Source organism: Triturus cristatus, chromosome 4_2 (genome assembly GCF_964204655.1).
Source record: "Triturus cristatus chromosome 4_2, aTriCri1.1, whole genome shotgun sequence".
In the NCBI taxonomy this organism is placed as follows: domain Eukaryota; kingdom Metazoa; phylum Chordata; class Amphibia; order Caudata; family Salamandridae; genus Triturus; species Triturus cristatus.
The window spans coordinates 951,850,826-951,995,004 of record NC_140586.1 but is presented as its reverse complement, the minus strand read 5'-3'; the positions used below and the strand labels follow the sequence as shown (position 1 = coordinate 951,995,004).

The window sequence follows — 144,179 nt, the reverse complement described above, 5'->3', positions numbered from 1 at the left end:
TGATTAATTTGTCATCATGCAAAGTACTGTCAATTGAATTGACTTGTTTTGTTTCTTACATGAAAACAGGTTCTGTGATTGCCTCTTCCTGCTTTCGATCGAGAGACAAGAAAAGGAAGAACTGTGCTCCTTTTGGTTGTAAGGATTTACAGAATAAAATTAGTGGTATCTGCCCTAAAGTAAGTAAAAAAGAAAACATTATTGCTATGGGACAGGGACTGCTTTCCATTGACACAACTGTGCATTCCTGCTCACTTAAGGACGTGCATGCAGATGGGTAGATCTGACCATGTTGCCATCCTCTCTGTTTGGGTGGGTAGGGGACACATCTGGGTAGATATCTAAAGCCCCAAGAGGTAAAGTGCATAACCCACTCTCTTTGGAGAAAAGGAAATCTGGCAGGTGTCTCCCTCCTCTCTACAGTGAGTTATGCTCTTTAGATAGGGGGTTTTAGGAGCCAGGCAATTCCTTCACAAGATCGCTTCTCAGCAGTGGGTATAGTAAATACAGATCCCCACCCTGGTTGTCGTAAAGAGTAGACACACTCAATAGCTAGTATTCTGCAGAATATGGTTATTTATAAGACATTACCTGTCTACAAATCATTTGTATCAGAATGGCGATAATTACAATGAAAATGTGTTAGTCTAATTCCACCCTATTCTTGTATATGCTTATTATTATTTGGCTTGCTTAGTTATGACGTCCAGCTGTATTTTATCATGCAGATCCATGCAAGTTTCCCTGCAAACCTTAACAAATTGTTGGAAATATGCCCGGAGGATTAACCCAGATGTCTTGCTATTACAGGAGACACACCTAGTGGGGAATCACTGCCCCTTCATTGCGCGTCAGGGATTCGATAGAGTATGGCACTCTGGGTTCTTCAGAGGAGCTCGGGGAACGGCAATCCTCTTATGTCGCTCCCTTCCCTTTACGATGACACAGGTGATTGACGATCCTCTGGGCCGATGCGCTGCCCTCTCTGGTACCCTAGGGGATTCCACAATTAACCAAATATCACTATATACCCCTCCAACAAATTTAGAGTCCACTCTTCAAGCTGCGCTAAAGACAATATCCACTCTCCCTCAGGGCCTGACTGTAATTGGGGGTGATTTTAATGCTGTCCCTGAACCCACTGAAGATGCCATGGGTCCCTCATCATCTCACAGGAAAACTAGAGGCCAAGCGTCATGGGGACTTGGCCTCCACACTGGGTCTTTGCAATGTCTGGCGCACCTGGCACCCTAAAACGCAACAGTACACGCACACCTCTGTGGCGTACCGCACTCACTCCCGTATTTACCTCATGTTTATGGCCGCTCCGGATTGCTAGACTGTATCCGAAATCCAGATCCTGGCGCGTGAAGTGTCAGACCACTCCCCACTCCTTTTACAAGTGGGGGGGGCCCACAAATGCTCCAAGACCTGTATGGCAACTTAATGCTTGGCTTCTCCAGGACCAGGACTACAAATAGAGCATAGGGGAAGAACGAAATAAATACTTTTGCACTATTGAAGGCACAGTGCAATGTCAGGATATACCCTGGGAATCGGGGAAAGCCACGAACCAGGGATACGCCAAGGGATTCCTCTAACGCAGGCTTCAGACCCAAGACTGCCAGCTCTCTCAACGCGAAGCCAGGGCACTCCGTCTGGAAATGGCGGCAGCAACGGCTGATGGGGAGGCAGAACGCCGACAGCTACAATTAATACGTGAATAGATTAAAATTATCTCCTTTAAATCAGCTAAATTGATCTGGTGATCCTCGGTGGCCAGAGTTTACATTTGGGGATACGAGAATGGCAAGCTGCTCTACTGGCTCGCTACCCACCCCATGGCCAACCGAATAGTCCCCGAAATTCGCGACACGCAGGGACGAATCTCGTGTATGTCCACAACAATTGCACAGACCGTCGCAAATTACTACAAGGCACTGTACTCAGTGGACTCCACACACACACTGTATGATAGCTCCTCCTTCTTGCAAAATATCCCTCTCCCAGGGCTCTCAGAGATAGAATGTAAAATCATGGATGAACCTATCACAGCTGAGGAAGTTGGTGAGGCAATCTCCGCACTCGCCACCCACAAGACCCCGGGCCCAGATGGGCTTCCCGCTGAGTACTATGCAGTGTTCCGTGAAGTTCTGATCCCACAACTTCATTCCCTATTTGAAGAAGCCATAGAGAGCGGCTCATTCTTCTCTGTTACAGACACAGCCACTATTGTGGTTATACCCAAGGTAAACCCTCCCCCACTCGCCTATGCTCAGTATCGCCCAATCTCACTCATCAATACCGAAATTAAAATATATGCTGCGATTCTTGCCACCCGAATGAAAAGAGTGCTCCACACCCTCATAAACCCTGACCAATGCGGCTTCATTGCACACCGCTGCACACGCCACTGTCTTAGACACTTGCTTGTGGCCCTCACCCACCGTGTCCTCCTTTCACCAAATATGGCCTTAGTTCTACTCGACTTCGAGAAGGCCTTTGTTATGGTCGACTGGTGCTACATGAGAAATGTGTTGGAGAGAGCGGGCGTTGGCCCCCATTATCGGAAGATGGTAGGAGTTCTTTACTCTAACCTATCAGCCAGGGTCCTTATAAATTGAGCTTTGTCCAAGGTCTTCCCGATCACGAGGGGAACCCGACAGGGATGTCCACTCTCCCTGTCCCCTTCGCCCTTGCCATCGAGACCTTTGCTTGCCAATCACCTTGTACGCAGACGATGTCCTCCTGTTCCTGGCTGACCTGGCCTGATCCGGACCGAGATACCTGCAGATCCTTCACTTAGAGAGCATCAGGCCTACGCCTTAACCTGTTCAAATCCGCGGTGGTGCCCCTCCATGCCTCTAGAAGATGTTTTGACTGGCAAACAACCATGCCCATACGACGGCTTTCATTTAAATACCTTAGTATCTGGGTGGCGCTTCTCCCCGAACTGACTTGGTCCCTCAATGTCGGCCCACTTCTCAAGCGTACAAAAGACGATTTACGTTGATGGCGAAAACTTCCTCTCAAGCCCCTTGGAGAGTCGCTCTCTTCAAAATGATGGTTCTCCCCATCTCTTATATGTCCGGCAAAACCTCCCACTTCATCTCCCTCGCAGCTCGTTCTGCGACTTAGATTGAGTGATCATCACTTTACTTGGGTTACTCCCAACCCAGCAATGTCCATGGTGTAGGGAAGAACCAGCCGATTTCTTACACATGGTCTGGTCCTGCATCGTCCTATCCAAATACTGGGCATCAATCGTATCTGAACTGCGTGGCATACTGAGGTGGGAAGTCTCTCTCAGTCCCCTTGCCCTTCTCCTGGGGGTGATGGAGGGGATGGATGGCTCCCGGGCTGACAAGTTGTTTCTAGGATCAGCCTTTTTGATTGCTAAAAGAGAGATTGCAGCGGCCAGGAAAAACTCAACACCTCCCTCTATTGCGAAATGGCATAGGGGAGTGGACTGGTGTGCCGTCCAAGAAAAAGTGGTATATGAAGCAAGGGGGTGCCCGACCAAACATGAACCTATATGGGTCAAATGGATGGGTCTACTCGACTGATTGCTCACAACGTGGGGGGCTTGCCTTTTTCATACCAGCCAGTTGGGTGGGGGAATACATACAAGTTGTAAGTATTCTCCCACCCAACTGGCTGGTATGAAAAAGGCAAGCCCCCCACGTTGTGAGCAATCAGTCGAGTAGACCCATCCATTGGACCCAACCGCAATGAAATGTCTTGCATGTCACAGTGATACAAGTGTTACCTTGTTTTCTTTGTTATACCAAATGCCAATAAAATTGGTTAATTTAGTTGTTGGGTAGGCAGTAAGATATCGCTTCTTTAACTTGTCTGCCCCCTCAGCAACCAGTCCCCATGTGTCTCACCCCTCTGTAATTCTAGGGTCCTTTATACACCTTTGTCTCTAATTATTCCCTATGTAGAGGGAAGGGGACACTCCTGCCCAAATCCTAAGTCCTCTTGCTGAAATGTACTGAAGAAGGCAAGCAAGTGTAACTTTCTGCCTCCTTCCAAAGTCGGATCTGCAGAGACTGGTCTTGTAGCTGTAGTCACTAGATGTAGCTCGGCAGCTTTCAGAGAGTGGAACATTTCCAGTGTACTGTTTTGTTAAAGCAATTGGTGTCAAAAGTAGTTCAGAAGAATCAAGCACACATTTTTTAGCATTAGCATTCATTCCGCTAGCTTTCTAGGCTCTAAGCCTATCGCATGAACACTTTAAGGAAATAGTGTGTTCATGTTAGCATACAATTGGGCCTGACTTGTATGTAAGTTGTGTGTATTACCAGTAAAGCCCTGCCAAAAAATACCTATACATATTGCCTGCTGTGAGAAGTTGGCCTGGTATATGATGTTCACTAGTTAAAGTGACCACCTTGTACCATGCCAAGCAACCCTTATGGTGTGGTTGTAAGTCAACCTTTTCGGACCAGCTGCCCTAGTGGTAGTGTAGGCTAAGCAGTCTTTCAGGCTAAACTCGTTTAAGCGTGTTAAGCAAGCTGTTTTACCATATGTAACCCCCCCTTATACCAATGAAAGGACACCACACAGATATATACTCAAAATATATATGTATTTATTACTCAAAGTATCCCCTAGACTCTTTATGAGCACAGGAGCACAAATCGTTAAACAAGAAAGTATTACAATATACAGAAGTTGCACTTTATATGGATGGGCCCTGGTGGCCACTCAAACCATATACTAAAATAGTGGTATAAGTACCACGAACAGGAAAGGGAAAAGGCCTAGGGCCTCTAGAATCGCTGGGCCTACAAGGAGCTAACTTCAGTTAGTGACCAGGAGGTCCACGGGTCGCGTGTGCAGTGAGGAAAGTTACACGCGGGCTCCCATAGGTTTTCAATGGGTGCGTAAAAGTTCAAAAGTTACTGCTAAAAGGGTCTTCTGGTTGAACTACGAAATCAAGACTTCAGATCTAAACATTAGAGATGTCACTCTATACTTGTGCACCGGAGTGCCAGCTTTACCTCACCCACAGGAAGCGGGTGCATAGGTCTCGAAGTGCGTCGGGTTTCGTCTATCTGTTCAATGGAGCCTGACGACAAAGATGCTGCAGGCGGCCGGTCCAGAAGAGATGCGGTGGATCCAAGGGTGGATCGGAGTTGTAGAAGACCTGTAAGCAGAGGGGACAGTGTTCACAGTCACTAGCCAGTGACCGGCGTGGCACCAGGTAGGTACCAGGTGATGTCGGGTGCAAACAGGTAATGAGGTGTAGCTTGTCTCTGCAGCCACGTGGTCCCTGAAGGTCGACGACGTCCAGGAGTCGGTTCACGAGCTGTCCCACGCAGGCTCTCGCTGTCGGCGGTGTCGGCGACTCGAAGGAAGCAAACAAGCCTTGGCAAAAGCAGGAGTCGCAGGAATTGAAGAAAGCTGTTTGCTCTGACCAGCAAGGTCAGAGGGGCTGCTCCTTTGGAGGGAAGCAGGGGCCAGTCTGGAGCAACCAGACCAGCGTCGTAGTTTTCAAGTTAGATCGCCAAAATGGCCACTAGCCAACGGGCCAGGGACCGGGCAGGCGCGTCGAGTTGCAAGGTGCAGAGGGGCCCCACGCAGATCGTAGAGATGCTGGAGGGCTCACCTTTGGTGCAGATGCTGCTCGGATGTTGGGCTTCTCAGGACCCAAAGCACAACTCAGAGGGAGCCTCTGTTGTCGCACTTGCAGCTTGTCGAGTGTCTTCCAAGATGGCTGGCTCCACGTGTCTCGGTGCCTCCACGGGTTCCTTCTTTGCAGGGACTGTGGATCGGGCTGTGAGAGGTCTGGAGGTCCAGTTCTTGTCGGTCTCTGGGCTCGGACTCCGGCAGGAGGCGGCGGCAAAGCAGACGTCGATTCGCTGGTTGGTGCTTGCGTTAGCAAGATGGTCACTCCCTGACCATAGGGGAGATTTCCTTCAGTCTTCTGTGCAGCAGAACGTCGAAGTTCCCGTCTTCTTCTTTTTGTTATGTTGATTCCAGGATGTCTGAAGTCTTAGGACACAGCTCCTACCTTTAAGCGGATTCTAGGGGCCGGACTACCTGCTAGGTCCCTCCCTAAGGGTGGGACCAGGAAGGGGGGTGGTTACACCCCCAATCCTTTGTCCAGCTCGCCCCAGGTCTGGGGCTGGTGTGCCCCAAGACCGGTTTGAACTGGCATATGCACCGAGGCTCCTTGTGAGCCTCAGGCATGTCTGATTCTATTCAAGCCCTACTTGACCAATACACAAAATCCTGTCTGGGGTGGTGCACGCACCTCTCCTGGCAGGAAACCCTTTGTCCACGTCTCCCAAGCTGGAAGGACTCCCAGCAGCAGGAGGGCAGACTTGTGTCGGTGGTGGCAGCGTCCATTTTGTGGAGCTGAGGCTATGTCTGATTTTACCCGGGTTTCAGGTGCTGTACATGTCGTGTCCCTCTAGAAGGGTGGAATGCTAACCCCGCCGCTAGAATTGGCGATGGGTTAGTATTCCAATTCGTATGACACCTTACTCGACATGTTTTGATAAAGCCAAACCAAAGATAGCATTTAACCGCGAGGTTCATAATGCACTTAAGAGTATATGGTATGGCGATATCTGGAAACGGTAGAAGGAAGTTGTTCCGACCACTGCAGACAGGCTCAGCTCATGCCAGAACACCATCTCACATGGAACCAAGCACTCTGCCTTCAGGATTGTTAAGACCAACTTATAGGTTAACATGTGTCTCATTTAAGGTTAGGTATAGGTATACTACACCTAAGTAAGAGGTGGTTACACCAACTTACCCCAGCTGAGTGATCAGCCAGTTGTGTCAAATTGTTAGGCCAGGCCAGGGGTGGCACAATACATGCTTCACCCCTGGAAGGCCTTAGATACACCAATGCCCTGGGTACCTAGTGTACACTGGTACAGGGGCTCACAGGGTGATCCAATTCCAATTGGTTATGCACCTAGAGTGCATAGTGTCAATTTAGTAGAGAGAACAGCAGGCTGGGGATCTGATTAGCAGGCCCACAGCCTCAATATGTCAAAAACCAGTGAAGCAAAAAGCAAAAATTTGGGGTGACCATAGGATAGCAGACCCTACTCTCCTACACAACCCCCCCCCAAACGCAGGGACATTAAACTAGCCTTGACCAGTCTCGTCTTCATGTCCTAAGTGGAAGTACCTGGAGAGACCATCTGCATTCCCATGGTCTGTACCTGGCCGGTGCTCCACTGTAAAGTCCAACCCCTGTAGGGAAATGGACCACCTAAGCAGTTTGGGGTTTTCACCCTTCATCTGATTTAGCCACAAGAGGGGCTTATGGTCGGTCTGAATCTTGAAGTGAGTGCCAAACAAGTATGGCCTCAGCTTCTTTAGGGCCCACACCACAGCAAAGGCCTCCCTCTCAATAGCTGACCAATTCTTCTCTCTGGGGGTCAACCTTCTGCTAATAAAAGCAATGGGTTGGTCTTGACCATCTACATTAAGTTGTGACAGCACAGCTCCCACACCCAACTTAGAAGCATCTGTTTGGACAATAAACTCTTTGGAGTAGTCAGGACTTTTCAGGATAGGTGCAGAGCACATGGCCTTCTTCAGGTCATCAAATGCCTTTTGACAGCTTACTGTCCACTGAACCTTTTTGGGCATCTTATTGGATGTCAGATCATTAAGAGGAGTCACAATGGACCCATAGTTCTTAACAAACTTCCTGTAGTACCCAGTCAAGCCCAAGAAAGCTCGAACTTGAGTCTGGGTGGTTGGAGGGGACCAGTCCTTGATGGATTGTATCTTACTCTCCAGTGGTTGAACTTGGCCTCCACCTACAAGGTGGCCCAAGTACACAACCTTACTCTGCCCTATCTGGCACTTAGTAGCCTTGATAGTGAGGCCTGCCTTTTGCAGAGCCTCAAGTACCTTCTTCAGGTGGATCAGGTGATCCTCCCAGGTGGAGCTAAAGACAGCAATGTCATCAAGATATGCTGCGCAAAAGTCATCCAACCCAGTAAGGACTTGATTCACCAACCTTTGGAAGGTGGCAGGTGCATTCCTCAGAACAAAGGGCATCACCAAAAATTGGTAGTGCCCACCTGGGGTTGAAAATGCTGTTTTGGCCTTAGACTCCTCAGCTAACCTGATTTGCCAATAGCCAGCTGTCAAATCAAATGTGCTCAAAAACTTAGCAGAAGCCAGTTTATCTATGAGCTCATCTGCCCTTGGAATAGGATGTGCATCTGTCCTAGTGACAGCATTGAGTCCTCTGTAATCCACACAGAACCTCATCTCTCTCTTGCCATCTTTGGTGTGAGGTTTGGGGACCAGAACCACTGGGCTAGCCCAGGGGCTCTCTGAGGGCTCAATGACACCCAGTTCCAGCATTTTGTGTACCTCAGCCTTTATACAGTCCCTGACGTGGTCAGGTTGTCTGTAAAGTTTGTTCTTTACAGGGAGACTGTCACCAGTGTCCACCACATGGGTACACCAGTCAGTTTGACTAGGTATCAGTGAGAACATATGCTGAAATGATTGTAGAACTTGTCTACATTCAATCTGCTGATGCTCAGTGAGATTGCCTCCAAGGGTCACTCCTTCAACTGAACCATCTTCAGGGTTCTGAGACAACAGGTCTGGGAGAGGGTCACTCTCTTCCTCCTGTCCCTCATCTGTAGCCATGAGCAAGCCCATGTCTGCCCTGTCAACATATGCTTTTAACCTGTTAACATGGAGTACCCTGTGGGGACTCCTGGGGGTGCCTAGGTCCACCAAGTAGGTAACCTCTCCCTTCTTTTCCAGGATTGTATGGGGTCCAGACCATTTGTCTTGGAGTGCTGCTGGGGCCACTGGCTCCAACACCCATACCTTCTGTCCTGGCTGAAACTCAACCAAGACAGCCTTTTGGTCATGCCAAGCTTTCTGTAAGGCCTGGCTTGCCTCAAGGTTTTTGGATGCCTTCTCCATGTACTCAGGCATCCTGGAGCGGAGACCAAGTACATGGTCCACTATGTCTTGCTTAGGCTTTTTGAGAGGTAACTCCCATCCTTCCCTCACCAGACATAGGGGGCCTCTTACAGGGTGCCCAAACAACAATTCAGAGGGGCTGTAACCAACTCCTTTTTGTGGGACCTCTCTGTAAGCAAACAGAAGGCAGGGTAGAAGGAGGTCCCATCTTCGCCTGAGCTTTTCAGGTAATCCTTTGATCATACCCTTTAGGGTCTTGTTGAATCTCTCAACAAGCCCATTGCATTGTGGGTGATAAGGGGTGGTGAACTTGTAGTTGACACCACATTCCTTCCACATAGCTGTCAAGTATCCTGACATGAAGTTGGTACCTCTGTCACAAACCACCTCCTTAGGAAACCCCACTCTGGAGAATACTCCCAGTAGGGCCCTGGCCACAACAGGAGCTGTTGCGGTCCTAAGGGGAATTGCCTCTGGATACCTGGTGGCATGATCCACTACCACCAGTATAAATCTGTGCCCAGATGCAGTGGGGGGATCCATGGGACCCACTATATCTATCCCCACTCTTTCAAAGGGAACCCCCACCACAGGTAGTGGTATTAGGGGGGCCTTTGTTGTGCTACCTGATTTGCCACTGGCTTGGCAGGTCACACAGGAGCTTGGTATCTTCATTCATGTGAGGCCAGTGAAAGTGAGGGACAAGCCTGTCCCAAGTCTTGTTCTGGCCTAAGTGTCCTGCTAGAGGAATATCATGGGCCAAGGTAAGAAGGAAGCCCCTAAATTGCAGAGGTATAACCAACCTCCTGGTTGCACCAGGTTTTGGGTCTCTAGCCTCTGAATAAAGGAGCCCATCATCCCAATACACTTTATGGGTACCTTGAGCATTCCCAGCAGCCTCAGCAGCAGCCAGCTGTCTGAGGGGTTCAAGAGATGGACAGGATAACTGAGCCTGCCCCAAGTCAGCCCTGGAAGGTCCCCCTGTCCCCAGAAACTCAACCTGATCAGGTTCAAGCTCTTCAGGGACAGTTCCTTCAGGGTTCTCTAGATCATCTTCCTGTGAAGGCTGATCATCACTTGGAGGCAGGGGGAAGGCACAGCCTTAACCCTCCTGTTCTTCTTCTTGGATGGTGCTTGGTCCATTGTTCCAGGATCCAAGACCTGAGGTTCAGTAAGGCACTTTTTGGCCTGTGACCTGGTCACAGCAAGGACATGTGGTGATATACCTAACATTTCTGCATGTGTCCTGTGCTCCACTTCTGACCATAGAGAACTCTCTAGGTCATTGCCCAACAAACATTCTACTGGGAGGTCTGCACTAACCACAACCCTTTTGAGGCCAGTTACCCCTCCCCATGAGAAGTTAACAACTGCCACACTATGTGAAGTAGTGGCATTGCTGGCATTGGTCACCAGGTAATTCTCACCTGGTATGTACTGTCCAGGATCCACAAAGCCTGGTGTCACCATAGTGACACTGGCACATGTGTCCCTGTAGGCTTGAGCCACTTTTTCATTAATTAAAGGAGTCTGTCTGTACTTGCCCAGGTTACTGGGGCTCACAGTCAGGGACAAATCCATGTCCCCATCACAGATCAAGACTGCCTGTGTCAGGGTTCTGTCTAAGTCAGAATCTCCTTCAGTTCCCATAGTGATTCCCACTACACCCTTTGTCTGGGGACCAACACTGCTAACAGTAGTACTGGGAGCAGGTGCCTTAGGGGCAACAGTGTTGGGGGCTCCACCCTTCTTACAATCACTAGTCCAGTGAGTTGTATTCTTGCAAGATTTGCACCAGGGTTTCTTTGGACCTTCTTTCTTCTTCCCTTTAGGTTGTTGGGACCCACCCTCATTAGTACTAGTTTGGGGCCCTGTTGAAGACTTCTGGTCTTTGGATTTCTGATCACCCTTTTGGTCTGTTTTCTTCTGATCACCCCCTTGGCCCTGGTTCTGGTTCTTTTGCTTAACCCTGGTTCTGACCCATTTGTCTGCCTTCTTTCCCAATTCTTGGGGAGAGGTCAGATCTGAGTCAACCAAGTGTTGATGCAGTTGCTGGTTTTGACAGTTATTTAAAATCTGTTCTCTCATTATCAAATTGTACAATCCTGTATAATCAGACACCTTACTTCCCAGCAACCAACCCTCCAAAGCCTTAGTGGCACATTCAATATATTCAGACCAGTCCTGAGTCTGTGTCTTCTGGGTATCTCTGAACATTAACCTGTATTGTTCAGTGGTTAAGCCTAACCCATCAACCAGGACACTCTTCAGGGCTCTGTAGTTTCTGACATCCTCCTCTCTAACAGTGAGGAGTCTATCTCTGCCTCTACCTTCAAAGGAGAGCCATAAGATTGCTGCCCACTGGTCTTCAGGAACCTGCTGCACTTTGCAGGCTCTCTCAAGAGCAGTCATCCACTTGTGGATGTCATCCCCACTTTTGTAGGGGGGCACAACCTTGGACAGGTTGCTATTGTCAAAGACCCTATCTTTGTCCCTTGGGACAATGCTGCCACCAGTGGGTATAGACCCACTCTCTCTAGGTTGCCTAGCCTTGCTCAGTTTCTCTTCCATCAGGGCTACTTCTAGCTCCTGCTTCCTGATCCTCAGCTGGGCTTCCTTCATTCTGGCCTCATGCTCCCTCCTCTGAGGGCTGGTCATCCTTCTTCTGGAGTGACCTTGAGAGCCTCTAGAGGCATGAGAAGCATTAGAGTCACCTGAGTGATTCCTCTGTCTCCCAAACCCCTGGTTAAGTCCACTAGGGAGATTCAATGGGGGGAACCCATTGTCAGTCCCAAGTAGTCTTAAGTTAGCTGAGCCAGGTCTGGCTCCTGGCACTGGGCTATTTCTCCCATCAGAACTACTACTACTATCAGACTCACCCCCTTTGTCATCCCTGTCCCTATGCTGATCCTCATCATCTGTAGTTTGATTCTCACCTAAGGGGCGACTGTTAGGAAGGGGTGCTTCAGTAGCATCTTCAGAAGGGGGGGCCTCCTGTTCCTGTCCCTAAGGGGTCTAACTGGGAGGCTTTGTTGAGAGCTCTCTGATCTTCATCAGCCTGTAAAAGCTCTCTGAGCTCAGCAGATGTAGGGTTCCTGGGCTGTTTAAGGCCCCAGATATTTGCCAACTGCCTGAGCCCATTCTGGTTTAGGGTAGCAAAGATGGTTGGTGCCCTCTGGGGGTCACTCTCGACAGAGATGGGTACGTTGGACCCCTCTGCCCCAGCCATTGCTCTTAAGTGTGGGTGGATGTGTTGCAACTACCTACACTTGGGTTTTCCTACTAAACCTATCTAGTAGTTGTAGTCAGGGTGTGCTACTCCCTTTGCTCTACAACAACTAAGTTCAGTAGAACTTAAGTATATAACTAATCTTGTTTTATATGTACCTAAAGGTACCTGTATGATCTTTCAATTGGTAACAAAGAGATTACAGAGGTAAAACACAGCAAGCTCAAATCCAACCGCTGCTCACCAATGTGCGAAGTTGGCCTGGTATATGATGTTCACTAGTTAAAGTGACCACCTTGTACCATGCCAAGCAACCCTTATGGTGTGGTTGTAAGTCAACCTTTTCGGACCAGCTGCCCTAGTGGTAGCGTAGGCTAAGCAGTCTTTCAGGCTAAACTCGTTTAAGCGTGTTAAGCAAGCTGTTTTACCATATGTAACCCCCCCTTATACCAATGAAAGGACACCACACAGATATATACTCAAAATATATATGTATTTATTACTCAAAGTATCCCCTAGACTCTTTATGAGCACAGGAGCACAAATCGTTAAACAAGAAAGTATTACAATATACAGAAGTTGCACTTTATATGGATGGGCCCTGGTGGCCACTAAAACCATATACTAAAATAGTGGTATAAGTACCACGAACAGGAAAGGGAAAAGGCCTAGGGCCTCTAGAATCGCTGGGCCTACAAGGAGCTAACTTCAGTTATTGACCAGGAGGTCCACGGGTCGCGTGTGCAGTGAGGAAAGTTACACACGGGTTCCCATAGGTTTTCAATGGGTGCGTAAAAGTTCAAAAGTTACTGCTAAAAGGGTCTTCTGGTTGAACTACGAAATCAAGACTTCAGATCTAAACATTGGAGATGTCACTCTATACTTGTGCACCGGAGTGCCAGCTTTACCTCACCCACAGGAAGCGGGTGCATAGGTCTCGAAGTGCGTCGGGTTTCGTCTATCTGTTCAATGGGGCCTGACGACAAAGATGCTGCAGGCGGCCGGTCCAGAAGAGATGCGGTGGATCCAAGGGTGGATCGGAGTTGTAGAAGACCTGTAAGCAGAGGGGACAGTGTTCACAGTCACTAGCCAGTGACCGGCGTGGCACCAGGTAGGTACCAGGCGATGTCGGGTGCAAACAGGTGATGAGGTGTAGCTTGTCTCTGCAGCCACGTGGTCCCTGAAGGTTGACGACGTCCAGAAGTCGGTTCACGAGCTGTCCCACGCAGGCTCTCGCTGTCGGCGGTGTCGGCGACTCGAAGGAAGCAAACAAGCCTTGGCAAAAGCAGGAGTCGCAGGAATTGAAGAAAGCTGTTTGCTCTGACCAGCAAGGTCAGAGGGGCTGCTCCTTTGGAGGGAAGCAGGGGCCAGTCTGGAGCAACCAGACCAGCGTCGTAGTTTTCAAGTTAGATCGCCAAAATGGCCACTAGCCAACGGGCCAGGGACCGGGCAGGCGCGTCGAGTTGCAAGGTGCAGAGGGGCCCCACGCAGATCGTGGAGATGCTGGAGGGCTCACCTTTGGTGCAGATGCTGCTCGGATGTTGGGCTTCTCAGGACCCAAAGCACAACTCGGAGGGAGCCTCTGTTGTCGCGCTTGCAGCTTGTCGAGTGTCTTCCAAGATGGCTGGCTCCACGTGTCTCGGTGCCTCCACGGGTTCCTTCTTTGCAGGGACTGTGGATCGGGCTGTGAGAGGTCTGGAGGTCCAGTTCTTGTCGGTCTCTGGGCTCGGACTCCGGCAGGAGGCGGCGGCAAAGCAGACGTCGATTCACTGGTTGGTGCTTGCGTTAGCAAGATGGTCACTCCCTGACCATAGGGGAGATTTCCTTCAGTCTTCTGTGCAGCAGAACGTCGAAGTTCCCGTCTTCTTCTTTTTGTTAAGTTGATTCCAGGATGTCTGAAGTCTTAGGACACAGCTCCTACCTTTAAGCGGATTCTAGGGGCCGGACTACCTGCTAGGTCCCTCCCTAAGGGTGGGACCAGGAAGGGGGGTGGTTACACCCCCAATCCTTTGTCCAGCTCGCCCCAGGTCTGGGGCTGGTGTGCCCCAAGACCGGTTTGAACTGGCATATGCACCGAGGACCCTTGTGAGCCTCAGGCATGTCTGATTCTATTCAAGCCCTACCTGACCAATACACAAAATCCTGTCGGGGGTGGTGCACGCACCTCCCTGGCAGGAAACCCTTTGTCCACGTCTCCCAAGCTGGAAGGACTCCCAGCAGCAGGAGGGCAGACTTGTGTCGGTGGTGGCAGCGTCCATTTTGTGGAGCTGAGGCTATGTCTGATTTTACCCGTGTTTCAGGTGCTGTACATGTAGTGTCCCTCTAGAAGGGTGGAATGCTAACCCCGTCGCCAGAATTGGCGAGGGGTTAGTATTCCAATTCGTATGACACCTTACTCGACATGTTTTGATAAAGCCAAACCAAAGATAGCATTTAACCGCGAGGTTCATAATGCACTTAAGAGTATATGGTATGGCGATATCTGGAAACGGTAGAAGGAAGTTGTTCCGACCACTGCAGACAGGCTCAGCTCATGCCAGAGCACCATCTCACTTGGAACCAAGCAGTCTGCCTTCAGGATTGTTAAGACCTGCCATAGGAGTGACTTATAGGTTAACATGTCTCCCATTTAAGGTTAGGTATAGGTATACTACACCTAAGTAAGAGGTGGTTACACCAACTTACCCCAGATTAGTGATCAGCCAGTTGTGTCAAATTGCTAGGCCAGGCCAGGGGTGGCACAATACATGCTTCACCCCTGGTAGGCCTTAGATACACCAGTGCCCTGGGTACCTAGTGTACACTGGTACAGGGGCTCACAGGGTGATCCAATTCCAATTGGTTATGCACCTAGAGTGCATAGTGTCAATTTAGTAGAGAGAACAGCAGGCTGGGGGTCTGATTAGCAGGCCCACAGCCTCAATATGTCAAAAACCAGTGAAGCAAAAAGCAAAAATTTGGGGTGACCATAGGATAGCAGACCCTACTCTCCTACACCTGCACAAATGCTTTTCGCCTACCCGTAGAACAATAATGTGGGAGATCTGATTGGATGGTACCCTCCAGGTTCACTTCCCAAGATCCTGCATTTGGCAGTGCTCCAAATTAGAAGCAATTGAGTGCTTTGTTCTTTGCAGCAAGTTTGTGCTGTAACTCCCTGTACAGCGAGAGAAAAAGGGTCCTTTACAGTAATCAATGAAGTATAAGTAGGCCTGGGCTTCAATTATTTTTAAATCAACTTAATTTGCATTTATTTTAGTGAAAGATACACCAGTAGGATAAATGAAGGTGAGGCCTATTGATTGGACGACTCGGTCAGATGGGACCATTAATATTTCTCCGCTGAGGTTGTAATGGGTTGGTTTTGTTTGTTAGGAGATCTCTGAGTCTTTAAAGGGCTGTCCTTCATTAATCCAATGGGCATTTTATTCCATCGAGGTGGTAAAATCTATGTGTCCCTCAAGTCATTGTGATATGTCTAAGCCTGGGCAAAGCACTATGCTACGCTCGTGTAGTTTGCGAAGTTTGCGCTGCTTCGCACTACGCGAATTGCACGTAGCACAGTGTGAACACGCGTAGCGTAGTGTTGCATAGTGCAGCGGTCATTTTTTACTTGCTCGCGGTCCTCAACATCAAGTTGGCGATCGCGAGCGTGGAAAATAAACCTCCCGGTGAGATTCTCAACGCGAGGAGGTCAGGTCTCTCATTGCGAGTGGTCGCGTATGCTCGCGACCGCTCGCGATGAGAAACTACCAGTCCGCGTTGAGAAAGCTGCCGCTCGAGTAAAAATCTACTCGAGCGGCAGAAAACTACAGCTCGCACTGTGCAAGATTGCTTGTCCGCACTGTGCAATCATTGAAAACAACATCTTGCACAGTGCGAACAGGGTACTACACAGTTCGCGAAGTGCTACGCGTAGCTCACGTAGTGCGAAGTGCACTTTGCGCAGCTTCGCGTAGTGCTACTTCGCGAACTACGCCTAGGGTTAGATATGTCTTGGGGAGGCGCTAAAGAAAGGGCCAAAATGCAGCGACCATTACACTGTGAGGAGTTCCCTAATCCGCGACTAGATGATGGACGTGGATTCATTCATTAGGAACTCTTGGGGCTGAAAACTGTATCTACGTTCCCGTTTCGGTCTGATTTTGGATTTATGGAACTACCATAGGGTGAACTAATTTACTTAATATGGTGTAGTCAATAAAACTAAAATAAATGCAAATCGGGTTGCTCTTTTTGATTTTCCAGCTTCCATCGCTCTACTCTCACTTCTTTCACCAGAGACTGAGCAGCCAGACTTAACGAAGACCTGCTGTACTGCTTAGCTGTTTATCTTGGCATCTCTCTGCACCCCATGTTTCAAGTACAGGCAGTCCATCATCAGAGGGATGCTAGTAGTATTTTGCCTTTGAAGCTTTGAACATGAGACACAGATCCATCTGAGGGTGTTGTGTAAATTATGAGAGACTGCTTATGGACTGGCTGTGGACTGTTTGTCCTATCTGTTCACCTTCAATAACCTTGAGAGAGCCCTACAATTGGCCTTGGATGCCAAACTTTGAATCTCTAGGTGACAAGTGTGATTCTAGGCAAGAATCATCTGGGGTAGCTAGAGTCACACTCTTGAATCATTTCACCACCTCTTTCCTCCCCATCAGCATGTTTAGCAGCTAGTAGAGGGCACTGAAGATTACATTGTTTTTACTCATGTTCATGACCGTTACCTTTGCTTAAATCTTTTTACTCTCACTGCCGCTAAGTATTTTTTGTTTGTTTGATATATTGTATGTGTTGTGTTATCTATAACTTCAAACTAGGCCTTGTCTTAGCATTTGTGCTTGACAAATGATAACAAGTAAAAATACACATTATGCCCAGTTTTGAATTGCAGGTTTGCTGATGTAAACATAAATCTTTTTGAGATCATGGGCAGGCTATAATTAAAGACACACTGTGTGAATGTACCGAAATGTTAAAAAAAGAACATATAAAAAATCAAATCGACGTGAATACAGGAGAAGCCGTGGAAGCTCAGAAATCAAAACTGGAGCAGTCTAAATCAAAATGTTTTCTTATTCTAACACCAAGACATCTTATTGACAGTTTTATTAAAGTTGTGGAATGTAATTTCTTTCAATTAGAAAATTGACTTATTTTAAACTAATGCAGAAATGTGCATTAAACTGCCTTATAAGGAGACAAAGAAAATCTATAAAAAGTGCTTGTTGCTCTTGAATAAAAGAGTTCACTGGCGAACGAATGCAATAATAATGTGCCTCCTTGATTACCGTATGGATTACAGTATAGACGTTGACAGATGATTGAAAAATAATAATACATTTAAACTATCAAATCAAGAATCTTCAGATTAGAAGACTGATGGTAAAACAATAATAATGGAAAGATGGACTCAGAGACAATGACCAATGCAGCTATCACTGGAAATAATGCTCTAAAAGATTCTTAGAAATTGATGTTTACTGAAACGGCTCTTGATTTAGGTGAATTTTAAATGAAAAAAACAAATTTTCTTTTTGCAGTGAGAAAATCTAAAGACGTTTTGACGTTCACTTCATGTACTTATATCTAGGGGTAACACCCAATATACCCTTGAGGGCTTGGGCAAATGTAATTGGAATAGTAGTGTGCCAACAAGGGATTTTGTTTTAGGAAAGTTTCAATTTCTTTGTGCAGAGCAAAATACTTTTTGTATGAGCTCAAGACTGATGCTCAACCATACGTTGTTCAATTGAATTTAGTCAAAGATATACAACACACACGGGGTATCTTTTCAAGTGAAAAGATCACTGACTTTTTATATAGAAACAATTGATAAAAAGGAGTACAGAAAACAAATAAATGTGCAATGTGACATGAAGGGAGAAAAACAACCAAATATTATCCACAATTCATGACACAACAAATATCCAATCCAATAAAGTGAACAAAGATCTATCTCATGTTTGGAGAACAATCAGCTGTGCATATATGCTGTGGAAATGGATAATGCAGTCGACGTTTCGGTCTGTTAGGGCGTGAATCGGTCAGACCATCTTCAGGACAGTTGAAGTTTCAAAAGAAGACTCCTGTATGAACATATTGTCAATTAATTACAATAAATGGAACATGAAATTCTCTTCATAATGGATAGAGAAAAGAGAGATAGCCCGTGTGTGAAAGAGCGGTCTTTTTAAGGAATCATTGTGCAAGCGACACCTCATACCAAAGATTATAGCAGCGTTGTTAAATTGCCGCATAGTTCAGTGAAAGGGTGAAAAGCATATATGTTATTGGTGGTAGCTGAACGAGTCTGGCATTAAGATACTGTGCTTACTTATGAATTATTGCATTTGTATAGAGGGATTCTCGTTTCCTCATTGATTTTGGTTGTGCTTGTTCTATAAGGCAATAAACAAATATAATATGGTCAAGAATTTGACTTTTAGTGCAAACCGAGGGCTTATTTGGGTTTCGATTATTGAGACCTACCCGGTCTTTGTTGGGTAAGGATATACCATTTGGATGCCTGTGGCGGAATAGGACAATACTGGAAGTCAGTGTTCTGATTATCCTGTTCTTGTGTAACCAGGAAGGCCAGTTGGTCCTTCGTTGGTTGGGTTTCTTGTTTCAGAAGAATCTACGGAGCGGAAAGTCAACCTGCTGTTAGCTGAATAGGGCGAACAACTAAACGCCATATAGTTGGTCTCGCACTAAGATGGTATTACAAATAAATTGTGCTTCGGAGATGGGTCACATATTGTGCATTCGAGTACCCACGTTTAAAACATGCTTACGAAGGAGTTCAACATTATTTTAACTAAACCTCAGTGTTTTGTTTGTTGGTTTAAAGAGGTGACGCGTTATTGAGAATACACAACAAATTATCAGGTCTAGAAGCCCATCACTAGTTGTGCTAACGAAAACGCAACTAACATTTAAACTACGCGGTATATTAACCTTGTATCATTTGATAGGGACCAGGGATGGTAGTTATATTACTTACGATTTTGTTAGAGTCCGAGCGAATTCAAGTACCGTCCGTCGAGAGGAACTCGAGCGAAGTGTGGAGTTTCAAGGGCTTTCATTTAAAGGCGTCGGTTGACTGACACACAGCTGTTTGCGATTAAAACACGGAGTGGATAAGGCGAATCTGCCCGAAATGTGGCGGACATCTTATAGGATGTTTATTGACAGAGTCAATGTGTCTAAAGTACGTATTAAAGTGTTATCGTGAGGTTAAAAAAGAAAAGAAAAAAGGTAAAAAAGCAATTACTTTCCCTCCTGAGGTATTATCACTGAAATATAGTGTACTATAGTTGACGGTGACGATGTCGTCAATAAACTAAATTTTTACCCAAAACGGCGGCCATCTTGGAAAGGTGATTCGTATCACGTCTAAAGGTCAATTAATTAGATTTTGACAGGTTAGGGTGACTAAATAATCAGATGTATACTTATCTAGAGATATAATGGTTGCATTGTATCGCAGTGAAGAGCAGAAAAAATCGTGAGGTGAAAGAAAGAGACGAATCGAGATAAACACTAGTCACATATCATGTCAATTCTTATACAGTACAAGTAACATTGCTGACCTAATATACAGCGGTATATGACATGTAAATCAAGAGGATGTTATAGATAATACATCTTATTACTTCAACCTATTGGCAAATCTTGAAACAAGCATCTAACTTGATGTACATTGGTATATGACATGTGAATCAAAGGATGTTATAGATAATACATAATACTTCAACATATTCGCAAATCTTTGGACAAGCATCTAAAGTTGTCATTAAGCTGTTTGTCTATACATGCAGAAAAATCATTTCAATGAGCACTCATCGATTTTTTTGTGTCATATAATAATTGAATTCAGAGCTGTTGCTAACACATTTCAGCATTAATATGTAAACTCTAATATATTGTAGTCGTAAAGTTCTATAAAATCGACCACATTTTGGATTCAGTTAAGGTTATAATGTTTACAATAAAAACAATCAGAGAGGGGGCAATTTAGCGGCTGTAAGAATAAGGACTTAAGTTAGACATGCCAACTCAGTTGCCGTGTTCAAACCCTTTTTAATATTGTCACTTTTACAGATCCATTGGTTCTCTTTGATCATTAGTGTGCGATCAACATTAGCCTGTCTAATTGTGGGTCTTACCACTTCTATGATCAACCACAACATCTCTTTCTCCGTGTGTCGAAATCGTGTGTAATGATCAACAAGTGGGGCATTTTCAACTTTGCATCTAATTCTAGATTGGTGTTGTAAGATGCGGGTTTTAGCCATTTGGGTTGTCTTTCCTATGTAGTTCAAACCACATGGGCATTGGATGCAATAGACCACGTTTCTGGTGTTGCAGTTAGAGAAAGATGTGAGTGATACTGTATGTCCATTGAGGTTAAAAGATTTCAATTTGGTGGTGTTAGGGCAGGCTGCACAGTTGCCACATTTGTGGTGTCCAACCAAAGGTATTATTTGTTTCATGTTATCAACCTGATGTTGCTGTGGTGTTTTGTATGCATGAACCAGCCGGTCTTTAATATTTGGCCCTCTTTTGAATGAAAATAGTGGTTGGTCTGTCAACTCAGGTAAGGAAGCCAAAAGCGTCCAGTGTTTTTTTACAATTTTTTTGATTTTATTTGTGGCAGTCCCAAAGGTGGTGACACAAACTAACATTGGGTCCGGTACCTTTTGTTTAACTTCAAGTAGAGCATTACGGTCGTTATACCAAGCTCTTTTAAGAGATTTCTTGAGTAGTTTGTTAGGGTACCCTCGTGAGTGCAGTTTTTCTTTAAGTTTCTTAGCCTCAATAAAATAATCTTCTCTTCTGGAACAGTTTCTCCGGAGCCGGAGGAACTGTCCAAATGGGAGTCCGTCCTTTAATGACTGTGAGTGGTGGCTGTCATATTTTAAAAGAGTGTTACGTGCCGTTGGTTTAGTGTATAAGGTGGTATAAAGCGTATTGTCTTCACCTGCCTTGATTGAGATGTCGAAAATTCATGCATTGATTATCAGAATCAAGTGTGAATTGTAAATTTGGATTTCTGGAATTGATCCATTCATGGAATTCGGTAAGTAGCTGTTTACTGCTTTTCCAAATTAGAAAGACATCATCTATGTATCGTAACCAACTGGTTATGTTGGCTGCATAGGGATTGAGTGGATCATAGATGTGTCTTTGTTCAAAATCCGAGACATAGATGTTAGCTATGTCAGGGGCATAAACTGCCCCCATCGCGACACCTTTGAGTTGTTGGTAGAATGTTCGCTCGTAAAGAAAGAAGTTTTCACACAATGAAATCCTGATGCATTCAACAATGAATTCAGTAGGTACCGCATGCGGCCTGGGTCTGTTGTTTAGTAAATCCTCAATGATCTCTAAGATTTCTAACTGTGGGATGTTTGTATACAAACTCTCGATATCCATGGATACCAAGAGCTCGCATGTGGGATCAAAGTTGTGTTTGTCTACTACATTAATGACTGCTGTAGTGTCCCTGATATATGTGTTTGTTTCTGTAGCAAAGGGTCGAATGAAGAAGTCAGCATACTGAGCTAAGGGTTTTAGAATCGAATTGCAGCCCGATACAATTGGTCTACCGGGGGGTATCGAGGTATTCTTGTGGATCTTTGGTAATATATAAATTACCGGAACTGTGGGAGATTTATTTATCAAAAATGCTGCCTCCTTTTCACTAAGCCAACTGCCCTAACACCACCAAATTGAAATCTTTTAACCTCAATGGACATACAGTATCACTCACATCTTTCTCTAACTGCAACACCAGAAACGTGGTCTATTGCATCCAATGCCCATGTGGTTTGAACTACATAGGAAAGACAACCCAAATGGCTAAAACCCGCATCTTACAACACCAATCTAGAATTAGATGCAAAGTTGAAAATGCCCCACTTGTTGATCATTACACACGATTTCGACACACGGAGAAAGAGATGTTGTGGTTGATCATAGAAGTGGTAAGACCCACAATTAGACAGGCTAATGTTGATTGCACACTAATGATCAAAGAGAACCAATGGATCTGTAAAAGTGACAATATTAAAAAGGGTTTGAACACGGCAACTGAGTGGCATACCTTGGCATGTCTAACTTAAGTCCTTATTCTTACAGCCGCTAAATTGCCCCCTCTCTGATTGTTTTTATTGTAAACATTATAACCTTAACTGAATCCAAAATGTGGTCGATTTTATAGAACTTTACGACTACAATATATTAGAGTTTACATATTAATGCTGAAATGTGTTAGCAACAGCTCTGAATTCAATTATTATATGACACAAAAAAATCGATGAGTGCTCATTGAAATGATTTTTCTGCATGTATAGACAAACAGCTTAATGACAACTTTAGATGCTTGTCCAAAGATTTGCGAATATGTTGAAGTATTGTGTATTATCTATAACATCCTTTGATTCACATGTCATATACCAATGTACATCAAGTTAGATGCTTGTTTCAAGATTTGCCAATAGGTTGAAGTAATAAGATGTATTATCTATAACATCCTCTTGATTTACATGTCATATACCGCTGTATATTAGGTCAGCAATGTTACTTGTACTGTATAAGAATTGACATGATATGTGACTAGTGTTTATCTCGATTCGTCTCTTTCTTTCACCTCACGATTTTTTCTGCTCTTCACTGCGATACAATGCAACCATTATATCTCTAGATAAGTATACATCTGATTATTTAGTCACCCTAACCTGTCAAAATCTAATTAATTGACCTTTAGACGTGATACGAATCACCTTTCCAAGATGGCCGCCGTTTTGGGTAAAAATTTAGTTTATTGACGACATCGTCACCGTCAACTATAGTACACTATATTTCAGTGATAATACCTCAGGAGGGAAAGTAATTGCTTTTTTACCTTTTTTCTTTTCTTTTTTAACCTCACGATAACACTTTAATACGTACTTTAGACACATTGACTCTGTCAATAAACATCCTATAAGATGTCCGCCACATTTCGGGCAGATTCGCCTTATCCACTCCGTGTTTTAATCGCAAACAGCTGTGTGTCAGTCAACCGACGCCTTTAAATGAAAGCCCTTGAAACTCCACACTTCGCTCGAGTTCCTCTCGACGGACGGTACTTGAATTCGCTCGGACTCTAACAAAATCGTAAGTAATATAACTACCATCCCTGGTCCCTATCAAATGATACAAGGTTAATATACCGCGTAGTTTAAATGTTAGTTGCGTTTTCGTTAGCACAACTAGTGATGGGCTTCTAGACCTGATAATTTGTTGTGTATTCTCAATAACGCGTCACCTCTTTAAACCAACAAACAAAACACTGAGGTTTAGTTAAAATAATGTTGAACTCCTTCGTAAGCATGTTTTAAACGTGGGTACTCGAATGCACAATATGTGACCCATCTCCGAAGCACAATTTATTTGTAATACCATCTTAGTGCGAGACCAACTATATGGCGTTTAGTTGTTCGCCCTATTCAGCTAACAGCAGGTTGACTTTCCGCTCCGTAGATTCTTCTGAAACAAGAAACCCAACCAACGAAGGACCAACTGGCCTTCCTGGTTACACAAGAACAGGATAATCAGAACACTGACTTCCAGTATTGTCCTATTCCGCCACAGGCATCCAAATGGTATATCCTTACCCAACAAAGACCGGGTAGGTCTCAATAATCGAAACCCAAATAAGCCCTCGGTTTGCACTAAAAGTCAAATTCTTGACCATATTATATTTGTTTATTGCCTTATAGAACAAGCACAACCAAAATCAATGAGGAAACGAGAATCCCTCTATACAAATGCAATAATTCATAACTAAGCACAGTATCTTAATGCCAGACTCGTTGAGCTACCACCAATAACATATATGCTTTTCACCCTTTCACTGAACTATGCGGCAATCTAACAACGCTGCTATAATCTTTGGTATGAGGTGTCTCTTGCACAATGATTCCTTAAAAAGACCGCTCTTTCACACACGGGCTATCTCTCTTTTCTCTATCCATTATGAAGAGAATTTCATGTTCCATTTATTGTAATTAATTGACAATATGTTCATACAGGAGTCTTCTTTTGAAACTTCAACTGTCCTGAAGATGGTCTGACCGATTCACGCCCTAACAGACCGAAACGTCGACTGCATTATCCATTTGCACAGCATATATGCACAGCTGATTGTTCTCCAAACATGAGATAGATCTTTGTTCACTTTATTGGATTGGATATTTGTTGTGTCATGAATTGTGGATAATATTTGGTTGTTTTTCTCCCTTCATGTCACATTGCACATTTATTTGTTTTCTGTACTCCTTTTTATCAATTGTTTCTATATAAAAAGTCAGTGATCTTTTCACTTGAAAAGATACCCCGTGTGTGTTGTATATCTTTGACTAAATTCAATTGAACAACGTATGGTTGAGCATCAGTCTTGAGCTCATACAAAAAGTATTTTGCTCTGCACAAAGAAATTGAAACTTTCCTAAAACAAAATCCCTTGTTGGCACACTACTATTCCAATTACATTTGCCCAAGCCCTCAAGGGTATATTGGGTGTTACCCCTAGATATAAGTATTTTAAGCGCAGACATTTGTCTGCTTTGGGTCACTTCCTCAAGTGGTATATCAGAATAGTGATCTAGGATCGCTTATCCTCAAACAATATTGTTTTCAGCTTCATCCATGTCTGAAGCTGAAACCCTATCATACACTGATGAGTACATGTTGAAAATAGCTGCAGGCCCTTCGCTGCTTGGCACACGAGGACCCACTACATCCTCACCTTGTGAAACTGATCTTAACCACTTGGAAAGATTAAAAAAGAAACTAGTTCGTACTGAACTTCATGCCAAATTCCTCACCGACTGCCTAAATGCGAATATAATTCCAACGGGTCTTCAAATCAAAAACATACCTATTATCTTCATTGATGATGAAGATTTTAAAATAGGTTTCAGCTTTGCATCTAATAAATGCTCCCGCACCTGGATGGTGCTCAGCATAGAAACGGCAATTAAACATATCAAGATACTAACTAAGGAAATAGAAAGCTTAGAGAATAAGATCAATACCGACTCCAGCATCACCAATGCGAAAGCATTACTTGATAAAATTGCCTTAACTATAAAAGATTTTGAAGAATTCAACTCACACAAAAAAACAGACAAACTGCAAAAAGACATCAGGAAATATAGTAAGGAAAGAACTTATCCCTACCTCAACAAAGACTTCTACCAAACACAGGGTTCTAATCAAGGTCCCAAAAACCAACAACGCAAGAAAGTGACCTTCTCTGACACCACTTCTGATACCGATAGTGATCAGGCATCAGAAAATACCCACAGACAGACTTATGATCAACAACCCTCCACATCACGACAGTCTTTTTTAGGACAGGACCGGAGAGGGTCTCCTTATCCACGGAGAACACGAGCCACCAGGAGAGGATGGTTCCGGAACCAATATACACCAGGTTATCGTCAAACCCGGAATCAGTATTACGAGTGGTAAACCCTACTCAAACAATACCTATTTTCAACTTATCTAAACACCAATTATCAGAGGCAGAAATATCAGTACTCTCAGCAGGACTCTCCTTTGTCCCCACGAACAAAAACAATCTCTTTCAAACTAAACTAGAGCTATTTCAATTCTTTCGCTCAGTAAGATTAAAAAATGTTTTTGCTAACAAAGATATACCACGTAATTCTGACATAACTGGACTACACAATCGATCCACCTTCTTCCCTCCCAATACAATGATAGCTAAAGAAATTGTCACCTTCGAAAATGCTATCCTCACAGAAATTGACAACTTCTTTAATACACCAGCTCGTGTGAAATACAATCTCACCAAAGATGAACATATGGCACTTAAGAATCTCCAGTCATTGCCCGATACGATCATAAAACCGGCCGATAAAGGTGGAGGCATTGTCCTTTGGGACTCTACAGCATACAACACCGAAATAACTAAACAACTTTCGGTTGAGTCTCATTACAAAAAACTATCTGGCAACCCCACCCCTCGACTAGAGAAAACAATTGCAGAACTAAGCAGAATGGGTTTTGAAGGCGGTTGGCTTAGTGAAAAGGAGGCAGCATTTTTGATAAATAAATCTCCCACAGTTCCGGTAATTTATATATTACCAAAGATCCACAAGAATACCTCGATACCCCCCGGTAGACCAATTGTATCGGGCTGCAATTCGATTCTAAAACCCTTAGCTCAGTATGCTGACTTCTTCATTCGACCCTTTGCTACAGAAACAAACACATATATCAGGGACACTACAGCAGTCATTAATGTAGTAGACAAACACAACTTTGATCCCACATGTGAGCTCTTGGTATCCATGGATATCGAGAGTTTGTATACAAACATCCCACAGTTAGAAATCTTAGAGATCATTGAGGATTTACTAAACAACAGACCCAGGCCGCATGCGGTACCTACTGAATTCATTGTTGAATGCATCAGGATTTCATTGTGTGAAAACTTCTTTCTTTACGAGCGAACATTCTACCAACAACTCAAAGGTGTCGCGATGGGGGCAGATTATGCCCCTGACATAGCTAACATCTATGTCTCGGATTTTGAACAAAGACACATCTATGATCCACTCAATCCCTATGCAGCCAACATAACCAGTTGGTTACGATACATAGATGATGTCTTTCTAATTTGGAAAGGCAGTAAACAGCTACTTACCGAATTCCATGAATGGATCAATTCCAGAAATCCAAATTTACAATTCACACTTGATTCTGATAATCAATGCATGAATTTTCTCGACATCTCAATCAAGGCAGGTGAAGACAATACGCTTTATACCACCTTATACACTAAACCAACGGCACGTAACACTCTTTTAAAATATGACAGCCACCACTCACAGTCATTAAAGGACGGACTCCCATTTGGACAGTTCCTCCGGCTCCGGAGAAACTGTTCCAGAAGAGAAGATTATTTTATTGAGGCTAAGAAACTTAAAGAAAAACTGCACTCACGAGGGTACCCTAACAAACTACTCAAGAAATCTCTTAAAAGAGCTTGGTATAACGACCGTAATGCTCTACTTGAAGTTAAACAAAAGGTACCGGACCCAATGTTAGTTTGTGTCACCACCTTTGGGACTGCCACAAATAAAATCAAAAAAATTGTAAAAAAACACTGGACGCTTTTGGCTTCCTTACCTGAGTTGACAGACCAACCACTATTTTCATTCAAAAGAGGGCCAAATATTAAAGACCGGCTGGTTCATGCATACAAAACACCACAGCAACATCAGGTTGATAACATGAAACAAATAATACCTTTGGTTGGACACCACAAATGTGGCAACTGTGCAGCCTGCCCTAACACCACCAAATTGAAATCTTTTAACCTCAATGGACATACAGTATCACTCACATCTTTCTCTAACTGCAACACCAGAAACGTGGTCTATTGCATCCAATGCCCATGTGGTTTGAACTACATAGGAAAGACAACCCAAATGGCTAAAACCCGCATCTTACAACACCAATCTAGAATTAGATGCAAAGTTGAAAATGCCCCACACGATTTCGACACACGGAGAAAGAGATGTTGTGGTTGATCATAGAAGTGGTAAGACCCACAATTAGACAGGCTAATGTTGATCGCACACTAATGATCAAAGAGAACCAATGGATCTGTAAAAGTGACAATATTAAAAAGGGTTTGAACACGGCAACTGAGTGGCATACCTTGGCATGTCTAACTTAAGTCCTTATTCTTACAGCCGCTAAATTGCCCCCTCTCTGATTATTTTTATTGTAAACATTATAACCTTAACTGAATCCAAAATGTGGTCGATTTTATAGAACTTTACGACTACAATATATTAGAGTTTACATATTAATGCTGAAATGTGTTAGCAACAGCTCTGAATTCAATTATTATATGACACAAAAAAATCGATGAGTGCTCATTGAAATGATTTTTCTGCATGTATAGACAAACAGCTTAATGACAACTTTAGATGCTTGTCCAAAGATTTGCGAATATGTTGAAGTATTATGTATTATCTATAACATCCTTTGATTCACATGTCATATACCAATGTACATCAAGTTAGATGCTTGTTTCAAGATTTGCCAATAGGTTGAAGTAATAAGATGTATTATCTATAACATCCTCTTGATTTACATGTCATATACCGCTGTATATTAGGTCAGCAATGTTACTTGTACTGTATAAGAATTGACATGATATGTGACTAGTGTTTATCTCGATTCGTCTCTTTCTTTCACCTCACGATTTTTTCTGCTCTTCACTGCGATACAATGCAACCATTATATCTCTAGATAAGTATACATCTGATTATTTAGTCACCCTAACCTGTCAAAATCTAATTAATTGACCTTTAGACGTGATACGAATCACCTTTCCAAGATGGCCGCCGTTTTGGGTAAAAATTTAGTTTATTGACGACATCGTCACCGTCAACTATAGTACACTATATTTCAGTGATAATACCTCAGGAGGGAAAGTAATTGCTTTTTTACCTTTTTTCTTTTCTTTTTTAACCTCACGATAACACTTTAATACGTACTTTAGACACATTGACTCTGTCAATAAACATCCTATAAGATGTCCGCCACATTTCGGGCAGATTCGCCTTATCCACTCCGTGTTTTAATCGCAAACAGCTGTGTGTCAGTCAACCGACGCCTTTAAATGAAAGCCCTTGAAACTCCACACTTCGCTCGAGTTCCTCTCGACGGACGGTACTTGAATTCGCTCGGACTCTAACAAAATCGTAAGTAATATAACTACCATCCCTGGTCCCTATCAAATGATACAAGGTTAATATACCGCGTAGTTTAAATGTTAGTTGCGTTTTCGTTAGCACAACTAGTGATGGGCTTCTAGACCTGATAATTTGTTGTGTATTCTCAATAACGCGTCACCTCTTTAAACCAACAAACAAAACACTGAGGTTTAGTTAAAATAATGTTGAACTCCTTCGTAAGCATGTTTTAAACGTGGGTACTCGAATGCACAATATGTGACCCATCTCCGAAGCACAATTTATTTGTAATACCATCTTAGTGCGAGACCAACTATATGGCGTTTAGTTGTTCGCCCTATTCAGCTAACAGCAGGTTGACTTTCCGCTCCGTAGATTCTTCTGAAACAAGAAACCCAACCAACGAAGGACCAACTGGCCTTCCTGGTTACACAAGAACAGGATAATCAGAACACTGACTTCCAGTATTGTCCTATTCCGCCACAGGCATCCAAATGGTATATCCTTACCCAACAAAGACCGGGTAGGTCTCAATAATCGAAACCCAAATAAGCCCTCGGTTTGCACTAAAAGTCAAATTCTTGACCATATTATATTTGTTTATTGCCTTATAGAACAAGCACAACCAAAATCAATGAGGAAACGAGAATCCCTCTATACAAATGCAATAATTCATAAGTAAGCACAGTATCTTAATGCCAGACTCGTTGAGCTACCACCAATAACTTATATGCTTTTCACCCTTTCACTGAACTATGCGGCAATTTAACAACGCTGCTATAATCTTTGGTATGAGGTGTCTCTTGCACAATGATTCCTTAAAAAGACCGCTCTTTCACACACGGGCTATCTCTCTTTTCTCTATCCATTATGAAGAGAATTTCATGTTCCATTTATTGTAATTAATTGACAATATGTTCATACAGGAGTCTTCTTTTGAAACTTCAACTGTCCTGAAGATGGTCTGACCGATTCACGCCCTAACAGACCGAAACGTCGACTGCATTATCCATTTCCACAGCATATATGCACAGCTGATTGTTCTCCAAACATGAGATAGATCTTTGTTCACTTTATTGGATTGGATATTTGTTGTGTCATGAATTGTGGATAATATTTGGTTGTTTTTCTCCCTTCATGTCACATTGCACATTTATTTGTTTTCTGTACTCCTTTTTATCAATTGTTTCTATATAAAAAGTCAGTGATCTTTTCACTTGAAAAGATACCCCGTGTGTGTTGTATATCTTTGACTAAATTCAATTGAACAACGTATGGTTGAGCATCAGTCTTACGTTCACTTCATGTGGCAGGACAATTTTCAATCTGAATAAGAGCCGACTTCTTTCAAAAACATTAAATTTTAAAAATTCATAAAATTATATATAACATTGCGCAAAACTCAGTGGTATAAGTCTCATATTTTGCAGGGAACCATGAAAAATGTAAAATATGGCATGGGTCCCTGTGAAACATGAATTTCATCATCATAATGACAGCTTCTAAACCACTCTGGGAAGCTTTACCGTTGTCAGGTCTATTACACTAACCACATTTTGTGGTAGTGTTATCTAAATAATGCTGACAAATTGCAAATTGTGCAGCACATTTTCTGGCAGAATTATCTGTAGTCATCTGAAATATAAACAATTTCTTAAAATATACAAATTATATAGAAAAGTTGGAAAATCCATAATTATGCAGTAAAGGCTACGGACACTGAATCACATACATTAATTTCCCCTCATTATTGTTAACAATTTGATGAAATTCTAATTCTTCTCAGTGCCCAATCTTAGCCACACCTTGAAGAAATTCACTTTTTCAAGACAACTACCCCAAAACGAACATGTAATATAAAACATCATAATGAGTAGCGTGCACTATGGCCCTCCATTGCCATTTCGGGGTTCTGGGGACAATTGCACACCACTCGTCTTTGGCCTTGTGACTTATAATCTCACTGAACCCCTTGATTGCAATATTAGGCTATATTAAATGGATACCTGCTATGTATGATACATATATGGTCCTGTCCAGTCGGCTCAAGGAAGGCGCTCATTGTGCTCTTAAGGTGGTTTAGCTTCACATCTTGAAAAAGGCGTCTGTGAAGCCAAAACATGATTTTTTTAAAAAACATAAAGGGTTTTGCTGACTCTGGAGTGTCACCTGTTCTTTGAGGAGTATCCTGTAATGATATAGATGTACATACGTATAAAAGTACAGTTATAGTGAAGTTACGGTTGGAATTATTTGTAACACATTCTCGTATGTTAAAATGTCACTTCACTTGAATTTTAGACGGTGGCCAAGGACTCGGTGTCCAGGTCCAGGGCTCAGCGTCTATTCCAATGTAAAAGTCATATCTTCTGTGGGAAGAGAAGAATGCATGGCTGTTCATCGAAGTTCAAAGCCAACAGGTTTTACTGAAGCGCTCACCGTATAATAACCCTTCGATGTTTCTGTTGCCTTAGGACTTGGGAAAGTCACAGCAGTAATGCCAGCCGGCATCAAAGAAGAGGAGGAGACCCTCCCTGTGGCATGCGAAGAAGCTCACAAGAGGCAAAGCATTGCTTGCTCAACAGGCGAGTTAAGGCTCCTATCTACTTCATATGTCTTAGAACCTGACTGCGATCTCTCTGTGTCTCTCGCATTCTCTTTTTCACTTGCCTTTCTCTCTCTCTTTTTCCTGCTATCACTTTATGCAATTATCATAGCTGCACTAAATTCTCTCATCATTTTCCCTATTAGCCATTTGCAAAATATGATGAATACCTGTCACATTGCAAAATAAAAACAATACTTTCATAGGGCAAAACCCCATCTCCAGTAGGCCACAGTGCGGGTATGGCAATACATAACCCCATGTGCAGCACATTAGGCTACCGTGAGTGGACAAAGACACAAAACTCCTCCTTCGTGCCCTTGGGTGCTCTGAAGAGACAGGGATCAACAAGCCACCCTGAGACCTTAGAGCACCAACAGGCGTGAAGACGCACCACCTTTATCTAGTATCTTAGGGTATGTGATGGGACATTCAATCAATCAGGGAATTTTAAAGCACGCTACTCACCCGTGAGGGTCTCAAGGTGTTGGCATTGTTATATTACCCATCCCCAGGAGGTTAGGGAAGTTTATGCACCAAATTCACAACCCTTTCTCCAGGACCTTACACCTCCAGATAAACCATAAGATTGTACCTTTTACCTTGAGTGGCACAGACGCTCACGCTGACGTTACGTGGCACGAGGGAGGAGGGGTCAGAGCGAACGAACAAGTGGCGAGCAGGGAGGTGGCCGTGCTGCGGTCCGCCGTGCCCGGGGTCTTGCTCCTTGCCTTTGACTGCTGCTCCGCCGTTCTCGGACTGCCCCTGCCCTCCAAAACCCTCCATTGGGTCAGGGAGGCCAGAGACTGTAGAGGGCTAGAGAGGAGTGGGGCCGCAGAGGGGAAGCTGCCGGGAGCAGGCCGCAACAACAGTCAGGTAACTTCTGAGCTTAAATTCGCCCCCTGCTCTCCGCCACGCACTGTTTAACACCGGCTTTTTGCCACTATCTTTTTGCACCTCACTTTGGCAGCCAAATAGCTTAAGGAGTTGTTTAAAGGAAACAGAGAACAAGTTGAGGGGGGCTGCGTTTAGTGTGGGTGGTTGTTAGGGCCTTGTTTCACGTAAGCTGCCCGGCTAGGACCAGTTGTGGCTTGTGGTCAGGCTAGCCTCTCCTCCCTGGTCAAGACTTTGAATCTTTGAGATTTGAGAGGCCCGAATAGGGTCACCCTGATATATTGGAGCGTATGGCGGATTGCCCTAAACCTGAGCCATCCAGCAGTGTATCGGCGCAAGGAGGAGGCAGGAAGAGACAATTAGGAAAAGGGTGTGGCGGCGCCATTTGGGTGCTCGTGCCCCCATTCCCAACTGCAAGCTGCTTGCACACCTGTGCAGCCCCGCATTACTGTTCTTTTGTGCTCCACTGTCCTACTACTGACAACCGGTGAAAAGAAGGGAGAGCTAGGCTCGGCTAGCCGGCCAGTGCCCAGCCCAGTGTTCATCCTGCTAATCTCTTTACCGATAAGTGTGCGGGCTACCACTGCAACAGTATAACATTGACACTAAAACACCCCTCAACCGAGAGAACTGGCAGGGTACGAGGTAAAGCACCGGCCACAAATAAAGGAAAGCAGGAGCCAGTAGCTAGAGAAGTGGCAGCAAAAAAGAAGGCCCTAAAGTACAGTACTAAGGAGCCCTTGGCCAGAGAGTAGTAACCGAGACCCAGAGAGCAGTTCGGCTACAGCGGATAGTCCGCAGCGCGGTGGTATTATGGAAGCGCAACAATTCGTGGCAGGACTAAGGACCCACTTGAACAGCCCAAAATATCAAAGATAACAGACTTTTTCCAGCTAATAAGCGACCGAGGTGGCAGGATTGCATCAAGCACATTAAGAGAAAATCAGCACATGAAGGTAGTAGGGAGTAAGGAAGCTAAAGGGGAGACAGCCACAGGTCCCCTTGTTACCAGCGATTCTGATCTCAAAAACCTTGCGACCATGTAGCTGGTCTGCTGAGGATGACCTTCAAGAAATGGAACGAGGCTACGTAGCGCCAGCAGTACCAGCAGGACAGGTCTGCCTAGGTTCTCTGCACCCCCCACGATAAATTGACTCCCAATTCAGGCTCGACTCTTTTCCAGAATTCAAAGTGAGGAAAGCTGAGGACCCTGAACCCCGTGATTTTAGGGTTATTGGAGAATCTTGACGGGGGGACAATCCACACAGTGCAGATGAGCGCACACAACAGGAATCCGCAACCCAGGAGTTACTTTACCAACACGTGGGCGGCAATTCTGAATTCAATGCAAGGGACAGTTATGGCCCTCAGGCTCCATGCAGATAAAATGGATATTAGGTGGACTTACTTAACACCACGGCAATTTTCGTCTCCGGGATTGATGAAAAACTTGAAAAAGTAAACTCTCTGATCATGAGGGTCCAAGCAAACCACATTAATGACTTTACTATATGCTCCTGCAAGGAGGTGGTCGATAAATTAGCTCAATTGCCGGTAATAATGCAAGGAATATTGGGGGAGGTTAAAAACAGCCACATCGCGGGGTGCGCTGGCTAAGATACCACCAACTCCCATATCAGACGTACAGGAGGAACAGTCTGGAAGAATCATTCACCTCGAGGGTGTGGATGCAAAAGTACATAATAAAGAAACCCCAATTAAGCAAATAGGAGATTCAAATGCAGAAAGGTATACGATGCATATGCTGAATCCAAATCAGGATGAAGCCCACGTACCACCCCAAATAACAAGAATTTGGGAGTGAAATTCTCGTGTAAACAATATACTACTTTTCACCCAGTCACTCGTGCTTGCTTGTTTTGCTCTCAGAGAGGTACACAGAAGGAACAGTTGGGCGTGTTTACCATAAGAATGTATTTTACCGTTGTTCTTCTCATGTAAAACAAATGTGCTGCTACAACTGTGACACAATAGCAGAGATATAGAACCAGCAGTACAGTGAATAAAAAGGAATAGTATTGTTCTACCATTTTTCAATAGTCATGAACACATACATGAATATAAAATGCATTTATACAATAAAGTGCGTACTCCTAAGATGTCTGTCTAGATATACCTGAGTGTACCTAGCATGTGAGTAGGTGCGAAATAGCTAATAAGTCTAAGAGCCTAATAGCCTAAATCTAAGAGCCAAGAATCCCGCTAGGATTTAGTCGAACCCCAATACCTGAATAGTGAGAGTGTGGGACTTCGTCCTGGACTTGAGGTGGAGACCCCATCAGGGATAGTTAGACCACTGTCAGCTGGAGCGATGGCATGCCGGAGCCGCAGCGCTCTGGTCAGTGTTTCGGCCATGAATTCTCGGTTCACTCCTGCCTACTGATAGCAAGAGGTGCTGTATTTATAAAGTCTATCTGCTTATGTTACCCGTTGTTCATTATGGGGATGACATTGGGGATTAAACCTTTGTGCGTAGATAGGAGAGGTGAAGTATGCCCCCTGGAGAGTGTTCTCATAAATTATTCATATGTGCTAAGGATGACATCTTAGCAATATCAATCGGGCAGAACCCACCCTCATCATGGAACTAGGTGAAAGGTTTAGTCCTTAAAAGGCGTCAGCCCTTATAAGGCGTTCAGTACCTATAAGGCATTCTGTCCTTATTTGGAGTTATGTCCTTATAAGGCTCGTTCATATGAAATGAAGGGGAGATGATGTAGGGAAAGAGTACGATGTTCTCTAAACCTATGTTAGGGTACAGATATGAAATATAACACCCACTCCTCCTTATACTGAACAATAATAATACACATTTTGAGATACACATTTATAACGGTGTCAGTGCATAATATTATCAATAAGTCATTTAAAATGTTTCTTAAAATGTTTAAAAAATCATTTAAAAACAGTTTAAAAACAAGGCAAAATGTTCTTTGTTAAAGTTTGACTTTTGTTGTAAAATTCTGCAAATCACAGTTCTAAATGAGTTCGATCACACAAGTTGAACTACTGTAAGCGTACTTAGAAGGGCATGCTTTGTTACAGCAGGGGTCAAACATTGTAGTACCTCGCATAGCACGTCAAGTGTGCATAGATGAAACTCAGTGCTGCCAACAGCTGTTGGAGAGGCAGCCAGTGCTGTAGTCAATAACTCAGTGCCAATGCCGGAGCTGAAATCCAACTCAGTTAAGGGCACCTGCGGATCCTCGAGGAATGCATTTGTTAGGATGGGAATACGCCGAGGACAGAAACTAGCATGGGACCGCAGTGGTTCCAGCCTGGTGTCTAAGTCCGCTGGCGTCTCCGTTAGAGGTGTCCAACTCGCATTATCCTCCGCAAAACAGGCATCGAAAAACAGGTACGATGCAGTCTTCGAAGACTGGTCTGAATGACAGGAACCAAGAAGCACTTAGTTCTCGAAGGCGAGGTGCCCTCAGATGTTGTACCATGCGCTCACGGTAATATCTTTTCAGGAGAGCTTTGCCAATCTCGCTGGCACATGGTCCGTCCATTGCGCAGCCGGTAACGATAATCAGGATTCCAGCAATAACAAGCAGGATCAGAGGTAGACCCCCGAATATGCTTCCAAATACGGAGTGTATAAAGTTAGGAATAACTCAGAGGATGGTCTGGAAAATGTTAAGGAATCCTGACCCTATGGTCTTAAATAGGTGTACAATGCCACTCGTATCTGACATATTAGAGATAAGTCCCACCATTTCTACAAAATGTAAGGGCAGTTGGTACAAACGTGTGCCTGTATCTCTATCGAGGTCCTTGCGACTTGAAGTTCAAAGGTTTCTCGAGCTGAGGTTAATGGCACGGTTTGCTGTAAAAGCATGGATTTCATTCTGCTCAAAGCATCAAACTGTATAAAAGAAACATTCAGTGAAGGCCATACTGGCGCCTCCCTGACTGTATCTGTCGAAGGAAACAATACTTGCATACAGCAAGTAACCCTGGTGTTCACGGTGACCAGATAGGCAATACCCGGGAGCATCCCACAACAACCTTGATCGCTCAGCATCAAGTAACTCCCATTCGAAAGTAACTCCACCGCTGGCATGATCACGGCAGCTGGAGTTCCTTTCATGTGGCAAGATAGATTTGAAACTGAACCATTACAGGCCTCATGTAAAACAATATCTTGGCACAGGAGAGAACCGCTTAAAGCGTTCTTACAGTTAGTACCACTAAGGAACACCTCTCGATCCCCACGCCGGCATCAAAATTTATATGGTAAATCCCAGGATTTCTTAATATATTCTTTACCCAATTTTTCATATCTGCCTTTGCTCAAGGCAATAGTGAAACTGAAAGGTCATGACCGGGAGAGTGATTTGGCCATGAAGTAGCCAATCTGTTGATGGTAATTCAGCCACTGTGAATGGTAGCCTATCCATTTTTCCATTTTCAGCATTGTATATTTTGCTCCCCTTTGTGCCATTTCTATCTGTGTATCAGTTTGATTGTAATCTGAAAACAGAGACGTACTATTTATAAAACGCCAAGGCACAATTACTGCACTCAAAGATTGCAGCGCCCAGCTTAATAACATAATGGAACGTAACTGTGATTGGCCGTTTTGTTATATGGCTAAATCTTGTTCCAGTATGTCAATAGCAGAAGATTCAATGTTGCCCAATGAATATATTCTGGAGGTCAAAGTTGTTAACCCTTTATCCACCACAGCTAATGCTTTTTCTAATTTTACACGGTCTATTTCCCGTATTCTCTCTACGGCTTCTTGTTGGGAAATCTTCCAGATTTCATTATAGGCAGCATAAATGCCTGCATATATGAAACGTTTTTGACGTTGTTTCCCAGGTCCAAGTAAAAAGTCCCTAAGATCCATGTCATGTTTGAGTAAAGATATGTGTTGTTTCACTTCTGCAAGTGTTGAGGTTTTTAGCCAATCTACTACTTCCCAACACTGTAGGATGCCACTACCCCTGGATGTTCTCTCTGTACATAACGTGGGTCTGGCCTATGCATGCTGAGTCACCTGGTGATTTTCAGGAACCGTTTATGACATGTGTGTGTGTCTAAGGGTCAAACCGCCCCCTCGTCCCAATTTGGGTCTGATCTATTGTACTTTAGTACGTCATCAACTGTTGCCCCTTCTTTTAAAGAAGAATTCTGCCACCCCTGTTGGCGTAGGTAACCTTGGAGTGTTCAGATTCTTGATCTTGGCTATTCCAAGACAGGATGTCTGTTGCACAGTATCATTTAAAAAGATCATCTGCTGTGGAATGTGACATGCTCTAAATAGTGCCTCTGTACCCTGGGCTTGCCAGTTCCTTGAACCCCAAAATCGATTTTAAGTCAATTTCGTCTTTCCTTAGGTTGAAACCCTGTTCAGACAATTGGGCCAAAAAGGAAGCAGAGTAAATCCGTTTAGTGTTTGTCAACATAATTTTCAATGCTGATGTTGGTACAACCTTATAATAAAATGAGGTTGGGTCTGTGGTGTTAAACCCTGAAAAGTATGCAAATGTCTGTGCAAACATTTGTGAACTACTTTTCGTTGGTGTTGGGCAATGTTCCCACTGATGGTACTCATATACATCCTTTGGTGAAATGTATTTTTGCAGGAAATGATGACCATAATGTTGGTAACAGTACAATTTGTCATAGTTTGAAGAACCCTCTAACATTTAATTTTTAGAAAATGCAGCATTTTTCTCTAAATCAGACAACATGTTATTTACTGTTTCAGTGTCCCAATCATCAGAAAATTTACTGGAGGTAATGATATCACTTAATGATATTTTAAATACATGATTAATTTTTAAAAGTTTGGTCGGGCCGAAAATGTTGAAATCAACCTTGTCCCATACTATACCATCGGGTATAGGAACTGCTGTAATGTTCACTGATGACAAGTCTCTTTGTTCATGATGTGATGACGGATGTGGCTTCAGTAGGATGTTGACCTTTTGGGCTGTGGAACCTTGTTGAAGATAGTGTCCATTGATAAGCATACTAAAAATCAATACTAAGCCTTGCCAGAAAAGAAAAATCAATATCCCGTAAATTGCCCAGAGTTCAATCCAAGGTGATACCAAGTATGTCTTTTTTGAAGAAAGAGAAAAAAGTTCTTTAATTCTTGCTTGAATGGTGTTTTGGCCGGCATTGTTTCCGGCTCGCTTGGTTCCAGAGAAAACGTATCAAAGTTAATGAAATAGCCAGAAGCAGTTCGATCAATTCTTGGAATTGGATCGGGATTAGTTGAAATGTAATTTTCCTCTCGACGAGGCATGTTGATATAGACGCGTGTATTAGGTCTTATTGCAACTTGTGAATTGTTCTGATTTTCATTTTGAATTTGAATGTCTGGTTCAAGTGGAACAAGTTCCATAGCATTGTTGTTTAGTCCTTCATTCCTTACAGGTGGCTCTTCAAATGTGATGAGTCTTTCAGTTTGAACTTCTTGGATTGTAGCTAGAGGAGGGTGTTTGCATCAGCGGAGTCCACTAGGCCTACTGTTTAGTATCAGCCACATAGTGTGGTTTGATTAAGTCGATTGAGACAAATCTTTTCTCCTTTTTTCCGACAAGAGGAGGGAGCAGCACAGTTTTTGTTCTGTGTACTGCAAGGATTGGTACAGGTTTTCTGTAAGAGGGTCCAAATTCCTTTTTGTACGCAATTGTCTCTCTGACCGGATCCACGACTTTTGGGATCCAGACAGGTCTTGCCGTGACTACCTTGACTTCCTCAGTGGCAGTCTACTTTAGATGGACATTGCTTTGTTTTGTCCTGGATTCATTTAGTTCCTGTAAAACAGCCAATTGATCATGGATATCAAATTGTTTTTCATCTGCCTCTGCGCCTTCACAATCAAGATCAGGCACCCACATTTGTGTCCCAAAGAGGACCTCATATGAAGTGACACCCCCTAGAGAGTTTCTTGACTGGTTGTTTAATGCCCGCTGTACCTCATAAAGGTGTGTGACCCAACTACCGCCCTTGCCTAATACCCTAGCTGTTAAAGATTGCTTTAAGTCCTGTTTTTTTCTCTCCACAACCGAATTTCCCTCAGGATGGTACGGAGATGAGAACCGCAATGCTACGCCCATTTCTTCCATAGCCTCTTTGTAAGCCCGAGAGCTGAACGCAGGGCTGCGGTCAGATTGTAACGTGGTAACTGCGTATGTGCCGATAAAGACTCGCAAATCTTTTATAACAGTTTGAGCGTCAGCAGAAAGCTGAGGCCATACCCATAGGAATCTCGAGCAGGAATGCACTGCAACCATGATATATCTGTAAGCCCCGTCCGTTTGTAAGAGGCCGCTGTGGTCCAAGTACACACATGCGAAAGGTTTGTTAGATTTTAGTAATGGCGTCTGTGCCGGGCGTGTAACGGTGGAGCCTTTCATCTGCTGGCAGATGTCGCATTTCAAGACATAGTATTTAGTTTGCTTAGTTAACCCTGGCCACCAATACCACTGTTTCAGTAAAGAAATGGTTGCTGTAACGCCTGTGTGCGCAGAGCCCAAGCCCTCATGTGCAGCTAGTATTAGACTTTGCCTACGATCCATATTTGGTATTACTCTATCCCCCACTCCAGGAATCTGAGCATATGGAATGTTTTGTGCATCTAACTTGTAGGAGTATTTGAGTGGAATCTATTTAGGTACTGTTGTGCTGCCTTTGCGTGATGCGATGACAGCTACCATTATATCTCCGTCTATTCTCGCTTTTGAACGAGTCAGTACAGCTACGGAAGCTGTGCGAACAGCCCCCTTTGCGGCCTCATCGGCCAATGAATTCCCTTCAACATGAACGTCATCACATTGATGACTCAGTGTATGAGTCACGTGAGTTCTCAGTAGCTCGGCTTTCAGTTCTGCTACCTGTTCCCATAGCATTTTGTGCTTAATTGTGCCACCTTTTGCATCCTTAAACCCGTTTTGCTCCCAATGCTGTAAGTACTCATTGTACGACTGTACACAGTAAAAAGAATCACACACAATTAGTGTGGGGAATTCGCGATCCGTATTTACAAGTGCCAGTACCAGTGCTTTCAATTCTGTCAACTGAGCCGTGCAGTCTCCTAGAGATTGCGTCTTTGTGCAACTAGGATGGAACTTCCCATCACGCATGTGACCTTTAATGATAGCACATGCCAAAAAATATTGATGCTTACTTCCTATGGCCGGTTGCGCAGATCCGTCAGTATAAATAATATATTTATTTTGTTCTAGAGGCAAGATTTCATTAGGTAGAGGATATTCTTGTTCATATTGCAGGAATGCGTGTGTTTTTAAACTTGGATCAAATCTGTATTCAACATCTGTTGCAGTAAGAGAATTAGCCCATTATATCCATCTTGGATGTAGTGCTTTCGCATTTGGGATGCTGGCCTTTGTAACTGCTTCTAAAGCTGGTACTGGAGTTACGACAATAATGCGTTTCCCCTGAGCCAGTGCTCTTTCTTTTGCTACAGCAGTCTGAACTGCTGACAGTATTTTTTCTGTTGCAGTGAAACGCATTTCTGCATTTGTGTACAGGTGTGATTTGTAAGCGATTGGTACAGTTTCTCCTTCATTAAAGGTCAAATAAGTGTAGCCGCATTGACCTGCAATTATTCGGATTACTAAGTGGCGTACATTTACGCGTGTTTGGAAGTGTTTGGAAGCAATCATGTCTTCCTGGAGTAAATAAAGAATATTAGTATGTTCTTGTGTCCAATCTCTGGCTGAAAAGTCAGGTTTTATTAAATCATAGAAAGGTTTTACCCTTTGTGCATAATCGAAAATGTATGTCCTGCCGAAGTTTAGTAACCCTAGTATTGATTGTAAAAAAAATTATGATTTTGGAGGCTGGAGCAGCGCAAACATTCTAAAAAGTTAGCTGCCAGACTTTTGCCTTCACTTGACAGCTCATATCCCAAAAATAGGACATTTAGGTGGGCTATTTTTGATTTTTTTAAAGGTAAATTTGTTGCCCTCTCTGGCAAATCCCATAATAATGGTGCTTACCCTGGTCAAGTGCCTCTCTAAGTCGTCGTCTGTCAGAGAAATATCATCCACATAGGACAACACTTCTTCATCATATTTTTTAAGTAACTCTGTTACTCTTGCTGAAAATACACCAGGGCTATTCTTACACCCTTGTGCTAGATGACAAAATTGTTGTTAGACCCTAAGGCACTGAATAGGGTCAGATACCTGCTTTCAGGTGCTATATTTTGGCAGAAAAATCCATTTGAGATATCAAGTGTGGGTTTGTATTTTTTTGCGGACAATGTTATTCATCAATGCGGCACTATGTGCATTTTGGATAGCAAATGTCTTTGTGCATGAGTTTAAATGTCTGCAATCTAAAACTAGACAATATGTATTGTCGGGTTTAGCGATAGGAAACAAAGTGGAGAGGTACATTTTTCAATTACCCCCTGGTATTCAAGTTGATCTAAGATCTCCCTGACCTGTTTTTAAGCTTCTTGCTTTATTGGATATTGCCTCGGAGTATTAGGTGAACCTTTTAACGGGACCACGTGGTAGGTTGAGTTCTCATCCCACCCAGCATGATTTTTGTACAGTGCTAGGGCTTGGGCTACTGCCCACCCCTGTGCATATGTACGTTTAAGGTGAACGGGAACGTTGTTGGAAAATGCAGGAAAAATTATACTTTCTTCCCTGGGGCACTCACCTTACGAATGCAGGCGGCCAATCTTGTTCTGCTAACAGGATGTAATAACCAGATGATAAGTTCTTCCAAAAAATACCTTTTTCTTTCCTGGGCTTGTCCCCCTCCACCTGGAGTGTTATTTCATATAAGTTATGTGAGACGCTCAACCTGGTGTCTGGTGTTTCCACCGTGATGTAATCATTAAACTCCGCTGTCACCAGAAATTCCTTCAGGTTCAGGCGAGCTATTGTTACCTTTGCCGCACTGTCTAGCATCGTCAGAGCCCTTTCCTCGTTCAGAAGTTGTGTCCTCAGATTCTGGGCATGTCTGATTTTCAGACCAGCAACATTCTTTTTCTTAAATTGAGGTTTTGGATTTTGCTTATCTTCTTTTTTAGAAGTAAAGTCTTGAGTGCGCTGCTTGTCTCTGGACTGTGTGCGTTCCTCTCTATTTTCTGACCGTCCTTCTCTCTCAGAGCTTTTCTTCGAGCCCTGAAAGGAACGAGAGGAACGTGTATCAGTATCCTGATACCTGTCAGGTTTCCTAATATTATTCCTATTCCTGAGGTTGTACCCCTTTTCAGAGGGCTCCTGTGGAGGAGACCTACCATGGGACTGAGATCTTTTGTCTTTAAATCTTTTTATTTTATCCTCCCACTTCTTTTTAGAGGAAGTAGGTGACTCCTTAGAAGTGTCCGTCTCAGTACTGTCCTGTAGTTAAGGTTTTAAAGCTTTTCCCCCCAAACTATCCCTGCCTAATTCTGCATACGCAGTTATTATTTTGGGTAGTTCTGCCCCCTGTAATAACGGGCCGCCCTCCCTTAGGTGTTGGCAGATCGCCACTGATGCTGCTTCCCCTTTAATGTTAGCTAGTGTTATGGCTGATACCTGGTCGTAGTTATTTAATAACTTCATTCCTAAGTTTAGGGCAGGTTCTGCTCCGTACTCATTTTGTATTTGTCTTAATATATCTGCCACTACTGCTAATGAAGGAATACCATGAGTTCTGGTATATATGGCAGCAAAGGCTGTACCCCAAGAGGCGCAATCCTCTAACTGTGGTGTTATCCCCATGGGCAAACAGATTGTAAAAATTCTGTGTATTTCAAATGGTGTTGTATTTGGAAATACTGCTTCTAACTGGGTTATTTTCTGTGCTACCCAGAAAGGAATTTGTTCACGTTTTGTGGGCACTTTACCCATTACCGCGTGTAATGTTTGTGGAGTAATTTTAGTAGCTGTGCTCTGTGTAGGAGCTGCATTTGGTTTAATTACTATTGGTTGGACCGCTAGAGTCCTCAAGACGAAGTGTGTCATGTTTCTTGTAAACTCTTTGTGTTGAACAAGCAGTTCATCACGTGGCATTGTGTCAATGTCTGGATGTGGTGTATAGGTCGCTAATATCGGCCATGTTGCTCCTGGTCTTCCTAATGAAGCGAGCCTTGCTCTTGTTCTTATGTGGGGTAGGGCGCCATTAAACTAGAAAATATGTTCGTGGTAAGTGAGAGGAATTTCAGTCTCCTCAAACGGAGTGTAGGCCGCTGGAACTTCTTCATGTGTGTAATAATGAAAGGTTTTTGTTACAGCATCTGCTTCTGGGAATGTAACCCATGAGTAGAATACCTCTATTTTGAAATCTTTGTGTGCCTTTATCACGAATATTACTACACCTCCTCTGGGTGATAACCCATGTTTGATGAGTTTAACTGTCGGAGTTTGTCTTACTTTGGCTGCAATTTGTATTGCATTGGCATCTTCCTCACCAGACTGATTCAGTCCCTGGGCCTTATGGTCTATTTGTTTTAAGACTCCCTCTTCGTCAGACATTGTGTATAGAACACAGAATAACTGTTTAAGGTTTTATGCACAATTTTGGGAATATTTCCTTCAAGCTCGATTAACCAACAGCCAATAAATAGGATATCTCGCCTACTCATCTGTGACAGAGTTTCTTCCCACTCACTCCAGACGTCTCTGGGTTTTGTAAGTAGGGTCTCTGAGAATAATCATGACTGAGCTACTCAGATTCTACTGTTAAATATGTACCGAACCAAAAGTTTGGGTGCCATTAGACCATGTTGGGCGCCATGTAGTGTAGTTCCTATTGTTCCCTTCATGCAGGACCTGCACATTTGTGGATAACATAAACTGTGGGTCTGGTGGTAGACTGACTCTGTACACCCCCGTCGAGTATGTTAGCCTGTTTTCGCATTGGCTAGCTTCAGTGCCACTAGAATCTCCTTCTATCAGAGAGATTAATTTATGGCAACCTCAGAACACAACAAACCCTGATTCCTCAGACTCGTGTAAACCATATACTACTTTTCACCCAGTCACTCGTGCTTGCTTGTTTTGCTCTCAGAGAGGTACACAGAAGGAACAGTCGGGTGTGTTTACGATAAGAATTTATTGTAACGTTGTTCTTCCCATGTACAACAAATGTGCTGCTACAACTGTGACACAGTAGCAGAGATATAGAACCAGCAGTACAGTCAATATAAAAAAGGAATAGTATTGTTCTACCATTTTTCAATAGTCAAGAACACATACATGAATATAAAATGCATTTATACAATAAAGTGCGTACTGCTAAGATGCCTGTCTAGATGTACCTGAGTGTGCCTAGCATGTGAGTAGGTGCAAAAGAGCTAATGAGTCTAAGAGCCTAATAGCCTAAATCTAAGAGCCAAGAATCCCGCTAGGATTTAGTCGAACCCCCATACCTGAATAGTGAGAGTGTGGGGCTTCGTCCTGGACTTGAGTTGGACACCCCGTGAGGGATAGTTAGACCACTGTCAGCTGGAGCGATGGCATGCCGGAGCCGCAGCGCTCTGGTCAGTGTGTCGGCCATGAAGTCTCGATTCCCTCCTGCCTACTGATAGCAAGAGGTGCTGTATTTATAAAGTCTATCTGCTTATGTTACCCATTGTTCAGTATGAGGATGACATTGGGGATTAAACCTTTGTGCGTAGATAGGAGAGGTGAAGTATGCCCCCTGGAGAGTGTTCTCATAAATTATTCATATGTGCTAAGGATGACGTCTTAGCAATATCGATTCGGCAGAACCCACCCTTGTCATGGAACTAGGTGAAAGGTTTAGTCCTTAAAAGGCGTCAGCCCTCATAAGGCGTTCAGTACCTATAAGGCATTCTGTCCTTATTTGGAGTTATGTCCTTATAAGGCTCGTTCATATGAAATGAAGGGGAGATGATGTAAGGAAAGAGTACGATGTTCTCTAAACCTATATTAGGATACCGATATAAAATATAACACCAAGTTCACTCCCTATGTGACGTAGCGCCTCCTCAGATCTACTTTAGCGAGCCGCCTTAAGCCCCCTAGCCTTAGGTGCATCATCGAGGGGGGCAAATCAGTTGCAGTTCTAGGGACCAAAGCCTAGAACCTTCTTCCTAGTCATCTTCGTTTCATTCAAACTGAGAAATCCTGGATTTTAACGCTCCTGATGCCCTATGCCGCTCACTCATCTGAGTTTCGAGTTACGGTCTGTTTTGTCTATGTAGGGCCCGCATAGCACTGCGATGGTCCACGGAGCGATAGATGCGCTTTTCAAATTTCATATAACATAACAAAAAGGGAGAGGATACGTGAAAGGAAGGGGAGGAATAATGTCCGCACTAGATACACAGGCTCTTCAAACTCCTCCTAAGCTTCAAAACATGAAAGCAATTAACACAAGGCAGAGGTCATTCCGGAAGAAAAACCCCGGTTGTCTAAATCGGTGCCAGTAACAAATATCCTTAAAAATAAGCCTGCATTACCAGTGGGACATAAGCCAGTAGACACGGAGGATACCCCACTGCCATTAATATGATCAGTGAATCAGGAGGTTGAACGGCTAGGCAACAGGGGGAGACCAGCAAGTCACTGACTTGCACACGGAGGACCATCAAGCTAGAAACCTCAAAGAAGAAGCAACCCAAACCTCGGGATCAATAGAACAGAACTCCCGTTAAACATGGCTCCAGCCAGCTGAGAGCGCAACCCACGAGACAGGAAGAAGACACTGTGGAGGGCAAACAGAAATCATGACCCAGACCCCAGCAAGGGGAAGCGACCCATCTGCACCTGGCAATGGACATTAAGAGAGAAACGATACGCCCACTGGACATGCAAGTGTTTCGGGACCTCGGCAATTATGGATCCCAGAATTCTAATCTAGGGGCCCACAGATGTACTAAATCATTCAAACATATTAAAATTAATAAAGGCGCTACCAAGCCCAGAACATATTGTATCAGATGATATCCTTGCAATTTAATTTTTACCAGCAAGAGGGCAACAGCACTCGGCCCCCCACCCCACCCACCCTTGTCACCTTCAGCGCTTTAGATGTTCCTGCCCAGGTATTGAAGAGAAAAAAGCTGCTGAAAGCTTAGGGCATTGAAGTAAAAGCACATCAGGGGATAGATATCCTCACCCGCCAGCAGCTGAGCAGCACCCGACAAGAAGACAGTTACCACTGCGTCTGTATTAAGAAGGGCAACTGAAGGATCACCACATATGGGCTATATCAAATGCACGCCGGGAAAAAACAGTGTCACAATTGGAGTAAATAGAGAAGGTCTCTCCAAGCAGCGAAGATTTATAGCAAATCAGGAACCTGAAAATGACTGGTGCTGGCTACGCACGTTCCTATTGCAGGTTGCACATTTTTTAAAGACTTACTAGTGGAACTGTCAGCCACCTCTGAACAGAAAGGCCTAACCATCTGCTCCTGGAACATAGGTGGGTTGCAGGCAAAGATCGAGGATCCTGCAGTTGTACAATTCTTAGGAGCCTTTGATATAATGATGCTCCAGGAGACCTGAGCCCAAGGTAGTATTCCATTGATTGGATATGAATGTGAGAACGTGGCTCTGTATACACTGTTCCCAAATAGGTACAGTGTGCACAGAGTCCACATTCCCCAGAGGTTTGGCAGAGGCTAAAGTTAGATATACCCTATCTAAAAGTGAAAGTTAATAATATTTATTTATTTTTAATTTTAAGTGATGGTAAGTAAGGTGAAAATGAGTGATCCATGAGATGTCACGGAAAACACTATGTGTTTTTAAAATACCCCTCAGATAGCCTATCTATTCATAACAACAGTGCTCCCACGTATTCGTAGGTAGTAGCACGCCCCGCCCCGTAGAGGGACGGGAAGACCCCCATGATGAAGCATGACACTATGGGATTCATAGTGTGTGAGGGGTATTTTAAAAACACATAGTGTTTTCCGTGACATCTCATGGATCACTCATTTTCACCTTACTTACCATCACTTAAAATTAAAAATAAATAAATATTATTAACTTTCACTTTTAGATAGGGTAGAACCACTTTTGTTTATTACATAATCGTATAGGAGGTAGGTTCTATCCCAGTACCTCTTCACTCCATCCCTTTGATAAATTCTTAAAGTTAGATATAACCTTACTCTCTAAAGTGGTAGCTTGGTCGAGCATTAAGGCAGTATCAGAGGACAGTGTAAAGCATTTGTTGTACACACTCAGTCAGCAAATGGTCTCACACACTCAAGAACTGAACTCTGGGCCAATGGTTTGTATATCAAAATATATGGTTGTTTTATTTTAGATAGCAGTATAGGATGGTAACAGTTCCTTATGAAAAAAGGGAAAAGAATCAAGCAGCCAATTAGGCTGTGGAAAAATGTGAAGTGTCTCCAGGTGGGTTCGAGTGTGCCGAGAAAGAGTGAAGGTACTCCTGTGTAGATCTAGAAGTGCCCTCACACACCCTGACAGGTGTATAGCATCATCATTGGGCTGGTGCTCCTCGTGGGGGTGGCGCTGCAGTCCCTCACGGGCCCGTTTGACGGGGCTCTTTGTCGGAGATCTTTTAGGAGTTTGCCGCACTTGTGCATGGGGGTGTGTGGGTCTAAGTGGTAGTAGTGAGTGAAATCTAAAAAGAGCCCAAGGACACTAGCAATTTATTGAGGATGTCCTTGGGGTCTGGTTTAAAATATATCACGGGGATGGAGAAGCAAAGTCAGTTGCCTGTGTGAGAGGGGAAATAGAACAAATATAATCCCTCTTCTCTCACCCGTGTGGTGAATGGTGTGGGTGTGTCAAGGGGTCGACATGTTTCGCGCTATAAATAGTCCCTAATGGATCTAGGAGCGCTTCATCAGGACCAAAAGAATAAGGTTAGTCAAAATTGGAATCGGGAAAGAAACACCCTATAAACCCATGAGTCCTAAATATAGGAGATACTGTCGAGCAGATAAATAAGGAACACGTCGTCTTTGCGTGTCCCTAGATGCGGCCTATAAAGGAGACAAAAAACACAATAGGGGGGGTTGGGGTGGGGGGAAGGGAAAAAGAAAACACTATGTGTTTTTAAAATACCCCTCAGCCTATCTATTCATAACAACAGTGCTCCCACGTATTCGTAGGTAGTAGCACGCCCCGCCCCGTAGAGGGACGGAAAGACCCCCATGATGAAGCATGACACTATGGGATTCATAGTGTGTGAGGGGTATTTTAAAAACACATAGTGTTTTCCGTGACATAACATGGATCACTCATTTTCACCTCACTTACCATCACTTAAAATTAAAAATAAATAAATATTATTAACTTTCACTTTTAGATAGGGCAGAACCACTTTTGTTTATTACATAATCGTATAGGAGGTAGGTTCTATCCCAGTACCTCTTCACTCCCTCCCTTTGATAAATTCTTAAATTTAGATATAACCTTACTCTCTAAAGTGGTAGCTTGGTCGAGCAGTAAGGCAGTATCAGAGGACAGTATAAAGCATTTGTTGTACACACTCAGTCAGCAAATGGTCTCACACACTCAAGAACTGAACTCTAGGCCAATGTTTTGTATATCAAAATATATGGTTGTTTTATTTTAGAACCAACAATAGGTATCAAAATATACTTTCTCAGAATGAGATGCTTTAGTTGAATACTTTACAATAGGCAATTGACTTTTGAATGCAATAGTCACAGTTTGTTGCCATAGACAACACAATTTCAAACGCAATAATACATTGAGCTCAACAGGAATTTTAAGTTAAATGCAATTGATTACTTTCAGGATTACTTTTCTAACTCCAGGACTGGATCCTAGATTCAGTCCTGGGACAGTTCTTGGAAACAAGTGAGTAAATACGTTTTAGTTACTGTTGTGATTTTTAAGCAATATTTTGGTATTTTAAAAGTTGACACTTGAGCGCTAGGTGGCGCCTGACCGTCATGGACGCCTTTCAGTAAGGCTCCCGGCGCCGGTCCCCGCAAATCCTCCTGAATCCCTCCTGCACTGCCCTGGCCGGCTCGCTCTGGGTTGCGGAGACCTGTGGAGCTGCCCTGCTGTCCCTGGCTTGATCCAGGGGCGCCGCGGACATTGCAGGACCCGCCTGGACGCCGCGGAACCCGACCGGCGGCGGACGGTGGCGGCTGTGGAGCTGTGACCCGGGCGCGCTGTGAAATTGAGCCCGCGGTGCCCACGAGGGGCACAGGCCGGACCCTGCCCGTGACGAGGAGACGGCGGTGGCGAGGCTTCCGTGGGCCCTGTTGGCGCCGGAGAGGTGCGGCCCTGCTCCGCTGGCACATTGCGGAGACCCAGGAGTGGGGCGACGGCCCCCCCCCCCGAGTGGACTGGTGTTGCGGAGCAAGCGGTGAGTGCAGCTGCGTGGGACCGCTTCGCCGGGGCGGCTGTGGGGCCGGGTGCGGAGGAGAGACCCCCCCCCATTGGGCTGTGCGTCGGCAGCCGGGGGCCCGGGCCCCCAGCCCCCCCCCCTCTCCCTCCTCCCCCTGACTGCAGTGTTGAGCTGGCCCCACTGGCCCGAGGCCGACTGACGAATTCCGGGTGCAGGGGGGCCCTTCTTGATTCGGGCCGCGCATCGGCGGTCGAGGGGGTGTGTGTGCCGTCGTCCCCCCCCCCCTCCCATCACTCTGGGCCCCGGACAAAGAGATCCGCCGTGTGGCGACATGCCCCCCCCTGGGGCTGTGGGGGGCCCACACCGGTGAGGCGCCGCCTCGGAGAGGTGGGCTGTACGCAGGAGTTGAGGCGTTGGAGGTTATCGGCTGCGGTGCACTCGGGGGACACTCTAAGGGCCCGGGACCTTGAACTACGGTGCTGAACCTCGCCTTGTCGGTGGGGGGCTACGGACGCGACTGTGGCCGGGGGTCGGACTGGCTGTCCCGCTGGGAGTCCCGCCGGGGCTTGACCGCTGGGGCGGGTGGTGCCCGCCCATTTCTCGCCACGGGACCCCCCGGCCGTACCCCCTTCTGCTTCCACTTCATCCCGAGCACCCGTCAACATCCTGAAGGAGTGTCTTCATCCTGTTGCCCGGCTTAGCTGACCGCCGCCCCCGACATGGGTAAGGACAGGGCCACCAAGCCGGCGTCCGGGGCCACCCAAACCAGGATGGACAAATTCACGACCTCTGAGAAGGGGTCCGGCCCCACTGGCGAGCCGGCCCCGGCCCCTGCTGCGGACCTTGCTGCCATCCTGCAGGCCATCAACTCATCCCGCGCCTCCCTTGAAGGCATGGTGGGAGAGGTCAAGGTGGATGTTGCTCTTCTCCGGCAGGATCTGCGGAACGCCACCACCCGCATCTCGGAAGCCGAATCCAGGATATCCACCGCAGAAGATGACATCCGCCATCTCCAGGACCAGGTTCGGGAGCTGACCACCCACTCTAAGGAGCTACACCGCCGGGTCGAAGATGCAGAAAACCGCGCTCGGCGCAGCAACCTGCGCCTAGTGGGATTCCCGGAGGGGGTCGAATCGGGCCGGGCGGACGACTTTATGGAGCGCTGGTTCCGATCCTGGATGCCGGCGGACAGCCTATCTGCTTCGTTCGTGGTGGAGAGGGCCCATCGCTCCCTGGCCCCCAGGCCCCCCGGTGCGCCCCCCCGGCCATTCATCCTCAAGCTCTTGAATTTCAGAGACAGAGACGCCATTCTCCGCGAGGCCCGGCGCACGGACGCCCTCCACTACCAAAACCACAAAATCATGATCTTCCCGGACTACACTTGTGAAGTCCAAGAACTGCGCCGCTCCTACACTGAAGTGAAACAGAAGATGCGTTCCCTGGGCCTCCAGTACCAGCTTCAGTTCCCGGCCCGCCTCCGGGTCATCTTCCAGCACAAGACATTGTTCTTCGACACGCCACGAGCGGCCTGGTCCTGGCTGACGGAAGAGCATCCCTTGCACCGCTCTGGGCGCGGCTCGCCTACGGGTGTGCGGGGGGGACGGGGGAGGCCCCGGACATCGAAGACCCGCCGGCGGCACCGCACGTTACCCCGGGAGCGCACGGCGGAGGAGGTGATCACCATGCGCTCTGGGGAACGGCTGCGCCGGGGGTCGAGAGCATCTTCTGCCTCCTCGGCCGTGCCCACCAGTCCCGCGGCTGACGGGCGGCGAGCCGTGTCGCCCCGGCTGGCGGGCCCCGCGACCCAACCGGCCGAGTTGGTGGACACTTCGGACCTCTCTCGCAGCCCTAACATTTGACTCTCTATGTTTCTTTGGGGGGGGGGGGGTGCCCGGGCGGGGGCTGGAGTGCTCCACAGTCAGTGTTGCTCTTGGCCAGGGCAGGTGAATCAGGCTTGACTTCAGTTGTACCAGGGGTCCACTAGTGCTCAAGCCCGAGCGTTCTAGCTTGGTGGTTCTTCCATTTGGTTCGGGCGACAGATGCTTCTGTTTTCGAAGTATAGGGTGGGGGGTGGGGGTTTGGGGTTGGTTTGGGGTTGGTTTGGGGTTGTTTCGTCCTCATTGGGAAGGTTTGGTTGGTGGGGGGCTACTCCCTCCTTGTTGTTGTGCCAAGGCATCGTGTACTCTTTGACCTGCTCTCCTGCCCGATTTCCTTCCCTTCTAGGGGCGTGCCCAGCCGAGCCTCCAATGGCCCCCTCTTCTGTCCTGGACTATGGCTGACCCACCTGTTCCTAGGGCCGCCATGCGCGTATTATCCTGTAACGTCAATGGTCTTCTAGACCGTTTTAAACGCATGGCGGTCCTCAAATATGCGCAACGCGCAGATATTGATGTGCTCCTCCTCCAGGAGACTCACCTTCTGGGCAATAACTGTCCCTTTCTGTCCCGCTATGGTTATGACAGGGTGTAGCACTCAGGTTTTGCGCGGGGATCCCGAGGGGTAGCTATCCTGCTCCGCAAGTCCTTTCCCTTCGTCCTGACCCAGGTGTGCTTGGACCCCCAAGGCATGGCGGTGGCGGTATGTGGTACTCTGGAGGGGCGACCCCTCACCCTGATGTCCCTCTACGCGGCTCCATCCCTCCTTTCGTCGGCCCTCTCCTACACCGCGGGCCTCCTCCCGACGCTTCCGGCGGGTTCTCTCATCCTCGGCGGGGATTTTAACGCTGTCTACGCGCCCCAGCTGGACTCGACGGGTCCAGTATCCCTGGCCCGCGTCGCTCGCGCAAAGCAGCTCTCGACCTGGGCTGAATCTCAGGGCCTCTGTGATGTTTGGAGGATCTGGCACCCGCAGGCTCGCCAGTATACCCACACGTCGGCGGCCCATCACTCCCATGCCCGGATCGACCTCATCTTCGTCCCATCTACCGACTGTGCAGGGGTGCAGGATGCGCGCATTCTCCTGAGGGGCCTCTCGGATCACTCGCCGGTGCTCCTGGCTCTTGGCCCCCCCCCCCTCTCTGCCCGTCCAATGTGGCGTTTGAACGCTTGGTTCCTCCACGACAAGGCTTTTCGGAAGGTGGTCGGTGGCGAGATAGCCGATTATTACTCTCACAACGCGGGCTCCGTCCCCTCCCCTGCCGTCCTGTGGGAGGCCGGCAAGGCGACTATTCGGGGGGCCGCTAAGGGGCATCTGTAACGGCGAAGACGTGCTCAATCCCAGAAACTCGCGGAGTGCGAAGCTCAAGCCTTGGAACTGGAGCGCAACCTGGGGGAGTTGGAAGACGACACACGGTCGCGTCGCTTGGCCTTCCTGCGGGAAGAGATTCGCCTACACTCCCTGGAGGCGGCAAAGACTTTGTGGCGCTCCTCGGTGGCCCGGGTATACGGCTGGGGAGACAAAAACGGCACTCTTCTCCACCGGCTGGCCACTTACCCCCAGGCAGGCAGGATTATTCCAGCCATCGCGGACTCTGCGGGCGGCCTCCATACAGCCTCGGTGGCGATGGCCCAGGCGTTCGCTGACTATTATTCCCGGCTGTACCGACTCCGGACATCCACGCTCTCCCTGGAGGAGCTGCTGGGGACGAATGGAGCGGTGCTTAAGCGGCTGCTGCCCGAGGTTTCTGAGACCCTCGATTCGCCTATTGAGCTGCAGGAGATTGAGGAAGCGATCAGCCGCCTGGCGCCCGGGAAGACCCCGGGACCTGATGGGTTCCCTCAGGAATACTACGCTCACTATCGGGAGACTCTGGCCCCGAGGCTTCGGGACCTGTTTGCGGACGTGGTGGAGACGGGCTCGTTCCGGCCCGAGACGGACACAGCAACCATAGTTGTCCTCCCCAAGACGCAGCCCCCTTCGCAGTCCTGCTCGGACTACCGGCCGATATCCCTTATTAACACCGAGCTCAAAATCTATGCCACGGTCCTCGCGCAGCGGTTGCGCCCATCTCTTGCCTCCCTGGTCCACCCGGACCAATGTGGATTTATGCCGGATCGGGGGACCAGACACTGCCTGCGGCGCCTGCACCTCGCCCTGGCGCACCGCGGCCGCCTTTCCCCCTATCTGGCCCTCCTGCTGGTCGACTTTGAAAAGGCCTTCGACTCAGTGAGGTGGGCGTACTTGGGTGAGGTCCTGGAGCACATGGGCTTCGGTCCCCGGTTCCGTGCCATGGTTGCGGTCCTGTATGCGAGCCCGCGGGCCCGTGTTTTAGTCAACGGAGCTCTATCCCGCCCGTTTCCCATAGGTCGAGGAACGCGCCAGGGATGTCCGCTCCCGCCCCTCCTTTTCGCTCTGGCCATGGAACCCCTGGCGGTCTTGATTCGCTCGGATCCCGCTCTTCGCGGGTGGGACTGGCCAGGTATGACCCCCGATAAGATCGCCCTCTACGCGGACGACGTCCTCCTCTATCTCTCTGATCCAGCGACCTCGGGGCCCCAGGTCCGCCGGATTCTCCGTCGGTTTGGCCAAGCGTCGGGTTTTCATCTGAACCCTAAAAAATCCGTTCTAGTCCCGTTACACCCGTCGAGGGATTGTTTGGACTGGCAATCGGATATTCCCCTCCGGAGACTCTCATTTAAATATCTGGGGATCTGGGTCACCCTCCTTCCGGAACTCTGCTGGGCCCTCAATGTGGCTCCCGTAGTCAACAAAACCAGATCAGATATGCTCCGGTGGCAGTCACTCCCATTGAATCCGCTGGGGAGAGTCGCCCTCTATAAGATGATGATCCTCCCCAAGTTCCTGTACATGCTACAAAACACTCCGTGCCCCTTTCCGCGCCCGTGGTTCCGGGAACTGGATAAGATGGTGATTAAATTCCTCTGGGGCGGCGGCAGGCCCCGGCTGGCCTTAGATCGCTGCAGAGTCCCCTCCTATGACGGCGGCCTGAGCATGACTAACCTATATCTTTATTACTTGGCCACCCAGCTACTGGTGATCCATGACTGGTTCTCGAGTGGATGGGGCGATCCGGCCTATCGACTCGAGGTGCAATGCCTCGGGTTCTCCTCTATCCAAAACATGCTCTATGGAGCAACGGTCCCCCTGTCGCTCCCCGGCGTCGTGCGGGCCCCTTTTCTCGCGTGGCGCGCAGCTCTGAGGCACACCCGATGGTCGGGGACGAAAACACAGCTCACACCGCTTTGGCACGGGACATGGCTGCGGGAGGTGGTGGGACTGGCGGGTTTTCGGCAGTGGGATCTTCTAGGGATCTCCAATCTGGGCGATATATGGCGGGGGAGCCACATGTGTTCCTTCCAGGAGCTTCAGACCCGCTTCTCGCTACAGTCTTCCCAATTCTATAGATACCTTCAGCTGCGCCATGCGGTCCGGGCCCACGTACCTCTAGACTCCAGATTGCCTTCTCATAGCCCACCTGAAGCTCAGGTGATGTTAGGGTGCCTGGGGAAGGGAGGAATATACAAAAAACTCACTTTATAAAGGGGTCAAAACAGGGATACTTAGTTTAAGGACTAAAACACCTCCAATCCCATCAGAATAACACAAATAACCAACAGAAGGTGTGAAGTCCGTTGAGAACGGAATAGGCAACCAATAAATGCTATGAGAAAGTGCATGAGATCCTACAGGTATTCGGGACACCACCTAACAGGAGGTGAGAGTCCATCAGCCCACCCTTACTGGCGGAGCATCGTCATTTGGAACTCTAAGGAATCACGATCTGCGCCCACACTTGCGGATCGCCAGGGGCTCCGCTAGGTGCATAGGTCAGTGATTCCTGAAAGAGAACACTCCTGCCAGGGTATATACCTCAGACCTGGGGACTCAAGGAATGTGCAGTGCTCATGTGTAATGTGAGGTTAAAAATGAATACTTGGTTAAAAAATCTGTTTATTAAGAATTAACCAAGTTTCATATCTAAAGGGGCCTATAGTCTTTTCAGAAAAATATATAGACTAATCTCTGGCACAGTTATGGTGTGGTCGACATGTTTCAGCCGTAGTGGTCAAATCGACCCGGCTTTCTTCAGGACCAAAAAATATATTCTAAGATGCTACTGCTCCAAAAACACGTGATTTGTGAAAAGCAAAAAACATGCAATCAAAAAAATGTGAACATTGGATAAGATAGTGGCAATAGCCACCCTACCAGACATACAGTCTCGTGTTTGAGCGCAAGAACAATGTCTTCTTTCCTAAAAAGAGTCAAAACAGATCAAACATCAGGGAACAACACCATGCACAAGGAAACAGCAATACTGGTTACCATTCGGCAAAGCTAATTCTGCACTGCCATTACTTTATAAAAACTCAAATGATGTTGCATCACAACAATATATAAATTATGATGAGAAACTCACCCAGCCTTATGTGGGAGAACTGCCTCACCTCACCCGGCTGACTGCTCGGAGAAGGAGGCACCGCTCTGTTTAAATGTGGAGAAAAACAGACACGTTGCACATGGATACCTGTCCGCTTATTACTCAACACATATACCTTTAAACAAAAACCCAAAAGTTAAAAAGTCAAAAGACCTCAAGACCACCCATGAGAAGCGTCCATGCAGGTAGGAAAAGAAGAAAAAACGTGTTTGCAAATCCTACCCTTGTCTGGAAATACAAGAATCAGGATAGGATTGTACTTCAGTATTTTTAATGGAGTTTAAGATGGCAATGTATTTCTCCATAATTCCCAAATAGATAGGCAACTTGGCTAGTCAGGAAAAACCAAGGCATGGTTGATTTAAGAAACCAAGGCATAGGGGTGTAAGCCCTCAACTCTAGAGAGCAGCAAAACCCTCCCTCGGTTGCAGTTAAAAGGACCAATATATCTTAAACAAACATCGTGAACAAATGGAACCTTAACAGAACTGACTCTCCTCTTACCTGTCCGTCGATACCTCAGACTTGCCAACGAACCGTCTGGGAGGTATCGGCAGGAAGTGGAGGGTTCCTTTTATGTCCACTCCAAACGGGATAATCATTGTTGATTACGATCAGGTGCAGGTCCGCCAAAGCTCGTCCGGCAGCCGCCGAACGAGAGACCATGCGCGTGACCAGAACGCATGCCATCGAGCATGCGCATTCGTGCGAGTCCCAGGGTGCAGATGCAGGGAAGCAGTGTCACTGAAAAGCGCATGCGTGTTGCAGAAACTAACGCTTTGCAGCAGACGCTTTGTTGAAGCCCCATAAATACATAAACAAAGGCTGCAATCCCACACAAAACGCCAGCGCGAGTATACATGTAAAGAACAAGGGAGGGCGCCGCGTCAGTCCCAAAACAAAAACAAACATAACTTTATAACTGAGAGCCAACACCATAGGTCCCCCTCCAAACCACGAATGCACGTTGAAAGGCGGGACGGAAAAAGGGACCATGTATCCACTCATGTGCCGCTGGGATGCGCCCACCAAATATTAATGACAAAGACAGGGGAGGGGCCTACCTAGAAAGAGACAGCCCATAAAGACAAAGCCCGTGTTTAGCGTACTAATAGGTCCCTGCTGATTCATATGAATACCATTTTTATTTATGGAGCCAAATACCAGGACATATAGGGTCTCCAAGAGGTGTTTAGCAGGAATCAGTGTCACCAAAACGCACCCAACGTAACAAAGATGACGAAACAAGCTTGCACAAAAGACAGCTCATCAAGCATAGCCCGTGTATAGCCATGGTATGCACATACGTAAATGTAACATCATCTACACGTGCCAAAAGGCACGATGAATGAAAACATATATGTGTAGATTTACTTACACTCATGCTGTGCTAAAGTATGCCTCTATGGGGGATGCCTTATAATATCAAATGACGGTGGCAAGGGTCGGATATCAAAAGTGTTATATCTCAACATATCCGAAAGTAGGCAAAATCAATGTTTGACCATAGGGCTTCAAAGAGAGGCCCATGGTATATTATCATTTAAGCCCTGTGTGTCTGTCTTCAATTTGAAAATCCATTTTTGTTCCCTAGAGAATAAGAACTTGGAGATGTCTGTTATATGTTGAGGAATAAAAGGGGGTTCCAGCACGAGCCACCTGAGGTCATCGGCCTTGTGTTTCTTGGCTAGGAAATGATCAGTCAGACAGGTAGATTGTTTCATACAGTGGATGGTACTTTTGTGCTCGCTAATGCGGAGCTTGACTTTACGTGTGGTGTACCCTATATAGTGTAAAGCACAGGGGCACGTAATTCTGTAAATCACACATTCTGAATTACAATTCGTGTGATTATGTAATATCCATGGGCGGCCTGTCCCTATGTCCACTGATGTGGTCTTGATGGTCTGAGGACAAACACTACATGAGCCGCAAGGAAAGTGGCCTCGGACTGGTGGTAATGACCACAAGGTATTGGTCCTACCTGTAGGATGCGACAAAGGCCGTGTATGGACTAAGCTGTCGCGTAAACTTGGACCCTTTTTAAATGCGAAAAGAGGAGGCAAGATATTGTCAGATGTTATATTTAATATCTGCCAATGTTTTCGCACTGTTTTCTGTATACTGTTGGACAAAGTACAGAAAGTTGTAACAAAGGTGAGTCTGTCATTAGTAGTACTGGGCGTGTTAATGTCTAGTAGAGCGTCACGGTTATTGTTTGATGCTCGTTTCCATGCTCGTTGCACCAAACGCTTGGGGTACTGCCGTGACCGTAGTTGTATAGCTAGTTCTCTAGCATGCTTGTCAAAAAGCTGTCTCGTGGAACAATTCCTGCGAATCCGTAGGAACTGGCCAACCGGGAGATTTTCCCGGAGGGCCTTAGGATGATAACTGTTAAAAGACAAGAGAGAGTTTTTGGACATAGGTTTCTTGTATAGTTCAGAGTGTAATGCATTCTCATGAACAAAAATAGAAACGTCAAGGAACGCTAACCGGTGTTGGTTGAATTCGATGGTAAAATTCAAAAAAGCATTCTGTCGATTGAGCCAGGAGTGAAAAGAAAGAATCTCCTGGCTTGTGCCCCGCCAAACCACCAGAATGTCGTCTATGTATCTCTTCCACAGCACCAAATGATGACGATATGGATTGCTGTGGTTGAGTACATGATTTTGTTCGAAAAGGTGGACGTAGAGGTTGGCGAGGCTGGGCGCAAAAACACTGCCCATAGAGGTGCCAGACGTCTGTAGAAAGATCTGATCCTCAAATCTGAAGAAGTTTTCGGTCATGGCCAGTCTGGCACACTCCATAATAAAAGTGACGGGGGTCATGCTGTCCAACATACGTGCTTCCAATAATCCTCTGATGGAATCGAGAGTCTCCAATTGTGGAATACACGTATAAAGTGACTCCACGTCAAAGCTGGCCAGGAGATCAGTATCAGTGTTAAATTCAATCTCAGGTAAGATCCGCAAAACATCTGATGTATCTTTGAGATAGGTGGGCATCTCAGCGACCATAGGTCGCAAGAATACATCCACAAATTTTGACAAAGGCTCCAGTAACGAGCCGATCCCAGAGATGATGGGTCGTCCAGGGGGCGGTAGTTGCTGTTTGTGGATTTTTGGGAGGCAGTAGAAGTAGGGCATCACAGGGTTATTGGTTACCAAAAACCTGGCCTCATGTGGCGTGATCCATCCCTCTGCCTCCCCCTCCTCAACTAACTGTTTGATCTCTAAAGTAAGTCTGGAGGTGGGATCTGATTCCAAAACCCGGTAAGACTTGGCGTCTGACAGCTGTCTGAGGCATTCAGTCCGATAGACAACAGTATCTTGCAACACCGTTGCCCCACCTTTGTCTGCCGGCTTAATAATGACAGAGTGTCATTAATCAAGTTCTGGAGTGCAATTTTGTCCTTTCTGGAAAAATTGCAATATTTTGTTGGCCGTGTGTCACATAGTGACATCAAGTCATAGGTCACTGCCTTCTCAAAGGTGGAGACTTGTGAAGGGACCTGATGGGGCAGTGGAGTGAAATTACTTTTAGGGCGTAGCCCAGTGTTAATGTCATCCAAACTGGAGATATTATCAACCTGCTCTTTATTTTTGAAGAAGAAGTGAAGCCGAATTTTCCTAAAGAATTTTTCGAGTTCACATCTTAAAGCGAAAGGATCGCCTGCATATGTGGGCACAAAGCCCAAACCTCTGTTGAGGACACTCTGTTCGTCTGTCGTGAGGATTTTGGAGCTAAGATTGACCACCAGGTCATTCACTCGCTGGTCGAATTGGTTGATGGTGGTTGATTGCCCCTCCTGCTCCGAGTGTTCGGGAACGTCTGGTCTGGTTGCCAGTGGACCGTTGGAGTGCCTCTCCGTTTGCCTCTGGTGCGGCCCTGACCCTGCTCTAAAAAAGACTGATTTGGGTAAAATTGCTGTTGTGGTGGGTAGGTTTGCATGTGTGGTGGAAAAGGAGGAGGTTGGTAGCCCCATGGAGCCGGTGGCCACCATTGGCCTTGGTTAGGGTAGAAACTTTGATTACCACGCCTCCTATTATACCTACGGGACTGTCCTCTCCCTCTCCCTCGGGGGGCTCCTGTTGTAGAAGAGTTAGAATCATCGGATCGCACGAATGCGCATGCTCGATGGCATGCGTTCTGGTCACGCGCATGGTCTCTCGTTCGGCGGCTGCCGGACGAGCTTTGGCGGACCTGCACCTGATCGTAATAAACAATGATTATCCCGTTTGGAGTGGACATAAAAGGAACCCTCCCCTTCCTGCCGATACCTCCCAGACGGCTCGTTGGCAAGTCTGAGGTATCGACGGACAGGTAAGAGGAGAGTCAGTTCTGTTAAGGTTCCATTTGTTCACGATGTTTGTTTAAGATATATTGGTCCTTTTAACTGCAACCGAGGGAGGGTTTTGCTGCTCTCTAGAGTTGAGGGCTTACACCCCTATGCCTTGGTTTCTTAAATCAACCATGCCTTGGTTTTTCCTGACTAGCCAAGTTGCCTATCTATTTGGGAATTATGGAGAAATACATTGCCATCTTAAACTCCATTAAAAATACTGAATTACAATCCTATCCTGATTCTTGTATTTCCAGACAAGGGTAGGATTTGCAAACACGTTTTTTCTTCTTTTCCTACCTGCATGGACGCTTCTCATGGGTGGTCTTGAGGTCTTTTGACTTTTTAACTTTTGGGTTTTTGTTTAAAGGTATATGTGTTGAGTAATAAGCGGACAGGTATCCATGTGCAACGTGTCTGTTTTTCTCCACATTTAAACAGAGCGGTGCCTCCTTCTCCGAGCAGTCAGCCGGGTGAGGTGAGGCAGTTCTCCCACATAAGGCTGGGTGAGTTTATCATCATAATTTATATATTGTTGTGATGCAACATCATTTGAGTTTTTATAAAGTAATGGCAGTGCAGAATTAGCTTTGCCGAATGGTAACCAGTATTGCTGTTTCCTTGTGCATGGTGTTGATCCCTGATGTTTGACCTGTTTTGACTCTTTTTAGGAAAGAAGACATTGTTCTTGCGCTCAAACACGAGACTATATGTCTGGTAGGGTGGCTATTGCCACTATCTTATCCAATGTTCACATTTTTTTGATTGCATGTTTTTTGCTTTTCACAAATCACGTGTTTTTGGAGCAGTAGCATCTTAGAATATATTTTTTGGTCCTGAAGAAAGCCGGGTCGATTTGACCACTACGGCTGAAACATGTCGACCATACCATAACTGAGCCAGAGATTAGTTTATATATTTTTCTGAAAAGACTATAGGCTCTTTTAGATATGAAACTTGGTTAATTCTTAATAAACAGATTTTTTAACCAAGTATTCATTTTTAACCTCACATTACACATGAGCACTGCACATTCCTTGAGTCCCCAGGTCTGAGGTATATACCCTGGCAGGAGTGTTCTCTTTGAGGAATCACTGACCTATGCACCTAGCGGAGCCCCTGGCGATCCGCAAGTGTGGGCGCAGATCGTGATTCCTTAGAGTTCCAAATGACGATGCTCCGCCAGTAAGGGTGGGCTGATGGACTCTCACCTCCTGTTAGGTGGTGTCCCGACTACCTGTAGGATCTCATGCACTTTCTCATAGCATTTATTGGTTGCCTATTCCGTTCTCAACGGACTTCACACCTTCTGTTGGTTATTTGAAGGGAGGAATATCCCGCATTTACAAATTCCTGATTAACAATACCCCGGTAGACTGGAGTGGACTGAAGCAGCGATGGGAGGTCTGGGTGGGACCCCTAGATGACGCGGACTGGAGAGACGCCCTTATGGCACCTCGATCGCTTACCACCTCCGCTAGGCTGCGGCTCATCCAACTCTAATACCTCCACATTGCTTATCTGACTCCGGACCGCCTATATCGGGCGGGCCTCCGCGTGGACGCCTCCTGTGCTCGCTGTGGGGTGGCTCCGGCGGATTTCTTCCATATGGTGTGGTCTTGTTCCCGCCTGGAGGGCTACTGGGCAGCGATTGAGGCCGAACTAGCGGAAGTCCTGGGATGGGAGGTCCCCCATGAGCCTAAAATGGCTCTGCTGGGCATCACGGACGGGCTGGATGGGTCCCGTAACGACAAGTACTTTCTCACTACTGCCCTAATGGTGGCTAAGAGGGATATAGCGGCCGTGTGGTCACAGCCAGATCCGCCCAGAAGGGCTACTTGGAGTAGAGGGGTGGATTGGTGTGCGGCCCAGGAGCGGTCGTTATACGCTGCCCGGGGCTGCCCCAAAAAATTCTGCAAAATATGGGGGAAATGGCTGGGGGGCCTATTTTGAGGGGTGGGGGCGCAGGGGGCGGGGACGGGGGATGGGGGTGGAAGGGGGGGTTTTTACATTTGTTTGTCAATGCTTCCCTGATTGAAGTTACTGATGCCATGTTCAACGCACTGTGTATATCATTCTTGATATTGTCCTTTATGCCGAAAATAAAAAATTTGTTTATAAAAAAAAAAAAAAATAGTTGACACTTGGAAACTTTTTCTAATGAAATCACCAATGTTATCCCATGGGAGGAAATTCACTTAGCAGGTAAGTGGGGTTATTGTTACTTTTTCTAGCTCAGTGTTGGATCTTGGATCCAGCACTAGTGTACCACCTGTAAGCAGTTGAGAGAATGCGTTTAGGTTATATAGGCGATTTTTACCGAATATTTGTAAGTTTGCAAAATCGAAACTTAGAAACTTTTTCAGCAAAAACTAGGCAATGTTATCGTATGGAAGGGAATTCAAGTTGCAGGTAAAGTATGTTCTCGTTACTTTTGTAATCCAGTTCTGGGCTCCTAGGCTCAGTACTGGGGCATCTATCTAAAACAGGTAAATAATTACGTTTTCACAGTTGGTACGATTTTTAAAGAATATTTGTAGTTTGCAAAAGCGACACAGAAGAAATTTCACAGAAAAACAGTCAATGGTTTCCTATGGGAGAAAATTGAGTTAGCGGTAAGTATGCTTGTAATTACTTTTCAGGGTCAGTGCTGGGCACCAAGATCCAGCACTGGGATCTCTCCTAATAGCAGGTGCGTATTTTCGATTTCGTTACTTGGTTGATTTTAGGTGAATATTTTAAAGTTTAGAAACTCCACACTTAAAAGAATTTCTAAGTGAAACCGGCCAATGTTACCCTATGGAAGAAAAGTGAGTTATCGGCTTTTGGGTAAGTACTCGACTGGCAGAGTTAAGGTGCTGGGCAAAGACTCAGGGGTCTCCCAGGGTCAGGTAAGTACAGTTGTTACACCTTCAGCGGCACTGGGGCAGCCGGGTGCAGAGTGGGTTAGGCCCAAGGTTATCCTATGGAAGGCAGGGGGCCCTTGGTTGGTGGCTGCTGGCTAGCAGGCCACGCGGCTGTGGGAGCTGGGCTCATGGTCACTTGCTCAGGGCAAATTGGGAAGTACATTGGAGTAGAGGTTGCACTGCCAGGGGCACTCGGGCGGCTGGGTGCTTTTGAGCCGTCGGGCGCTCAATGGATTGCAATGGAGAAGCTCAATAACGAACAAAGGCTGCAAGCTCGGGGACGAAGATTCTTCAGGTGCCACCACCACTTCGAGAGGTAAGTTGGGTAGTTGAAGGATAGGTAGGTACCCAGGAGTTGGGCACAGGGGGCCGCAGGGCGCCGGGTGCGGGGTGCCTTTTGGTGTCTGGAAATCTTACCCTCAGTTAATCGTGGATGGGGGGGTCCCTGGTTCTGAGGCTGCAGGCGTCGTCAGGAGCGTCGAGGTGGGTCCTTGGGTGCCGGATTCGGGGTCACAGTCGGCGGGGGGACGTTCTCGTGGTCTTTGTCCACTCCAGCACAGGCCAGGCTTGGCGGGTGCAGAGTGTGCAGGGTTCGCGGTTCCTGGCTGATGCCAGGGGTCAGTTACTTGCTTTGAGCAGTACCACTGCTTGTGAGAGTCCCAGATGCTTAGAGTCACAAGGTAGCCAGGTCCTCCGGGGTTTGTGAGGTTGCTGGCCACAGGAGATGCCGGGATTTAGCAGGAGCAGGTTCGAGGGTCGACAGGCCGGTAGGGCTGGGGCCAAAGCAGTTGGTGGCTTCCTCTTGTTTGCAGCTGCACGGCAGATATTCTTGCTTCTTGATCTTCTTTGCTGTTTCGGAATCTGGATCTAGGGAAGGAAGGTTCAGGGTGCCCCTAAATACTAGAGTTAGGGGCGTTACAGGTAGGTAAAGGGCAGGGACCAATGGCTCCCTGCCCTGGGGTAGTTACACCCCCTATCCTGCCACTCTCCTGTGGGAGGGGGGCAATAGCCTAGTCTTGATTGGGTAGGGCTTCCCATCTTCAAGATGGCGAGAGCCCAGAGATGTGCTTCACCTTGCCGCCCCCACCTGAGGGGTGTGATTGGCAGAGGCTGGCACACCCCCTTTCCTTCCTTGGGGTTTCTGGCCAGTCTTCCCATCAGAGTGGGGGTCAGAACCGGTAGGGGCCAGTTCCTGAGTACAGCAAGTGGCCTGGAGAAGCTCACAAAGGCGGAATGCCTTTGAAGCTTCCCCTGCCCATCCTGGGGGAGGAGACTTAGCACCTCACCCAGGATGTGCATTGTTGCAGGCCCAGGGGAGCAGATGGCTCTCTACCCAGGGGTCCAGCGACATGTCTGCTGTGTGGCAGCCTAAGCAGCCCCTCAGACAAGACGTGGATTGTAGGTTAGGTTCAGGGGGCATCTCTAAGATGCCCTCTGTCGAGCATCGTCGTGTTGACGACCTCCCAGCACCATATACTCTTAATGGCAGCACTGCACTTACAGTGCTCAGGAATGGACCTGGGTACTGTAGGGGCACAGGGCTCATGCACCTGTGCCCACACCACTGGCATAGGGCACGCAGCTAGAGGGGTGACTGAGGTGTGCCAGGGCAGTGTGGGTTGTGGGATGTGTGCCATGTCGACTCTTTGTTTTGTTCTGCACCAAGACACTCAGCCTGCAAAGGAAGTGTGTGTGTCAGGGTACAGGGCCTCTAAGGGTGGCACAATAAGTGCTGCTGCCCTTAGGGGCCTTCTCTGGTCACAAGGCCCTGGTTACCTAGGGTACCATTTACCAGGGGCTGACATGTGACCAGAGATGTCAATTGGGGTTTGGCTGTTAGGCAGTTTTTAGGGAAGGAACACAGGCCCTGGGCACCTGATTGGCAGGAGCCCAGGGCACAACAAGGAAAAGTGCATCAGTTATCAGGCAAAAAGTGTGGGGGGTTACTGCAACAGAAACCCACTTCCTTACAATGAATAATTCAGGAAACCGGCCGAGAAAGGCAGTGCATTTGGAAGGGCAAAGGGTGACCTGGCAATCTACATGAACACCAACCTGTCAAGTGAGGTGATAGAACTTTATGTGGATGATTCATGACTCTGGCCCTGTGAATGGACGGTTGAGGCAAGCATATACACAAATGTCTTGTCCTTATAAATGTTTATGTAAACCCTAAGAGGAAGGCAGCAACAGCAGAAGAGCTTGCAGCACACATGCTTCATTTAAAAAATACATACCATCCATTGCACTGGCTAGTCTCGGGAGACCTCGATCTCAATCTATTTTACTATCCAATGGAGAAGTGTGTGGAGATAGTTTGGCTCCTCCCAGCACAAAACACGCCCCCTCAAATCCACAAAGACAAGAAAGGAGAGTAACTAGTCAATGTCTGAGAAGTACTAGCTTGCTTGTCCTGAACGGCCAAAAGCTAGGTGATAATCCCCCCCGCTTGGACAAGAGCATCAGGTAATTTGGTCTCTTATCTAGATTACACGCTGGTGACCCTCCCATTGTACAAGCAAATGCAGGACTTTAGAATAGCCCACCATGAGGAGTGTGATCAGCACCCACAGGTAATCATGATAGGCACATCCCTACGTAAACACAAGGTGGTAACAGCCTTACAGGGAGAGATCGACACCAAAAAACTGAACCGCCGAAGGTGGAGCTCAAGCTCAGTCAAGGTTTTTGCAGAAGAAGCAGTGGCCAGCCTTGAGGATATGGCTGCAGAGAGCTCAAACCAGATATTAGTATGGGAAACATTTGCTAGAGAATTGATTAATAAACATCGACTCAGGAGAGTCAGTAGAGGGAATAAGGGAGCCCATCTTGGGTACCATAAAAAGTTCCGCCTGAAAAGATCTATCATTGGCAGAATTCTCAGGCAGCTACACCAAGCCCCCAAGATAAGAATCTACTAAAAAGTCTGCGTAAGGAGAGAAGACATCTGAAAGGGAAGATATGGGCTTTTAAAAAATCCAAGCAAGAAACACTGTGGGCCCAGCTGCCACGTGCCTCAAAAGCAAACGACGCTGGGAGCTTATAAACAACATTGAAAAAGGTCCAAGAGGAGCCCAACATGCAAACATAAGTGAGTGGGACTGGGTTGAGTATTTGAAATCCCGTTTTAAAGGAAGCCCCCAGGATGCAACCAATTCAGACCGATCCTACAAAAACAATGGGGACACTTGCTCATTGGCACATCTAGCATATGCGATTGCGGAGTTAATCAAGATTATTCAAACAGCGGGGGTCGATTGTGCCCCCGGCCTTGATTGGGTTACCACAAGCGCTCTTTAAATGCTCGACTTCGAGATGGGCAACCTTCCTGGCAGCAACGTTCAACCACAGTCTGTCAAAAGGAGTCATTCCCAAAAGCTGGAAAGACTCAATAATCCACCTTTAAAGAAGGTGTGGCATCCTCACCAAGAAACTCTTGCTATTTGGGCTTCTGGGTGTGGATCCTATATTTTTTCTCCACACTTCACCTTCATGATTTGGAGACATGGGCACTGGATACCGGTAGAATGTCATTAATCCACACTGGATTTACAAGTTTTCAATCACTTTAACTAATCTTACGGTAGCGGGTCTAAAACTCATTAGAGCAAACGCCACAGGTACACCCTTCTATATGTGCTTTGTTGACTTCAAGGTAGCGTTTGACTGTGTCCCACATAACAGGCCGTGGGCCAAACTTCAGCTATAGAGAATTCCACCCAATATCCTGCGAGCAATCAAGCTGCTGTACTCGGTCACGTCGGTCAAGATTAAGGGTGGGCGGTAAACTCCGCGCCGCCGCTGGTGTTCACTGAGTTTTTGGCACTCTGCACTCTGCTTAGAGCGTGATGTTTGGTAAAAAAAACTCAGCCAAATACAGGCGGAGCGGAGTTTTCCGACAAACACTGGCCCTAACTCTCAATGTGCTATTCTGCATAACAGATGTGAGTGATGTTAGCTGCATGGCGTGGCTTCCGCTTCTCCCTGCAGAAGAATACAAACGCCCTATCGCCATGGCAACCAGCGAGGCGGATAACAGTTTGCAGACAGCTAAACCCTGTCAATACCGCCCACCCTGTGCCACCTCCTTTAAATACTTTGCACTGAGTGAATTCGAACCGTTACCACACACAGCCTATCAAAGGTGTCTCGTGTAATGTGCTTGGCGGAAGTTAACACTGTTTGTGGACGGTACATTTATGGCACGTGAGGTTGGAGAGAGAAGTGAGGCGGCTGTGGAGACTGGAACCAGACGGAGATGTTACCTGTGTGGACGTGCATTAGAGGAGTGCACGTCATGCCATGGAGGCCAGGCTCTCCAGAGGACTGGCTGGTCCACCACAAAGTCATATGGGCAACTCCACTCAGTTGAGATGACGGGGGTGCAAGATGCCCTGCCTCATGTACGTGGCAGTTCATGGAAAAGACCCAAGAATGAGCACATTCGCCAGGCTCCCAAGCTATGTATAACCCACTCTTGTAAACTTTATGTAGTGTCAGCCAGCTAGGGCTAGACAGTCAAGCTGCCCTTCATGGAACCCAGAAAGTGCCAACACATCCAGAAATATGAGCCGGGGATTATTTAGCTTAGACAGTGATGTCACCTCATCAGAAGAGCTGTCACACCTTTATCATACCATCCTTTGCAATCATAGATAGATGAGGTACAGATTGCATTGTATATAATACATGTAAAGTTTTATTTGAAAAGAGGGCTCTATAGGCAGCTGTTTTTTTTTTCTGTTTCAGACTGGAGTCGCAACGAAAGTCCCGCTCGTACTGCTAATGTTGTTGTGTGCAGCTGTGCCACCTTATTATCACCCCTGGCATCGACGGGTCTTTAATTTTTGGGGAGAGCAGCTGCAGGCAGGGTAGCTGCTTGCCAACATGGCCTGAGGTAGGCTGCTGCACGGGGCTGCGAGAGACTCCGAGTAGGAGGAGTCAGGGTTCGGAGAGAAAGTCCGGGTAGGAGAGAGCCAGGACGGGGAGGGAGTCCCCAGGTCCACAGGGTAGGAATGAGTCAGGAGTCTGAGAGAGGGTCAGGGGTGGAGGGGTGGGGAGAGAGTCCAGAGCTAGGAGGTAGGCAAGGGACAGCTGGTCTGCAGAGGGGTGTGCCCTGTGAGCTGCACTCACCGGAGTGTGGCACACACTCCTCTAGGCCTCAGAGCCGAGGGATGGCAAGTGCAGGCCTCTGCGGGTCTCCATCTGCGGACATCACCAGCTACTGAGCCGAGCACCAGAGGGGAAGGCCAGCAAGCTGTGAGGGACATCCTGCCCTCACTCCTGGGCCTCAGAGCCGAGGGATGGCCAGTGCAGGCCTCTGAGGGTCTCCATCTGCGGACATCACCAGCTACTGAGCCGAGCACCAGAGGGGAAGGCGAGCAAGCTGTGAGGGACATCCTGCCCTCACTCCTGGGCCTCAGAGCCGAGGGATGGCCAGTGCAGGCCTCTGACGGTCTCCATCTGCGGACATCACCAGCTACTGAGCCGAGCACCAGAGGGGAAGGCGAGCAAGCTGTGAGGGACATCCTGTCCTCACTCCGGGGCCTCAGAGCCGAGGGATGCTCTGTGCAGGTCACTCAAGGATTGCCCTCTGCAGACATCACCAGATGCCATTGCCAAGCCGAGCACCAGAGGGGAAGGCGAGCAAGCTGTGAGGGACATCCTGCCCTCACTCCTGGGCCTCAGAGCCGAGGGATGGCCAGTGCAGGTCTCTGAGGGTCTCCATCTGCGGACATCACCAGCTACTGAGCCGAGCACCAGAGGGGAAGGCGAGCAAGCTGTGAGGGACATCCTGCCCTCACTCCGGGGCCTCAGAGCCGAGGGATGCTCTGTGCAGGTCACTGAAGGACTGCCCTCTGCAGACATCACCAGATGCCATTGCCAAGCCGAGCACCAGAGGGGAAGGCGAGCAAGCTGTGAGGGACATCCTGCCCTCACTCCTCGGCCTCAGAGCCGAAGGATGGCCAGTGCAGGCCTCTGAGGGTCTCCATCTGCGGACATCATCAGCTACTGAGCCGAGCACCAGAGGGGAAGGCGTGCAAGCTGTGAGGGACATCCTGCTTTCACTCCTGGGCCTCAGAGCCGAGGGATGCTCTGTGCAGGTCACTGAAGGATTGCCCTCTGCTGACATCACCAGATGCCATTGCCAAGCCGAGCACCAGAGGGGAAGGCGAGCAAGCTGTGAGGGACATCCTGCCCTCACTCCTGGGCCTCAGAGCCGAGGGATGGCCAGTGCAGGCCTCTGAGGGTCTCCATCTGCGGATATCACCAGCTACTGAGCCGAGCACCAGAGGGGAAGGCCAGCAAGCTGTGAGGGACATCCTGCCCTCACTCCTGGGCCTCAGAGCCGAGGGATGGCCAGTGCAGGCCTCTGAGGGTCTCCATCTGCGGACATCACCAACTACTGAGCCGAGCACCAGAGGGGAAGGCGAGCAAGCTGTGAGGGACATCCTGCCCTCACTCCGGGGCCTCAGAGCCGAGGGATGCTCTGTGCAGGTCACTGAAGGACTGCCCTCTGCAGACATCACCAGATGCCATTGCCAAGCCGAGCACCAGAGGGGAAGGCGAGCAAGCTGTGAGGGACATCCTGCCCTCACTCCTGGGCCTCAGAGCCGAAGGATGGCCAGTGCAGGCCTCTGAGGGTCTCCATCTGCGGACATCACCAGCTACTGAGCCGAGCACCAGAGGGGAAGGCGAGCAAGCAGTGAGGGACATCCTGCCCTCACTCCTGGGCCTCAGAGCCGAGGGATGCTCTGTGCAGGTCACTGAAGGATTGCCCTCTGCTGACATCACCAGATGCCATTGCCAAGCCGAGCACCAGAGGGGAAGGCGAGCAAGCTGTGAGGGACATCCTGCCCTCACTCCTGGGCCTCAGAGCTGAGGGATGGCCAGTGCAGGCCTCTGAGGGTCTCCATCTGCGGATATCACCAGCTACTGAGCCGAGCACCAGAGGGGAAGGCCAGCAAGCTGTGAGGGACATCCTGCCCTCACTCCTGGGCCTCAGAGCCGAGGGATGGCCAGTGCAGGCCTCTGAGGGTCTCCATCTGCGGACATCACCAACTACTGAGCCGAGCACCAGAGGGGAAGGCGAGCAAGCTGTGAGGGACATCCTGCCCTCACTCCGGGGCCTCAGAGCCGAGGGAAGCTCTGTGCAGGTCACTGAAGGATTGCCCTCTGCAGACATTACCTCCTCGTCCAGTCTTCCTCGCCACAGTAATACATATGAGCCTCCGGCTCCACACAGAACTCCAAGTAAAATAAAAGAGCAGCGCTCTAGTCTCCCCTCCCTCCTCCAATATGGCCCCCAGTGGCTTCAGCCAATCCCATAAAAGGATACAAACCAGCCAGCCCGATCTGTTCTTTTTTTCTGCACTTCTCCGAGTGCTGTGTTGCCTGATGGTCAGGTGAGTGGGGCGGGGGTCCTGCTTGAGCAGCCCCGTTTTGCCCTGGGGTATCAAGTTTGGGGGAAGTAGTTGTATTAATTTGTGTTATTCTGTGTTTCTTACAATATTGCTTATGTATTTTCCCCTTCTTCTGCCTTCACGCCTCTGGTCCTGCTTGAGCGGACTTTCGTTGCGTTTGTTTACGATCGGGACTCGTTCTTGGAGTCCTGCTATGTTGGGGCTTAATGCCTGTTTGCGGGTGTTTATTTCATTCCCGACTGCGCGTCCTGCTGAGCGGACGTAGCGCGGCTGGGTGCGTTTGCTCTGAGGGCCGGAGGCTCACGTTCGCATTCGTACCTGCTAATATATGCCAAGTTGCTTACTGTGGGGGCCGGAGGCTCCCGATCGCGTTCATTTCTGCTGCAGTGCTGTGGTATGCGGCTGACTGGAACATCACGCTTAGATCTATTGCAGGTCTATACGCATGCGCTCGATGTCTCTTCCGGCATTTATGTTGTTTGATGACAGGCAGGGGCTGGCTTGTTCGGTTGCATAGCAACCACGGGGCCTTTTTATACCGGGAGTGTTGTCTTGGTTGCCTGTGTTTAATTCACTCGTCCACTTGTGTTTCACTATGATGGAGTGTGGTTCTAAGGATGTTGATGCTCCTGATCCCTTGGTGGTAGCTTCTGGTTCTGGTATACAGATCCCCTCTATGGACGTATTGCAGCAGATGATCAATTCTGCTGTGGCTGCTGCTATGCAGGGTCAGGTGCCTGGTCCTCCTGCAAAGCGGACTAAGGTGGATGGCGCTGCGGCTGCTGATTCTGAGAATGAGAAGGAGGTTGATGTCAGGGGTCGTTTTGTGCAGGGTGCCGACCTGAAGGAGGTGCTGGGTCACATTCGTGAGAACTTGGTATTTCCTGCTTCTGTTGTTCCTCTGGAGAACGATCTATTTGCGCAATATCAACGTCCTGAACCTGATTCTCTGCCTCTACACTCTTCAGTCTTGAGGGTCTTGGAGAATGAATGGAAGGATGTGGACAAGGGTTCCTTTCCACGATTTTTGAATAAAAGGTACCCGCTACAGGAATTTGATGTGAAATTCCCTTCCTCGGTAAAGGTTGATTCCTTGTTGGCCAGCATGGCGTCTCATGGGACTGTGGTTTCAGAAGATTCTTCTCCTGCTGACCCGGTTGACCGTAAAGTGGATGGTGCGGTGAAGCGCACTTTTGCGGCTGCAAATTTTTCTATCAGGGCTGCTGCCTTTGCTTCTTACACTATACAATCCTTGCTTAAGGATTTTCAGTCTCTGTCAGAATTGTTGGACCAGGGGGAGGATGTTTCTTCTACCCTGGCTATGATGGACCAACAGGTCCGGTTGCTTTCGGATGTTTCCTTTGACTCTTTGGGAGCGGTGGCTTCTGCGGCTGGGTCTTCGGTGGCTGCAAGGCGCCAGTTGTGGCTTCGTTCATGGAAGGCTGATGCTGCGCAGAAAAATCTCCTGATGAAGATTCCATTTTCTGGGGTTAAACTTTTTGGGTCACCTCTGGATGACATGGTAAAGAAAACGGCGGAGGACCGTAAACTCCTGGCTCCTGAGAGGGCGAGTCACTTCCGTTCCTTTGGTTCTCAGCGGGCTTTTGGCCCTTCTCGGAGGGGTCGGGCTGGTCAGCCCTTTCGTGGGAGGGGGCGTGGCCGGGGTGCTCCTTCCTTTGGAAAAACCCGGTTCTCCGGTTCTTCTTCCTCCTCCACTCCTGCACCAAAGTCGTGACTGGATCGCTCCTGGTTTGGGTCCGGTTGAGGGTCGCCTCAGTTTCTTCCTGGAGTCTTGGAGAATGACTGTATCGGACAAATGGGTGCAGCAGGTGGTTTCAGAGGGCTTGCGTATTGGATTTATCCAGACTCCCCCAGACTGTTTCAGGGCCACTCCTTGTCCCAGAGACCCTGTAAGGAGATTGGCGCTTTTGGAAGGCATCGAATCCCTGGTGGTCAAGGGTGCGGTGATTCCTGTTCCCGTCGATCAATTGGGGTTGGGTGTGTATTCCATCCTATTCCTGGTGTCAAAGCGCACTGGGGATCTTCGGCCAGTGATGGACCTAAAGTGGTTGAATGCTTACATCCCTCACCAGAAGTTCAAGATGGTTTCCCTTCAGTTGATCCTTCCTCTGATATCTCAGGGCGACTTCCTTGCATCAATAGACTAAAGAGATGCTTATCTGCATATCCCTGTTCATCCAGACTCTCAGAAGTTTCTCCGGTTTTGCGTGCTGGGTCGTCATTACCAATTCCAGGTACTGCCCTTTGGACTCTGCTCTGCTCCCAGGGTCTTTACTAAGGTTCTGGCTCCTCTTATTGGACAATTGCATGAGGAGGGCATTAATGTTTTTCCTTATCTGGACGACATTTTAATTTCTGCTTCTTCTCTTCCTAAGGCGGAGTTGCATGTCCAGAGGGTGTGCCATGTCCTGGAACATCATGGGTTCCTAGTGAATGTACCGAAGTCCTCCCTGGTTCCTGCACAGGAATTGACTTTCATTGGGGCTCTGTTCAGGACTCAGTTGGGGATGGTGTTCCTGCCCCCTCCCAGGATTCTGTCCCTGGTATCTGCAGTTCGTGCCCTGTTGTTGGGGCATTCTCATCCTGTGAGCCTCTGGTTGAGGGTTCAGGGTCTAATGTCGGCGTCATTATTGACGGTGCCGTGGGCTCGCCTCCACATGTACCCGGTGGTGTCCCACGTTTTGTCGCATTGGGACCCCTGTTCCCTAGATATGAGTGTTTTGATTCCTATGTTGGAAGATGTTCGGGTGGTCCTGAGTTGGTGGTTGGACGAGGGTCATCTGTCTGATTGTTCCCACCCGCGTGGTCACTACCGATGCCAGCCTGCTGGGGTGGCGTGCTACTCTGGGGGATTCGACAACTCAGGGGGTTTGGCCTCAGTCGGTGTTGTCATGTTCCTCCAACTACAAGGAGCTGAAGGCCGTACTTCTGGGTCTGTTGGATTTCTCGGATCTGGTTCAGGGTCACCATGTACAGGTCCGAACGGACAATCAGGATGTGATGTCTTATTTGAACCATCAAGGGGGGTGCAAGGTTCAATCCCTCAGTTGCCTCAGCCGTCGGATATGTTGTTGGGCAGAGGTACATCTGGAGTCCCTCTCTGCCATTTACCTGCCTGGCGCGGAGAACACTGTGGCGGATTGTCTGAGCGGGTGTTTCCTTCCATGGGGTCTTTGTCCCTGATGCATGTGATGTTCAGGAGGTTGAGGAGGATGTTTGGATATCCGATTGTCGACCTATTTGCTTCCCAGGACAATTACAAGTGCCGTTGCTTTTGCACGATTATGCCTTGCCGGGATGCCTGGAGGGTGGATGCCCTGTCGTTCCCTTGGCCGACGGGTCTGTTGTATGCCTTTCCCCCTGTTCCCCTGATTCCGGCGGTCTTGCAGAAGATCAAGAGGGAGGGATCCTTTGTGCTTCTCATTGCTCCGGGTTGGATGCGTCGCCCTTGGTATCCCCTGCTGTTGGAATTGGCTGTGTCTCCGGGGTGGGCCTTGCCGTTCGTTCCTTATCCTCTGATGGGTCCTCTTCTTCCTCTGCCTGTGTTCCATTCCTTGGGTCTGCGGGCCTGGCTCTTGAAAGGGATTTGTTGATGCGTGATGGATGTTCATTGGCTGTGGCTGGAGTCATTCAGCAATCCAGGAGACCTTCTACTCTTAAATCCTATGCGAAGCACTGGGATAATTTTGTTTCTTGGTGTCTGTGTCACGATCTGTCGGTGGCTTCTTTGGACCCGGCTCGCATTTTGGATTTTTTGAATGATGGATTTGTGTTGGGCTTGGCCATTTCGACTCTTCGGGCTCAGTGGGCTGCGATTCGGGCATTCCATGTCCTCCCTTTGGTTTCTGTTTCACCATTGGTTGCTAGACTTTTTCGGTCTCTCTCTTTCCAACGCCCCCGTCCTATCATGTGTCCTCTACCTTGGGACCTGCCTTTGGTTTTGCGCTCCTTGCAGTTGGCTCCCTTCGAGCCTTTGGAGTCGGTGGGGTTGAAGTTTTTAACACTCAAGGTGGTGTTTCTTGAGGCGATTGCTTCTGCCAGACGTATGGGTGAGTTGGGTGCTTTCCTTCGTTCTGCCCCATTTTTGTTGGTTTTGTCGGACCGTGTGGTGTTACGCCCTCATCCTACGTTCATTCCAAAGGTGGATTCTTATTTTCACAGGTCTACTGAAGTGGTCCTTCCGAGTTTTTGTCCTGATCCTTCCTCGGATGAGGAATCCCTGTTGCACCTCTTGGATGTTCGTCGTGCCTTATTGATCTATTTATCACGCACGTCTTCCTTTTGCAAAGTGGACAACTTGTTTGTCAATTATGGTTTATCACGTCAGGGCCTGAAACCATCCCTCTCGACGATCAGTCGCTGGATTAAGGAGGCCATTTTGTTGGCGTATGGTTCTGTTTCTGAGGTTCCCTCCCTTCCTGTTCAGGGGCGTTCCACCCGTTCTGTTGCTGTGTCTTGGGCCTCCTTCAAAGGGGTGTCCATGGAGGATGTTTGCAGGGCTGCTACTTGGTCTTCCCCTCATACATTCATGTCCCATTACCGCCTCCAGGTTGGGGGTGGGGGTTCTGTTTCATTTGCATCTTCTGTTCTAACTGCAGGGGTGACTTGAGAGGTTCTCTTTTGATTGCTGTACCTCTGTGTATTAAATTTTGTTTTCGCTGCACTATTGGTGTGGTCTATTTCCTTACATGAAGCTGATTGCTTTGGTATCGGCTCATATGTATTACTGTGGCGAGGAAGACTGGACGAGGAGGTAATGCCCCGGTTACTTACCGGTAATCTTCATTACTCCGAGTCCTAGTCTTCCTCGCCACAGTATAGTTTCCCTTCCCTCCCGGCCCTGGTGGTGGCTTCATGTCTGCGGCTTTGGTTATCAGATCGGGCTGGCTGGTTTGTATCCTTTTATGGGATTGGCTGAAGCCACTGGGGGCCATATTGGAGGAGGGAGGGGAGACTGGAGCGCTGCTCTTTTATTTTACTTGGAGTTCTTTGTGGAGCCGGAGGCTCATATGTATTACTGTGGCGAGGAAGACTAGGACTCGGAGTAATGAAGATTACCGGTAAGTAACCGGGGCATCACCAGATGCCATTGCCAAGCCGAGCACCAGAGGGGAAGGCGAGCAAGCTGTGAGGGACATCCTGCCCTCACTCCTGGGCCTCAGAGCCGAGGGATGGCCAGTGCAGGCCTCTGAGGGTCTCCATCTGCGGACATCACCATCTACTGAGCCGAGCACCAGAGGGGAAGGCCAGCAAGCTGTGAGGGACATCCTGCCCTCACTCCTGGGCCTCAGAGCCGAGGGATGTTCTGTGCAGGTCACTGAAGGATTGCCCTCTGCAGACATCACCAGATGCCATTGCCAAGCCGAGCACCGGAAGAGAAGGTGAGTGAGCTGTGAGGGACACGATGCCCTCTCCCCTGTCCCGGGGTCACTTCCCTCCCTCCTCTTCACCCTTCACACTTTACTCTCTTCCTTCCACCCTCGCTCTTCTTCCTCTTCCCTCCTCCTCACCATCCTCTTTTCTCCTTCGCACCACATCTTTCAAGTATGTTATTTTTTTTTATGTTTTCATTAAATGAAACTGCAGAAAGAAAAATCGTCTAGAGATTCAAATTTGCTTCAGAAGAATAAAGTGTCCTTTCTTGCTGTTTTCGATGTTACCTCAAAATGTAGTGAGTTGATCCCTTCCGCGGTCGTTACTTTTTACCTACACTGAAAATAAATAGTGCACAAACATCTCTTACGGCAGCGCATTCGCACCAACATCACCACACAGTGCTCTGCGGGCGCAGCCTCCACAGGTAGAAAGCGTCACAGCAAACGTGAAGTGTTGCTGCCATCTTGTGGAGTAGAAGGGCGGTACAACTACACAATATTTTACTTCGGAAGCACCGGTGTAAATCGGTTTTAAAAGTTACTCCATGGAGTTTGGTGGAGTGAATCTACCCAGACCGGCGTCGCCCGCCCAAGTCGGGTTGGGGTTTCATTGTCGATGCGGTCACTCGCCAGACCCGCGGCGTACAGTAAGTACCGCCATAAACTGCGGGCTATACTTGGCTTACAGCAACACCCACTGGGCTGGGAGCTTCCACGGGAGCAGCAGGCTCAGCCAGTTCCCACTTGCAACTGGAACATACAGTTCTGTCCAATCACGCATTGAGTGAGGATACCCCATCAAGCTGGGACTCCCCTGTTAAATAATCATGGATGTCTTTAATCAAAAGCCCTGCCAAGGTGTTTGTCTGCACTGACCCGAGCTCCCTGTCCTGCAGTGATCCCTCCCTATAGCACCCCCTTGTTAATATCCTTTCCACATGGGCTAGTGCCTGGAAGTCCTCCAAGAGCTCTGATGCTTCCATCTACTGTGTCTGTGTTTAGTGCCTCTGTGCACTGCATGCCTGTGTCTTGGGACTGACCCATTCACTCTTCAACAGCCGCAGTGTGTTTGGGGCTGTTTTAAAGGCATCTGATAAGAAGTCTTTATTTAAGTCTTGTGGGAGCTGTGCTCAGAGGGAAATCCCCGAGGATGACCCAGACCTCGAGTGTGTGATGATCAGGTTGCATAATGTGAAATACGTCAAAGTTTTTCTTGAGAGTTTTTCAGTCTCATAGCTTTCTCTCTCCTTAGAGAGAAGGCTATGAGACCAAAGCATTTTGAGACCAAATAAGAGACTAAAACATTGAGGCAAAGGCTGGAAGTGCTTTCAAGAAAACATTCCCTCGTCTAAAATGTTAGATCCAAACTCAGCCGGGGCAGAGATACTGAGAAGAAGCAAAAGAGCCCTCAGACAGCTTGTTCTCCCTTTAAGTTGTCCGCTTCTCCCCAGACTCCTTCTTAGGATCCAGGGAGTTCTCTTCCCCTCCTGCCAACATCTTGATAATATACGCATGTAGAGCACGCTAATCTGCAGTGTGTGGGAAGAAAGAGCGGGGAGTTAGAGGGCAGAAGACTAAAGGAAAGTTTCAAGGTTCTTACAGACAAGGAGGTCGTTTTCTATGGAGCGCAGCACAAAGGGCAAGGAGTGCCAAACTTGGACACTCGGATTGGAGAACAACCATCACCAACAAAAGCTTTTACTCTGGCAATAGTGAGTGTCCAAGAGACAGAAGAGCTGAGTCTGACCAGAGGAATATTGTTTAAATCTGTGCTCAGTAAAATCGGGCCCTGATTGAGGAACGTCTCTCTTACAGAAGCAGAGTCCCTACATGACATGTTTGTCCACAGGAAGCCAATGGAGGGAGAACAAGAGGGTTGAGATGCGCGAATGTTTGCAACTGCCTAGTGTCAGGTTGTTAGGCACATTCCAAATTATTTGTAATCTGGATAGAAGATGTTTGGATAAACCCAGGAGCAAGGATTCGCAGTCGTCTAAAAAGATAATATAGTAGCGTGGATCAGCATTTACCTGCACCCGGAGGCCAATGAGAAACCAAGGATTCTTAGAAGTTTTAGAAGGAAGAAGCAAGTAGATACCGTCTTGTTAACAGGGAACGGAAAGGTTGATCCAGCCCCCCCCTAGCTTATCTCACCTGGGGCTCAGCAGTCCACTAGCCCCTCTCGGGGCCCCCCTGATCAGCCTCTCTCAGGTCCCCTAGAGGTGGCTCAGACTTCTGCCAGATCCATGCTTTACCTCTTATTACGATCTCCCACAGGCTATGTCGCAAGATTGAGTGAGTGACAGTTTCAAAAGTTGTGGAAACATCTAATAGGATGAGGGCAATGTCTGCTTCCTCATCGAGGGAAGCTCGTTTATCATCCACAGCAGAAACCAGGATGGCTTTGGTACCGTGGCCTTGTCTGAACCTGGCCTGCAATTTGTCCAGATCAGAGTTGGTTTAGATAAATTAAGATAGCTGGTTGTTGACAATACTCTGGAAGTCTTTGGAAGGGTAAGGGAGAAGTGATCTTGGCCTATGATAGGGTCGGCGCACAGTTTCGTTAGAAGGTGGACCACCAGAGCTGGTTTCTAGTTGAATGGGATCTGCCCAAGATGAAGGGAGTCATGGGGAGACCCCAACTTGGTAGAAGTGAGTGTCACCATGATAGTCGGGTGGACAAGGGATTTAAAAGTGTAAGATTGGGGTTCAGTGGACCAGAAGTATCTTGTTCTGTCATCACATAAGAAACCTCAGGAGAGGAAGAAAACTGATATGAATACGTAATTTTATTAATGGAAGAAGCATGAAGGATTGGAACATCACATTTGTGAGGGGGTGACAGAAGTGTGACAAGCAGGAAGACTGGTAACAGCTGTAATTATTTGGAAGACATCCTTTATAGCATTTTAAGTGTTACTGATGTTCAGTTTAAGTGCTTGGCTTTAGCCTGACAAGTATATTTTTTTGTAGCTGGCTATAAGACTGTGACTTGAGTAATAAGCACTCACTTTGCTTGCAGGTTCTTTAAATCATGATCACTTACTGAGTGAATCAAAGTGCATTGATAATGGTTAACATGTACACCCCTTGACATCTGCGTCATAGGTTTCCAAGCTGTCAAGATCCCCATGGTGGCAGCATCAGAGAGGCTAGGAATTCTGTAGGACATCCGCCTTTTCTGCGTGGTCACTCGTTTTTTTCACCTTCTGCTGAGCCCTTAGAACTCTATGCACTTTACGCCTACTAACCAGCAGTAAAGTACCAGTGATCACCCTTTGAATTGGCATATTCCTAATTTTTATATATAACTGCCTAGAATATGGTACAAAATGCACCCAGGGACTGGCAAGTTAAATGTCACTAGTGGACTGCAGCACCCATTCTGCCATCCACTACAAAAGCAGTGTAAAACCTGCCTTCAGGCCTACAATTGAAGCCTGTTTCTGGTCTTTTAAGCACTGTAATTCAACCTGTCAAAATAAACCCTTTTGACAGGTCAACATCTCCTTTCTAAATATTAATAAATCACCCCCATGTGGGCTTTGTCGCACACAAAGCAGGTTATATGGTATTTAAAAGTAGGACATGTAGAAATGCAGGACCTTATTTAGAGTTCGGCGGACAGTTTACTCTGTCACAAACATTATGGATGTCCCATGCGCCGTATTCCAAGTGCCTTATATTCAATGGCACTTGAACAACGGTGGGCGGGAGATCACCCACGTATGTGATAGAGTAGCCTGTCTGCCGAACTCTAAATCAGGCCTTTAATCTTATCACACCCTTACAGTGATTAGCACCAAAAAGCTTTTTTCCACTGGGCCAAGTCTGGCTGTCCTGTGTAGAAACCCAGAGTACGGATTACAAATCTTAATACTGCATATCGGGAATGGGAACAGCTAGAAACAAAATTAAGCAACTATTTAAATAGTTATCACAAATACAATTCAATGGTGGAGGCTGATATTTACTAACTATTAAGGAAAAGTAACTTTTAGAAAGTTACCTTTTTAAAGCCTGACATTCCTGGAGGCTAAATGTGCATTTGCTCTCCCACTTCTTCCAGACAGTAATTTGCATTTGAATAGGTGTGAAAAGGGTGCAATATTCCTCCCAGGAGCAAACAATAGGCTGACTTGAATTGGCAAAGATTGCACCTCCGATCCTAACAGAAAGTGCCAGGTGAGGCTCTGAGTATCCTTTATCGACATTATATTGTCAAATCCTGCTTGAATGTCAATTGCTACTTGACAGGTCCGTTGTATTTACATGTAACACTGGGGGCCCACTTGAAAGGAAGGGAAACAGGATGCCAAAACAATTCTTGTGAATCCACTGTCTGATTGATGAAAACCCCAACTTGTTTTCTACCAGAAATCTACCACTGGGTTTTATTGTGGGTACAGTAACTCCCTCAAACTGGATTATAGTGTTAGATGTGGAAGGACACTAGGATTACCATAGTACCCTCCCAATGCACACACCCCCAGTACTCAGAAAACAAGTTTAATATGGCTCAAAACCTTTGTCATCTTGTAAATGCCTAAAGTGAACTTTTACCCCATTGGTTAGGGCACACCCTTTGAATGTTTTTTTATTTTCAGAAAGAAAAACCCAAACTGAGAGTCTTTGTTTAAATATTAAAAAATGACCTTCTCGCCCTGGGAGTTTTCTCCCATGGCATGTTTTTTTTTTTTTACAGATTTCTCTCCCCCAATTACCGGGTTTTGCCAACAACAAGGCCATGTCCCGGGCCAATGTCCTCTCGGTGCTAATGCAGAGTCTTCTAAAGGTACGTCCGAAGTCCCAGAAGGAGAGTATTTGGCCCACTTTGGTGCAATGGTATAAGCAAAAGCCAGGAAAGTGGAACAGCAGGGCAGGGCAGTACAGATTTCTATACAATACTAGCAATTCAGTTTATATAAAATGTGCAGGTCACATTTTCTTTAAATGGGGAAACACATTATTACTTACCAATATATTTCTCACACTCTTAAAACGATTGTTCCACTGACAGAAATGTTGGTGTCAGAAATGCATGTGGCTCATATCATTGGCATTGTTATTGGAAAGTGGCAACAGAACGTGGTCGCTGCTCAGGGATGGGGATGAATCTCTGTTGGTTGTAGCCTTGAGTGACTCAATGGAAGCCCCATGTAGAAGCAGCGTCTCCACCAGAAACCATCTCTGCAACAAGGACCCATGTGGACGCAAAGAGTCCAAATGAGGCTTCTTTTGTCTTGTTGCTTCAAAACTTGCAGCAGTGCTGGCAAAGACAGCAGATTTCACGGTCAATGAGGCGATATCATCAAATTTTCACATTTCTATTATTTCAGGAAATGAAACGACTTCAGCAATAACATCAGTTAGTGTTAAAGCTGAGGCAGAGACGCTTCCAATGTCTCCCAAGGACCACGAGAAGGCGGCAAACATTCCTTGTCTCACTGGTAAGAGATGGTTGTATTCACCTTGGCCTTGAGCGGCCCTGAGGATGCATCTGTAATCCCCTGCTGTAGCTCACCATACAGTTGACGCACCTAACCTCTCTGTCATGCCTCTTTAGTGTCCCTCTTTGTACTGTCTTTGTAACTACCACTGTGCCCTTCTCTGCGTCTCTCTCTTCTAACCCCTCATTATACCTCAGGCCGTGCCCCTCATGACTTACCTCAGTCTCCTTCTCACTGTTCTTTCACAGGCTTGTCCCCTCATCGAACTTGCATTATACCCAGCTTGTATTATACCCATCAATGTGCCCCTAATTATTCTCCTTTTGGCACACCTCTTCTGTAATCCTCACTCTGCCTCTCATTCTACCTCTCGCTGTGTACATTATTCTTCATTCACTTGCTGACCCCCACCCCCTGCACCATTTATTCTACCCAACATTATACCCCTCATGTTGTGCCTGTCTTTACCCCTCACTCTATTTCTCACTATGCCCCTCTCTGTAATCCTTCACTGTGCCACTCACTCTGTTTCTCAATCTGCCCCTCACTGCGCCTCTCTCTCTGTGATCCCTCACTGTGCCTGTCCCTCACTGCGCCCTCCCTCTAGTTCTCTCTCTGCCTCTCTCTGTAATCCCTCACTGTGCCCCTCACTCTGGGTCTCATTCTGTTTCTCACTCTGCCTCTCTCCCTGATCCCTCACTGTGACCCTCACTCTGGTTCTCACTATGATCCCTCACTGTGCCTCTCACTTAGGTTCTCACTCTGCCTCTCTCGGTAATCCCTCACTGTGCCCCTCACTCTGCCTCTCTCTATGATCCCTGATTGTGCCCCTCCCTCTGGTTCTCACTATGCCTCTCTCCCTGATCCCTCATTGTGCCCCTCACTCTGGTTCTCACTCTGCCTCTTGCTGATCCCTCACTGTTCCCCACACTCTGCATCTCTCTCTGTAATCCTGCACTGTGCCGCTCACTCTGCCACTCTCTATGATCCCTCACTGTGCCCCTCACTCTGGTTCTCACTCTTCCTCTCTTTGTAATCCCTCATTGTGCCCCTCACTCTGCACTCTGGTTCTCATTCTGCCTCTCTCTGTGATCCCTCGTTGTGCCCCTCGCTCTTGTTCTATCTCTGCCTCTCTCCCTGATCCCTCATTGTGCCCCTCACTCTGGTTCTCACTCTGCCTCTCTCGCTGATTCCTCATTGTGCCCCTCATTCTGGTTCTCATTCTGCCTCTCTCCCTGATCCCTCATTGTGCCCCTCACTCTGGTTCTCACTCTGTTTCTCACTCTGCCTCTCTCTGTGATCCCTCACTGTGCCTCTAGCTATGGTTTCCTGTCTCTGATCCCTCACTGGGCCCCTCACTCTGCCTCTCTCCACGATCCCTCATTGTGCCCCTCACTCTGCCTCTCTCCTTGATCCCTCATTGCGCCCCTCACTCTGCCTCTCTCCCTGATCCCTCACTATGCCCCTCACTCTGGTTCTTATTCTGTTTGTTACTCTGCCTCTCTCCCTGATCCCTCTTTGTGCCCCTCACTATTATTCTCTCACTGATCCCTCATTGTGCCCCTCACTCTGATTCTATCTCTGTAATCCCTCACTGTGCCCCACACTTTGGTTCTCACTCTGCCTCTCTCGCTGATCCCTCACTCTGCCCCTCACTCTGCCTCTCTCTATGATCCCTCTTTGTGCCCCTCACTCTGGTTCCCACTCTCCCTCTCTCTATAATCCCTCACTGTGCCTGTCACTCTGGTTCTCACTCTGCCTCTCTCACTGATCCCTCACTGTGCCTCTCACTCTGGTTCCCCCTCTGCCTCTCTTTGTAATCCCTCACTGTTCCCCTCACTCTGCCTCCCTCTATGATCACTCATTGTGCCCCTTACTCTCGTTCTCACTCTGCCTCTCTCCCGAATCCCTCATTGTGCCCATAACTCTGGTACTCTCTCTGATCCCTCACTGTTCCCCACACTCAGCATCTCTCTCTGTAATCCTGCACTGTGCCCCTCACTCTGGTTCTCACTCTGCCTCTCTCCCTGATCCCTTATTGTGCCCCTCACTCTGGTTCTCACTCTGTTTCTCTCTGTAATCCCTCATTGTGCCCCTCGCTCTGCCTCTCTCTATGATCCCTCATTGTGCCCCACACTTTGGTTCTCACACTGCCTCTCTCCCAGATCCCTCATTGTGCCCCTCACTCTTCCTCTCTCGCTAATCCCTCACTGTGCCTGTCACTCTAGTTCTCACTCTGCCTCTCTCACTGGTTCCTCCCTGTGACCCTCACTCTGGTTCTCACTCTTCCTCTCTCTGGAATCCCTCACTGTTCCCCTCACTCTGCCTCCCTCGATGATCACTCATTGTGCCCCTCATTCTGGTTCTCTCTCTGCCTCTCTCTGTTATCCCTCACTCTGGTTCTCACTCTGCCTCTCTTGCTGATCCCTAACTGTGCCCCTCTCTCTGGTTCTCACTCCGCCTCTCTCTCTGCTCCCTCACTTTGCCCCCCACTCTGGTTTTCACTCCTCCTCTCTTTGTAATCCCTCATTGTGCCCCTCACTCTGGTTCTCACTCTGCCTCTCTTCCTGATCCCTCATTGTGCGCCTAACTCCGTTTCTCACTCTGCCTCTCTCTGTGATCCCTCACTGTGCCCCTCTCTCGCTGATCCCTCACTGTGCCCCTCACTCTGGTTCTCACACTTCCTCTCTCGCTGATTCCTCCCAGTGACCCTCACTCTGGTTCTCACTCTTCCTCTCTTTGTAATCCCTCATTGTGCCCCTCACTCTGGTTCTCATTCTGCTTCTCTTCCTGATCCCTCATTGTGCCCCTCGTTCTTGTTCTATCTCTGCCTCTCTCCCTGATCCCTCATTGTGCCCCTCACTCTGGTTCTCAATCTGCCTCTCTCTGTAATCCCTCACTGTGCCCCTCACTCTGCCTCTCTCTATGATCCCTCATTGTGCCCCACACTTTGGTTCTCACTCTGCCTCTCTCGTTGATCCCTCACTGTGCCCCTCACTCTGGTTCTCTCTCTTCCTCTGTTTGTAATCCTTTGTTGCGCCCCTCACTCTGCCTCTCTCCCTGATCCCTCATTGTGCCCCTCACTCTGGTTCTCAGTCTGTTTCTCACTCTGCCTCTCTCTGTGATCCCTCACTGTGCCTCTCGCTATGGTTGCCTGTCTCTGATCCCTCACTGGGTACCTCACTCTGCCTCCCTCCCTGATCCCTCATTGTGCCCCTCACTCTGGTTCTTATTCTATTTCTCACTCTGCCTCTTTCCCTGATCCATCTTTTTGCCCCTCACTCTGATTCTCTCGCTGATCCCTCATTGTGCCCCTCACTCTGCCTCTCTCCCTGATCCCTCATTGTGCCCCTCAGTCTGATTCTATCTCTGTAATCCTTCAATGTGCCCCACACTTTGGTTCTCACTCTGCCTCTCTCGCTGATCCCTCACTCTGCCCCTCACTCAGCCTCTCTCTATGATCCCTCTTTGTGCTCCTCACTCTGGTTCTCACTCTGCTTCTCTATGTAATCCCTCACTGTGCCCCTCACTCTGGTTCTCACTCTGCCTCTCTCGCTGATCCCTCACTGTGCCCCTCACTCTCGTTCTCACTCCGTTTCTAACTCTGCCTCTCTCTGTGATCCCTCACTGTGCCCCTCACACTCCCTCTCTCGCTGATCCCCCACTGTGCTCCTCACTCTGGTTCTCACTCTTCTTCTCTCTGTATTCCCTCACTGTTCCCCTCCCTCTGCCTCCCTCTATGATCACTCATTGTGCCCCTTACTCTGGTTCTCACTCTGCCTCTCTCCCTGATCCCACATTGTGACCCTCACTCTGCCTCTCTCCTTGATCCCTCATTGTGCCCCTCACTCTGATTCTCTCACTGATCCCTCATTGTGCCCCTTACTCCGCCTCTCTCGCTGATCCCTCATTGTGCCCCTCACTGTGATTCTATCTCTGTAATCCCTCACTGTGCCCCTCATTCTGGTTCTCAGTCTGCCTCTCTCACTGTGCCCCTCTCTCCGGTTATCACTCTGCCTCTCTTTCTGACCCCTCACTTTACCCCCCACTCTGGGTCTCACTCCTCCTCTCTTTGTAATCCCTGTTTGTGCCCCTCACTCTGGTCATCACTCTGCCTCTCTCTCCGTGATCCCTCATTGTGCCCTTCGTTCTGGTACTCTCTCTGCCTCTCTCTGTGATCTCTCACTGTGCCCCTCACTCTCGTTCTCAGTCCATTTCTCACTCTGCCTCTCTCGCTGAGCCCTCACTGTGCCCCTCACTCTGGTAATCACTCTGCCTCTCTTTGTAATCCCTCACTGTGCCCTTCACTCTGGTTATCACTCTGCCTCTCTTTGTAATCCCTCACTGTGCCCCTCACTCTGGTTCTCACTCTGTTTCTCTCTCTGCCTCTCTCCCTGAACCCTCATTGTGCCCCTCACTCTGGTTCTCACTCTGTTTCTCTCTCTGCCTCTCTCTGTGATCCGACACTATCCTCTCGCTCTGGTTGCCTTTCTCTGATCCCTCATTGTGTTCCTTACTCTGGTTCTCACTCTGCCTCTCTCCCTGATCCCTCATTGTGCCCCTCACTCTGGTTCTCACTCTGCCTCTCTCTCTGTAATCCCTCACTTTGGCCCTCACTCTGGTTCTCACTCTGTTTCTCACTCTGCCTCTCTCTGTGTTCCTTCACTGTGCTTCTCGCTCTGTTTGCCTCTCTCTCTGTAATCCCTCATTCTACCCCTCACTCTGGTTCTCACTCTGGTTCTCACTCTGCCTCTTTTTGTAATCTCTCACTCTGCCCCTCACTATTGTTCTCGCTCTGCCTCTCTCCCTGATCCCTCATTGTGCCCCTCACTCTGGTTCTCACTCTGCTTCTCTATGTAATCCCTCACTATCCTCTCGCTGTGGTTGCATTTCTCTAATCCCTCATTGTGTTCCTTACTCTGGTTCTCTCTCTGCCTCTCTCTGTTATCCCTCACTGTGCCCCTCACTCTGGTACTCACTCTGCTTCTCTTTATAATCTCTCACTGTGCCCCTCACTCTGGTACTCACTCTGCTTCTCTCTGTGATCCCTCACAATCCTCTCGCTCTGGTTGCATTTCTCTAATCCCTCATTGTGTTCCTTACTCTGGTTCTCACTCTGCCTCTCTCTGTGATCCCTCACTATCCTCTCGCTGTGGTTGCATTTCTCTAATCCCTCATTGTGTTCCTTACTCTGGTTCTCTCTCTGCCTCTCTCTGTTATCCCTCACTGTGCCCCTCACTCTGGTACTCACTCTGCTTCTCTTTATAATCTCTCACTGTGCCCCTCACTCTGGTACTCACTCTGCTTCTCTTTGTAATCTCTCACTGTGCCCCTCACTCTGGTTCTCACTCTGTTTCTCACTCTGCCTCTCTCCCTGATCCCTCATTGTGCCCCTCGCTCTTGTTCTCTAGCTGCCTCTCTCCCTGATCCCTCATTGTGCCCCTCACTCTGGTTCTCACTCTGTTTCTCACTCTGCCTCTCTCTGTGATCCCTCACTATCCTCTTGCTCTGGTTGCCTTTCTCTAATCCCTCATTGTGTTCCTTACTCTGGTTCTCACTCTGCCTCTGTCTGTGAATCTTCACTGTGCTTCTCGCTCTGGTTGCCTCTCTCTCTGTAATCCCTCATTCTGCCCCTCACTCTGGTTTTCTCTCTGTAGTCCCTCACTGTTCATGGTTGTCACCTCCAACAAGTTCTGCTCAGCACAGAGGTGGTAGCTCCTACCTCAGCTCTGCAGTGATGGAGGATGAACAAGACTGATTAACGTTCTACAGAGGGAGCTATTGTTGCATGAGCAGCTGCTCACTTGCACTTTGATTTACATGCTCTTAGAATGACCCTTTCTCTCTGCTTCAGTAAATGTATTAAAATGCAGCTCACAGTCATGAGAGTATTATTTTATCCCAGACCCAGAAATAAGTTTAAGCACAGCTCTCTTCTTTGAGGCACACTACAGACTGCTCCTGCTTCCTGCCTTGATACAGCTCACTCATGGAGTCTGAAGAGGCAGCAGGGCCAGTATAGGCTCAGATAAAGGTAGTCCTGCATGCTTAAGGGACTGGCAATGAATGCAGAAAGTCCTCTTTTCAGGTCCCTTGCATTACTTGAACGCTTCAGGCAGTAAGCTTCTAGTACTGGACACAGACTGTCCCCTCCCCAGAGCTTGTACATTACTTATGTCCTTCTGTTGTTACATGGCTGACTGCGGACGCAGAATGTCCTGTGCTTGTGCTAGGTCTATTACCTATGTCTTTTATCTGCTCTGTCCCTGACACTGGACCCAGAGTGGCTTCTGTTCAAGCCCAGTGCTTTATTTATGTCCTTCAGTTGTTGTGTCTGTGGTACATGGCCGCCAGTGTCAACTTTTGAGACGGGACACGTTACTTCTGCTTTTCAGCTGTTAGAGAAGCCTTCTGATCAGTTAGTTGAATGCTGTTGCAAAAGTATGTAGTGAGCCCTGGGTTATTTTCTAGTCGCTTATTTTGAAGGCAAGAACCTGTATAAAAACTTGTTTGGACGGAAATGTTCCCCTCTCGGTGTCCAGTCGTGATTCCCTGCCCTGAGTGCCTGATTGCAAGAATCTGGCAGAAAAGGCAAAGATGAGGGCAGGAAAACAAGCAGAAGAGGCAAAACAGAGCAGGGAACGAGCAGAGGAGGCGCAACAGAGCAGGGAACGAGCAGAGGAGGCGCAACAGAGCAGGGAACGAGCAGAGGAGGCGCAACAGAGCAGGGAACGAGCAGAGGAGGCAAAACAGAGCAGGGAACGAGCAGAGGAGGCAAAACAGAGCAGGGAACGAGCAGAGGAGGCAAAACAGAGCAGGGAACAAGCAGAGGAGGCAAAACAGAGCAGGGAACGAGCAGAGGAGGCAAAACAGAGCAGGGAACGAGCAGAGGAGGCAAAACAGAGCAGGGAACGAGCAGAGGAGGCAAAACAGAGCAGGGAACGAGCAGAGGTGGCAAAACAGAGCAGGGAACGAGCAGAGGAGGCGCAACAGAGCAGGGAACGAGCAGAGGAGGCAAAACAGAGCAGGGAACGAGCAGAGGAGGCAAAACAGAGCAGGGAACGAGCAGAAGAGGCAAAACAGAGCAGGGGACGAGCAGAGGAGGCAAAACAGAGCAGGGAACGAGCAGAGGAGGCGCAACAGAGCAGGGAACGAGCAGAAGAGGCAAAACAGAGCAGGGAACGAGCAGAGGAGGCAAAACAGAGCAGGGAACGAGCAGAAGAGGCAAAACAGAGCAGGGAACAAGCAGAGGAGGCGCAACAGAGGGCAGCAAGTAGACAGGCAGCAGAGGGTAGCAGACTGCGGGCAGTCTGGACAGGAGAACTGTCACAGGGGGACCTGGCACGAGGACCTGCAACAGTCCTGGACCTGTGGACTGAAGGGGCACACCAAGTGTAACCTCAGTTTTCAGACCATGGACACCGTCCATGCCATGGGTCTAGCATGTAGATTGATTGGGGCCGTGTCCCATGTTTTGTGAATCAGTAGTTGTGACCAGACCTTTTTATATGTGTCCCCGGAGTGTTTGCCTCCCGGCTCATCTGTGTGAAGTTCTGCTTTTATACGTTCACCCAGGCCACAGTGACGGACCGGCTGCTTCGCTCACCTGGCATTTCCCTGGTAGGCTGGAGGCCTCGGAGGCCAGATTTTAAGCCCCACATCCGCTGCTGGTGTCTTTGTCACTTATTTCAGCAGCCACAGTGGGAGGCATGAGCAAAGAGAGAGAAGGGAAAGAAAGGATGGCGAGAGATCAGAGAGAGAAAAAGCAGAGAAGACAGATGGGGCGAGACAGGAAATGGATGGATGAAAAGGGCTGGCGTGCGCGTTTTCACCAGAGCTGCTTTTGGTTCCCAGTGCCACCCTGCCCGACCTTGCTCTAACTTCCAAAGTGTCCATGACCTGTGAGGAACATGCATAGTGTGTCTCAATAAACCAGAATGATGGAGCCCTGTGGCTGCCATTTTGGAAGCCCATGACCTGCTCATGTACACAGGAGGGAAGTGAGGTTGTTTTCCTAGACAGCGAAAGTGTATTGCTGAGATTCCTAAAGCTTGACAGAGGAGACCACTGTGGGGAAAGAGGAGATGGGTCTGTTTTAAGAATTTAGTTAGATCCTTGTGCTGCGAAGGGCTGCTCGTTAGTTTTCCTGTGCACTGCCTTCGGTAGATGGGGTGAAGGGTCTCTGTACAGAGAGTGAAGAGTCCTTTATGTGAAGCAGTCCTTTTCTCAGTTCCCTGGTGACGTGTGTGAGGATGTTGAAAGGCAGGTGCAGGAAGCTCACACCCCTTTGTGCCTCTGTTGTGGGAACTCCAGGCTCAAGACTACGCCGCTTCTGAAAGAAGAACCACTCCAAATTTGTTCTGAAAGTACAGAGAATCCACACCCACATATGCCTCAGCGGTATAAAAGTAGGAGCCACTAATCCACTTATTATTACAGTTCCAAGTTCTCTTTGACCGAGGAAGGGACTGCTGTGCTAGTAGAGCTCCTGTCTGCCTGACACCCAGCCGCCAAGAGGTGAGGTCACAACACCTGTAGTCTGACTTGGAAGTAAGATGCTGCTCCCCTGTCCTCAAGCGCCTGGAAGCCAACCTGCCTGCAGAGAGAGGGAAGGAGCTTGCCAATCTTTCAGAAGTTGTTAGTGACCAGGGAGAGTGAGTAGCAGCTTGACCTCAAAGCATTGAGAGTCTGTCTGCTCAGGAAGACTTAGGGGAGAGATCTGTGTGCTCTAAGAACCATGAGTCCTTCACTCCCAACAAACCGTTAGTCAGGATTGTGGCTGAGCCAACTGTGGTGCCACATTTTCATACTATGCCCAAGTGGCCTGTGCCTCAATATCTGTGGACTGTGCCTGAGTGGCCCATGCCACTAAATTGACGAGGTGTCCCTTGATGGAGTTGTGCCACCTTCAGAACGCTGCATCATAGGGTCCCGTGACCCTAGAAACAGTGGCCCGTTGACCCACCTCATCTGAAGCCCAGAACCAGTCAGACCCTTGCAATGACTCCAAAGCCCACACACCTGCACAGGGTTTGTGCACCTCCATTGCTTTCTGCTTCAGCTGGCATGTCTCTTCTGAAAGAGAGCGCACCAGAAGCAATGACGGACTCTGCTGCGGAAGAACAACCCGTGGGGACTCGTAGGTGAACCGAGTGCATGAACTAAGAGAGGTAAACTGCACCAGCAATGAGAGAACTCAGATCCAAGCTAAAGGGAGAGAGATTACTCCGACCCCTAGGTATAGTGGGTCTGCGCAAACACAAGAAGATGGACGGAGTGCTTAAACTTTTCAACCCCTCACCCTCAGTCAAGAGATCTGGGTGAAATCCATCGCGCCCACCGAGCTCTCACATCTGCTGCATTTTGTGTCTAGTATCTTACAAAGTCAAGTTCTGAGTTGGACATTCCGTGATGGCACTGCTGGGTGATTGTTGAGTTCTGAGCTTGAGAAGCCTGATCGTCGTCCCTTTCACTGGGTGGAGGGGGGGTACACTTGGCCTAGTCTGCAGAGCCACAGTAGGAAGGACCCCGGGCATTAGAGGCAAACTACCCCAGCCCCAGTGCTCAAGGCCTACTAGCCCTTGGCACACCAAGCGGGCTCTGAAGAATTCCACCCAGGCTAGTTGGAGTAGTTGATGTGTGTAATATTTATTAAAGTTATGAAGATATGAACCTAAACACACTGACATAGCACATAGGGCTGAAAGCCCTTAGCAGTCAAAGTGTAAAAATAGTACCGTCCCTCAGCTGACTCCTTTTTTTCCTCGGATCACTGTCGCTCTTCAGACACATTAGTGTAATTTCTGTTGGGCTGTGAACATTTCAAGCACATACATGCTTCAGACAAATTAGTGTCATTTCTAATGGTCTGCGAGCATGCCAAGCACATACATGTTTCAGACACATTTGTGTCATTTCTGCTGGAATTTGAATAGAATATGTGACGTTACAACGCGATCATTTACATTGCGGTATGTTACATCGCAGTTATTACAACGCAAGTCGTTGCGACTTGCGCTGGAGTGCGCTGGACTTAGGAATAGTATGATTTACTATTCCAACTATAGCCTACGTACCAGTAGGGAAGGTGTTGGAATAGTAAAACATACTGGGGCATATGTATCAAAGGATACATTTGCGATTCTCAAATAGCGATTTTTGAAGAATCGCTATTTGAGAATCGCAAAACGCTATGTATGTAGGATTTGCAAATAATTTTGCGAATCCTACATATTGCTTATTTGCGAATCGCAAATTGCGAATCGCAATTAAGGAATACCCCCCCATTCATTCCTATGGGCCTAGAGGCCCATAGGAATGAATGGGAAGACATTCTCAGTTTGTGATTCTCAATTAGAGATTCGCAAATTGAGAATGCAATTTCAAGGGTGCCAGGGTGTCAAAAGGACACCCTGTTGCACTCCTGAAATGTGCATTTGTGCACATGTGGCACACATACATGCCCTAAGGGCATGTATGTGCGCCACATGGCTCTTTGAAAAAAACAAAAGAGTGCATTTTTCAAAGAAATTGCAATTTACCACCAACTTGAAGTCGGTGGTAATTTGCAATTTCTTAAGGAGAAATCGCACAACTTGGGTGCTTTTTACATCACATTTAAGGACTTGCAATTTGCGATTCCTTAAATGCTTTCACAAATAAGGAATTGCAAATTTTGCGATTCCCTATTTTGCGTGGGCCTTTTGGGATGATACATCCCAAAAGGCTTTTTCCCGTTCGCAAACAGGCCGATTCTGAGAATCGGCCCGTTTGCGAACGGGAAATGGGCTTCATACATTTGCCCCACTATTCCTTAGTGTATAGCACCATCCAGCGCAAGTCATTGTAGCGACTTGCGTTGTACTGACCGTGATATAAATGTATCGCGGTGTAACGACTGCGTTGTAAAGGTCGTTCGCCATTTGAACATGTCTAGCACATACATGCTTCAGACACACTTGTGTCATTTCTGCTAGTCTGTGAACATGTCTGTCACATACATGCTTCAGACACATTAGAGGTTACCTTCCTTCCCTCTCAACTGTGCTCTTTCCTGACTGGGAAGGAGGTCAGACCCGCCTGTCTTCAGAGTTATACATCCCCCTAACTCCTCCCCCCCCCCCCCTTCCCACTGTTTATCCCCTCCGGCTCACTGAAAGGGCTTTTAGCAAAATTCTGGACACAATGTCCTGGCCTTTCCTCTGTGGGGATCTTTCAGGCGCTTTTGAGTCTCATTTCATTTGTTATGTTTTTTCCAATAATGGCAGATTCTAAGCCTCCTCTTTTATCAAGTGACAAGGAAGGGTCCCAGCACTGCTCGGTGGACTGTCCGGACCCCGAGAAGAGTCGAAGCATCAGGATTCTTATAGGTGAGTGTATATCCCCCCACAGTGCAAGCATTCCACTTCCAAAGTGTTCTACTAGTAATAATACTCCTTTGTGGGTTCGATCTGCTTGCCTCCAGTTTGTTACTCTTTCCTCCTCTGTTCTCCAGTCGGTGTTGCGGCTGACCCTTTATAAACATTACTTCAATGCTTTCTTCTTCCTCTGTTCCTTTGGCAGGCTCTACTTTCCCTCACCTCTGTATTGTTTTCTTCATTAGTCCAATACCGGCAGGACCTGCACATAAAACTACTTATGACGTTCATGTTTCTAGTTCTCCTTACTTATCCTCCTCAAGCGTCCCTTCTCCCTCTGCGGTGTTGTGTAATTTGCTGATGCGGTGCACTAACGAGGGGGTTGGCGAATTCAAGTCGGGGTTTGGAGCCGTCTCTGGGCCGCCATTCTGGTCTCAGCACATACAAAGAGAACGCGTAAGAGGGCAGAGAATAAACAAGGACAGGCCCTGTCATGTTTGTATGCCTGCATATATTCACCGTTTTAGCATCTTGGTAGAATTCTACCTTCTATTTGCAATTTGGTGCTTGTAATCATATACATTTGCTTCTGTCTATTGATTGTCGCAGTATACATGTTTTATACTAGAATGGCGCTGGTTCAATAAATGCTTCTTGAAAACGTCCCCAACGTTTCTTCTGTGTATCTCTCTGAGACTAAGTGAGCAAGATTGACTGAGCGAAAAGTATTGTACTGTTTTCATGACTCCTGAAGGGGTTGTCATGTTCAATGGTTGCCAGAAACTATTCGCTCCTTGGTAGGGTTTGGGGGCTTATAGTGGCACTGTGAGCTAGCTGCTCTATAGGCTGAAATATCCTGTGGAGGTGTCCGGAATCAGTCTAGACACCAATACCACAGATATGTTGTTCAACAAACGCCCTGATCCTATGTATTTTTAGGAACTACACAACATCACCTCCCCTCGCCAATCGGCTCTATCCCACCACTCCTCACCACCCCGCTCTCCCCCACCTGCCCTTCCATCCCCACTCTACCTCACCTGCCCTTCCTACCCCATTCTATCCCACCTGCTCTTCCCTTCCCACCCCATTCTACCCCACCTGCCATTCCCTTCCCACCCCATTCTACCCCACCTGCCCCTCCCTTCCCATCCCAACCCATTCTACCCCACCTGCCCTTCCCTTCCCATCCCACCCCATTCTACCCCACCTGCCCTTCCCTTCCCACCCCATTCTACCCCACCGCCCTTCTCTTCCCATCCCACTCCATTCTACCCCACCTGCCCTTCCTACCCCATTCTACCCCACCTTTCTTTGCCACCCTGTTCTACCTCACCTACCCCTTGCCACCCCATTCCACCGCACCTGCCCTTCCCACCCCATACACTCTAGCCCCTGTAAAAAAGAAAAGTGGACCCCTAAACGGGGATGAACTCAGAAATCAAAAATTGGCCTGTAAGCGCTTAGAACAGGCTTGGCGGAGAGGTTACAAATGTTCAGATAAGGAAACTATAGACATAACATTGCCATCACAAGGGGCTATTGCTGGATACAAAAGAAAAATTTTTGCGGCGCAAATCTCAGAAGCCAAATCCAATTCAAAAGAACTCTTCAAAACTATTAAGAAACTTGCCACTCCTACCGTCCCTAAGAGTTCGAGCAGCCCTGAACTCTGCGATAAACTGGCCGGTTTTTTTGAACAAATGGTGGAATCGATTTTCTCCTCTCTTACCTTAGCTGATAGAAAGGAGAAAGAGCAGCCGCTTACGGCAAAACAAGAGAGTTTCAGCCCTATACCGGTCTTAGACCAATTTCTACCTCTTGGGATACCAGTTATGATCAAACTCTTGAGTTTGTTTCGATCTGGGGCTTTCAGAATTCATTGAGATAGCACTTACACCCCTGTTGAATGCCATATTTAGCTTCGGCATTTTTCCCAGTATGTGGAAGAAGGCTTCCATCCTTCCCCTACTGAAGAAACAGACCCTTGACCCAAAGGACCCAAATAATTACAGGCCAATATCACGGCTTCCACTCCCCGCTAAGGCCACGGAAAAAGCCATGAACATTCAACTCAGTGCGTTCCTCCAATCAAATAAGATACTTGGCCCGTCCCAATACGGGTTTAGAGCAGAACGTAGCACTGAGCTGGCCCTAATCAAATCCACAGAAGAAATCAGGGAGGCCCTGGACAGGGGAGGCAATGCAACACTACTTCTGCTGGATCTGTCCGCGGCCTTCGATGCGGTCCATCATGAAGTTTTGATGGACCGGTTGTCTGATGTGGGGATAAAAGGATTAGCCTTGAAACTCCTGCAGTCGTTTCTCTCCGACAGAATGCAAGCTGTGGATCTGGACAGCTGCAGGTCAAAGCCTTTCTCCGTCCCATGTGGTGTGCCACAGGGCTCGTCCCTCAGCCCGACGCTCTTTAATGTGTATGTGGCCCCCCTGGCTGGAGTGATAAGATCCCTTGGTTTCCAACTCACCTCCTATGCAGACGACACTCAAATTGTGTTGTCACTGAGAGATGGGGCTGAAAGGGAAACAGTGGCACGTTTCCACGATTGCATGGTTGCCATTCTCCGAATTTATGTCCGCTAATTGTTTAAAACTAAACTCGAGTAAAACCGAGGTCATAAAGTTTGGGAACAATCCACATGTGTGGACACCTGACTGGTGGCCTGAAGGTTTGGGAACCTGTCCTACACCCACTAAGAAAGCAAAGCATCTAGGGGTGATGGTGGACAACAAGCTTGCTCTGGGTGACCAAATAAGTATGGTAATCTCTGCCTGCTTTTTGGCACTCAAAATTATCAAAACATTTCGTTTTTCTCACCGAAAACGGCCTCAAGACAGTGATCACGGCCCTCATTATGTCACGTCTCAACCACTGCAGTGGCATATATTTGAACGCCCCAAAACAACACATCAACAGGCTTCAAATTGCTCAGAATGCAGCGGCCAGAATGCTGTCAGGGACTCCGAAATTTGTTTCTGTTTAGGAAGAACTAAAACAACTCCACTGGCTCCCCGCCAAACAAAGAGCACGCTTTAAAGCACTTTGCACCATTTTTAAGGCCCTCAATGGAGTAGGACCTGACTGCCTAAGGCGAAAAAACAGTGGTATGTCCCCAGAAGAAGGCTCCGCTCAACGGGAGCAAAGCAAGCTCTTGTCCCTTCATTTAAAAAAGTCAATTGGGGAGGCAGGAGCTTTATCACCTGCGTGTCAAAGGCTTGGAATGATCTCCCTTTCTATCTGAGGAACTCCACAGACCTCCTCTCATTTAGGAAGGGGTTGAAAACATGGCTTTTTAATCAGTAGAATATCCCATGACTCTCTCCAGCAGGCAGTGCTTAGCGCCAGGACACCCGAGGGTAACCGTGCGCTCTAAAAGTGTAACTAACATAACATTCTACCCCACCTGCCCTTCCCAAACCTCTTTACCCCCACCTCCCCTTCCCACCCTACTCAGTCTCTTAATTCCACTCCCACAGAAATAGGTTGCCCTGGAGTTCTTGGTAGGATTTTTAGTTCTGTGAGGTTTTGTTCACTGACCTCTCCACCCTAGAGGTAGGGTTAGAGGAAACCAGTGCTTTTCTATGTCTTCTTCACTTGTGTCTCTGCAGCACGGTTCCATATACTAATTTGGGCCCTCAAGGTCACAAACATGAAAAGAACAGTGTGCAGCAACCTTTTAAACAACTTTTTTTATCATACAGATATGGTCAGATAAGTAGTGATTTTATTCTGCTTTTCGTTTGGTTCGATCTTGGGTCTCTGTCTTCATAAGGGACAGGAGTTAGGCACACTCTGACCTATGCCCTGGTGACGCTATAAGTTCCCCTCCCTCTGCTGCTGGTGTGCCCTGGAATCCATAGTGGGGTGCTCTGTTCTGGGGTGGTCTGGCGGGGTCTCAGTGGGAAAACCTGCCCACCACAGAAGCCTCTGCTGATGGTGGTTCAACAATGGAGCTGTGAGAAGTTGGCCTGGCATATGCTGTCCACTAGTTATAGGGGACACCTTGCACCAGTTCAATTCGACTCGTATGGTGACAGATAGGTTAAAAGACAACCTTTAAAGAAAGCTATCCTAGTGGTAGCTGTGGAGAGCAGCCTTCAGGCTAAGTCTTGAAGGAGTGTTAAGCTTATTGTTTTACCATAGATAACCTCTTGAATGACCAAATGAAAGAGTAGTCCACACAGGTATATATATAAAACATATGTATTTATTCTAAGAATAATCCCACTAGTCTCTTTATGAGGCTGGAGGTTAAGATACAATTCAAACAAGCATTGATAGTTACAATAAATAGCACTGGAATCATAGGGCCCCCAGGGGGACCAAACCATATATCAAAAAAGTGGTAGAAGAACCACGACAATTCTACAGACAATGCCTAGGGCATTTAAGGCCGCTGGCATCTTGTGAAACCACCCAAGGTAGTGAGGAAGGGGACCCATGGGAGACTCGTGCAGTGGTATAAGCTACTGTCGGGATCTCTATTAAAGCCTATGGAGAATGTCGCGGTTGAATTTTGCAAGATTAAAAACACTTCTAGCAGGATTTCAAGTTCAAGAGTTTAGACTAAAGCTTTTGAAGGGCCCACACCCACGAGAGTACCGAGGTACCACTGTTACCTGCCCCAGGGAAGCCGGGTGCATAGGTCGTTTTCGATGTCGGGTCGCGGGCTGATTTTGAATGGCAAAACGTGAAGAACTGCTGCTAGCCAGAAGTGTCGTCGATGTCGTGAAGATTGAAGATGTATGTTCGAGGCATGTGGGCTACTGAATTCATATCTGTGCATAGATCGCCGCCTAGTGTTGCGTCCGGATGATTGCACATTGTTGTCCTGGAAGAGTCTTCGAAGCATCCTGAGATGGGTGACTCCTCCCCTGGACCACAGTGCGCATGGGCATCCTCTCCATCCCCAGATTGTTTTTTTCCGCCATTGGGTTCGGATGCAACTATCTTAGCTCAACTTCGGAATACTTAGTTTAGGCCAAAAGGCCTATAGTTTTCGTCGGTACAGTTACCGTTCGGTGTCGACTACTAGTCCTAGTGCTCTACACCCTTTTTCAAACTTTCGATTCGACTTGGTCAAAACTTCGACGCTCCACGACGATGGAATCGAGAACTCCGTTCAAGAGGTGTCCGTTGTGCCACGCCAAGTACCCTCACATCGACTTCCACCCGGTCTGTAACAAATGTCTCTCGCCGGATCACGACGAGTCAAAATGCATGGACTGCGCACGGTTTCCGATCCAAGAAAACTCTACGGAACCGACGGGCAGCGAGACTCGAGGCGCAGCAGGCAGCGCCCGCACCCACCAACATATTCAGCACCGAGGACGAGGACGCCGAGAGCGTGGAAAAAATACTATCTAGCCCCGCTTCGGAGCATGGTTGCCGATCGGACGACGATGACGAAGAGCTCTTTCGACGTGAAGAAGCCGTCGACGAGGTAGGGGACATCGACGAAGCCTATGGGGCTGAAGAAGACAGCTCCCCCGAGGAGTTAGGCCAATCCGTCGAAACGGAGGCCGAAATTAGTCGTCAGGCTCCGGTCGAGTAATCGCCTTCGGGCCTTACCCAAGACCTAATCCATGGTTCCTCGGCCCCGCCTTCCGGCCCGGCACTGAACACTATGCAAGAGCCAATATTACCCAAGACGACCGGGTTGTTAAACCCAAAAACATCCATCGCTCCAGTCCCTTCAAAATCGAAAGCGAAACTGGTGGTGGTCGGATCAAGGGCGTCGAAACAGTCCGCTGGCCCTGCACCGACGCCGAAAAAAGTCGTCGGCTCCAAACGCGTACAGAAAGACTTCGGCGCCGAGCTCACCGCAGCAGACGCGGTCGACGCTCAGAAGAGGCGCGCCCTCGTGCACCACAAGGCACCGACACCTTCGGCGCCGACACCGAAGACCGTCGCCTCCGCAGTCAAAATGGCCGCCTCGGCAACGTCGACGCCTAAAGCACCGATGCCAAAGAAGTCCTTGACTACGTCGACTATCGATGCATCCCTTCAAGCCAGTGACCCCCTTCCGACAAAAAAGTCGGGGTCGGCCTCCACACCTACCACCAAGATGCCCACCAAACCACCATCTCAGTTTGCTGTGCAGCAGGTCTCTGCCTCTCTTCAACGTATCCGGGACCAGGTAGCCCTCCACTCTACCTCGGGTCCCCACACTACCTCACCCGGTACAGTGCACTCGGAGCCCACCAACATCACCTTTGGGCTGCCACCGACATCGGCACCGAAACTTTTTCAAATTCGGACACGTGTCCTCCACACACAGTCCACCGCCTCTGGCCTAACGGAACACGACCCTTCAGGGCCACAGTTTATCAATGCCGACACTGGCAGGCTCATGCTCCACAAGCGCAAGATCATGCCAGTCAGGGAAGAGGTGCCATACAAAATTCCTCTAAAACGCAAGCTACCGGCTGAGCAGGAACCAGTGTTGCAAGAACACTTCCATCCCCTCCCACTAGCTCCACAGTCCTTTTCTCCTACCCCTTCTGAATCGGACACAATGCAGGAATATGGTGGGGACGATACCATCTACCCCGGGGACGCAGATCCCGATGACACACAGGATCCTGATCAGGCGTGGGATGACCCCACAGATCCAAGTGTCACGCCACATGCTCAGGATGCGCAACTCTACAATATTAAAACTTCTCCTACAGAGGACACGGCCGCATTTAATGCCCTTATCGAACGGGCAGCTGCTCATCATGGGGTGGAACTGCACTCTGACGCCATTGAGGAGGACTTCCTGCTTGACACTTTCGCATCTTCGGAAAGAACTGTCAAGACTCTGCCCATGCTTAAAGGGGTTCTGAAGCCTGCCAAAGACATTTTCAAGGACACCACAAGAGCCCGAGTGTTAAACCCAAGGATTGAAAAGAAATATAAGCCTGCACCTGGTGACCCTAAATACATTAGGGGTCAGTTGCCATTAGACTCTATGGTGGTTGCCAACGCTCGCAAAAGAGCCCACTCACAGACAACTGGTGATGCCCCTCCCCTCGACAAAGAGTCAAAGGTCCTTGAAACATCGGGCAAACGAGTGGCAGCGCAAGCAGCCAATATCCTGCGCAACGCAAATAAACAAGAACTCCTGGCACGTTATGACAGGTCACATTATGACACCCTAGAGTCACTGCTCCAACACCTACCAGAGGAGTATAAAGAGTCAGCAGAGCTCCTCATTAGAGAAGGACAACTCCTCACTAATGCGTCCATCAAATGCGCCCTAGACGCAGCTGACACAGCGGCCAGGGCAATAAACACAAGTGTCATGTTACGACGCCATGCCTGGTTACGCATCTCAGGCTTCAAACCCGAGATCCAAAACAATATCCTCAACTTACCGGTTAACACAGAATTTTTATTTGGCCCAGACGTTGACACTACCCTAGAGAAAATAAAAAAAGACGCAGATACTGCCAAATCTATGGGGGCGCTACAAAGCCAACAATTTTGTAGTGGCTCCTTTCGTCGCACTGGTAATAGGGGAACGTCAAGGGGCCAGGGGTCACAACAACAGTATGCTAAAGGTAGCACACAGACCACCTACGATAAAAACAACAGGGGTGGATATCGTGGATCCAGCGCAAAGGGTAGGGAACGTGGATATGGCAACACCAGGTCCTCCCCAAAAAACAAACAGTGACGCCCTCTCCCTACCCCCCGACCACTTAACACCTGTCGGGGGACGACTCCAGCTGTTCCTGCCCGCATGGAAGAACATCACCATGGACAGGTGGGTCAGGGACATCATTCAACATGGGTACTGTCTGGAACTAACTTCCACTCCACCCAACATACCACCAAAGCACCGTCCTATGTCAGCCGAACACTTAGATTTACTCCAGCAAGAAGTGCTTGCTATGCTCGCAAAAGGAGCCATAGAAGTAGTACCCACCGCCCAGCAGGGCACAGGAGTGTACTCTCTGTACTTCTTGATCCCAAAAAAGGACGGCTCGCTCAGACCTATCCTAGACCTGCGACCCCTAAACCTATATATACTGTCGGAGCATTTCCATATGCTCACCCTCCAACAGGTTCTCCCACTACTCACTCAGGGGGATTTCCTAGCAACACTAGACCTGAAGGATGCATACTTCCACATACCAATACACCCTTCACACAGGAAATACCTCAGATTCACCATTCAAGGGAATCACTATCAGTTCAAAGTTCTCCCCTTCGGAGTAACAACAGCACCCAGGGTCTTTACCAAGTGCCTGGCGACAGTGGCCGCACATCTACGAAGACAAAATATTCACGTCTTCCCTTATTTGGACGACTGGCTAGTTCAGGCCAAATCAGCACAACAATGTGCTGCCCACATGTCCCACACCATTCACCTTCTTCACGATCTGGGATTCTCACTAAATTACCCAAAGTCAAGTCTCCAACCTGCGCACGTACAACAGTACTTAGGCGCTACAATCAACACTCTGGCTGCCACAGCTCAGCCAACTTTAGTGAGAATCAACAGCATGCAACTGCTGATCTCAAAATTCAAACCTCAACACTCCCTACCGGCGCGAGTGTTCATGCAGTTGATAGGCATGATGGCCTCCTGCATCTTCATAGTCCCACACGCGAGACTACATATGCGCCCGCTTCAGGAGTGCTTAGCACGTCAGTGGAATCAGGCTCAAGGACAGTTGAAAGACCTAGTGTTGGTGAGCGGTCGGGCATACAACTCTCTGCATTGGTGGAATCCACAAAACCTTTGCAAGGGCCGACCGTTCCAAGAGCCTGTTCCACAAATAATACTGACAGCGGACGCGTCTCTCCAGGGATGGGGAGCTCATGTACTCAATTACACAGTGCAGGGACTATGGACTACACAACAAAAGAAGATGCACATCAACCTTCTGGAACTGATGGCAATCTTCCTGGCAATGAAAGCATTCAAAGTACACCTGTGCAACAAGGTCGTGTTGATCCGGACGGACAACATGACTGCCATGTACTACATACAGAAGCAGGGAGGAACACACTCTCCACAGTTGTCTCATCTGGCTCAGAGCATGTGGAAGTGGGCCATTCAGAGGAACATATTCCTCATGGCGGAACACCTCCCAGGCAAAGACAACCAGATGGCGGATCTGCTCAGCAGACACAGCCACCAGATGCACGAGTGGGAGTTACACCCATCAGTGCTCCAACCGTACTTCCAGCAGTGGGGTCATCCGGAGATAGACCTATTCTCCACAAGGGAAAACGCAAAATGCCAAAGCTTTGCCGCCAGGTTCCCACATCCACAGTCACAGGGCAATGCGATATGGATGAACTGGTCCGGCAGATTTGCGTACGCTTTTCCCCCAGCGCTGTTGATACCGCTAGTGGCACGCAAACTGCGACAGCACTCTCTGACACTCATCCTGGTTGCTCCAACGTGGGCACGCCAGCCATGGTACACCACCTTTCTGGAACTTTCTGTGGTGCCGCATCAAAGGCTGCGGATCAAACCCGCGCTTTTGACGCAGAACCATGGAGAAATTCAACACCCGGATCCGCAACAGCTGAACCTGGCAATCTGGCTCCTGAAGTCTTAGAGTTTGGCTACCTAAACCTGCCACCTGACTGTATGGAGATCATTAAGGAAGCTAGGAGACCCACTACCAGAGCTTGCTATGCAGCCAAATGGAAGAGGTTTGTCATTTATTGCAACAACAATCACATTAACCCGCTAGACGCATCTATTCAGAACATAATCTGCTATCTATTACACCTATACCGATGCAATCTGGCATACACCTCAATACGTGTCCATTTAACAGCAATAGCGGCCTACCTCCAAAACAGGCAGCACCTCTCTTTATTTAGAGTGCCTGCCATCAAAGCCTTCTTGGAAGGACTTAAACGGGTGATTCCCCCAAGGCACCCCCCGGCACCGGTGTGGAACCTCAACTTGGTCCTCACCAGACTAATGGGTCCACCCTTTGAACCTCTCCATTCTTGCGAGATTCAATTCCTCACCTGGAAAGTGGCTTTCCTGGTTGCCATCACTTCCTTAAGGAGAGTTAGTGAACTCCAGGCACTAACCATTCAGGAGCCATTTATACAAGTTCACGCAAACCGGGTCGTACTACGTACCAACCCCAAGTTCATGCCTAAAGTAATATCGCAGTTCCACATGAACCAAACCATTGAACTGCCGGCTTTCTTCCAAAACCCACAAAATGTCGCTGAGAGGATGCTCCACACACTAGATGTCAAAAGGGCCCTCATGTACTATATTAACAGAACTAAAAACTTTAGGAAGACTAAACAACTCTTCGTTGCCTTCTCTCCACAACACAAAGGCAACGCCATTTCCAAAGCAGGTATAGCCAGATGGATCGTTAAATGTATCCAAATTTGTTATCAAAAAGCTAAACGCACATTAACGATTCCTCCATGAGCCCACTCAACACGGAAGTTAGGGGCGTCCATGGCTTTCCTGGGAAACATTCCTTTACAAGAAATATGTAGAGCAGCCACATGGTCCACTATACATACATTTACCAAACACTACTGTGTAGATGTACACTCAAAACAGCAGGCTGCTGTAGGACAGGCTGTTCTCAAAACTCTTTTTCAGACTGCTGCAGCTGGCACGGGTGGCCGCCGCTAATAGGAGGTACTGCTGTGTATTCTATGCACAGATATGAATTCAGCAGCCCACATGCCTCGAACTGAATATGCTACTTACCAGTATGCATCTGTTCTTGGCATGTAGGGCTGCTGACATTCATATCGCCCACCCTCCTCCCCGGCGCCTGTCGCAGCTGCAGCTCTCAGAATTACTGTATAGCATGGTCATCACTTCCTGTATCTACTCCATCACTGCCACAATGGCGAAAAACAATCTGGGGATGGAGAGGATGCCCATGCGCACTGTGGTCCAGGGGAGGAGTCACCCATCTCAGGATGCTTCGAAGACTCTTCCAGGACAACAATGTGCAATCATCCGGACCCAACACTAGGCGGCGATCTATGCACAGATATGAATGTCAGCAGCCCTACATGCCAAGAACAGATGCATACTGGTAAGTAGCATATTCAATCTTGAAGAGAAGGGCCTGAAAGCAGAGGGGACAGAGTCTGGGTCACGGCACAGTGACCAGGGGGCTCAGGAGAAAGAGCCCTTCAATGTCGGGTGCTTCCAGGTGGAAGATGGGTAGCTTGGATCGTCAGCCACGGGGTCCAGGTGGCTTCAAGGAAGGCCAGCGTCTGGAGGGCGACTGTCCCACGAAGGATGAGGGTCGCTGCGGTGTTAGTGTCCGGATTGGATCCACTAAGCCTTGGCAACCGCAACCCACGCATGAATCACAAAACAGCTACTGGTGCAGACCCACAAGGTCTGAGCGAGGTCTCTAGCGAGGAGACAGAAGAGCAGGCCTGGAGCAACCAGGGGAACTCTTGGAAGTGAAGATTGACCTCCGCCAGGGCCCACCAGTCGAGAGACAAGGGACCGCGGGAGGCAGCAATTTGGTGTGCATAAAGATGCACCTACGGGTCGCCGGAGCGGGCTAGGGTGTCGATCTTTGGCACAGATGATGCTGAGAGGTTGGCTCAATAATGGGCCAAAGCACAACTTCCCCACTCGTCGGGTTCATGTGCTGTGCAAGAGGTGGCCAGTGTCCTGGGGTATTGGGGATCTCGGCACCCACGGGGTCCACGGTGCTGAGCTTTGCTGTGCACACTCACTGGCCTCTGGGATGCTTGGAAACCCACCTCAAGGTAGGTAAGAGTCGTTGATGTCCGTAGGAGCAGCGAAGTTCCAACCGGGTCACTTGCAGTGTTTCAGGTGCCTGCCAAGCAGGGGGGTAACTCCTTTACCTGGGGAAGTGGGAGCACCTCCCTGCAACAAGATCCCTATTGTCCAGCTGCCGTGGCTGGAGTTCTGCCCAGCAACAGGCAGCCAGAGTCGTGTGGGTGGCGGGCAGCATCCATTTTGTACTACATGTGCACTTTTAAATTAGTGTCTAAAATCTGCCGCTTTTACCATATCACTCCCTCTAGCAGGGGGGAATAATACCCTCACTCCCATGGTTGGTTTGGGGGTAAGATTCCTACATGTTTGACACCAAACACGACATGGTTCTGTGCAGCCACTCTCAAGTTATCACGCTATCGCGATAACTTATAATGCGGTTAAGAGTATATGGTATGGCTGCACTACAAACAACCCAGCAATAGTTTTACGAAGGTTGCAGAGGGGCCCTACTCAGGTAGGGGTTCCCCCTCACTCATATCTCAGCACCCTGCCTTGTAGGATTAGCAAGGCCTGCCTTAGGGGTAACCTATGAGGATATATGTGTTGTTTTAAGTGGGATACAGGATACCCATATCCCTGTAAGGGGTGCAAGCACCACCTTACCCAGACTACAGTAGTGGTCTGGTGGTGTCAGTCTGTATGGCTGTCCCAGGGATGGCACAATAAGTGCTGCAGCCCCTGGTAGGCCTCTGAGGGACCCATGCCCTGGGTACCTAGGGTACCATCTACAAGAGGCTGATAGGGTGTCCTCAGTATCCAATTGGTATGTACCTAGGGTACTAACATCAGTTTAGGGAGGAAGCAGATAGGCTGGGGTCCTGGATAGCAGGACCCCAGCCAGACTAGTCAAAAACCATTCAAATACCAGGCAAAAAGTTGGGGGCAACCATATAGCCAGATTCCACCTTCCTACAGGAGCTGTCACATTGATCGGCCCCACTGCTCACACAATACACACGTGGTTCAGAGCACAACGAGCGCTAGGCTGGGAGGGAAGAATCACCCAGCACACGCCACTCTGGGACTCCCCAAAATTGGGTATGCTCCGTAATCGTAAAGATTTCACTCGGGATCTTATAGGGATCCCCAGAGTAGGAGACCTGTGGAAAAAGGGGGAGATAATGACGTTTGCCCAACTACGCACAACATACCAGATGACAGATTCGGAGCAATTCTGGTACCTACAAATCAAACGCGCACTCATCAAAGCCATTCCCCAAGGTGACGATCTCCTTGAATCATCGCCACTAGAAGATCGCCTCCTAACGGACCACCTTACCAAAAAGGCAATCTCCCTCACATACCGTAAACTGGTGAATAACCAGAAAGATCCTACACACACCTTGAGAAAGAAGTGGTGGACAGAAGTGGGGGACATGGACGATCAAGACTGGCAGGAGGCCCTAGCATCCCCCCGAGAGGTGGCGATCCCATCTCGACTACAACTTGTGCAACTGAAAATACTACACAGAACATACTACACTAGGACGATGATTCACAAGATCAGACGGGCCGAGACACCTTTATGTTTAAGGGGCTGTGGGCCACTGGGTACGTTTTTCCACATGTTATGGGACTGTTCCACCATTGCAAAATACTGGAGAAAAATCATGGCTACTATCACCAGTGTCAGCGGAGTAGAGGTCCTCCCGGTGCCTCCTCAATTTCTGGGAATCTACTGATCTCAACCACGCAGCGCAGACTTGGACAACCCTGGGGATCACACTGGCAAAACGGAACATTGCACAACACTGGGGGGCGCCCACTGCCCCTCTGCACCATCACTGGTGTCCAGACTTAGACAGGCAATGGTAGCGGAGAAGCTAGTATTCATTCACAGAGATTGTCCCCGTAAATGGGCGCGAATATGGGGCAGATGGAACGCATGCCGAGGCAATATATGCTCCCCCCCCAGCTGAGGCCTCAGACCCTGACTTAAGTGATTAAACTGCATGACCTGCCGCAGGAACACATAGGAGGCATGGAAGTGATATTTGTTAATTTGTTGCTTCGAAGGTTGGGGCGCATTACAAACTTGTTTTTAATGTCAAACGTCATGTAACCATGTCAATTGCACAATGTGAGATTGCCAATAACATCTGATGTCAGCAAGTCTGTTTCATTAAATAATTAAAAAAAATAAAAGGATTTACCATACCATACAATGACAGGCTATACCATACCTTACCATACCATACAATGACAGGCCATACCATACATACTATACAATGACTGGCCATACCTTACCATACCATACAATGACAGGCCATACCATACATACCATACAATGACAGGCCATACCTTACCATGCCATACAATAACAGGCCATACCATACATACCGTACAATGACAGGCCATACCTTACCATACCATACAATGACAGGCCATACCATACATACCATACAATGACAGGCCATACCTTACCATGCCATACCATGACAGGCCATACCATACATACCATACAATGACAGGCCATACCTTACCATACCATACAATGACAGGCCATACCTTACCATACCATACAATAACAGGCCATACCATACATACCGAACAATGACAGGCCATACCTTACCATACCATACCATGCAATGACAGGCCATACCATACCTTACCATACAATGACTGGCCATACCATACCATACCATACAGTGGCAGGCCATACCTTACCCTACCATACAATCACAGGCCATACCTTACCATACCATATAATGACATACCATACCATACCATACTATACAATGACAGGCTATACCTTACCATACCATACAGTGACAGGCCATATCATACCATACCATACGACAGGCCATATCTTACCATACTATACCATACAATGACAGTCCATGCCATACCATACCAATCAATGACAGGCCATACCATACTATACAATGACTGGCCATACCTTACCATACCATACCATGACAGGCCATACCATACAATGACAGGCCATACCATACCATGACAGACCATTACTTACCATACCATACCATACAATGACTGGCCATACCATACCATAAAATACCAGGCCATACCTTACCATAGCATACTTTACAATGACAGGCCATACCTTACCATACCATACCATGACAGGCCATACCATACCATACCATGACAGGCCATAACATTCAATGACTGGCAATACCTTACCATACCATACAATGACAGGCCATACCTTACCATACCATACATGACAGGCCATACCATACCATACCATACAATGACAGGCCATACCTTACCATACCATACCATGACAGGCCATACCATACATTACCATACCATTCAATGACAGGCCATACCATGATAGGCCATACCATACAATAACAGGCCATACCTTACCATACCATACCCTACAATGACAGGCCATACCTTACCATATCATACAATGACAGGCAATACCTTACCATACCATACCATGACAGGCCGTACCATACCATACTATACAATGACAGGCTGTATCATATCATACTATACTATAGAATGAAAGGCCATACCATGCCATACCATACCATGACAGGTTATAACAAACCATACCATACCATACAATGACATGCCATACCTTACCATACCATACAATGACAGGCCATACCTTACCATACCATACCATGAAAGGCCATACCATACCATACTATACAATGACAGGCTATACCTTACCATATCATTAAATGACAGGCCATACCATGCAATACCATACGACAGGCCATATCTTACCATACTATACCATACAATGACAGTCCATACCATACCATACAGTGGCAGGCCATACCTTACCCTACCATACAATCACAGGCCATACCTTACCATACCATATAATGACATACCATACCATACCATACTATACAATGACATGCTATACCTTACCATACCATACAATGACAGGCCATACCATACCATACCATACGACAGGCCATATCTTACCATACTATACCATACAATGTCAGTCCATACCATACCATACCAATCAATGACAGGCCATACCTTACCATACCATACTATACAATGACTGGCCATACCTTACCATACCATACCATACAATGACAGGCCATACCATACCATGACAGACCATTACTTACCATACCATACCATACAATGACTGGCCATACCTTACCATACCATACCATACCATAAAATAACAGGCCATACCTTACCATACCATACTTTACAATGACAGGCCATACCTTACCATACCGTACCATGACAGGCCATACCATACCATACCATGACAGGCTATACCATACAATGACAGGCCATACCATACCATGACAGGCCATACCATACATTACCATACCATTCAATGACAGGCCATACCTTACCATACCATACCCTACAATGACAGGCCATACCTTACCATACCATACAATGACAGGCAATACCTTACCATACCATACCATGACAGGCCGTACCATACCATACTATACAATGACAGGCTGTATCATATCATACAATACTATAGAATGAAAGGCCATACCATGCCATACCATACCATGACAGGTCATAACAAACCATACCATACCATACAATGACATGCCATACCTTACCATACCATACAATGACAGGCCATACCTTACCATACCATACCATGACAGGCCATACCATACCATACTATACAATGACAGGCTGTATCATATCATACTATACTATAGAATGAAAGGCCATACCATACCATACCATACCATGACAGGCCGTACCTTACCATACCATACCATGCAATGACAGGCCATACTTTACCAAACGCTACAATGACAGGCCATACCATACCATACCATACAATGACAGACCATACCATACTTTACAATGACAGACCATGCCATACCATACTTTACAATGACAGGCCATACCACACCATACCATACAATGACAGACCATACCATACTTTACAACGACAGGCCATACCGTACCATACTTTATAATGACAGGCCATACTTTACCATACCATACAATGACAGGCCATACCTAACCATACAATGACAGGCCATACCTTACCATACCATACTTTACAATGAAAGGCCATACCTTACCATACCATACAATGACAGTTCATACCTTACCACACCATACAATGACAGACCATACCATACCATGACAGGCCATACCATACCATACCGTACTTTACAATGACCGGCCATACCATACCATCAAACACACTAATTAAGTGAGGGTCTAAGGGAATGTTTAAAGACCTAGCGTGGATATACTCCCCAATTGAAACAAATACTACACAATACTATCCACGGGTCTAAGCAACATGAACAGACATGAGAGAGCCTGGAATAGAGTGATTAATAACCTCTGTTTAATTACCAAAAGGAAAAACTACTTCTCATCATAGCCCTTCTGGGGTCCTATTTATAAGGACGGATTCCCATCACTCACCGATGGTGACAGGCTTCATCATCTGGCAACTATTGAGTGTGGGACAAAAAATGTGCAGTGCAAAAAAGTGAATTAAAATTGGGCAGTGAGAGAAAGAACCTTTTATTAATATCTCTTAGTGCACAAATCTAAAAACAGTGCATATAGACAGTTTTCAGCAAATAACTGTCGTGATGAATAAATGGGTCAACATGTTTCAGCAAACTGAGGAAAAACTCATCTTCCGCCTTCTTCAGGACCACAATGATGTTGCTACTGCAAAGTGAAAATAATATTGATATAAATGTAACTAGGTTGGAATTAATACAACCTTACCACCTGAAGTCGTAGGGGGAATACCATTGCACATTTTTTGTCCCACACTCAATAGTTGCTAACATCTGGAGGTTAAAAGATAATAACGCTCTATCCTTAGGGCATAATTAATAGCTCTTGATGAAAACATCCGTGAGCTCCCCCATACAATGACACGCCATACCTTACCATACCATACAATGACAAGCCATACCTTACCATACCATACAATGACAAGCCATACCTTACCATACCATACAATGACAGGCCATACTATATCATACCATACCATACAATGATAGGCCATTCCATATCATACCATACAATGGCTGGCTATACCATACAATACCATACCATGACATGCCATACTATACCATACCATACAATCACAGGCCATACTATAACATAACATACCATACAATGGCAGGCCATACCTTACCATACCATACCATGACAGGCCATACCTTACCATACCATACAATGACAGGCCATACCATAACATATCATACCATACAATGGCAGGCCATACCATACATTGACAGGCCATAAAATACCATCCCATAGAATACTATAGTATGAGAGGTCATACCGTACCATATTATACTATACCATACCATTCAATGACAGGTCATACCAAACCATGCAATATACTGTACAAAGGCAGGCCATACCACACCCTACCATACAATGACAGGCCATACCTTACCATATCATACCATACAATGACAGGCCATACCTTACCTTACCTTACCATACCATACCATACAATGAAAGGCCATACCTTACCATACCATACAAAGACAGGCCATACCATACAATGGCAGGCCATACCACACCATACCATACAATGACAGGCCATACCATACAATGGCAGGCCATACCACACCATACCATACAATGACAGGCCATACCTTACCATATCATACCATACAATGACAGGCCATACCTTACCTTACCTTACCTTACCATACCATACCATACCATACAATGAAAGGCCATACCTTACCATACCATACAATGACCGGCTGTACCATACAATGACAGGGCATACCATCCTTTCCCATACCATACCATAGAACACTATACAGTTTTTTTACAACCAGATTTTATTGGGTTTTGAAGACATCGTCAACATAGATAGACATTATGCACGTCATATCTAATAACCATAGAACACTATACAATTACATGCATACCACATCATGACATACTGTACAGTGAAAGACCACACCATACAATGATGGACCATACCACACCCTACAATGACATACCCCACCATGCTATACAATGGCAAGCCATACCATACCATACTACACAGTGGCTGGTCATAGCATGACATACCATACCATTCTGTACTATCCTTTTCTATACAATGACAGGCTATATCATACCATGCTATACAAAAGTTATCATACAACCATGTTATTTTATTATACTGCAACATATATAAATGTGCGTCTGATAAACCAAGATTTATTAGCAAATTTATGAATTGCAAAACACCCTACATGATTACTGCCTACAATTCCCATGCCATTTAAATTTTATTGGCAGTACAATTCATCCAAACAAACGGCTGATTTTAGAACATGCACGAGCCATTATGAATACAGACCAATAATATCCTGTTGTGAGATATTTTGAGCTCTATCACAATAGAGACAGAAATTTACCTAAATATTACTGTCTCAACCACGTGCCCACTCTCGAAAGAGGATGTGGCAGAATAGCTATGGAAAAACTATTCGAATCCAGATATATTCTGGACCTTCAGACAAAGGCACCATAAACACTGAGGAGGAATTAGCCGTACATCTGAGCTATTAATATGCACACATCATAGACAAAGGCGTCTTTGGCACTATTCACTTAATCCTTTACCCTATCGTTTTCTTTAATCTTAATTGGGTGCCCTATTTGGATTTACACATTTTACAATACCATGTAAATGTACATGTTTACAACACTGCGCTACATAACCAGCCCATCAGGGCACAATTGTGAAACAGATTCTATTGGATTTGTTCCATGTATCTGGCTGGACTATTTGTTGGCACATGAAAGAAAAAACAGATAAGGACCATTCAGGGCTTAGTTGTTAGTGTTTCAATTTTATATGCAAATAATGTATGATTAATAACTGTATATTTTGAGAAAGGGTTGCAAATTTGAAAATTCAATAGAAAAATAATATGGATTCGGCTATGGCACGTTATAAAATTGAGGCCGTGATATCACAGCTCTTGACGATAGATTGCGAAGATGCTGCTTCTTTGATGTTGATGAATTGTGATGTCATCTCTTTTTGGACCAATGAACTGCCATATACTGCCTTGCACGATGCGTGCGGACTGAGCATTGAGAAAAGCATCAGCCACAACGCATCCTGTACGGCTTCTGTGAGTGCACAGGGTGGTCCTTTTCTCCTGAGTGCGGTTTCCTTCCCTGTGAAGTTTTGCAGAAATTACAATTCGGGAGTTCCCCCCTCACTCACCTACACGCAGCGCCCCCGTGTGTGCAGTGGCCTTTTGGTGGGTTTAGGAACATCGTTATTTCATGCGCCACAGCCCTGCCGGGTAACCCGGGGATTTGCAAGCCACCGGGTATTCGTGGATAGGTGAGCCGGAGGCCCCACAAGTCCCGTTTATATGTCCCACTCATTCAACGTTAGGTACCTACAACCACGGGTCAGTAGAGTGTTATAGTGGGGCGTCAAGAGAAGGACATTGTTAATGAATGAATTCTGCTGCACGAATCTGTACCTACGGGAATGTTCAGAGACGGCTATGGGCCTTTTAAGAGAGGACCCCGCGAGCAGCACTCTGCAACCAGAGCAATCTCAAGGGGAAATCCGTGAACCTGGAACAATGATATGAACGCGGAACGCGTCAGTGTGGGAAGCAAACGGTTCTGAGTGTGAACTTCTGCTCGCAGATTTGATGCTCCAAGAAGAGCATTAGGAAGCAACGTCATCCGCTGAACAATAGAGCAAAGAGAAACCTCAGAGTCCGATGAGGCCAGGGATACGGGACTACCAGGGGAAGAAAGTATTGAGCCAGGGACATCTACATATGGACAACCCCGTTATCACGAGACATTTTAACTCCTGAGACAGACGTGGGAACGAGGTGGGATAAGCAATTACCTCTACGTCCCTCGTCCTCGACCCAGTCATAACTAATGAGGTATTCCACTTGACAGGAAACAAAACAGGAAACCCTTTTAGGCTCCACCCACCCTCCCGTCAGGGGCTATAACTACACAGCCAACAGAAAGCACATCCTGTTTTGTTTCCTGTCAGTGGACCTGACGGGGACGCTGGGGTAGGTGCTGGGTACTTACCTGCTTCGTGTTGTCCTGTAGTTTCCTCCTCTGCTGGGCTCTGGGGGCGCTCATGGACCTTCGTGGGAGTTCCTCGAGTCGGGCTGCTGGGCTTCCTGTACTCTTTCAGGCCTCTGGATGCCGGTTCTGCTGGGCTTCGCTGGCTTCCTGGGATCCTGCTGCTGCTGCTGGGTGAGTCCTTCCCTGCAAGGGAGTGCTGTGATGCTCATGTCAAAGACCCCGGTTGGCGGGGTGTAGTGGCGTGCATAGCGCCTAACTAGCACACCGCTGGTTTTAGATGCTAATGGGTTAGAAGGTAAACCTTGAGAGTATTGCAGCGTCAGCTCGGCCAGTTTTAAAACCGTTTAGTGCAAGTGGGCTTTCGGGAGCGCCCGGGGTGGGGTACGGGCGCTCCGTATGCGGGCTGCCTGGGCTGGACCGGATTTCTGCCTTTTGGAGCGGCTGATTTGGGGTCCGGGCGCTCCGTGCAGTGTATCTCCTGGGTATCACTCGGGTTGCACCGAGTGCTCCGCGTTGGTGTTTCTGGCGGCCTTTGTTGCGGAGCGCCCAGGTTGGGGTCCGGGTGCTCCGTGTGTATTACTCTTTGGGAGCACTCGGGTTTACCCCGAGTGCTCCGAGGTTAGGACCTCTCCAGGCAGGGCCTTTGTTGTGGAGCGCCCGGGGTGGGGTCCGGGCGCTCCGTGTGGGGCGGTGTCTCTGGAGCACTCGAGTTGGGTTCCGAGTGCTCCGCTTTCCCTTGCTTGGGCACTGCTGCCATTTGATGCGTCCGGGTCGAGTCCGGTTGCGCTTTCAATTCGTGTTTCTTCCTGCCTTCATGTACGGTTTGGTGCCTTCGGCGGCCGCGCACTGTGTCATTTTATGTTTGGAGTCCTGTCCACGCCCCCTCCCGCCTCGCTTTCGTTTTCTTCACAGCTGTGTTGGTTGGGGGCGGTTTCCTGCTTCTTTTGTCTAAAGGGAGGGGGGTGTCGCCTTCAGTTCTGTTCTGCCCTTGATTGGCTTGCTTGGTTCCTGCCTTTGGTGTTGCTTCATTTACTGTTTGTTCGTGATGGGGAAGCATCACAGAAAGCGGAGGCATGTGTCTCCTGTTTCCTCTTCCTCTTCCCTTGTGGACAGTGGGGATTCTGCCCCTGCGGGGAAGCGCACCAAATTGGATGACGGCGGATTGAAGCGCCTGATTTTGGAGACTTTGCGCTGATCTGAAGTCCTCCAAGAAGTCTACTGGGAGTCATTCTGGTGGGGGCGTTGCCCTCTATTCGGACATTTCTTCTTCCGATTCTTCTGGTGACGCTTCCTTGGGGGCAGTGGATCTAAAGGGCAAATATGTTTCCAAAGAATTGTTGCCTGACTTGCTTTCTCATGTGCGTGAGAACATGGGTTTTCCTGATGATGCTGTGGCCAGTACTTCCTCTGATGCTGTTTTGCTGCAATTTCGGAAGCCTGTTGCTACTTCTCTTCCTATTCATCCCTTTGTGATGAATGTTCTCTTGAATGAGTGGAAGGACCCGGATCACATTATGATGCCACGCTTCATGTCGAAGCTTTATCCTTTGCAGGACATGGAGGAGTCCTTTCCTGAGTCTGTGCATGTGGATTCTATTGTCGCGAGTTTGGTGGGTTGTCCTTCGATGGCAGATGATAACATTCTTTGTGATGGTGTGGATAAGAAGATTGACTCTGCGTTGCGGAAGTCTTATGCTGGTTCTCACCTTGCCATCCGTTCTAGTGTCTATGGGGCTTATGTCACTCAATCTCTGTTGACTGACTTTAAGACTTTGTTTTCCACGATGCAGGAGTGCGGCTGTTGCCCGGACTTGCTGGAATCCATGGAGCGTCAGGCTGAATTCCTCTCAGACATTGCCTTCGATTCGGTGCGCGCCTCTGCCTTGTCCTGTGGTTCCTCTATCGCTGCTCGTCGGAATCTTTTGCTGAAGGGTTGGAATACGGATGCCGCCCAGAGGTCCATGGCTTTGCGTTTGCCCTTTACTAGCCCTCGTCTCTTTTGTGACGCTCTTGAGGATAGGCTGCATAAGGTGTTCAAGGAGCGTAAACATTCTTTTTCCTTCCGTCGGCAGCCTTCTCGTAAGGATTTTTCCGTTTCTCATACCAAGTCTTTTCATCAGCCTTCCAGGTTTCAACAGTCCTCCTTTAAAGGACCGAGGGGTGCTGGTAGGGGTTTCCTTCAGAAGTTCCAGAAGAAGACTCCCCGTGATGCTGGACCAGGGCCGCAGCGTTCCTGACTATGCCGCACGATTCGTGGGTCCCGCTGGTGTGGCGCCTGAGGTTGGTGGGAGGTTGCGGTTGTTCCTTCCCGCTTGGCGTCTGACGTCCTCCGATCAGTGGGTGCTGGATGTCCTGGAACGGGGGTATCGGATCGAGTTTCAGTCCCTTCCTCCTCCATCGGGCATGGTGCGGACTCCGACTCCCTTGTGCCGGTCCCGTCGTCAGTCCTTGGTGGATGGTGTTCACGCTCTGTTCCTGAAGAAGGCGATTGTGCTCGTTCCCCGGTTGGAGTGGGGTCTGGGGACCTATTCAATTGTTTTTCTGGTTCCGAAGGTCACAGGAGGGTTTCGGATTGTCATCAATCTCCGGAGTCTGAACTTGTTTGTACGGAAGATCCCTTTCAAGATGGAGACCTTGCAGCGAGTGGTTCCTTTGATTCAGGCCGGCTGGGTGTTTGCTACTCTGGATCTCCAGGACGCTTATCTTCATGTGCCGGTGTCTCTGGAGGATCAGATGTTCCTGCGCTTCTGCCTGGAGGGTCATCATTGGCAATTCTGTGTCTTTCCGTTTGGTCTCCGGTCCGCTCCCCGAGTGTTCACCAAGGTGCTTGCTCCCTTGGTGGCCCATCTTCACCTCCGGGGAGTGTCAGTGTTCCCCTACCTAGACGATTGGCTGCTCCAGGCTCCTTCCCCGGCGGTCCCGTCTCAGCACCTTTCCTTGACCATCCTTACGCTAGAACAGCATGGGTTTCTTGTGAACTTTCCCAAATGCCAGCTCCTTCCTGCAACTCGACGGACTTTCATAGGGGCCGTCTTCAATTCAGTCCTGGGCAAGGTGTTCCTGCCGGATTCCCAGATTCAGCGTCTTCAGTGCCTGTTGCGGAGGTTGTTGTCCCGGGCTGTGGCTCCCCTCCTTCAGTGGCTCGAGGTTCAGGGTCATATGGTTGCTACTGTGTTCACGGTGCCCTGGGCCAGGGTTCATCTTCGGCCTCTGCGGTGGCATCTTCAGCGTTGGGTGCTGTTTCTGGTTCAGGACTATGCTCTCTCTGTGCCGGTGTCTCTGGAAGTGGTGTCCGCTCTCCGGTGGTGGCTGGATTCCTCCAACCTCTCCAGGGGGATGTGGATTCGCCTGCCGCCTCCATTGGTGTTGACGACGGATGCCAGTGCGTCCGGTTGGGGGGCTACTCTGGGTCAGTGGTCTGTTCAAGCTCGTTGGCTCCGGGTGGAGTCCCACCGATCGTCCAATTGGAGGGAGCTGTCTGCAGTGGACCGTGCTCTTCATTTCTTCCAGGCTCGTCTGATGGGGTGCAATGTCCTGGTGAGGTCCGACAACTCCGTGACTGTGGCTTACGAAGGATGTAGAGGTACTGCTATGATTACTTACCCGGTAATCCCCATTACTCTTAGTCCTACTCGTCCTCGACCCAGTCATGCTTCCCACCCGCCCTCCCTGTTCAGGCCTTTGTTGCTTGGTATTTCAGGATGTGCTTTCTGTTGGCTGTGTAATTATAGCCCCTGACGGGAGGGTGGGTGGAGCCTAAAAGGGTTTCCTGTTTTGTTTCCTGTCAAGTGGAATACCTCGTTAGTTATGACTGGGTCGAGGACGAGTAGGACTAAGAGTAATGGGGATTACCGGTAAGTAATCATAGCAGTCACCAGATCAGAAAGCACAAGGACAAGAAGAACGAAGAGAAGAGGGTTTTTTTTAAAAAAATCAAGGGCGTCGCATCTCAAACCTGCAGCAGGAGAGGCTTCAAACGACATTAGAGACAGACAATTCAACAGTTGTCAATTTAACACCAAAAATTCCAACCCTCGCATTCTGCCCTACGTAGAGTTTCGAATCCACACAGTCGTATAGACTTGTTCAAATTCACTAGGAAAGTGAAACTTCATAGTCTTCTAACACAAAGAGAACTGCCATCAACAACAACGAAAAAGATTCCAAATACGATCAGCTACAGATATATTGACAGGAAATGATTTCTCAACTTTGATATTCCTCAATGATTCTGAAATACCCATCGAACTAGAGACCCGCTTGGAAGAAGTACAAGTTAAAAAATTGGGTATTACAGAGACAAGTGCAGCCAGCAATTTAAAAACAAAATCTACATTTTGACCAGTCATGCAATTGATGCCTTTGACATCTTCCATGAATCAATCTAAAAAGATCTCATGCACCTAAGGATGATACACGGAACCACAACAAGATGAGTGTAACAAAAGAACAAAAAAAGGCCATGTCAAATATACTGAAAGATCCAAGTATTATATGCAAACCGGAGGAAATATTGTTATAATGACAAAGTAACTCTCCTGCCAGAAGCAATGAGACAACTAATGGACAATAAATGCTGTGTATCTATCACTAAAGAAGTGTCGGTGAAAAGTGTACAGTTTTTGGAATGTCCACCACATCTCATTTATCCAAGCATTTGCTCAGCCCTGACGGGGACACTTGAGTACTGAGCCTTGAAGTACTGGGTATTTTAAGCCCAGCGGTGCAGGGGAACACACCCTATGACTTCGGGGTTCTTCCTGTTTCAGACCTACAGAAACACAGAGTCTTCTGGGTGAAGACAAAGATCAGTTTATTGACTGCAGACCAATCACAGGTATCCTAGAAGTACAACAGCGTGTATGTTCTCAGGAGACTGCTGAAAATCACAGAAACGGGCTTCTTCTTAAATACAGAATATCCTGCTTCAGGCATACATTCTTAGTTTTATGGCATGGTCATTTGGATGTATACATTTCAAACGAAAAGGCAGAGTCATGATGACCATCCCACATTCCAGTTAAGCCAGCCCGCAATTATTTACACAGCAAGGCTCAGATCCCACATCAGATATCGATAGGCCCCTATAAACATGAGCATCTCCTGTTTGGAAAACAAGCCATAAAGCAGGAACAGTCAGGTGAGAAAGAGATTAGCTGGAGGCTCGTGTAGGATGAAAAGACTTTATGGTGTGTCAAGCCCTGATGCTAATCACAGGTGGCCACAGGACGGGGAACTCGTGGGACCAGTTTGACCTGGGGCAGCGGAGCCAAGCTGCCCAGGTCACAGAAAAGTCATGAAAGGCACATGTTGTCTAAAAGGCCCGTATTCGCTTCATGCTATGTAGCCTATGTGAGGGCAACCATAAGATGGCCACCGATCCAAAATGGAACCCACGTAGTGGTGTAAAATAGCGTATACACAGTGCATTCATAGCTAAAACGTTACAAAAAGCACTTGTTCATACCGCATTAACCATTCGCGGTTCACTAATACCGGAATAGACAGGGGTAGGGCCCTGCCTCCTACGCGGTCCCAAATTCTAAAGTACGACAGCCTCAGTTCACCAGGAAGAACTGCTGGACAGTGACCCACTGGTCCTGTGAGTGAGGAATGAGGCGTACACCCCCTCAGAGTGACCCCGCTACATGCCTCAGTATCTTCTTCTTCATGCACTACAACAGGTGAGGGAATTCCCTGACGCCTGCTAAATTAACCAAGAAATTCCCTTCATCTCCACACAAGGGGTCCCAGTGGACTCCGCACACACATTCCCCCTATTCAGCGTCCACTCGTCTTCGCACCTGTAGCTTATCTATCCACAGTCACGTGTCCTGTGGAAGAAACCATTTCTTTTCCTGGGATCCACTTCTGAATTCAGTCTGCTTTACCGAGCCCTGAATGGCTCCTTCCACTGTGAAGGTGGACGGGTTCCCTCGGGCCCCAAGATGGAGTCCAAGTGCCCCGGCTGCACACCCTGTGGGAAGCTAGTTATTTCACACAACGGAAACACACTCTCAGAATTAGCTAAGCCTCCTGTTGAATGTGAATCCATACTTTTATAAAGCTAAGTACTGCACCCAGGGACTTTTAGATAAGTTTGGAATGCTTTGGTCTCATAAAGTGTTGCTCAGATTGGCAACGCTAAAAGCTTCTATATTCATAGTTCAGGTGCAGTGTGAACTGTCTCGATGCAAGGTGTGATTGTGATGTGGAAGATGACCAGACGCATCTGAACCCAGCTGTGGCCCCTTCAATATGACCCCCTGCACAGTGAATGCTGGATTCGGATACCACGTGTGAATGTTTTGGAGTCCATCCTCTCCTTTACCACATGTCCTTACTTATGTTGTTTTTAAATGGTAGTGCTCACTATGGTTTGAGGAGCTGTTTTCCTTTGAATTTTCTAACTCATGTATTCCCTGCATTTCCCTAAGCTCGAGACTGCATTGTTCCCTGCACCTCTTGGGCTACCGCTGTTGACCGGTTCAGAAGTGCCGCCTACAGCTGGCCGCCATCTCTCCTTCCTGCCGGCTGCTGCTGTGGGACTCCCAAACGAAACCTTTTCAACAGTGAGTCTGATCATTGACATATCATTGATATAGTGTGCATTGCAGAGACTGCATGTCTGTCCTTTTTATATACTTTCCTTGTGCCGTCTCTGGCTATACTCTGATCACCAGCTGATGGAGGAGGCAGCCCTCTGATCCATTAGGAAGCTCCTTCCAGCCTTTGAATATTGTGTGTGCAGATGAGGCAGTTCGAGTGGCCTAGCGCTGAGCTGAGGATCTAATGAAAGAGACGCTCGGGAGGGCGTCACTCTAACTATTGATGGAAACTGTATGATTAAGGCAGAGAAAGCTTCCTATATAGGGTCAGATTTAGATCTTGGCAGATGGATTACTCCGTCACAGCGGTGACGGATATCCCCTGTGCCGAAATATAAATCCCATGATATCCTATGAGATTTATATTTTGCCGTTGTGATGGAGTAATCCATCTGCCAAGATCTTCAACAGGCACTTTGTGTTTTAGAAACTGTTTCGAGGTACGTGTCGTAGTGAGGTTTTGTTATGCCCTGCATAGTTTACTTATATCTTGTAGTTTATCTATCTTCCTGCTGCTCAGCCAGTGCACATGTTTACTGTAGAATGTTGGGAATTCAGTGATGCACGGAATGTAGGGTGTCTGTGTGAGTGAGGAATGACAGAGATGGGCTGAGCAGCAGGCAGGCTGCTCCTGGTGGGGTGGCTGTTATACGGGACAAAGGACTGACTACAGGCTGACCTACATCACCATCATCTGTCTACCTGGACTACATATCAGATGTACTTGTATACCTTCTGGATGTGCTTGGACCAGTTGCTGAATAAAGGTACATATGAACTCTACTTGGCTACCAGTGTCTACTTGTGTCACAGGGCACAACAGGTTTCATGACTCTGGTATTTAATGTTGAGTACTCCAAAATGACTCTGGCAATTATTAGCAATAATCAATGTGATGCATTTGCTGAAACAAAGAAGAAGCCTGACCACCATGGTGTAGCTGCCGGTTGATACATATTCAATCCCTACAGCAATGAATGATCATTGCACTGAATGTTCCAAACAGCTAACTTTGTTACAGAGGACAACACACAAGGCTAACCAAAGTCACCTTTCTACAAGCATCAGAGCTCACAGTAATATGCCTGTTGGTACCAAATAGTGTACAGCCAAACTGGGGTCCAGGGCGCTAATTAGTTGCTATTCATGTGTTTCAATTTGTGTAGTAAATTTGGTACAGTAGCCTTCATCAGGATTAGTACTTATATGTGAAGTGAATTACTAAAAATCAAGTTAAGCAGCTGGTTAGGGGGCTATCTGAATTGACTGAAAAACAAAAAAGTGTTTGAGGTAAAAAAAGGAAACAGAATTACTAATTAAAATGGCACAGGAAAAAACAATGGAGGCAATGGTAGAGTAAGAAAACGATTAATGTTCCCTGACAGACATGTCCTGCAACCATCCTGCCTTCATGATGTTTCGTACATGGACCACTTTATCTTCCAGCGACTACACAATACTCTGATCTCTCCTCCCCTCTTACCCATTAGCCCCAGTGGATTTTCCACTTCTGACGCTTGTGGTGTCTCACACGGATGGCGATCGGATGACTTCCACATTCTAACGCCTTTGCACCACTATGAAACCAGACACCACCATACATGCACAAGAAACTTGGGCGGAGAAGTTTGTAATCCTCCTCACCGATAAAATATCGTCCTTCTGTTGTTCACAGACCCAACATATTTCAGTTAACTAGACATAAGTTGTTGCATTTTAAATTTCTTTATCGTACTTATCTATCCTCCGCGGACATTGGTAAATTAGACCCCACATGATCCAACCATTGTCCCAAATGCCTTGTCCCTGAAGCAGATTTTGCGCACCTGACATGGACAACTTGGTGATATCCGTCACAAAAAGATGGGGATCAAAGCATATATACCCGCACCAATCTTAACATCTTTATAGTTTAATCACAAGCCAAGGTGCTATAGAGCATGGGACACAATCCCCCTAGGTCCCAATAGAGAAACCAGATGAAACCTAACTGGTTCTACTAATACCATGAAACAAAAAAGCTCAGCACACTTGTAAAGGTTGCATATGGATAATCCACAGTAAAGGTGTCGACAGCACAGTTCTTGTTTCAGAAAGAAGTCGATATGTTCTGTTGATATGATGTTAAGTCTTTTATTCACAAACAAGCAATTTTTTGCAACCGCCAACGCGTTTCGTCCACAATCGGACTTCTTCAAGGCTCACAGTATAATTTTCATTCCTTTAGTAACCAAGTGTCTATTTCTAAGTATTTTTAGACCACTTTATTTAAGAGCAAGTTGTCCAGACATAGTGAATCTATAGTTTCCAAAAGATTAGTCGTGTGTCGTAGGTAGTCTGCACTCGTCTTTACGCTGTCATCCGGATTATTATACTATATTTACCATATTTTAACTCTGCATTGTTTTTATGTTGTGGCAGCTACTGTGTGTTTTAACCTTTACTGATGGCTTCAAACGCCCCGGTCCACCGCAGCCTCCCTTGGCTGATTGATGTGGAGAGTGAGTTGAAACCAGACCGCCGGAATCCCTCATTTCCGGCCGGCTATTCTAGACACCATCTGTGTTGGTCGGCGGTCTAGTTCTTGGGCTCCCTGACTCCACCGGTATTTAACCGGGAGATGGCACGGGAGCGTAATTGATAGTCCAGCTGACGTGCGGTCGTGCACCTCGCTGGCAGCGCTGATGTTGTACTGCTCTTGCGCTTTTGCCATATTTTAACTCTGCATTGTTTTTATGTTGTGGCAGCTACTGTGTGTTTTTACCTTTACTGCTGGCTTCAAACGCTCCGGTCCACTGCAGCCTCCCTTGGCTGATTGATGTGGAGGGTGAGTTGAAACCGGACCGCCGGAATCCCTCATTTCCGGTCGGCCATTCTAGACGCCATCTGTGTTGGTTGGCGGACTAGTTCTTGGGCTCCCTGACTCCACCAATATTTAACCGGGAGATGGCACGGGAGCGCAGCGGGTGAGCCAGCGGCGCGCCGAAGCGTGCCAAAGGCAAGCCTATCTGCGCCTGTACGTCGCCTCTCGCCAGGAATGCTGGTCGGGGCTCTTTAGGACTGCACACCTATTCCAGGGAAGACCTCTTAGTCAATTCTACAGCTAAGGTATGTAGTTCGCCTCCATTGGGACCTCTGGAAGGGCCGTTTGGTTGTCTTTGTTGCAGATATGCATCCCCTACGCTATCGCGTTCTTTACTATCCCCTTCTCAGCCCAGGTCGAGGCTGAAAATTCTTCATCTAAATGTTAGGTCATTGGCTAAGCATTACCTAGAAATCTATGACTTGGTCATGGAAGAATCTCCGGATGTGTTTTTTCTGACTGAGACTTAGCTCAACAACGATATGGTGGCTGAACCTAATTTAGCGCTGCCTTCTGGTTACACCATTCTTACGGTGAATAGAGAGTCCAGGGGGGCGGCATTGTGGTGATTTTTAAATCCTGTTATTCATGCCTTTTTATCAAAGAAGCAATTGAGGGCTGTGAATGCGCACGTTTCAGCATCACCGTCAGCACCCATTTGACCGTATCAGGGCTGTTAGTTTATCGCCCTCCAGGGCCTGCCCTACTGGAGTCCATCTGCACGCTTGCCCTGGGTACAGCTAATTTTAGCATTCTAGGTGATCTTAATTTGCACTTCGACCTTGTGCAAGACACTGAAATCTGTAGCTTGCTTGCGGACCTGACTGCGTGCCAATTACATCAATTGGTCCCTGGTCCTACTCACTTAGCTGACCATTTGTTAGACCCTATTTTCTCAAACATTCGTTCCGCAACGGTGGAGACCCCTAAACCCATTGTTTGGTCCGACCACTCAGTAGCAATGTCCTTCCCTGCCGTTGAGCCCCTTGATAAGGCTACTCAACGGCCCATTTTTAGACGCCCTTGGCGGAAACTGAAGCTGGAGGACTTCCAGGCGTTACTCGCTACAAATCCCCCGGAACCTCACAATGATGCAGATATGGGCTATAGATCATTTTGCAATTGGATTATCCAAGGGTTGGATCCACTCATTCCAGCTAAATGTTCTAAAGGCCGCACTTCAGATGCCAGCCCATGGTAAAATGACTCGCTGACTGCTCTGCGGAAAGTGTGTAAGAAATTGGAACGCCCGTGGAGAAAGGATTACGATCCAATGAAAAAAAAAGTGCTATTTGGCCGAGATCAAACACTATCATAGAACCATTTGTATCGTTCGAGCGACTTATTATGCCAACGAAATAAAGCTTAGCCCAAATCCGGCCAAATGCATTTTCAAGATCCTTAAAGACCTCAGGGTAAAATTCTGTCTCAGCGATTACATCTGAGCAGCAGTGTGAGGACCTGGCAACTTTCTTTGTTGACAAAGTACGCACCATCTATCGGTCCTTCTCACAAGGGTCTCTGTCTCCTCCTACTGCTCCTCGTGGATCTCCACCACTGCACTTTCTGATAGCTATCTGCAGTATTTCGCAGGAAGAGTTTACCTTGCTGAGTGGAAAAGTCAAATCGGGCTCTCCGGCCGATCCTTTAAAACCTGTCCAGTTTAGGGACTCACTCTCTCTTTTTTTATTTGGGCTTAAACAAGGTATATAAAAGTCTATATACTTTTCTTGAGGAAATAATTTCCCTTGCACCAATTGCCATTATTGTGTATTTAGCTCCTTTAATAACAATGTCTTTTGATGACATATTTTATATCTACCATAAGGCTTTCTTCTTCTACACCTTCCTGCACTTTACTTCCTGGCAAGCTGGCGCCTCTGCGGCCTCCTTTGGCTACCACTGTCAAATCCTAACCTTCATCCTCCCAGAGTTGCCTCACATTTGGGAATCCCTTTTCATCATTCTTACCTCGCTGTCGCCGGAATCCTCTGAAATCACCCCTCCGGTTCTTTTCCTAAGAGCCCCAAATAAGATTTCTGGGGCTAAGCCAACCAGGCCTCGAGCAATCAGAAAAATATTAACAGACCTGCAGGTCTAGCGCCTTGAATAATCTACTCGACCGAACAGTAATGCGCTTGACCCATAAACTCATCTCAAATTGTTTGATCCAAGGCAAAAAAAATGATTTCACTGAGTCGCCTTTTTCTTCATTATCGCGTACAAGAGTGCTTTTAAATATGTAATTTCAGCATGTCTGCGATACAAAATCAATTGTGTTTGATTTAATAGAATAAAACTTTACCCCATGTATATTAAAAATCTAGCTCACATATAAGATACACATGATCCCTGACTTGCGTCTTAGTTCACTAAAAGCATTGCCATCAGGGCGAGGGCAGGAATGTTTTCCAATTTATATTTAAAAACTTTCACCTTTAATAAATTTATCACTAAAGCATGATGTGGTAGCGCACTGTCATTTATAGATAGACATTTTCCATTAAAATGGCCACAAGCCTTCGCACTGGCATGCAGTTTTTCTGCTAAAACTAAATAGCTTAACAACAATAATGTGTGGAAATCTGCTTTAACCCCTTCCCCGCTCATGACGGAACCACTCCGTCATGAGCCACGGTTGCGCTGTGCTCATGACGGAGTGGGTCCGTCATGCTGCGGCAGTTGGCCGCCGCTCCGCCCACGCGGCGCTAATTCCCTGCCTGTGCGGGTGATTAGCACAGTGGGCGGAGACGTGACAGAACCACTCCGTCATGAGCACAGCTCAACCATGGCTCCTGACGGAGCGGTTCCGTCACGAGCACAGCGCCCCCGCGCTGCCCCCAACCCCCGCCCCCCCCCAGCGCCGCGGCGGAATTCCTGCCGCGGCGAAGGGGTTAAGCAAATATACATCATTTGTGCATCACCAAGTATACTGAATTGTTTTGAACCTTTTGACATTTTTGTTTCCATCTCACTTCAGAATTACAAAAAAAGTGCTTTCCCAACTATTGAAATATATATTTTAAAAATTTGTACAGTTCATTTACAAGCTGTTTAAATGTTCCCAGCATAATTTTTATGCAGTTCACTTTACAAACGTCTCCAACTTTGCAGTCAGAAAATGAAAAGTAAGCACCAGTGTCTAGGATAACATAAGCAACAACTTGTAGGAATACATAAACTGACATTTAAGCTCTGTCTTTGAACACACAGCAAATGTGACAAGATACAAACAAGATTTAAAGGCATCTTTATTGCTCATTCACCTTCTGAATGAACAGAGCATCTGTTCTTTGACAGCTCGAGATCTCTCACCAGACTGGGTCAGTAGGCCCTAAAAGTAGCTCGCCCTGATAAAATCTGACTCGCCATCGCAAGTGGGTGAATAGATTTCTCCAACTCTCAAGCTCTCAAACTTCCCTGTCTCAAGCCAGCGAGCACCTTTTTAATGGCACTGATATTGCTTTCGTTTTTGTAGTGGACAACTTGATAACTAGATGAGGTTGGTAGTGCCTCTCTCATCTGATTGGATCTCAGTGCTGCCTTTGACACGGTACCCCATCTAATTTCTCATTCATTGTCTCTTCTCTATGGGGATTAGAGATGCCCCTCTCCAATGAAGAACCTCCTTCTTTAATGATTGCTAAAAATCCGTCTATTTTTCTCCATTTCAGTCTTCCACTAAATCAGTGGCTTGTGGGGACCCCCAGGTCCCTCACCAAGTCCCACACTTTTTAATGTATATGTTGTGCCCCTTGTGCGTTTGATCACTTTCAATGACTCCTCCTTTATCTAGTATGCTCATGGCTCCCCTTGTCTCCTTTAAGGGTTATCTGGTGGCATCTCATTGAAATGTAGGCAATGCCTAACCAGTGTTGTTTGCTGGATGAAAAATAGCACCCTCAACCTTAATGGCAATAAAACGAAAGGGTAGAGCCTTGGCACCTCTTACTCCATGTGGGGATTCCGTCCACTCCTGTTCACTCCACCAAAAACCCAGGGGTTCAGATTGATTTTGAACTCCACTACTCCCCTCAAATAAACGATTTAACATCCTCCTGCTTCTTTTACATATGTATGCCCAGGAAGCCCTATCCAGTCCCAAATCATGAATATCGCAGGTTAGTTATCAAGGGTCCTATTTGTATCTCAAATTGATAATTACAATGCCCTTTGCTTTGCTATACATTAATATTCAATTCACAAACTACAGCTCACCCTGAACAAGCCTTTTATATTCCTGCTGTACCTGCTGGTTCATCCTCGTGACCCGGCTCTTCTGTTTGATCTGCACTGGCTTCTGGTGGACAAACGCTATATTTAAGAGCGTCTGTATTTGAAAAGGGCAGATACTAAGTCGGGTTGTTCTTTTATCCAACTCATGTTGATATGCTTTTCCCCTCCTAGATTGTTACATTCTCCCTTGGATAATCTTTTACGATTGCCCTTATTCCAAAATCTTATAGGGGCAATAGTCCTTTCTCTTACTTGGCTCCTGTATATTGGCATAGTCTCCCCTCTTCTATTTACTTTGATTAAGTGTATACACCCTTTCAAAAATAATCAAAAACTACTGTCCCTTTGGACAATTGATCTAATTTGAGTCTATGATTCCTCAAGCAGCAGGACACTGTAGCTGGTTAACAGCACTCTGCAAATTATTATTTATTCTTCCATTAATTACATTACACGAGTATCATTGTATTGTACTAGAAGGATATTTCTAAGGGTTGATTATAAAAGACTTAAAAATTAAGCATATGCACATACATACCTGTAGTTTTGTAGATAGAATATAATTTAAAGCTATTTGTAGTGAAAGCAGCAATTGTTAAGACTTGAAGTCTAAGTCACTTATTTATTTGGGAGAACGGAGCCGTTGCAATTCTGGCGCCTGCTGTCCAAGACACCTAAAGCTGATGTGATTGCTGGACTGAAGGACACAGCACAACTGCTTGGATATTGTTCATCAGACACCATCAAGCTGACACATGCCCGTTCTGCCCATCACTCGACTGCCGACATGCCACTATACATCCTGATACTTGTCATGTTAGTCAGATGTAGACAGCATATAGTTTCTTGGGCTTACCACATAAAATAAATCAGGGCTCACATCAGATTGGCCAGTAGGAATCCTTTTGAAACTTAAGTCGTGTATCTCTTAGAGATGTCAGTGTCTTGCAGATCTGATTAGATTGCTTTCCTCTTACAGATGCTCTATTGCCAAACCTCAGCATATCACAGAACTGCATGATGTTAGTTAATCTCACTAATAGATTAATCTTCCTGTAATGAAACTGTCCACCTTTGAGATATAGTGTTACAGGTCTGTGCTTCTAGTTTAATAATTTGTTTCTGATACATAATCTTGCATATTGTTGTTTTATTCTGCAGTTCACCAATCAAAGACAGGGGAAAAGAAAGATGTCTACATATGCTCTGAATGCAAAATGAAATTTACTCACAAGTCCTTCTTAAAAAGACACCAAGAAATCCACAGGAGTAAAAAAATATTTGCTTGCAACGATTGTGAGAAGAGATTTGCCAGTAATGCGCTTCTTGTGGTGCATCAGAGAATTCATACAGGACAGAGACCGTTTCCCTGCACTGAGTGTGGAAAGAGCTTCACTGCAAAGTCGTATCTTCGACAACATCAACAAACACACGCAGGAGTGAAACCCTTTCACTGCACCAAATGTGGCAAAGCCTTTGCTCAACAGAAAAGTCTTCAACGTCACCAAAAAACACATGGTTTAAGGCCTTTTCACTGCACTGAGTGTGAAAAGAGCTTCACGGAAATGTCTATTCTTCAACAGCATCAAAGAACACACTCAAAAGTGAGGCTCTTTCGCTGCACTGAGTGCGAGAAAAGCTTCACTGAAAAGTCTTATCTCCTGCTACACCACAGAATACACACAGGAGTGCGGCCCTTTCACTGCACTGAGTGTGACAAAAGTTTTACTCGAAAGTCAAATCTTCGTATGCACCAAAAGATACACACAGGAAAGAGGCCCTTTCACTGCATCGAGTGCCAGAAAAGCTTTATTCAAAAGACAGCTCTTCTAGTGCACCAAAGAATACATGCCAGAATGAGACCCTTTCACTGCACTGAGTGTGGGAAGAACTTTATGCATAAGTCACATCTGATACAACACCAAAGAAAACACACAGGGCTGAAGCCCTTTCAGTGCAATGAATGTGAAAAGACCTTTACTAAAAAGACAAGTCTTCTCTATCACCAAAGAAGGCACGCAGGAGTGAGGCCCTTTCATTGCATTGAATGTGAAAAGACCTTTACTCAAAGGACACATCTTCTGTATCATCAAAGAATACACACAGAAGTGAGGCCATATCGCTGCAGCGAGTGTGACAAAGGTTTTACTCAAAAATGCAATCTCCTGCTGCATCAAAAAATCCACACAAGAGTGAGCCCATTGCGCTGCAGTAAGTGTGATGTAAGCTTCACTCGTAAGTCACATCTTCGGACTCATCAGAGAATACACACAGGAGTGAGCCTCCATCAGTGCAGTGAATGTGAGAAAAGCTTTGCTAGACAGTCAAGTCTTGTAACTCACCAAAGAATACACACCGGAGTGAGACCCTTTCGGTGCACTGAGTGTGAAAAGAGCTTTTCCCAAAAAGCAAATCTTCTACAGCATGAACGAATACACACAGGGCTGAAGCCCTTTCAATGCACTGAGTGTGAAAAGCGCTTCACTCGAAAAGTGGGCCTCCTATATCATCAAAGAAGACACGCAGGAATGCGGCCCTTTCACTGCGATGAGTGTGAAAAGAGCTTCACTAAAAAGACAAATCTGCTGTTTCATCAGCGAATACATGCAGGTGTGAGACCATTTCACTGCACTGAGTGTGAGAAAAGATTCACATGCAAGTCACATCTTGTAAATCACCAGAGAACGCACACACAATGAAGCCATTTCCATGCACTGAATATCAGAAGAACTAAAGTTAGGAACTGGACCTTCTGTGGTACATGAACATCCACTTGTGATGAGACAATGATGCTATGAATATCACAACAATGTTAACGGTTCAACATCACCTCTCTGATATGATGGATCACTGATGAAATATCCAGAAGAAGAATATCGACTTGCCAAAATATCGAAGGAAAAATATTGAATGCTAAAATATCGAAGCCCTTTCTCCAAACAGGTAAGTACAAAAATATAGAATCCTAAATATCGTTGTAAAAAATATAGTTAGTCACAATATTGAATTTTTTTAAATGTCTTAAAATTAATGTAAAATTAATGAAATAAAACATATAATTAACTGAAACATACTTACAAATACTTAAATTACATTAAAAATAATAAATAATTAATGTAAGTAAAAAAAAAATAATAATACATATATATTAACGTAATATTTATAAAAAAATGCAATATTTTTTGCGTAGGATAGCGGGCGGGTAAAATTTACTATTACCACTCCAGTAAGTGCAATAGTAGGGAAAACGTTGGATAGCGGGAGGGTAAAAATTACTATTCCCACTCCAGAGAGTGCAACAGTAGGGAAAGCGTTGGATAGCGGGAGGGTAAAAATTTGTATTCCCACTCCAGACAGTGTAATAATAGGGAAAGCATTGGATAGCGTAGGGGTAAAAATTAATATTCACACTCCAGAGAGTGCAACAGTAGGGAAAGCGTTGGATAGCGGGAGGGTAAAATTTACTATTCCCACTCCAGTGAGTTCAACAGTAGGGAAAGCATTGGATAGCGTAGGGGTAAAAATTACTATTCCCACTCCAAAGAGTGCAACAGTAGGGATAGCGTTGGATAGAGTAGGGCTAAAAATTACTATCCCCACTCCAGAGACTGCAACAGTAGGGAAAGCGTTGGATAGCGGGAGGGCAAAATTTACTATTCCCACTCCAGTGAGTGCAACAGTAGGGAAAACATCAGATGGCGTAGGGGTAAAAATTACTATTCCCACTCCAAAGAGTGCAACATTAGGGAAAGCGTTGGATAGCGTAGGGGTAAAAATTACTATTCCCACTCCAGAGAGTGCAACAGTAGGGAAAGCGTTGGATAGCGGGAGGGTAAAAATTACTATTCCCACTCCAAAGAGTGCAACAGTAGGGAAAGCGTTGGATAGCGAAGGGGTAAAAATTACTATTCCCACTCCAAAGAGTGCAGCAGTAGGGAAAGCGTTGGATAGCGTAGGGGTAAAAATTACTATTCCCACTCCAGAGAGTGCAACAGTAGGGAAAGCGTTGGATAGCGGGAGGGTAAAATTTACTATTCCCACTCCAGTGAGTGCAACTCTAGGGTAAGCGTTGGATACCGTAGGGGTAAAAATTATTATTCCCACTCCAGTGAGTGCAATAGTAGGGAAAGCGTTGGATAGCGTAGGGGTAAAAATTACTATTCCCACTCCAGTGAGTGCAATAGTAGGGAAAATAATAATTTAATATTTTATTAAAAATAAATAAATTATTAATACCAAATAAAAATATTAAAATTAATTACCAATCACACAATATTTAATAATTAATTTATTATAAATACCAATGTTTTTTTATTAATAACCTATTAATAATTCATTAACAACCTATTAATTTTCAATACCAAAAATTAATAAATAAAATTAATACCAATTAATAATTAATTAAGAATAAATTAATTAGCAATATACAACAATTATTTCAATAATTAATTATTTACAATTAAATTAATTCCAACCATATTCCCCTATAAACCCACAACCCGCTACAAATATTAAATAAATACAATTAACATAATTATCAATTAATTAATACTAATTAATTACCAATTAATACTAATTATTTACCAATTAGTAATTAATCAACAACCAATTAATTTTCAATACCAATTAATAATGACCTAATAACAATTAAATTACTTCCCACCCTATTCCCCTATAAACCCACAACCCGCTACAGAAGTAAAACGCAAAATTAAATAAAAAATAATTAATAATTCCTAAAAATTATTATTTAATGTACTATAATTAAATTACTTCCCACCCTAATCCCCTATAAACCCACAACCCGCTACGGAATTAAATTACACAAAAATTAAATAACATACAATTCATTACTTTAAAAATATTCGAACATACATTCCAAAATGTATACATACTTTTAACACATATACTAACACTTAAAACACTATAAAAAAAATCGATATTTTTAACAACTATATTATGACTGTCGATATTACTTACTTCTATATTATTTAAATCGATGTTTTATTTCTTACCTGATTTTCGATATTCTTCACCACTATATTTTGGCAATTCGATATTCTGTCCATTCTATATTAAAAACTCCATATTATGTCCTATCGATATTTTGAATTCGATATTATGTCTGTTTACCGATATGATATGATATTTTTTTTTTTAAAAAGTCAAGGGGCTGCGTACAGTCTTACAAAGATGAAACCTTTATCGCATTAGTGTATATTTTTATATTTTAAGCAGACTTTAAAAACAAGCTATGTCCTTGGGGCCCTTCCACTCCCTTAGGACCTGATCCATTATTTCCAGAAAGCCTAAAGTCATTTTTATTTATGTTTCAGGCTCTGTTAAAAATATTTATAGAGCGCACGTTCACTGTGCGGTTTCTTGGCGCTATGTCGTGAGAAAATAACTAAGTTTTTAATTGTCTCCTGAAATGAGAGTAGCATGTTGAAGATCTGATAATAAAAGGGAGTGGATTCCGGAAAACAGGCTATGTCTGATACGATTTATATTGCTGTCAGTTAGTCAAAAGGGCACCCATTCGGGGTTCTTTTATGTACAATTTGCATTAGTGCAAATCACAGAGAATGTAGATTTGCACCATTTCCTGATTCTGTAATAAGGAATAGAGTAAAGGTGATTTGCCACAGTTGACATTACAGTAAACATTTTGCCTTGGGGTTAAAATAATGGAAACAGACATTGAAGCCATTTTATAAAATATATTTTTCATGTGTGATTATTACTTTTGAAGCATTTTCAAACAGAACTTGGCCCATAAATAACCTTAAGGAGAAAATAAGAGAACTGAGTTTGCACTGTTTGACTATTTCTGCAGTATTAAATGAACCAAACCTATTTTAATGTCAGTTATGGTGTGCTCTGTTTTATACTCTGGGTCACAAACTGGTTTGCTCCATTTTCTGAAGTGTATGTTTCATGGACCCTGTTTTCCTGTTTGTTGACAACATATGCTAGTCATCTGAAGTTGTAGCTCTAAACCCCAATATTGTTAAAAAGGAGTTTGCAAAAGTCTTCCTTAAGGATTTGAAAATGTACTTCGTCCTTGGCAAGTAGCAAAAGGAACTTTTACCCATGGAGTAAGAACTCACATTAAAAACATCAACCTGGAGGGGACATGCAACGTAGAAGAACCAGAATGCAATGGGGTCATAGATTGGATGTTAAATATTGGAAGGAGTTCTCACTGCACCATACCATAGGAAGGCAATATGTCTCAAATACAAAACAAAATCATTAACCACTCTACGGACTCTCTAGATAAGCTCAAGGAGAAATGAGTGGCAAATCCTGCAAGCTATAATGTAACATGGCACTTCAGAGAACAAGAAAAGTATAGATATAAACTGGGTTCTAGTTTGTACTATTAAAAATCCTGCACACGAGCTATTACAGTAGGATAACAATCGTCAAATTTGGATAAGTCGACTCAGATAAGTACCTTAGGGGCTGTGGTCATCCAGGGAAATTAATACATTCACTGTGGGATTGCTCCTGCTTGAGACCCTATTGACAAAGGGTGGTCGGGTGTTTGACAAGGGCCTCAGGGGTTGCCATGAAGTCAGTTTCAAACTTTTTTGTTTTGAGAATGTTGAATGATTAAACACCACCCAGCTATCAGAAAAAAATTGTAAGCTCGGATGTTTGTAGCCAGATTATCTGTGGGCAGATTATTGGGTACGGGCTTGTGCATGGGGTGGAAACATGTGTATATGAAGGAATAGGATGACAAAACATGTTTGAAATGAGATGGGATCAGGCAGACATTCAGAGGGTTCAGTTAGATCAGCTTTGAGACAGAGACAGCTGAAGTGTTTCAGAGAAGTATTAAGCATCAGATGTCTCACCATAGAATCACTGGAGAAAATCAGAACGGACTACCGGAGCCACTGATTGAGGAAACCAACAGATAATGAAGCTGTGGCTTCTTTCATACTTGATGTTGTATGCCAAATTATTTCATGAAAACCAGACATAAGATGATTCAAAAAACAAATACACTGACCTAGATTATTGGTTAGAAGTAAATCACGGTAGTGCTGCTGGACTGTGAGGGGCAAGGATGCCACTGATGATGTAGCATGCAGGATGTCTAAAGCCTGGTGTTGCTGTTAGGGATTATTAATATTTTATTTATATTTTCACATAACATACACTACCCATCAGCTCACAAGACATTTATCATTAATGCTCAGCAGTGCTAACATAATATACAGGTGTATTTCCTTCACAGCTGGACTTATTATCTAATACACAATTATAATAATGTATCCCAATTGCCATCATCTCATCCAGTTTAAAACCATGTGGTATCTTGTACAGTGACATCCACGCAGGCATGGATGCCACTGACTGCTTTAGCTGGTACCAGTGTCATCCTTCATAGACATGCATGAGAGAGATCAACCAGATATCCAGCGATGTTTAGTCGTCACTTGTGGATATACCCTTAAATGGGCTTCACCTCTCCAGAAAGAACAATTTGGAACACTTTAAAGGTAGAGTTACAGCAAATTACTTGGGACTGCTGTCCCTTGCAAATCAATATCCTCACCAGTTTTGAACATTCAGGAGCTATTCTGGGGGTATGGCATATAGACAGAGTCAGACTACCCAACCACTGATTCACCAGACAGCTTAGTTCTTTGGGTGTGAAGGCTACGACACTGACAGACAGCTTGCCAGTCCCCCAGTTTCTCTTTCTCTGCTACAATGGCCAACAAACAGCTTTAGTTTGCTATCAGTGGCACATGCACAACCAAAGGGGGCAGGATCCATGGGTTGGCAATCTATCACTGACTTGTCTCGCAGGGCCTTTCTGAATACACATTTGTGTTACATTTAACTCAGGCCTAACTCTATGGCAAACATGAATGCACTAACTCTTCAGAGTGTGTATGTGAAAGACTCAGATGATGATAGAGATTATAGCGATATATGTATTATAGGAGGGATTTTCCATCCATTGGGAAGAGCAAAATGTAAGGCAGACTTGACCCACCGTTTGGTCTGAAAATGGTCCAAAAGCTGGGGGAAAACTTCGGAAATGATAATGGAATGGAGAGATGCTTAGTAGAAACCCAAAATTCATCCTCTGTTTAATTTGGGACAGGTCTCTTATGGAAAGCAAAAAAATCTCTTGTTGACTTACTTGGCCTTAATTGTGCATTGGCTGATCTATGAGTCTGATGGAGCTTCCTAAGTAGTGCTGCAACAGGGGGCACCTTTGTAATTGCTAAATAGGAAGGCTATAACCCTGGACAAAACCTATAAGAAGAAAAGGAAGAAGACTATACCAAAGCCCTATACAGTGAGTTGTATAGACCAATTCAGCTAAAACAACAAATACAGTCCAATCCTCTGGATGTTCCATTATAAAACATCTCACATACTGTCCAAAGGACTGGTTGAATCTCTCTATTTGGCCATCAGTCTGGGGATAATAATTAGGTGATTCATAGATCATGATTCCCAAAGAATGTATCAAGGTATTTCAAGATCTTGCTATGAACTAGGATCCTCTGTATGTAATGATAACCTCTGGGAGCCCATGCAATTGCTCTTAGTCAGGAAATCCTGTGCCTAATCTGCAGCAGTTGGTCATTTAGTCAAAGGGATTAAATAGCCAAGGTCAATAAAACAGCTCTGTAGCATAAGCTTGGGATACTGGCCGGTCCACAATGAAATCCACAGAAAAGTTGGTTCATGGACAAGAAGGGAAGGGTAAAGTTTCAGCACTCCCACTGGCCTTTGATGTTCACTCTTTGTTGGGCACAAACCACACAATTCTTGACATACTGCATAACATCTTTACACACTGAAGACCAAGGTATTTCTTACCAGCTCCAATTAGGAGTTCAGACAAGGATATATTTCTACATGGTCTTTGTGTGAATAAAATGTCTTCTCATGAAATAACAAATTCTGCCTTATCACTCTATGACCTGAAGCTCCTTGTAACCTGTCATTTGTGGTAAGCTGATTCTGTGCTTCCCAAATCTGTAGAAGTAATTATTTGTCACTAAGACAATCTGCTTGCATCACGAAGATCGAAGGGGGGAAATCTTCCCGCAATTCTTCTTCGATGGCTGCTGGACAGGATAGGGACAGGATAGGGAATCCACATTTCCATGGCGCTTGCCTAGATGATAAAAGATTGTAAGGCAAAGGAGGATAATGTTCACCTAGCATGTCTACCATTATAGCATTTCATTGATTTTACAAACCCCAGGTTCTAATGATCAGTCCAGACTGTTACTATATGCTTTACTCATTTCATGAAAGGATACCATACCTATCATGGATAGTGTAGTGTTGTTCTGTAGCAGAGAGCGTTCTCGAGTAAAAGGCAATAGGATCATCAGATGTCCCTGGGACAGGATGGCCTGAATGGTTTAAGCTGAAGCACCAGTCTCATCTATGAATGGATGCTAGTTATCAGGATGACACAGTTTGGGTGCAGCTATGAGCAGATTCCTTAATTGTTGGAATGCTTCTTCTTGTTCTCATCCCATTGGAACTCGACCCCTGCCTTTGTAAGGTGAGTGATGGCCAATACAATTTGTGAGGAATTAGGAATGAATTGAACATAGAAGTTGACAAATTCCACAAACATTTTATTTTTTCTCACACAGCTAGGTGCAGCCTAAAAAAACTGACATGAGTCTTCTCAAATTTCCATTTCTCCCTGAAGATGTTATTTAGTAATTGTCACTGCCAGGTGCAGCCTAGGTTAAAATTGCCTTAACCTTACAGGGATCCATCTGAATGCCTTGATCAGATATAACAAAGTCCAAAACACTGACTTGAGTCTTCTCAAATTCCCCTTTCTCACTGAAGTTATAATTTACTAAGTGTTGGAATGTGGATGGGACATTACATATGTGAAATGTTAAATGCATTGATTTAGTGCACGAATACCCTAGTGTGTCTTGGTGCTGGCTACAGAGTGCGAGAAGGAAAGGATTATGCTGAATTAAATAACCAGGTCTTGAGAGATTTCCTGAAGGTCACAAGATTTGTATAGGATTTGATAAAAAGTGCAAGATGGTTTCAGGCGGTGGAAGTGCCCAGTACAAAGTTTAGACCGAAAGGCATGACTAAATACTCACAATTACTATACAGATGTTAAAGGCGGTGTTCCACTTATCAACTTCTCTGATCTAAACCAGACTGCATGCCCCATGCAAATCCAACTTCATGAAGATCCTGGCAGTCCTTATTTGACACTTCAAGAACAAATGTAAAGGGTATTGGTTGTGAACAATGACATTGTTAACTTTACAATTGTCAATACATGGTCTGTAGGTTCCATCTGATTTGGGGAATAAAAAAAGGCCGGGGCCCAGCCAATGAAGCTGAGCGCTGGATGAACACTTTCTTTAAGTTTTTGGGCAAGATATTCCTAAGGTACTTGATCTTTCGTGCTTGTCAAAGGATAAATTCTTCAATGAAAAATCATTGCCCCAGAAACCAAATCAATGGGGCAATCATATTCCTTATGGGATAATAGGGAGTCAGCTTAAGCTTTATTAAAGACGTCAGCAAAGTGTTGATATGCCCCTGGAATGCCATTGAGTAAAGGTGGGGTCCAGGCTAATGCATTTTGGGACAAATGAGAGAGAATGAGCGTAACCGTAGCTCGGTCTGTTTTAAACAGCTGAGGTTGTTTTAGAAAATGAAGGTTGCACTGATAAAGGGAACATTTTAATTTTAAAGGGTTTCTTGAACATTTCTCTAGTAAAACCAAGAGGGTGGGGCCTTTTAACAGTGGCCTCCACTATACTATGCCTGGGATTTGAATCTGTGTTTTATGTCTGGTCACCATACTGGGTTTTCAACTATCAATGCAGTCTGTACTTTTGTTTGTTTCTCCCTCAATGCACATTACTCTCTCCACAACTTTGCCTCCCCTTCTGCAGGGACTCAGGTCTGCTGTTGCTGCATCTGATTCTTCTCTCTCATCTCAGAGGGCACTGGCTTCGGCCTTGTCTCCTCTGGTGGTCCCATCTTGGCATCAGAAAACTCTTTAGGCCTCAGCTCGCATCCACAAACATCCGCTGATCAAAAAGTGGTGCTTTCCCTTCAAGGACGTCCCTCGATCTTGTTCCCTGGCACAACTCTTGCTATCGTCTATTTAATGTAATTGTAGTGACTTTAGGAAGACCTTGGCGATTATTACTGAACCTCACCTATGTGCATCCACCATCTTAGGCAGCTTAGCCATGCCACCAATACCAACATTTGAGCCATGGGTGCTTTCAATCCCTCAAAATTAGCTTATTGGTCACTATTAAGGGTATAATCTAATCGAACAATCTTTATTTGGATGCTAAACCATCCATAAAAGTACATCCATAACAGGATATTAAAATTGAATATTTATCCAAACATACAGTGGAATGTAAGCAATAAAACAACAGTAAAATCTAGTACAAATTCATAATGTATAAAACTGAAATGCGAATTTATACAACCATTGAAATTCAGTATACATTTGCCCCAAAATGTCAGTCAAAATGCACATCGCTTCTAGAGCAGACAGCTAACTTCAGAAAGGACCCCACTCAATGATAACAATTCTGTCAGGATGTGTCAGCAGTGCCAAAACAAGTAATGCCACTAACCTTTAGTACCACCAGCAGGGACGACGGAGTGTAGAGAAGTCCCCCTACTTCCCTGAGCACAACCACACACAGAGTAGATATACACTGCTATGCAAGGAAGCACCCCGGGGAATAGAGAAAAGGGATAAAATAATAAACTCTGCTGCTGTGCTGGAGTCTTCTTACACCTTAAGTCTGGTCTATGGCTCGGTATAACTTCAGAAGTCACCCCACAAACATAAGCTGCAGATGAAAGAACAGAGATGGATATAAGAAATAACTCAGGGATTCATTTATATCACACAACAGGATGCTCCTATAGTCAGATACTCACAATATAACAAGCAGCAATACTCTTAGAGAAGGTTCTGAGACTATCCAATCCCAGTGAGACCATACACTGAGAGACGATGAACTGGAATGCCAGGGAGTTTATGAGCTCACTGAACACAAGAATGATTTCAATCAACAAAGTCACGGTAAATGGTGCCTAAAGAGGACTATGAATAGCACCATAAACAAGCATAAAAACGCTGTTAATAGCACAGCATAAGAGCGAAGGAATAAAGTTGTGCAGGCAGTAGTCACAAGCTCAAGTTCAATACCACTGAGCAATTGCGAGCCAAACCACTGTTTGCAAGCACAGTGTAGATTGTAATCACAGGCTCCAAAAGAGAAGACCAGCGTGGAAATAATTACGGAATTAAACTGTTTCAAAAAAGCAGAAGGAGCACTCCAGCCATTCCTTTCCGAGTGAGGTTAAATACCTTGTGTTTCCAGCGTTGGTAAAAAACAGAATCGTCTGACCTTGAAAGCAACCCTTCAAACACTTCGGAATTAAGAAATGTCAGCAACGGTGAACCAACTGGAAAACTCCTCATAGAAAGCCTGGGCCTCGGAAAGCAATTGCTTTGCTTGTCGAAAGAACTTCAGCAGGAAACAACAAATCCAAACCAGAAATCCAGTTGGGAATACCATCCACTTACTCGAACTCAAAAACAGGTGAGATTGTCAAGCTCCGACCCCAGGAAGGGGAGGGGCTTTATAGGAGCAGAAATCCATCTACCAGCATTCCGTCCCAAGGGATTCTGGGACATGTAGTCCGCTGTGCGCCATTTGCCAATAGACCTTGTAACATGCATACAAGGGAAAAGAGCCTTCACTGTAGGTGCAGGGAAACCCATCTTTCCTGATCTACGCTGAAGAATTGCGACAAATCCATGTCCGACAGCTGTTGGAGCTATTTGAAAGCTACTCTACACTGATGCAAAGTAAGTAAAACATTGTTTTGTTTAAGTGCATAACATTTACTAAATTTACAGAACAGAAAAAAGTGCAACTGGAACTGGGGAGAGTTTGTGTTACATGTGCAGGGAAATGCGGTGACTTCTTTAGAGTATCCTAACGGCAAGGAAAGTAAATAAATAACTGTACCAGCCATGAAGCGGAACAATAAGGCTCTTTCCCATCATCCCAGTGTAGTATATAGATATTGATCCAGACCGCTCCTATCCTTTAGTTGCACATAAGCCAGAACGGATGATTTCTCATGCTCCTCTTTAACCCATGCAGATTTGCTCATTCTAAAAACATAACTTTTAGAAGCTTTTTATTAGCTGGCTGATACCCTAGTAGGGTATTCAAAGAAGGTTGATGCCCCAGCTCATATAGGTTTTTTTTTTACCATACGTGAGCCAAGGAATACTGAGACCCTTTACACATCATTAATGATGAGCCTGTTCAAGCTAGCTTCCTGATTTTGCCATATGGAAATCCATAACAAGATAGGACAAACTTTAATATGGCCCTCTAAATAATTAAGTCCTAATTCGTCATGGCACATAACATGAGGTTGATGGAGGGGCAGACAGGAGCCTTCTACAAAAGCAGTTTTTATTCCACCTGTAAATCTGTACTGCTTGCTATACTCCATACACCTGCACACTATCTTGTGGCTGGCACACACTCTGTTTTATAAATTTCTAAGATCAGGATTAGGGATCCACCCACAGAGCGGCGAGGTATGTTAACAATGACCACCGCCACTCGTACAAGCTTCATCTGGTGCTGTAAAAGATTGGAAGCACAAGAGCCCCATAAATCAAAAGTGATCCCCAGATAATAAAAGCTAGGTGTCCTTTCTTAACAGTTGTTGCCCACTGCAAAAGTAGGAATGCTAAGACGTTTGGGGCTGCAAGCCATGATAAATGATTTAGAAAAGTTAGTAAGTAGGTCTAAATCAGCCATAAAATCGGAGAATGGGGTTCTAAAAGGTGCAGGGCTTTGGGTGTGCAAGCCATCCGTATTGTGTTGTCACCATAAAGTCGGATAAGTAAAGGAGCACCACTGATCCTGGGGAAATTTGAACTGATTCTACACAAAAAGGGGCTTAGCTTATTAATGCAGAGTATGAATAAAAGGTAAGGTAGCAACCAGCCTTACCTAATCCCCTGAAAAATTGCTAATTCCTTGGTAAATTCTCCATTAGCCCCAAATAAAATTCTTGCACTCATGTTCACAGGTATTAATTTAATTCTTGAATTTTACCTGTTATAACTAATTAAATATTATTAGAAAATTAATCAAAAATACAGCAATGATTGTTGCTTTTAAGTATTTTACATATACTATAGTGGAGCATTGATTTTAGTTTCTTTTTTTTTGTTTGAAATCTGTCTGTGAATTATATAGAAATTAGCTCATGTTTATCATTCTAAGAAAATATTCCGATTTTATACTGCTAATGTATTGTACTATTGTTACCAGTACTTACTTCAGAAGGACGGTGGCGGTATCTTGTACGCAAGAGCTCTGAGATCCGTTCCTTGTACGCGCAAGAACATGTTGTCGCTTCGGAGAGCAGTATGACACTGTATACAAAATGAAATGGTGGACAGTCGAATTTATAGAACTTGTGAAGTACAACCACATTTTTTAAATAAAATATGCTTCAGTTTCTTCTTTTTGTTTTAGTTTCAAAACAAGACTGAACCATTCATTTTAGTAGTGGGCTTTGTTCCCAATTTGATGTAACCTACTAGGTCTGTTCCGTCCGCCTTCTTGCTGGTGGCACTTTTAATAAAATTAAAACCGATATGATTTCTTTGCTAATATGTGCTTAAATATATAGTGTAAGTGATTGCTTTACTGTTTTTTCAATTTGTTTTTAATATTTATATATTTAAAAATTGTGTGGTATATGTATGTGTGGTAAAGGCACGAGGGCTGATGGCTTGTGTGGTAAAGCTATTTTAAATTACTCTACATAATTGTATGGTACAGATGTGCGTGCTAAAAACTGCGTGTTAAATCCATACGTTGTGAAGGCACTCATGGTAATGTATTATTGTTTGTCTGACAAATTTGTTTATATAGAGTTATTTCTGTAAAATAGAGGCAGAGAATAAATTTCAATCAACTGGGTAGATGAGAAAAGGTGTTCTAGGAATCATCTATGAAACTGAGATGATAATCTAGTTAATAATTCTGAGAGAAAATTGTAGATAAATAATTGATTGTTCAGCATTTTGCACTTAATTTTTTTATTCTAACTCCAGTTAGAATTAGCATGTCACAACTGGCCTATTCTAAAACAAGTCCCCCATGACGCTCACACTTTCCCTTATAACATTTTAAATTCGACAGCTTCACTTTAGAAAAAATAATTGTTCACCTTCTATAAATTAATCGTTCCACGTTTCAACAGTGTGCTTCACTGTAATAGGGACCTTATAAGCTTGTCAACAAACAACCCATTATGATGGGATCTACTGTCCTCTGTCCAGATTTAGCCCAAGTAAGGTTTAATCACTCGACATCTTGTTCTACAAATATAAGGCCCTTAGTGTGTTTAAACTGCATACTATTGCATTCACTTCAGAAATCCAAACCTCCATTAGAAACATTTGCAAAAGGAGGTATTTTGGAATATGTAAATGATTTTTGATTCCAATAGGAAAACTTCCATTAGCACTTATAAAACTGATGTGTTTACCTAGTTTAATGTGTGTTAAGATAACGCCCAGAAAAGAGGTAAGCTTTCTTTAACTTTTATTAGAACATTGGAATGTTGGGAGCTCCATTGAAGATGGTGGAGTGCTCCGAGCTTCTACGGGCCGGTGAAGTCCAATGTTTTCCAAAGGCCTCTCGGAGGAGCTTGAGGGGATTTAAATCCCCTCGAGCTTCGAGAGGCTTTTGTTTTATTTGTTAGAACATTCTGCCTTCTAGTGTCAGAATGTTCTAATAGCCTCATAGCCCTTTGTAGTAGGGGCTTCGCCTTCGGCTCGGGCCTTTACCGCTGTAGCGGGCCTTTAATAGCCGGTATAGCCCGCTACGGCGGGCTACAAGGCTACATTGATGATACAGACATAAGAGCCACATCCGTACACTCGTCGGGTAGTCCGCCAACTGAATCCAGTGGAACGCAATCCATAGAGCATGGCTATGACCTCACGGCAATACATTCTTAGAGTTGGGAGTAGCACCAACTCTAAGCACAAGACATAACAAAGTGTTAAAGGTAAAACATTAAATCTTTTTAGACATTTTGGTAAAACTGTCAGCTTAAATACATTTATTAAGTTTAAATTAGAAGAAGTGTGCCCCTAGAAATTTTTTTAAACTTGATTAAGTCGTTTCTGTGAGGATTTTTCTCTGAATTATAACCACAAAATATGTAATCCCATTTTGTTACCGACTTTGGCCATGATTACGAGATGGGATATTTTATCTGGAGCATTAACTTGAAGTGAAATTCTGACTTTCACAATTTCAATAGCTTCTGTGTAGTGGTAGCTGGTGGGGAATGGCGGTAGTGGCGAGGCAGGGGGTTTAGAAAAATAGAAAGAAAAGAAGAGTTACCTGCTCATTGCCAGTTACCAGCCGCCATCTCTCCTCCATCCTCGCTGTTCTCCTGGTAGCACCCAGACTCCCCTAGCCAGTCACAATGCTGCTGTCACCAGCATCACAGCAGCATCGTGATTGGTCTGAGTGCCGTGGTTCAGCGCTCAGGTAGGGAGTGGGAGGGAGTCTGTGCATGTTCTCTACCCAGGCTGTGCAAGAACATGTTAAGCTTGCAGAGGTGTGGCGCCGCTGCCAGGGCGAC

General features: G+C 46.5%; 1 protein-coding gene across 1 annotated transcript; it reads left to right on the top strand.

The window, feature by feature from the left end:
• Nucleotides 1–80,840: 80,840 nt before the first annotated feature.
• LOC146839075 (uncharacterized) lies at nucleotides 80,841–130,343 on the top strand. Its single transcript, XM_085600197.1, has 5 exons — nucleotides 80,841–80,940; nucleotides 81,485–81,595; nucleotides 92,863–92,964; nucleotides 120,182–120,316; nucleotides 128,613–130,343. The coding sequence occupies exons 2-5, from the start codon at nucleotides 81,547–81,549 to the stop codon at nucleotides 130,148–130,150; spliced, it is 1,824 nt and encodes a 607-aa protein (XP_085456323.1). The 5' UTR covers nucleotides 80,841–80,940; nucleotides 81,485–81,546; the 3' UTR covers nucleotides 130,151–130,343.
• Nucleotides 130,344–144,179: the final 13,836 nt, after the last annotated feature.

Excerpts from the sequence above, each read along its gene's own strand:
- LOC146839075 (XM_085600197.1), top strand. The coding sequence starts at position 81,547 with ATGTCTCCCAAGGACCACGAGAAGGCGGCAAACATTCCTTGTCTCACT. Across the intron at positions 92,965-120,181 it reads AAGCATCAGGATTCTTATAG|CTCGAGACTGCATTGTTCCC; the intron begins GTGAGTGTATAT and ends CATTTCCCTAAG. Across the intron at positions 120,317-128,612 it reads CAAACGAAACCTTTTCAACA|TTCACCAATCAAAGACAGGG; the intron begins GTGAGTCTGATC and ends TTTATTCTGCAG.